Here is a 121,896-nt window from a genome sequence, read left to right on the forward strand (position 1 = left end):
GGGCACGTAAACGAAAATGAACAGTTTGCAGAACTGGGGGGGAACCTATATAGATGACAACCGGAAGGAGCGTGTTTGGAGGCGTGGTCCCGCTCCCGAAATTCCGATACATAATCTCCAATAATTTGACTTTTACATGATGTTGTACATATTTATGGCATATATGTTTCCCATATTCTTCCCATGTCTGAAATACAATCTATTTTTAACAGCCATGCAATAAACTGTGCAGCACTGTGTCCAGCTGGTCTTAACAGGAGACTTTCTGCTTGTCTCACAAGCCGTAACTTCCAAAAGGTTTTGTTAAGGTACCTGCTAAAGACTAGCGGACAAATGACTTTGCAAATTCAAGGTGCTGATTAAAAAGGAAGAAGCTCAGCAAGTATCAGTCTTAACTTAGAGCATTCAACCAGTGAGGTGTGAATTGGTACATTTTATAATCTGAACAGATTCAAATTCAAACTCTGCGTGTTGCATGCTGCAGTGCTCGCATGTCCTGTCACGCACCGTCTGCCTTCTGGAACCATGAGAATGAGCCAGCGCTCGTTATTTTCGGCGACTCTTTTCTTAACTATTAGAATAAATATTACTGATGTATGAAGAAATATTACTTATCGACGAGTGACAGCAGAAGATTGAACCAGTGCATTTTGGGTTGTAGTCTGCATACGTTAAAAAGGCCTCAGTGCTTGCTCTGATTGTGTCACACAGTGAGCAGTTTGAGTAATTGTTTCATAGCTGCTTCATGACTTCTGTGTTCAGTCTGTTCAAACTGTTGTTTACACAGTAGCGCACATGTGTTTTTGGCCACTGTCATATTGATACTAAGATATGAAGCATGTGACTAAAACCAGTTTACACTGACAGAAATAATTACCTGTAAATGTAAATACCTGTAAGAGCTCACACAAAGCTAATGAGTATAAATCCTACACAGTTTATGTTAATGTAGTTCAACAGTGGCATTAAAGATGGTTCTGTTCAATACTAGTGTTTTTAAAAAAAATCCCATTTTTATAGTGTCATTGTAACAACAGAATCGAATATATACTCAAACATATATTTGTGATTTTGTGCATGTGAAGCATTTGCAACAGGCCCTTTGTTATAGTGTATACTATAACAACAGCAGCTGTTATGGATACAGTATAACATACAACAGTGAATGTGGTTACAGTGCATTGTTTTGAAGTTACTGGAAGACCTTTTTTTTATTCATGACCTTTATTTCAACAGGAAGTCCCATGACTATCAAAATCTATTTTACAAGATTTAACTAACCTGCCAAATATGTTCAGTAACATTAACTTGTGACCCTGAGAGAAAGCTTTACTATTTTTCCTTTGAAATATTTTTCCTTAATATGGAAATATTAAGTTATTCTTTGCACTGTGATCTCCTAATGGTAACCTCTTTCATATTACAAAAAGTCATTTGACCTATTGTTCTCAATAAAACATTGAAACACTGAAAGCTTTGAAGCCTTTTTTGTTGCTTATTTGACAACATTTCCAGAATTTTCTTTATATCCAAATATATATCTGTCTATAGGGTCTATGGCTAAAATGCATCTGAAATATACATCCATTCACTTCTGCTTATCCATTTTCAGGGCTGCGGGGCAATAGGCGGGGTACACCGTGGACAGGTCACCAGTCTGTCGCAGGGCTAACACATAGACATAGACAATAATTTGTGCTCACATTCACACCTATGGGCAATTTAGAGATTTCAATTAACCTATCCCCACTAACTGCATGTCTTTGGACTGTGGGAGGAAGCCAGAGTTCCTGGAGAGAACCCACGCAAACACGGGGAAAACATGCAAACTCCACACAGAAAGACTGATGGTGGAACTGAACTCAGGACCTTCTTGCTATGAGGCTACTGTGCTAACCAGCGTGCCAATGCTGAAATTAAAATAACCAAATTTCACTAATTTTGGATCGCTTCAAGCAAAAACTGAAGCCTTAAATTGTTGGCTGGCTAGTTTCCGTAATATGCTCTGAGATCAGTTCTAAGGACAAAAGTTCTTCACCAAAATCACAAATGACATGGGGGGGGGGCGCTAATTTCCAGCGGCCCTTCATCCTAAACCATCCGGTTGGATGAAACTGGGCTACTAATTATATTATCTTTATTTGACCTTTTGACCTTTATACTGATTGAGCATCCAAGTAGAAGGAAAATTCAAATTCAAATTCAAATTCAAATTCAAATTTTATTTGTCACGTACACAGTCATACACAGTACGATATGTAGTGAAATGCTTGGACAACTGCTCGTGACCTAAAGAGAACAAAAAAGGAAAAGGCTATGAATAAGATAGGAAATAAATATGAAAAATTAAAAAGGGTAAATTTAACTAGGAAGGAATAAAATATAAATTATGGTTAAAAATGAAAATTTTAATGCTGCAAAGTAAAGTTGCATGTTTTTATAAATATATTTAAATATGCCACAAGTAAGTAAGTCTTTCACAATACTGTGACTGAGTGAAATGCGTATAACATGGCATTTCCCCTGTTGGTGCCCTACGATGTTAAATAATTCAATTAGCATGTTTGTACTGAGGCTGGGTTTTCAACACACAACTTCAGTACGGCGTTTGTGAACTGACGTTGAGAAACCTTGTTAAGCTTTCTAATATCCTTGTATAATGTCCCTTTTTTATATACCTTTTCTAAATTTTTTATTGTTAAGTAATGTAGATAAGTGAGTTATATGAAAATGAAAAGAGATGAGACATCATCATCATTATTATCCAAACTCATAAAAACATGTACATAACAGCCAAATGTTTAAAAAAAAGGTTTGCTAAAAAAACTAATATCTTTAAAGCTGGTTATGATCCACATAAGGGCCTATGTAATTATTTAATTAGCACCAGTCCTCTCGTTCTGCCACGAAAAAGGCTTCCAACTGATATTTTGTCACTAATGGCATGCCACATTTTTTTTAAACTATTCTATTAAATACTATTATTTGAATATTACTCCAGCATTGTGTAGTTCATAATGGCCGAGCACTCGTTATCCTCAGCTTCACTGAAATGAACCGCCGCCGCCTCTGATGTCCAACACGAGCCAGCCGCCACCAGGCGTCCAACAAAGGCTTCGCTTCATGTGAGCTTTGTCTGACCTCAGTGAGCTCTGCCATGCAAACTAGACAATTAGTTTGCATGCTCGTGATTGCATGCAAATACAATAACTGCTTTTCACCTGACTCTGTTCTCAGAGCTGTTTCGCACTGTTGTCGAGCATAATATTGACGCTGCGTATCTGTCGTGTTTGCACATGCCAGCGCGTTCAGATAGTTTGTCTTATCTCTGTTAAAAGTAAGTCTGATGGGGTGATTCATTTCAACGAGGAGGGGTAATGAAAACATTTAAAAGAAATCTTTGTGGAAGCCAAATGCAAAATGGAATCATTCACTCTGAGCTCTATCTTTCCACCCATAATTCTTACTTCACTGCGACTGATTACATTGTGCTCCAAGCTGTGAGTATACTTTTTTTCAGCGTGCATGAAGAAAGCATAAACAGCGCTTGCAGATCGAGCACGCTGATAAAAACCAAGCGATTTGAGCTATTTTAGTGTCTCACCCGTGCATCCACTCATCTCAAACTTCCAGGGGAAACTGCAAAAGGTAATCTCATTTGTAATGTGTGACAGCTTATTTGCAAGTGTGTACACTGGCAATTTTTTAATGGGCCCGCCAGTAATTCTTCTTCCACTCTTAAAGCTGATTTCACAAAGACACCCTGGAACAGTTTAGATGACACATTGCCATCGCCTGTGAACTCAAGTTATCAATCAAACCCCAATTAACATGCTTGGTTAGAGGAAATCAGGGGTTCTTTGATGTTTGGCACTTAGGGACTGGGGCTACGCATGTCACAGACATGATGGGCTTCAATTTTATCCACAACATACGGGAAGAAACGCGCTCACAGGCAGAGTCCAGCACAGCAGACACATCAGACTGGAGTTTTTGATCCAACTTGGTCCTGTTTTACTCATTTTAACTAGAGACAAGAATTACAACAAACAGGGAAAACAATCTCGTGTCGAGTTTTAGCGTTTCAATTGTTCCAGCATCGGATATCCTGTTTTATCTGCTGGTTGTAACACCGTCTTCTCCCCCACACCACTTCCTCTGAAGTAGGTGAAACTCAAACATTATACCGAAGGCAGCTGCTGCACGGGCGACGTGTACTTCCTCAAAAAAGTGTGAGTGAAAGGATCTATTTAGTGCCTGCGTGCTGAATAAGAAAACAAGAAACCAACTGTCATCTAAATACTGCACCCCTAGTTTCATAAAGGCTCCGTTTTCAGGAATTAGAGGCTGACGATGAGGTCATGCAGGTTACATCCTGGCAAGTGAAACCAACACGAGTGGAGTGATGTTTTTGTACATAATGTCATTTGGTTCCCGACTGCAGTCATTATCAGAAGGCAGGGAGTGCATGTGCACAAAAACAGCACTGAGATCTTTGGAGAAAGGAAACAAAAACAACAAATGTGTCTGGGAACTATGCACGCTCTGTTAATTAGAGCTCAGATAGCAGAGATTAGTCCTCATGCACAACCATATTACAGAGTCATGCCAAATAAGGAAAAACAAAAGTAGGAGACAGGCACACTTACTACAAAAACAATGTCCCAAAGCTACTAATCAAACAACTCCCGATCTAGATCCAGACCTCAGATTACACTAATGAATTCTAATTCTTATGTTTTAGCATGTAAATATGTATTAAAATTGCAGACAGAGAAATCTCTGCCTACAGCAAAGGTTTTAGCATAAATGATGCATACTTGTGAGCCTCACGCTGCACCTTTGAAATGCGTTTAAAGCAGCCGGATTTTGTCGTCGTATCCCGAAATCATCTTTTTTGAGATTTTTACCATTTAACATGGCTTCTCCCCCCCACCCCACCCCAGTGAAAACGATTAAGCGTCTCACCCACAGCAGAGCAGTTAAGCACAATGCCTGGCTGATATTATCAACCAAAAACCTATTTTTTTTTACAGCATGGTGTCAGTAACAATGTGAAACACAATTATAAAACTGATTTTTAAAAACCAAAGATATAAACGAACATACGCATGCACACAAAGGAGCAATCTTACTGTTGATATAAAAGATTTTCTATTGCAGCGACTCGTGCCAAACCGTAAAATATTTACAAGTGTAGGAAGTGGAGGTGGTGGTCGGGACTGTTTCTGGCAGAAAAATCAGATATATTTGCAGGGGTGTTTAATCTGTTTTTGCTCTGTACATAGAGGGCATTTGGCTTTAAAGCAAGTTTCTTGCTTGATCACAGAAGGACGACGGCCGGAGCGAGGTTGAACAGTATCGAAATTCTGCATCTGTGATGACAGTTAGCAAGTGCTTGCCACCACAAATAATCAGTTGTGCCACACAAAAAAGTCTGTAGCAGCAAAATTATCGTGCACTTGACTGAACAAGAGAAACTTTTTTTTTCTTTTTGCCAATGAACAGCTTTTAATTTGCAAGAGGAAGAATGAGTCTTTTGTTTTTGCATAAAGTTACAACATCCAACATGCCAGCATGTTTGGAGGCTGTCAGGTGCAGAGGTGTCATGTGTGTATAATGAACATCTAAATACAGAGAAAAGAAAAGCAAACAGAGGAGAAAGTCGCACAGGCCGGACGAGTGAGACGACTGCTTGTTCCAAAAACAACTCCCAATACGCTCATCCTGTGCAGCTCCAAGTTTTTGAATTCAGCAGCTGGAGGTTTGTTTTGCTGCTCAGTTTGCAAAGATTGGAATGCCTTATTGTCTCAGATGTAATAACGATGATCCAGCATGTTCGGCCCACAAACAATGCTGTTGTTTTTGTGCTGTGAAACTCCAAACATGTAGGAATGTAACTGGGAGATTCCTAAAATCTGAGGGCATTGTGTAAAAACAACAGAACATCCAAACTAAACAACAATAGGATAGGTGAAGTTAACATTCAGGCCTGCTTAAAGATCGTAATCACTTACCTCAAAAGCAGGACAAAGCTGGATTTAATACACCAAAGTATTCTTACAACACGTCACTGTTTGTTCATTGTGTTCACTCAGAAACCCTGCAAAGCTTCACATTTTCCTCACTGCAACAGTCTCATTAATCATTCATACGCTGTTTGTCTACAGTAAAAGAATAGAAAAGCTGATAGGATAGAAAATCATGGAGGATAAAAGACAAAAAAATAAAATTTGTGAGAAACAGAAACTGACAGCGTGACATAATTTTCTAGAGGCAGTTTGAAAAACATGTAAAAAAAATTTAAGTACTTAAAATGTTAAGTTTAAAAAGATTAAGATGGCCAGAAAGAGCTGGCGTTGGCATCTGATTGGCTTGAATTTGATAAATAAATAAAATCAGGTAATGAATATGTAGATAATAAAGTGTTGGTGTTACCTGGTTAATTAGATTGTGAAATTTATTTTATAATAAGTTAAATGTTAATCATTTTGGCCATTTGAGAGTCCTGGACAGTTAAAAGAGTGCAGTATGAGTAGGCTAAGCTGTGATGTCCATGGTAAGCAAGGTCAGGGGCAGCAGTTTGAATTAATCTGATGATGCTCTTTAGTATCACTGGTCTTATTCCACATTTATAGTATAGGGGTTGGACAGCAGCCATGATAGGTCATGTAACAGCTGTACATATATTGAAAAATGCAGCGGGTTAAATCCACAGAGAGCAGCAAACCGTTAGTGCAGCAGCATCAGCAACCCAGCTCTTCTGTGCACAAAGAAAATAGGTCCACTGCAGTTCACAGCAAAAAATACATTTTAGAAATTATTTTGTGGCGATTCAGTTTCCCCTGCTGCGCAGCAGCAACAGATCCAAGGGTTCCCCCACTGGCCCAGTAACGCCTGGCTATCACACAAGGATGAACCAAGTATTCAAACTAATCAGCAGCACAGTATTTCAGTTAAACAATAGCAATTAGCATAAAAGGCTTGACTTTATAAGGTCCGTTTTATGCTTTCTGATTCCAAACAAAAACAGCAATGAACCTGAAATTTGGCCTTCTGTTCTTTTAGCCTTGTGAAGCATTTTTATTCAGTTATGCGCTAAATTATATGGCTGCTGTGCGGCACAGACCCTGTAAGAGATTTGTGCTTCAGTTTTGGTGAGTGAAATTCTACTGTTTCATCAGTCTGTTAGTTTGTAGCATCAGTGTCTGTGCAATGCACCTGTAAAGTTCAGGAATGCAGCTTGCTAATGATGCTAGCTAGTTAGCGCTAGCTTATTTTTAAAAGAAATATGGTCACTTTGAGCTTCAAAAAACCCCTACACAAATTAGAATAATACTAATGTAACAAGGTAACATTACAGTTGTGTCTTCTTCAAGTTTGTTTCTGGAATAACAGTTGTGGCCATGTTACTTTTTACTATTGTGGTCACTTTTTAGATTTAGCGATTTTGACAAATCAAAAAGGGATTTCCTTCAGAAAACACACATGTATGACCCCCTTCCCGCCCAAACCACAATAATGATCCACATCATAGATGTTCCACACTTTACCTATGGGCTGCAATTCAACTGCAGAGTAGCTGAGGTGGAAGGACATAAGGAGCTTTTCCTTGTTGGCTTTAAAACTATTATTATGATTTTCAGTTTGAACTGAAAATGCCCAAAATAAATACAGCAGCTATCCAGATGACTTTAATATGTTTCCTGAGGGATGAGGCTCGGTTTCTGCTAACAAATTATACCTCAGTCTTGGCTATTGAGGGGTAATCCCTCAAATTGTATCCCTGATACTGAAGATCACTGTGTGGTTACATCTGTTTTTAAGTGTGTTTACATGAAGAAAGACAATCCCAGACTGTCACTTCAGATCACCTGTCACACGTTGCGTGGGTCATTCACTGTATTTTCTCTTCACTCCATAAATGCCAGCTAATGCAAAGCACTATATTTGGCTCTTGTGACCTTTATTACAGCTGATAGCGACAGCCATGGATGCGATGGAAGCTCCATGTCGGCACAACAAAGGCTGCTTGCTAGTGGAGCTAGATTTCAGATGTGAAAAACGTGATAGCAGGTAAGAGAAAATGACAAGCAGGTATTTTCCTTCGCTTACGTGATAATTACCTGCAGTCGACTCCCTTTAGAAAGGTTATCTGAAACACAAACATCCTGAAACAGCTCCAGGAAACTGCACCGGTGCAATGCTGGGGACCGTTTATGGGACATCAGACATTTCAGATCTTTAAGTGTTAAAAATGATTAATATGACAGTGACACACTTGATAGATAGGCTTGGTAATTATCTACAAATTCAAGCTGCTCTTCTCGGAGTACTAAGGGTTTTAATTAAATTGGGGGTTTTTTGGAAAATAAAGCAGGTGTAAATTTTTTCTCCAGACAGAGCAGGGTCAAAATATTTCATATAAAGTCTTGATAAGAATCACTGCGAGGCATGCTGTGGCGGGCGAGGATGATCTTATATTTCCAAGGGAAAGGCCAAGCTAGAAATATGTTATGTATAAGTTTGCCTGGATAAAAATAAACATGAAATGAATTCAAGTTTGCATCTAGAAGGTTGCAACAACAACTTAAAAAGGCCTCTTTTAAAGAATTCGGTTGATCCCTCTTTTGTTAATTTGATGCAGGCCGAAATTACATCAGATGACAGCATAATCCGACATCATTATCAGCATCAAAATGTGTTTGATGCTGTTTGGCCCGGGGCGACCGGCATGTGCAGCCTCTGTAACGGGATGATATGGATTACACTTTGCAAACCGACCTTGCCCCCCTCTCATTTTTTATGCCTGCCAGTCGAACGCAGTGATGACCGCGTGCGTTACATCGCTGCCAAATAAAACCCAAATATCCCCTATGATTAAGGTCACTCATACACTGCTCAACAGAAGCCATCCTCTTATAAGCCTCAGGGTGGAAGAAGAGGGGGGGTGACCGCTTGGACCTTAGTTAGTCTTGATGTTGTTTTATTGTTTTGTTCCTTCGATGCTGCCCAGGTTCTCTCCGCCTCACTGGGGCTGCCAGTGACAGGAAGAGGACAGTACAGTAATCAAAGTTTTCCTCTGAGTCGGTGTGACCTGTTGTTGGCTTTCATTTGTGTATCACTTAAGAGGCTTAGGCTTCTTCATGGGAAGTTTATCCCTGGATCACAGGGATCTGCAGGGCTCACCGGTCATTTGCCATCAGTATCCCAAGAGCTCAGATTGTTAGGGCTGCTTTATTCTGAAATATGATGGAAATGTGTTGGACTAATTTGGCTTTAGCAGGATTGGCTGAATATTAGTCCACTCATCCAGTGGATTATCCCGTGGCTGCGATGAACGTACTGAACGTGGATAGATCTGTCAAACGCCCAATACAGTATATCTTTTGCTTTTTCTCTGATATTTAGTTTCTTCTGCTCATAGAAGTGCACATTCTGATGTAGCCACGTGACGCCTTTCCATAAAGATGATAGCATTTCTATCCAACACACTGCCTGCAGCTGACATAGTAAAGCTGTGCAGCATGTAATGCTGGTAATGGTAAGAGCTTTGGGAGTTCTTACCCGGTGAGGTGAGCTTATCTGCACAGACAGCATGTGTATTCATTTAATCTGAGTTCAACATCAGGTGTCAAGTACGATTAGAACTGATGCACATGCATTTGGCAAAATGCTTTTAACAGTATGGATTTCATGCTCACAAGTACCTCATCAAGCACCAGTTGTGTTGTGCTTTTGCCATCAAATGATTACATTTTAATGAGATGCAGATATATTAGTTGCTAGTACCTTATGACAAAAAGCAAACAAACAAACAAAAAAACAGTTTAGGATGAATATCAGGGTTTTTTTTACTCCTGTCAGGGCGTTGCTCCCTAATTTTGTCTCCTGCTGAAACATTGCTGACCTTCCTGTTGGGCGTGCCGTGTTGGAGTGACAGCTGGTGTGATGTAATAACACCCCCTCCAGTAGACAAGTTATAAAGAGCAATATCTAGTTCCATGGATTGAGATAAGCTTAGGTAGATTAATGCTCGGGACACTGAAATGTCTGTTGTATAAAAGCTCTGTTTATAAAACAATGTGTCATTGCCCTATATGAAAAACTGATCTGGCAGATGGCCCGAGTTCCTCCATGTTAAAGGCACTGCTAGTCTATGGTTTGTGCTGCTATGGCTTAATGGGATTTAAGACTCTTCATTCAAATGAAATATATATAGAAAACTGGGATTATTTTACAGGCTGTTAATCTCTCTCTCTTTTTTTTTTTTTTTTTCAAAACTGAGCCTGCCCCACGGTTTTAGCATTCGTGGAAAAGTGGAGCGACTGTGAGTGCTACAATCAATGAACGCTAGAGTGCAGGCGGCCTATCAGCTCAGAGAGCCACAGAGATGCCCTGTGGACCATTTCACTAACGTGAAGCGTGCTCAGTGGATTTGACTCACTTCAGCCCCGCTGCCGTGCCTGCCTTTCCAGAAGCGTTCCCATCCTGCTCCACAACGACAGACACGAGGCTTCGCCAGAGCTTCTCCATCACCGACAACTCACCGCTTCGGTGCCCTTTTCCAGCTTCGTCCCTTCAAGCTTTGGCTGCTTGCGACTCAGGAGCGAGGCTTTGGTACCGGTCTGCCTCAGCATCCCGGATCATCCAGCTACTTGCCAGACAAATAAAACTCTGGTGAAAACAATTCTTCAAGCTACAGCAGAGGCGCTTCCGGTTCCTTAACTGAGCGTGCAGTTCAAAAATCAGCGCTGCCACCTGATTCCCACTACACATCCCATCATGCCTCACTCCTTCCAGCAGAAAAAAGGTGAGTAAAAAATAGAAAAAACTGGGTGCTGCTGCTGGTTAATGAATGACGATTGTAGCTTTGCTGAAAAGGGAAGAAATTATCAGCAAACTTTTAATTAATTGAAATGTATTTGAAATTTCTGAATCTGTTGAATGCTAATTTACTTTTGTCCATCGTACAAGAGACAAAGATATTCCAACAGGTTAAGAAATAACATTACAAGCATATGAAATAGCATTTTAGCATTTTGCTAAGTTATCATTATAAACTAAATTCCTTTGTTGGATCTTCTAATTGTATTTAATTTGGCTTCTGAGGTAGGACGAGCTAACCTGATTGAAACTATTTCCCTTTTATTCATCATTCATAAGTCAAAGTAAGAACATCATACCTCAGCAGGATGGCAGACAGCCAAACACTTTGACAGGAAGGCCAGAAACTGTTTGCTAACACCTGTATTGATAAATTTCCATATATCTTTCATGTCAGTCAGTTAATCTCTGAGATCAAATCAATATACTGCTGAATTGTCTGCGCAGCCACAATATGAACAACCATGCAAAGTAACAAAAAAGGACATACAGTGAGTGCAGGTCATGATAAAACAACTGACATCTGATAAGCAAATGGAAGTACAGACTCCAATAAATAATGCCCTCACAGCTTTTATCTGCAATATGTAAAAACATGTAAAATAGACATTTAGCGCAAGCAAAGATGCGATATGAACAATTTCAGGGACCTTTTTGATTCACTTTTGATTTTCATGCCAAGTGTAGACTCCAAAAATCTTCTCGTGAGTGCACAAAGGACACAGAACAAAACAAAGGTGAGTGGTTTAGATAAATCTATGTTCTGCAAAAGCTAAACTCTTGGGTGTAATGTTTTGTTTTACAGTTAAAAGAACGTTAGTGCTTGGTGCAATCCACACTTTGGTTGGAAAATTTAATTTTCTGTTATGTGGTGATGTGTACTAAGAACTGTTTGTGGTCCCGTGCATGCAGAGCACAGCATCTCTGAGAGTGCAGCAGATATCAAAGGTAACTGTGTGATGTAGAGCAGATAACAATTATAAGAATGTGTCGAGCGCAGGATCTGTCACAATATGAACTTCCACCTGGCATTTCCTGGGCTGTGGAGATGCTTTTAATGAAGGCACAAAGGGATGCAGTATATGTTAGTGTTACTAACTTTGAATCAAAAATGCATTCACTGCCAAAAAAAGAGAGCCTTTATTTTGAACTCGATCAAATGGTTAATGAGGTGTGACGCTTATAGGAGCAGATTTTTTTTTCCCAGCAAAAATAATCTGTGGGAGTTTTTCTTTTTTTTTTCTTTTTTAATCATTCAGAACAAAGAGCTGTCTAGTTTTATATATTAACTGGGTGTGGGTGCTGATGAGGCAGTCAGTGTTGTGAGAAAATGAAACACATTTTGAGAAAACTTGCACATACGTTTTTAAGCTTTGCCTGGAAAAAAAGAGAGTCATGGCACTTTCTTTATCTGCATATTAACATTTGAAATGTAAATGTGCATTAATAAATTATGCATGATATTTTCCTTGATATTTTATTTACATTAAATGCTGGAATTATCTTCCACTTGAATCCACGTCAGCACCCAGAGTTTTCTGATTTCTGGGGCTTGGTGGGATTGCTTTCATCCCACGTTTCCACATTGGATTTAAATCCATTTACTGCTTCGACTGGAGGATAGCACATAAAAGCTGATATAAAAATATAACTGTATACAAATACAGGCTGGCAACAATGAATGCAGATGTGGACTCTCGACCAAAACATGAGGGCTAATGTCAAAGCTCCTGTGTTTATAATGAAAGGCGTTTTATATTTGGAACCGCAGTGACTTCCCATATCTGGATTTGAGGTAGTTAAAAATGTATATTAGTCTAATAAGAATTTTACCCAGGACTGCATTCATATTTTAGGAGTTTTCTAGCACAGAAGCAGCAGAGACAAGGAGCTGAAGTGCTGGATGTGTTGAGTGCACTGTTGCTGCTTTGTACGTAGCTCTTGTTGAACTGTGGCCTAGAGCTAGGTGTGTGTAATTCCTGTTTAGCCAGCCCTGTAGACCAGTATCAGCAGTTGGCACTGGATACAGGCGGCTACTTTGACCTGGCAGTGGAAGCAGTGCAACATGTGAGAATTTGATATGGTGGAAATCAAAATTGGGCCGCAGCATGATGGAGTGTGAGGGCAAGAGAGAGGAAAAACCAGCAAAGGCAGAGCTGCAACAGTTAAATGGGGGAGGAGTGGGGGGCGACGTGAGAGCTCAGTCCCCGCTAACAAAACACACTGCTGCGACTGCATCTGTGTGGAGTGAATTTCTACAAACTCATGTTTGCAGCAGTGCTCCCACTGAGTGTTCCCCTTCAGTTTTACTTTTACTTGACAAACGCTTTAGCGTCGCTGTGCAGTGGGAGTGAACATTCAGAACATTCACAAGAATTCAAACTGGTTTAGCAGCTTTGAGCCCGGACCGTTTACATCCCCGCAAACCTGTTGACAGGGGAAGATTCCATCAGCACAGTGGAAATACACTCCAAATATTACCTCTGTTGCCTAAACAGTGAGAACAGCAAGGTTGGAATTAATCGTTCTGAACCTGTGCGCTCGGCATTTTCACAAAGGTCTGTTTACAGTGCATCGCTTTTAACACGAGACACTAAAATCACTGGTTGCCATTAGCTGAGACAGCGTGTTTGTGTTTTCTCACTGTGTCACCAAAGAGCTGAACAATGTCTCAATTATGTCCAATCACAGTGTGAAATTAATATGCTGAACTGCAGAAGCAGGTGTTTTCCAGAGACGCAGCACAGCAGTGCTTCCCTACCCACCGCATCCCAATCAGATAAACTTAAGTTACTTTTCATCCATGCAACATTAAATTTTAATGTGGAATTAACTAAATTGATGTAAAACAGTGGAATTCTGTGCATTTTGATGCCTTTGAGGGGAAAACATTAACCTATGTGCATGTGCAGATTTTTATGTTACAATTCAGCATTTCTTCTCTGGTGAGACTCGCATGAGCTCGACTAACTGTAAAACTTATATTCTATACAGCAGATTACCAAAAAGGTGTTCAAATAAAAACAGTTTATTAAGATCAGAACAGGAACAAAAGAAAAACAACCAAATAACTAACACTATTACATTGTAACGCTTCTGTTATATACAGCAAATTACCATACCTTAAATAAGCATTAAAATAATTGTATAATGACAACCAAACAACTGATGTTATTATACTGTACATAATAAATAACCATGACTTTACAGTAAGAAATTACAGCAATTTTATTGGAACATTGAAATGAGTTTAACAGCAACTCAACAACTAGCAGCACTTTAAAGCTCGCATTTTTACACAGCAAATTACTGTCGTTGTTTTATTGAAAGAAAACGTTTTTTGAGATAATAATAGAAATATAGAAATGACAGATTATGATACCACAGGATTCATATTCTAGGGAGCAAATAGCTGTAATTTTCTTACAGTAAGACTCAATTGAAAATATAACAGGCCCATTAAAATAATAGTATAATGTGATCAAAACCTGACAATATTGCATGGCACAGCAAATAGTTTTTTCTCTAGTAAGAAGCTGCTTATTGAGGTTATAGTGGGAACATTAAAATAACAGAAAGCCTAAAATGGAGTAGATAACATCTTAGAAGCAGCCAAATGTTGTGTCAGTATTTAACAGGAAGATCTTCTGTTCATTTTGTCAGTGTTTAGGTCAGTTTGCATTCAAAAAGCTGATCTTTTTTATCTATCTGTTTGGGATTACAGTGGTTATAAATCCAGTGCACATGCCAGAACACACAGACAAAACAAAAATGCTGCGATACGAGAAAGGAGCCTTGAAAAATTTCCAGTGCACTTCCAGCATACCAAGATCTACAGCTTGATGCTAACTAATAGGTGTTGTGACAGTAGAGCAGGAAAGGGGGGTCGATTCAGAGAGATGGTTCTTATTGGATCATTACGGAGGGTGGTGCAAAGAAATAAGACCCACTTGTTTACCATTTGAATCCTTGTGCTAAAGCTGCCTGTCAGAATGCGGATACCTCTATTAAAATACAAAACTGAATCCACATGGAGATGCATAACAAGGCTTTGAAATGTAATGTCTGCAAAAGTTGCTTCCAAATTTAACAACTCCTCATGTGCACATGGAACTCGAACGCTTTGCAGCCCTGGGCGTGTGAAAAAAAATGCAAGCCCTCAGATTGTGAAGATAAGTGAAGATGGTAGAGATTGCCGCATGCTTCCACTATTTATTCTCATGTTCCGTGGAAGAAACTGACCCATCAACCAGCAGATGGCACACTGGCAGGAGACTGTTTTCGGTATGTGTGGAAAATTCCAACAAGTTCGACTCTGCAGACTGCATTCCTGGCTCCTCTCAGCTGGCCTTGAGAAAGTCCTGAATCTACATGCTTTGATATGACTAAATTGGAATTCTGGCCTACCATCACGCCTCTGCTCTGACTATAACCTTAGCATGTAGCTTGCTTAGTGAACTCAAGGTTATCCACATAGGCGCACTGAAGAAACTTGCTCCAAAACGTACTTTTCTTGCAAGTGGAATGATATTTTTGTTTTGGAAATAACACGACAAAAAAAATCTTTCTCAAAGCTTTTCAGGACCTCTGTTGAACAGTGTAAAAAGTACACTGATGACTATTTAGGAAGCACCCTTTGAATAAAATGCATTTGCAAAAATGGTCATGATCGCTTTTTGTCATGAACATATAATAATTGTTCTCCTTTTAGATAAATGTGAACGTCTGCAAGCTCTTTATCTCTGTGATTCTGAGCTGCTGGTAATCTTCCTGTGTGTGTGTGTGCACGCGCACGTGCGTTTAACCTAGTCAAGGGGCACCAAAAAGCAACGTTCAAACTCAAGCGTGTGAGTGCAGACACACGCGGCAGTATTGTTGCAAACAGACATGATTTCATGCCACAATATGACTCGTCTGTTAATTCAAAAAGCAAAAGGCAAGATTCTGAGCAACGTGAGCTCATCGTTACCTGCACAGGAAGTCTTTTGAAGTGAATTTATTTATTACACCTCATGTTGCTGTAAATCATGCATGCAGTACGGTGTGTTTACGATCACCTCATCAGACGGAGGATCAAGGAAAACGTACAAATGCATACAATAAGATGTGGAAAACAAACCCTTTTTACTGCCACGCTGCAGTCGTGCCACAATTCAGACCTGCAGTAGTGATTGTGTTTTACAAAGAGAAACTTAGTTGTGGACAAATGCAGAAAGAAAAAAAAATGCTTCTGGGATGCATGGAGTTAAAAAAGTGAAACTCAACAATATGAAAAGAAATTCTTTTAAAGAAAGGAACTAAAAAGACCTCTGTAGCTAACAGCATTATCTGTTTGGTGTTACAGTGCGGTTGCATCATGCCTCTCAGAACAAAACTCCACACTCACATCTTTGCTGACAATGAACACTGAAGTTGGCAGAAATTTGCTGTGAAACGAGACAAAAGTGTGCAGTTTATGAAAAAAAAAGTGAGGCAACCTCCGGGCCTCAGGCTTTTGTCAGTGGGCATTTCTATTCAATGACCTATCATGCTCCAAGTATAGGCAATGATACGGCTTAGAGACGTTTCACATTGTGTCAGAAGTGTACAAGATTTTTTTAAAATGTGCAGCTGTTACCGGTCGGTCAGACTTGAATCACTGTCACAGCCTGTTTATATTGTCTCTGAACGGCGTGGTGCTCAGACAAAGGAGCCGAGACCCAGACGTCACGAACGCTTGTTTAATTGTACAGCCTGAAAGAAGATCAAGGATTAACCGATAAACTGTTCATAACGCAATAATACACTCTCTATCAGTTCAGACGGGGGCATATTGATCAGCCACTCAGCACTGTCTCTCTGTCCTCTGTAAGTGGGTCATTTATTTTTGCTAGGAACTGGTTGAGTAAAAGTTTGCCAAGGATTTGCAGTAATTATCTCTTCCTTCTATAGCCGGGCACAGCATGGGGCCTTGGTAAATTACACATCTCTCTCCGAACTCCTGGATGGTTTATGGCCGTGCATTATGCATAACTGTGCTGGAGCGCCTTAAACATCCCCCAAGTGGATTGAAATAAAGTTGACGCTGCTCTTTGTTTGGAGCTCAACATAGTCTTTATTTGGCAATGCTGAATCGGAGATTGCTGTAAAAGCGCGCGTCTTAATTATTTTGGAGACTTTTCCCCCCCTTTCCCCAATGGTTTGTGAACACCTGGAGTGTTTTTAGTGGGATGCCGGATCCAGATGGGTGGATGCTCGGGCAATCCACGGGGAAATGATGGTTACAGAGTGTGTCGCCATGCAAAGGGTTAATAAAAAAACAAAGAAAGAAGGAAAAGAAAAGGAAACGCAGTTTGTTGTTCGCTGAATTCAGAGGTAAAGGGCTGTGAAAAAGCAATCTGTGGTGTCAGATATTTTAAAACTATTTTCTCTCAGAAAAATTTGACCTGTGGACAGTTAGAAAAAACATGTAAAATAACTCTGAATTTTATACAAATGCATTAAATTACAAAAATGTAAGATAGACTACAAGGCTTTATAAATTAAATACAAATCCACATAACTCAGCTGTATGTTCCACTAAAATGGATCTTCAGTCACTCTTTGCCCTTTAATATTTACAGTAAATGCAGATCAGATGCATTATTTGAATATTTAATCAGTGCTACCCACTATATATCTCATAAAACACAAGAGAAACCACAAATGTGAATTACTTGGAGACTTGTGTCTCTTCTTTCGAGGAGACATAAGTCTGTTATTCATTCGACCTAATATTTCCAATAATTACTGTTATTTTGTGTTATATTCTCCAGCTCAGCAAATGCTCCTTCTGTGCCAAGGAGTGAACGGGATGAGAAAAGACGGGGAATCCGTGGTTTGGAATCACCACAAGCAAAGTTTCCAGGGTGAGTCACTGACAGTAAATGCAAGCCCACAAACTCATGAAATGAATAGTACTTTTCAGTTATTGGCATCCCCTAAACGAGACACAGAAGCCAACTATTAGCGAGTAATAAGCGCATAAATTCACACCACTTCTACCCTCGATGTAGGGATGTAACAAATCTACACACTTGGTTCTAGTTTCACGCAGACGCCCAAGTGCTGCTGCTGGTTTCAGAGAGGAAAGCACCAAGTAAAACACACTTCCAGTAGGCTGAGGAGTTTATTCTTGCCCAACTCTGTGAAATGATGCAACAGGGAGTACACATGCCTTAAATTTAAAAAAAAAAAAAAAAAAAAGTAGAGTGGGGGGAAGAAAATCACAGCAATGCATTTAATTAATTTTCCAGGAATCTTTCACTTTGCATTTAAAGTGTGCACATCACCTGACAGGCATCCTCCCCTTCCCAATTAATCCCAGTAATCCAATCAGAAAAACAGGACAAGTACATGCAGCATGAAACAGAATACAAGTTCCCCGTCTATAACATTATAATAGCGCCAAAAACACACTACCTATGAGCCTGACATCTCACCTCATCGCATAATTTAAAAAACGTTATTAAAAATATAAATGCATTCACTCCTGTGCAGTCTTCTTCCTCAGCTCACCTCATGCTTTCTGCAAGTTTCCTACACAATCTCAAAGTTCATTTACCGAAGCTCTCAATTACTAGCAGCTGTTTTAGCGACAATCCGCTCAGATTCACCTGCTTTTAAAGCAAAAACCAAAAGGCAGAGGCAGTGCAAGAAACCGCTATGCGCGCATGAGAATATCACAAGAAAAACTCTCAACCTACCTAGTGAAAAATCTGATTAACTGACAGAAAAAAAACCACCCCAAAAACAAAACAAGTGGCATCCACACTGCTCAACAGGCTGCCTACAGTACTTGTGAATAATAAATCTATCGAAGCTTTCCTTTTGCAACAAACCCCGGTGGTGACTCGATGTATTCTCCGTCTATGTGGTCACAGCAAACCTGCAGGAAACCACAAAGAAAAAAGAACCGTGGACATAGAGAGGAGCGAGCCTGTCCGCATGGGCCTAATTAAGAGGGCTGTCTGTGTGCTGTACATGTACGGTCTGTGTGTTAAATGCGACGACGGGCAGCCAAACGATGCGCTGCTTAAGTCATGGAATATAAATTAGTTCTGAGAATTTCGGGGGCCGGGTTTAAGGAACTGGTGACGTCGCCTGCTCGACGTCCTGTGACTGCGGATCGAACCAAAAGGCGGGGGATGTGGCTGCTAAATGTTCAAATTTTTAAAATATTATACACATTTTTGTGCTTATTTAAACGCTGCTTTTAAGTTTTCTCGCCGTTAGAGCCGCCTTGCGTGAAAATCGGAAGGGATATCTGCTCTGGAAACGGGTTGTTTTAACTCGCAGTTCGGGAGGTCCCTCTCCCCTGCCCCGGGAGAGTGGTACGGTCCGGGGCTCAAATTCCGAGAATTGTGCTCGTCTGATTCTTAGAACTGGGGTTCTTAGAAGTGGTGATGCAAGAAGTTTCTAGGAAAGCGCTACCAGGTGATTTTTTAAATTCCATATTATTTTTTTCTGCTTTAATTTGGCGCGAAGTTGTTATGTGTTATTTGTTGCTGCTGTTTTCGACATGTATGCCGGTGCTTTGTGTGCTTGTTGGGCTGTTTGACGGGCTGTGACAGCGCGAGCGGCTGCTGCTCTCAGCCCGGTCGCGCGCTCGCAGTGAGGCGGCGGGGCTGAGAGCGGCGGCCGCCGCTGAGCTCCGGCTCGCGACGCTCGCGCTGACAGCCCGTCCTATCAGGAGGCTGTAGCTACGGCGGGGCTGGATGAGCGTGTGCCGCCCGGAGATCGCGTGAAATCAGGTGTCCGGGCGGTTGCGATCGCTCTTGCCCGGTGATTCACTTTGAGTGGGCTCGCTGCGCTTTCACACGAACTTTGCTGGCAGCGTGGCAGCCGCAGGTTCTCAGCGTTTTTCCTTTTTTCCTCCGTAATTTGCTCTAATGGAGCGCAAAGAGCTGCGCACAGCGAGCCCCGCTGTTACCGTAACACTGGAGCGGAAATATTAGAGTTGGAAGGTGTGTGTGTGAGTGTGAGAGAGAGAGCGATTGAGTGTGTGTGTGTGGTTTTTTTCCGCGGCAGAGGCTACAAGTTGTCTCTCATGTTTCCACTGTGACAGCTCGCTGCATGATAACCAAACTACGCCGAGTTGAGAGCTTTTCACCCAGACGTGCGCAGTTTCGGTTGTGCAGTAATTTACGCGCAGTCTGAGACGAGAGACCCGAGAAATGAAAATAAAACTATAGATATTTTTAGATTTAAAAATAAATACAAACGCGTCCTATCACTGAAATGAAGTTTAAAAGCTGTGATACTCCTCGGAGGTTTTCTGTTTCACAGGAGGAGGGGGGGAAGTACTGAAGAAAGTACTTCATGATTGGCCATCAGTCACTTTAAGGTGCATTCTGTTCTGGTTCTATTTTCGGACGTGTCTAGTTACACTGAAGTAAATATCCGGTTATGAGTCCCCTGCCGTCTCGTGAAGCCGATTCTTCCTTCAGTTAATTAAATGTTAGTTTTTTGCTCTCGTGCAGTAATTGACCCAGAAATGCGCTTAAAGACATGCGCTGCGCAGCGCTGCGGGGCTTCACCGGTTTTACCACAGCAAACAAGTCAAACTCTCACTTGTGTTACCCTCCCAGCTGCACCGGTGTGAGTTTAAAAAAAGTGCCATGGTGAGGCCATCTTGCGGATGAATTTAAAATTTGGAGGTTATTTGTTAGGTTATTTGTTAGGTTATTTGTTATGTGTTATTTGTTGTGTGCCAACAAAAAGTTTAGAGTAATAACTTAGTCAATTCGCTTTTATTTGTACAGCTGCGAATGCGCTGAAGGAGAGCCCCAACTCTGAGACCACAACGCCCATCTTACAGCTCATTAATGCGTAATGCGCAGGTGTTTGCCTTAAAAATGTACAAGTTTTAATGACCAACATGAACTTTTCTCTTTCTGTGGAGTGTATTTAAACCGTGCACATTTATATCGCCTGGAGGTCTGGATGGTCTTAAAATGCTCACGTGTGCAAAGGAGTTTGTTGCATTGAGCTGTTAACCAGAGGTTCAGAGAGAGAAAGTGAGGGGGAGAGAAATGACTCCAAAGAAGAAATTTAAATGTCTAGACAGTGTTTACTTAATAAATGGCGCCGCCTTCTGGTGATGTGCGTGCTGCCTTCGGAGGATCGTCAGTAACTTGAGCCCAAGTTCATCTACTTGAAGCACACATACTCTTTGTGGCATGGCAGCCAAATACACGAATATTTTATTTAAACTTGCTTTCTTTTTTAAAAATTAGAATAATCTTTATGCTTTTGCCCTTTTTTTTGCAGAACTTGACAAAATGGCTTGCGCAGCAGACAGCTGCATACAGTTCACGCGCCATGCAAGTGATGTTCTGCTCAACCTGAACCGGCTGCGCAGTAGAGATATCCTCACAGATGTCACTATCCTGGTCAACAGGCAGCAGTTTCGTGCACACAAGACCGTTCTCATGGCTTGCAGGTGTGTGAAACTAAAATCGGCGTTTGTGCCGTTCTATTTCTTTTGAACAAGCGACTGATCTTTGCATGTCTGCTCCTTTCGTTTGCTGCAGTGGGCTGTTTTACACTATCTTCACTGACTCCCACAAGTGCAACCTTAGTGCTATCAGTCTGGACCCAAAGGTGGACCCAGAGGGCTTTGCCATCCTGCTAGAGTTTATGTACACCTCCCGTCTCACACTAAAGGAGAGTCTGATCATGGCTATCATGAATACAGCTATCTACTTGCAGATGGACCACGTTGTAGACACCTGCCACAGATTCATCAAATCCAGGTGGGTGGAAGCCAGTTTTGTTTTGTTTGTGTTTTTTAAATTGCTGATAAGAATAAATCCATGGTTATGAATACCTCCATGTTTACGGCATCCTCGTTCTCTTCACAGTGATCCGACTGTCAAGCTGCCTAGAGACGAGTTTCTGGTCAGTCCCTTGGTTTTACCTCAGGATGTCCATGCTTACAGAGCCCATGATGTTGTTGACAGTTTGCACAGCCGTGTAGCTCCGTTCAGGGACGGGAGACACTACGGTTCAAACATGTTCAGCGGGGTCAGCACCCCCAGCAACTACCATCTCTACGGGCAGTTTCCCATGCCAGGATTCCCCTTCCCCCTCTGCAAGCTGGCCGATACCAAAAATGCTTTTGCTGACCTCTCAAAGAGCAGCATCCACCACAAGCACTGTCCTCCGCATGACAGCGGCATCAGGGCAGACTACAGCAGAGCCATTGGCACAAACTCCTCCAGCATCATTCACTCCACCACCTATGCTTCCAGGGAGGTAGTGAGAGACGATGAGATGAGGAAAGAGAGCCACGAGGGGGTCAGCCAGTCTGTCGGTTTCAGCACAAGGAAGCGTGCATTTCCCATGTTGTCCCTTGAGCACCAGAAAGACTTGGGCAAAGAGCACGCTCCTCAGGCCGAGGAAGATCTCATCCATCAGCACTATCCCCTGGGAATCTCCGCTGGACGCAAGAGCCTCATGAGCAGCCCGCAGAGCCCCCTCAAATCAGACTGCCAGCCCAACTCCCCGACAGAGTCCAGCAGCAGCAAGAACGCCAGCCTCTCCCAAGCTGCTGGAGCGCAAACGCCACAAGGCACGCAGGACCCCAAAGCTCGCAACTGGAAGAAGTACAAGTTCATTGTGCTGAATCAGAGCGCCAAGGAGGACAAGGTGGGGTTAAGGGATCCTGGGCTTCACTCACCTCAACGCCTTGCCCTGCAACCCTACCTCCACCCCAACGACTCGGAGAACCTTGACCCACAAACGACGAGCAAGAGCAACAGCGAGGATCTACCAGTACCCCAGGCTAGTCGTCTCAACAACATCATTAACAGGTGGGTTTTTGTTTGACACGTACACATCTGCATGCTTTAAACAAAACAAGGAAATGTATAGTTGAGGTGATGACACACTGGGCAGATTTTAAGATTCTTTATGAGCACATAAAATTTCTTTTTCTTATAAGAAAAAACAGGCATGAAGTGAAATTCAGTGTTTGTAAATATCAGGCAGGATAGTTGTAGGATTTTTATTTTTGTAATAAAATTTATGTTGGAAGAATCTGATTTGAAATGTCTGACTGGATTAGTTTTCGATTTTGTGTCTGCAGTGCGCTTGAGGGGTCTCTGAGGAATGGCGATGGCCACCCTCCACACTACCTGAACCGCCTCACATGCTCGTCCTGTGGCTCCCAGTCCCCGCAGCACTCGGAAGTCTGTCCCAACCACTCCAGGTCCCGTCTATCAGAGGAAATGTCAGAGCTTCATTCAGAATATTCAGACTCCAGCTGTGGTGAGTTTGAGATTTCTTTTCACCTCCAAAATGAATCTGAGTGCTTTCGGAGCACAAGTCAACATCAGATTTTTCTCTTAAACAGAAAACGGCACGTTCTTCTGTAACGAATGCGACTCCAAATTTGCTGAAGACGAAGCTTTGAAACAACACATGCTTCAAGTACACAGCGACAAGCCATACAAGTGCGACCGCTGCCAGGCTGCTTTCCGCTACAAGGGCAACCTGGCCAGCCACAAGACTGTCCACACAGGTAAAAGCAATTCACGAGTCTCATTTATCTAACTCATCGGCTTTAGGGGCTGCTGAAATCTAAAGTGCTGCTTCTTGTTTTCAGGAGAGAAGCCGTATCGCTGTAATATCTGTGGTGCTCAGTTCAACAGACCAGCTAACCTCAAGACTCACACTCGCATCCACTCAGGAGAGAAGCCATACAAATGTGAGACGTGTGGAGCTCGTTTTGTACAGGTAATTATGCCCTTACATTATTTATTTATTTATTTTTTTAAACTCAAGAGTGTCTTACAAAAATTTTTCCCTCTCTATTGTATTATCAGCTAACCGTGCTAATGAGCTGTAATTATGGGCAGCTGTAATCATATTTAGCTCGACAGGAGTGCCCATAGACGTGCTGATATAAAACATGCGATGTCTGAAAAGTTTAATTTAAGTTTCACTCCCACTTTTTTTCTTTCTTTTTTTTTTCTTCAAGGTTGCTCATCTGCGCGCTCATGTGCTGATCCACACGGGCGAGAAGCCATACCCATGCGAGATCTGTGGAACCCGCTTCCGTCACCTGCAGACGCTGAAGAGCCACCTCCGCATACACACAGGCGAAAAGCCCTACCATGTAAGAATGATACTTCAAAGTTAGGAACCTCCTGAGTCGAGTCCAACCAAAGCGAGTGAAAATAACGCCGCTGCGCTTTCTTTTTCAGTGTGAAAAATGCAACTTGCACTTCCGCCACAAGAGCCAGCTACGGCTGCATCTTCGACAGAAGCACGGCGCCATCACTAACACAAAGATCCAGTACCGTATGTCCACAGTAGACATGCCCACTGACTTGACGAAAGCATGCTGAGCCAGATGAAGGAAGCAGCTTAAAGGAGGCAATCTTGACCTTGGCATTTATGAACCCCAACTTGTACAATCATCCAAAATTGTAGTGCCACACTGTGTTTATTAGACATGTAAATTGGCTGCGTATGCCATTCTAAACGGGTTTCCACTACATGTGAACGTAGAGCCACATGGCGTCTTAGTCACTTTATTGTTTCTATATAGATATAAATATATATATGTATGTGGGGAGTGTTTTTAAGCTTCGAAGGTACGTATATAAAAAGCTTTATTTTGTTGAGAAGGATGGAATGTAAACAATCAGTTTTTTTGAAAAAAAACAGTATTTTATATCAGAGAACTTACTTTTCTGAAAGTATTGAAAATTTTGACGGGTGGTACATATATTTTAAGATAATGGGATTTGCGGCTGTATAGAGTTGTCTATACATGATTTTTATGTAGATGTACGTACATGTTGTCAAGTTGCCATATTCACGTGAGCGGGGAGTTAAAAAATAAATAATTGGATTTGGTGTAAAACATATCAGATGTCTGCTGCTGTCTGAGGATGTGCATGAGGTACTCTCTAACCGGTGTCGGGTTCTGGCGTGCACGAAGTGGGCAACTGCATAAATATTGTGACATATTGTGTAATTATATCCGTAGGATTGCTCTCTGCGGGCAGAGCCAATCTAAGTGTTGAAATGCATTTCAAGGTACTGCTTTGTAACGACCAAGAAAAACATTTTGCTTCAAATGTATTCGTATAGGTGTGACTTCTGTTGGTTGATTTGTTTTTCATAAGTGAAGGTTTACAGTTTTGCTCATTGTTCTAGATCCTACGGTAAAAGTCGTGTAAATGTCGAGGTTTTTTGTTTTTGTAGATACACTGTGTATTCAATGTGCCTTTCTCTATGGTGACTGAATTCCTCTCCATTCAGCCCAGCTCTGTTAAGGTACAACTCAAGGACGCCACTTGTCCTAGATCCCTGTTTGTGTGTGAGCGTGTGAGTGTATATTTTTAAATGCTCGTCACCAACCTTTGAACGTGCAGACTCATCATTGTAAATCTTCAGGACTTGTTTTCGGATTGGATTTTTTTTTTTTTTTTTTTAACTGCATTAAAATTATTGTACAACGTTATAGATGTATGAATGTAAAATAAAGGTATTGGATTTCTATGTATTAACTCAAGAGTGAGCGCTTTATTTTCTTTCACTTTGTGTTCATGAGGAATGTCCCTCGATCTACGGGCACAGATTTGACTGGTGTTCCTGAAACACTGGGCTGAAATTGGATGGCGAGGGTGGCAGTAAACTTAATCGAAAGTATTCACCGTGGCTTTTTCACTCAGTTTTCATGTAACATTTCAAACGATTGTACCTTCCACTCTGGTTACAGCCACAGACTCGAACAAAGAGATTGAAGAGATGATTTCAACCTTGTTTTTGGCTTTTGAACTCTTCTAAATATCCATGTATTATTAGGGTTGGCTCAGCCAGATCTTTCCATCTAAAACCAAGGAAAAAATAAAAGCTGTCAATAACTGAAACACTCATTTACCCCTGACACTTTCACTGTTTAACCCTGAAAGTGAACGAGTCGCTGGATGTTTCTGTGCTATAGTCATTTTTTTAAAGTTAATTTCTGCCATGAATTCATTAGTACTGTATACCTCTCGTGCAAGCTTTTACTGGAATTAGGCCATTGGTGTTGGTGGTGCAAGGATCAGAGGAAGCTGTATGGGAATATGCTTTAATTTTATTGTAATTTCCCAGTTGTAATCACTAGTTTACTCCTATGAAAAACAGCAGACGGACAGAAACAGACGTACTGCTGCAGGAAGCTTGATGCCCAAAATGCTGAAGAAAACAGCAACAGCATGAAGGAGATCAGACAGGCCAACTCCTTTTTGCATAATTGTTTTTTTTTTTAAATGACCATTAATGACATTTGAACATCTCACAGCATGAAAGCCATTAAAGTATTCTTCTGTAAAATGTAACAGGCTCATTTCAGTCAGCTCGGTAGCTGGAAGGACAGATCACAGCCTGCAGTAGTTTAATGTCTGCGACATGGAGTAACAGAAACAAGCACCGGTACCCTGGATGTTTGACCACTTTGATTATTCACTGGAAAAAAACTTCAAAAATTTTGGCTTTAAATTGTGCTGCTTTGAGTAGGTCTAAATTTTTTTGGCTGCGGTTTTTAAAGCAGAGCTTAAATGTGATCGTCAGCCCTGAAAATCTGACGTGGACACTCCAGTACTCAAAAATACTGGAATAGAAAAACAGTTCTTCAGCAGCAAAAACTCAAATCCTCCAACATGTCACCAAGATCATCCTAAAAAAATAAAAAATAAATCACAAATGTCATGAAAATATAAATAAAATAATGTTTATTTCCAAGAGGCATAAAAAAGCCACAACTTGATAAGCAAAGCGTGCCTGTTATCATCAACATGAACATCACAGCAGGTTTCCTCTCCGGACTCTCTGATTAGTTTATTTCTATATAAAACCAAAAAAAGGGATCAAACGACGACATCTAAACCGTCTGTGAGGTTAAAAAAAAAATAACAAGAAAACAAAAACTGCAAATGATTGATCCCCAGTGTCAAACACACATTTTCAGAGACAAAGAGAGGCTGCACAAACTTAACCCAAAACCAGAACTACCCATTCATTGTTCCCCTTACCCCCCACCCCCCGTCCCGCAGCCCCGTCACTGCTTCTGCTGCATGGCTTCTTTCCGTGCAGCGTCCTGCAGCAGCTGAGTGTCCACTTCGTCTGCCGGCAGCTGAACGTAACGGACCACCGATCCACGGATGAAGCAGTTTTTCACAGACAGCTGCAGCAAATGAAAACAGTGTGAAGACAGACAGCCGTCACTCGGTGCTGGAGCTGCTGGTGAGCTTTAAGGAGTGCACATTCAAGGCCTTTCCTAATGTCCGAACTCTGATTTTATGCAACTTTTAAATAAGGAGCTAAAGTTTACACTTATGTTCTTGATGCTGTATTATAACAACAACAACAACACGGGGAAAAATATCTAACTTTAGTTTTTCCTCCTGACCTCATTAAAAACTGAGCAGCAGCAAATGGAGCTCACATACATGATGAAAACAAAGATGGAAATCTTGAAAGCTTTGTGTATAATAGATGAAAAACACAATCAATGTAAAAGATATTTGTGTAAACATATTTGTATAACTCAGGAGGAGCTGTTGTCTGTGTGTCTTTTTTGGGGGGGATAATTGAGCCCCTAATTATTTATCATGCATCATTCTGTGTGGAAAACAGAAGTCCTGTGCAAATTTTCACCGCTGGAATATTCATCTAATCAAAAGATTCATCAGGTAGAAGGGCAGCATCTCTACATTCTCACATACAGCAGCAGAGAATGTAGTTTCTTTTACTGGTTGTACAGACCTCTGTAGCAGAACCTTAAAAACCTTGTAAGTACACTGCAACAGCCTTTTTTTTCTGTACACTGTAAAACTGTAAACTCCTGTTTAGCAGCGACAGCCTAATCTGTTTCTGTAGTCTTTTTTCCCCCCTGTATGAAATGTGGAAAGTCTCCAGAAGCAAAACTTACCATGTGTGGATATTTCTCCGGATCTGTGACGCTGATGTCTGTGAGCTTGATGTTCAGGTACTGAAACACGCAAGCAGAGGACAGCGATGTGAAAACGGCATTTTAGTGAGCAATCGTGCAGAAATTTAAAAACTGAACAGCTTCCGTTTGAAAACAAATGAATTATTTCCAACCTGGTCAACAGAATGAAGCGTTCCACAGATGCTGAGGAGAGAAACACACACATTCATGAACATGACTCTGTTCACAAATACAAACCAAAATTGCTCAATTGATCTTTAGATTATGAGGCTTGGGAACAGCTCATCGGTATTTGGGTGGAATTTACAGTCAGGTGTGCCCAGGTGAAGCAAACACGACTTCTGAGGTTTTCTTTCTGACCTCAGGATTTCCATGCCAGTTATTGATTAATTTATGGGTATTTAAACATTTATTTCCACAGGTCTGGGTGGTGAAACAATAAGAATTATCACCAAAATATAATATTCAGTAATTTGCACATATTTTAGAAGCTGTACTGGAAACGACAGGCAGCAGCACAAACCTGTTGTTTTATTTTAAAACCGTCATTACTGACAGGCATCAGGACCCTGCTCCAGAGTTTAACTCTGAGAAGGGAACAGTTTGTGTTCAAGAAAGTCTCATTGTAGTTTGTTCAATCTACTCCGTCTATGAAAGAAAGCTCTGATACCACCACTGCAACACGGAAACAAAGCAGACAGGTTTGTGACTCTGATCTCACAAAACATTTTATTCCGCTTCACTTTTATCCGACATACAGAAGTTGAAGTAATGTTAAAACAAATGTAATTATGCGGCTGTGACCTGACAGGCTGCAACCTGGATTCAAAATCTTGCTTTAAGCTACATTTAGTCCAGTTTCAATCCTGTTTGAAGACACTTCAGATTTTATTCAGAAAACCCCCCCCACATCATCTCCAACAAGAAGTCAACCACGACAATCATTTCATCAGTGGTCGTCAGTGTGACCAGTTACAAGAAATAAAACGTTCTGTGTTTTATGTCGACAGTTTCATGCAGATTAGTTCCATTTAAGCAGTGACAGCTACGGTAATACGTAATAAATATTTCAGTGCTGAGCTCATAATAGAGACTCAGAGCCCACTGATCGCTGTCTAAGGCCTTTCACTGATGACTGATTGCAGAAGTGCGTAACATAACGAACTAACCTGGAACTCTAACCTCACAAACTGAACAACCACAGAGTAAAACACACAGGAAATGTTGTTAGCTTGACTTTCTGAGAATGTGTATGACTGAGAGTGAGCTGTTTGTGTTGGAATATTCTTGCAGAATTCAATAAAACGGAACTAAAGCTGAGACGTATTAAAAACTGCTGCAATGAAATGAAAACTAATAAAAAAAATCAATATTCAAATTGTGACTGTAGGAGCGCTGCTGCGACTATTAACGAAGCTCCAAACAGCAATCGCCGACCAAACAACACAGGCCGGAAAACAGCAGGTTATGTGAGCGAATTGAACACGAATACTAACCTCAGGTCATTTTTGAGCTCCACCACGACGTCCTTCCCCACCAGCGACTTGAAAAACGAGTAAAAAAGCTGCGGAGCAGAAACACATGCTAACGTTAGCTGCACGGTTAGCGTGGCGGTGGGTTGTTTTTTTTTTTTTAAAGCTGAAAGAATAAAGGTTAGAGAGAAACACCGAGGTGTGCTCGGGTCAGAGGTTCTCTCCTGCCGCACCTATCTGCTATAAACTCTACAGAAAAGTCATAATTTCATCGTGATTCCTTACCATTCTTACTGCTGCCCTCTCCTAGCGGCGCGTCGCCTGTCGATGACGTAGCAAAGCCTTAATATTCCTGAGACACACCAGGGTGTAATTACTAAAGTTCGCCACACAGAGGCGACAGAGCTAAGCTCAACGTTCATGCATGGGAAACGTTGCTTGCACAGTTGTTTATCTAATTGACTTAATTTTATTGCGATTTCCCCAAAAATACATTAATAAATAAATAAAAACTTCATATGAAAATATATTTCAGTTAAATAAAATAAAATATAATTTAAAGAGACAATAATTAAAAAAAAGTTTAACACTGTCAGCTGACATTAACAAAATGCTTATGAAAAATACAAAATCTTTTTTTTCTGGTGCAACCAAAGAATAAATAAATATATGTTGGAAGTTTATAATTAATGCATCCAAAGTTTCAAATTACATCTTCTAGGAGAGGGTGTGGGTCCTTAATTTAAAAAAACAAAACAAAACACGAACTTAATAAAAATGACTTTTAAATTATATTTATTTATTTTATTTAGCAGAAAAAAATGCACAATGCAAAGACAGCTGGTACCATAGTCGCTGTAATTACATTTCTGTAATTATGAATTTGTTTGTCTGTAATTTGTTTTTTCAGAATTTATTTGTATTTTTGCTTGAACTTTGTCATTTTGGGATTTTTGTTTTCAACTACAGACAGTTACTGTATAACATGAAAGGTAAGGAAAACCATGATAGGGCCTTCTAATTCTCAAATACTCAGGGTGGAAAACACAGCAACCGCTGGTGTTATTTCAGTCATATTTTAAAGTCAACATATGTGTAAAATATTTGCAGTGGAGTACATTCACACACTTGGACTTCATCAGAGACTTTGCTCTTCTCTCCTCAGCCAGTTCCAAAAGAGTTACCAACTAAACCAACAGAACTGGCTAGGCTGTTAGCCTCAACATCTACACCAAGAAAACACAGCCAATGTACACCAACGCATGTCTTCAACCATGTCTATAACTATTGGTGACTATTCCCCAAATATGCAGCATCTTCCAGCCAAACAAATACTCAAACATGGAGCTGCACAGAAGAACTGGGGTGTGTAAACATGTGTCATGTTTACACACCACAACAAGTGCACATCAGGAACTGTGCCACCTCACCTTTTTAGTCACAGCTGATTAAAGAGAAAATGTAGATGTATTTCCAATAACACCAAGCCAGAAAGTCCCCTTGAATAAATTGCAAGTCTCAGACTGCCTGCAGTTCCTTTAGGGACCAGCAGATGGAGGCAAATCACTGCAGTGTGACCGGTCTGGTCCTCGCAGCAGATTGTAGCAGCCTACACTCCAAGTTTTAAAAGCAGTCATTTGTGACGTGACATAAAACACACACACAACATGTAATTCAAGCTTTAATATTGGAATTCATTGGAGCATCATTTGCACATATTAAAGGCAAACATGTCTGTGCAAGATAATACTGTGCGGTAAACATTCATCAGCTACTGTATAGTGTAAAAACTCCAAATGAAATGTAACAGTTAATTTAGAAGCAGGTTTCAGGTTCAAACTTACGTTCCAATGCGAGCTTTGCAGAAATCCAAGAAACTAAAAAATGAGTTTACATACATTTGAAGGCTGAGTTAGACACTGGTACACCCATTTAATGTCTCACTAGCACTCAGATAAGTAGATAACTAAGCTAACTACAAGCTAGTTAGCTTAGCTTAGCATAAAGACTGGAAATAAAGGGGAACTGCTAGCCCGGCTCAGTCTAACTTACAAAGTGAGTTTTTGAGGATGACAGGCAGATGAATTTTTTAGACCTTTGGACAGGTGCAAAGCTAAGCCAACTGACTTCTCTATGATGACAGCACAGATATGTGATTGTCCTCTAAAATGAGAGACAAGGGTTTTTTAAAAATATTTCCAGAAATGCAGCCAGGAAGCTGTACCTCTCAGTCTCACTTCACAGGGCGACCCGTCTTGGAAACGTCTGGATGCACAAAAAAAAGACAAAGAGATGTCATTTAGTGTATTATAGCTGTCTGGAAACCTGAGTAGGTTCCTTGCTGTCTTTGCGAGACTCACCAGGTCTTCCTGGTGGTCTGTGTTTGCTGGTGAGCTCTGAGGTGTCTCTGTAGTCTCTTGGTTTGGGGGTCTGGGGCTCTGGCACACCCGGTCGGGACTTAGCAGGCAAAGGAGGGCGGCTTAGGCCCATCCCGCCTTCTGAGCGTGAGGGCACCACTGGTTTCTTTTGTGATGGGGGATGCAGGCTGACTGGTGTTGGAGGCTGAGGTTTGTTCTCAGAGCAGGTGTAGGAGCGGTTGCGTGGGGTGGGCACCGGAGGGCGATCGGTATCTCCGTCTGCTGTTTTGGAGGATCCAAATAGCACATCTGGGGGTATGAGAAGGTCCTTCTGTTGTTGGTCTTGGTCTTTAGACCGACCATGTGATTTGGTCACTGAACCATACAACGGGTTGTCAAACATCTCTGACGTCTTTCCGTTCTCACCCCTGTCAGAGAAATCATAAGTTAATGACATCGGTTTCATTTTCTATAGAATCAGATCAGATAAAGGTTTAGAGGTATTTTTAGAAATGAAACTGAAGTGTCTTCAAACCAGAAAGAGGCTAACACTTACACAGAAGCAGGCTTTCCCGTGGGGCTGCGTGTGCTCACATCGTAACCCTTCTTTGGCTCTTTTCCGGCTTGTCCACCACAGGGAACATTTCGCGGTGGCATGCTGTAACTCCAGCCTTTATCTATCACATTCCCACCTCTGAATGACACTCCCATGTAATTGGGGTTAGAAATATCATGTGGTTGGTTGCTACAAGACCTGTTAACCAGAAAAAAGAAGAAGAAAAGAAAAGAAAAATCACACTGAGTAGTTTTGATGGTCCAAACCAGCAATCAAAATTAATCAGGCAACAGAAAAACTTGAATCGCAGTCTCATAGCTGCGATTTATGCCACCAGCATGACAGTGGATTGTTTTGCTTCTCTTAACTTTGATTCACCTTCTCCCCAGAGCACACTCCGTCTCTCCAGCATCTCTTCCACCTGCTCCCAGCTCTCACTAAAGATCACAGTCTTATCTGCAAATATCACGTATACAACGACCGCCTGACCTCATCTGTCAGCCTCTCCATCAGCACTGCAAACAAGAAGGAGCTCAGAGCTGATCTCTGATGTAATCCCACCCCCACCATGAGCCCATCAGTACCACAGTTCCTGTCTTGGCACCCTATCATCAGCCTATCATATTCTCTGATCCGCAAAGGCACAGTGCAGCTCGCCCTGACCTTCCCATCCACACTTCTCCATCAACATCTTAAAACAAACATCCCATCTGTAGAGCTCTTTCTCAGCATGAAGCTGCTGTTGTTCACTGATCATCGCCTCTTTTCTTAACTAGCTTCAACAACTTTCTCCCTTATCTTCATGGTATGGCACATCATCTTTATCCCCCTGTAGTTAGAGATCTGCACGTCACCCTTGTTCTTGAAAATTGGTGCTGGTTAACCTCTTCTCCCTTCCTCGGTCATTCTCTCACTTTGCAGGATGATGTGAAACAATCTGGTGAGAAAGTCCCCTGTCCTCCATCTTCACACCTCCACAGCTATGTCATCAGGACCAAAGGATACGTCCAACACCTTCCTAGAAGTTTCCCTCACTACTTCTTCATTACTCTACTTTTCCAGTCATTTGTAACTCTTCCCTACCACCCAGAGCCTGTCTCAACTCCAGCCTGAACTCTACGCATCATTCTTCCACCATTTAATCCCTAGCCCTGTCTTCACTTACTTCCTCTTCTTGATTTTCAAAGTCATCCTACAGCCACCCATCAGATGATTGTGAGAAAACAGCAATATATGATGTCCCGTATATCGCAAAGATTCAAAAGTATTAAACATGGATCAACTTCCGTGCAACAGGCTCATCTGTGTCACAAAACTTTCTCCCACAGTCATATTTTAACACTTGTAAGTGTGGTTTATGGCTGTAAATTCAATTTAAACTCCGGTGTGCACATGTTCCATATGATAGTCTTTACAGATGGACACTGATCAAACATTTTCAGGTTCTGAAGAGGTTTTTCAAACTCTTTGAATGACTTTAATCATAGAGGGCGATCATAAGCTACACAAAAATGTTGACCATATTAGACCTATCCCACAGGGTGATTAGAGAAATTAACCATATTACACTTTTTGAAGCTTTCTCAAAGCTTTGTCAAAGAAAGACATCGAACTGGTGATGCTCCAAGTCAGGTACAGAAAAAAAAATCTGTGCTGAATAAAACTTTGACTTTTTGCCAGTGTGCGTAAAACTTGAGGTTACTCTATTCCGTAACCCCTGTTCTCTGATAACATGAGTGAGGTGTCTCACTATGGGGAACGCTCTCTCAGCGTTGTCCTCAGAAGCCTCTATATCATTACTCCAGCCAGTATTGGCTGGCAGTCGTGACGCTTGCGTCAGGGAGGGGCCACCCTCCTCCCTATAAAAGGGTGTGACGCAGCGTCACCCGCCATTCAAGATAAGCTCACCTCTTCCTCGCTTCGTGCAAGGAGGGTGATCTGGTGAGACACCTCACTCATGTTATCAGAGAACAGGGGTTACGGAATAGAGTAACCTCAAGTTCTCTTTCAAACATTCGTTTCGGTGTCTCACTATGGGGATATGCAGACTCCCGTATTGCCAGATAAGCCCATCTGAACGACTGACTGCCAATTTAGGAGGTCTCGTGGGGACCCACACTTAACACAGTGTGGGCTAGAGACGGTGCAGTGACATCCAACCTGTAAAACCTTGCAAAGGTCAAAGGTGAAGCCCAGCTCGCAGCTGCACATATCTCTTCTATAGAGACACCCCTAAAAAGGGCCCAAGAGGTTGCCATCCCTCTGGCAGAATGAGCACGAAGTCCCTCCGGGGGGGGCAGACCCGTGCTGGAATAAGCCAATTGGATCGCCTCAACAATCCAGTGGGAAATGCGTTGTTTGCTAACGGGCTTGCCAAGATGTGGTTTAGCCCAGGAAACAAACAGCTGATCCGACCTCCTGAAAACCTTCGTTCTCTCCATATAGGTACATAAAGCCCTGACTGGACAGAGAGCATGTAGGCGCTCCTGTTCAGGGGAGGAGAAAGGAGGAGGGCAAAAAGCTTCCAGCTCCAATGGGGTGCATTGAAGATAAGGGTTTTTGGGCACAAAGGCCGGATTTGGCCTGAGTGTGACTCTAGAGTTATCCCGTGTGAAGCGGGTGCACTCTTTGTGTATTGACAGCGCATGAATATCACTGACACGCTTCGCAGATGCGAGGGCCAGGAGCAATGCAGTCTTCAAAGACAGGATTTTTATTTCCACCTGGTTTAGTGGTTCAAATGGTGGCTGTGAAACTGCCCCCAGCACCAGGGATAAATCCCACGTGGGAACGAGAGGTTTAGACACTGGGTGGAGCCGTCGTGCCCCTTTCATGAAATGGCAGACTAGCGGGTGATGGCTCACCGGGCCATCTACGAAGCCCACATGGCAGGCTGAAATGGCTGCTAGATATACTTTAATTGTGGAAAAGGCCTTTCCTTTATCTAACAGTTCTTGGAGAAAGGAGAGAATTGTTGTCACAGAGCACTGAAAGGAGAGAGTGTGAGACTTTCCACACCATTCCTCAAATACCCTCCACTTGTTCTCATACAATGATCTTGTGGAGGGGGCTCTAGCACTCTGAATAGTGGCTATAACACCCTGGGGGAGTCCTGCCGTACTCAGATTCAACCTCTCACGGGCCAAGCCCACAGGGCGAGGCGCTCGGGGTGAGGGTGAAAAATCTCCCCCCTGGCTTGGGAGACTAGGTCTCGTCGGAGAGGGAGAGGCCAAGGTTCGCTCCACAAGAGTGGCATGATCTCCGCTAACCAATGGGACCTCATCCACCTTGGGGCGATCAGTATCATTGTTAGCCCTCTCTCTCTCACTCTGGTTAGAGTGGGAGAAATTAAGGCCAGTGGAGGGAACGCATAAAGCAGAGCATGTGGCCAGTTGTGAGCTAATGCGTCTACCCCTAGCGGAGCCTCCTGGTCCCTCAGGGAGAAATACAGTGGACACTGAGCGTTCTCCCTCGAGGCAAACAGATCGACCTGTGGCTGGCCAAAGCGGGTCCAGATTTGGGTCACCACATGTGGGTGCAGGGTCCAGTCCCCGTACTGCGGGTTTCCCCTGGACATTAAGTCTGCTCCCAAGTTCAGGGCTCCTGGAATGTGAGTGGCTCTCAGTGACAACAGATTGATGCTGCTCCACATGATCAGTCTGCGAGCCAGCATGTGCAAAGGACGGGAACGTAACCCGCCCTGTCTGTTGATGTATGCCACAACAGTGGTGTTGTCTGTTCTGATCAGAACATGGTGGTTTCTCAACAGGGGAAGGAAGTGTCTCAGTGCTAGAAAAGCTGCTAGCAATTCTAGCCAATTTATATGAGCACCCCTCTGTTGTGAGTCCCAGCTGCCGCTCACTGCTCTGCCCTCGTGAGTGGCACCCCAACCCGTGAGACTCGCGTCCGTGGTCACCACCTTTCTGGCTGTGACAGCTCCCAGTGACACCCCCTGAGTGAGAAATGTGGGATTTCTCCAACAGTGGAGTGCTGCAGCGCAGTCTGCTGTCACTCTGATATAGCGGTGGGTATGGCGCTTTCGATTCAGTCTCAGTGATGCAACCCATCGCTGAAATTCCCTCATATGCAGTCTGCCTAGTGGAATGACTGCCAGTGAAGACGCCATTAATCCCAGCATCTGCAGGCATTTTCTGAATGGGAGATATCTTCCCAACTGAAAAATGCCAGCATGTGATAGCATTTTTTTTTTTTTTTTTTTTACTCTGTCCACAGAGAGACACGCTCTGTACGAGGCGGAGTTTAGAGCTATTCCTATGAAAGAGATGGCCTGAGCTGGCTGCAGGACACTCTTTCGGTAGTTTATGGTGAAACCCAGAGCCATCAGATGATCCACTGTCAACCTGGTGTGCTCCCTTTCCATTATTTCTGACTCTGATAGCAGCAGCCAATCGTCTATGTATGTTGCTATGCGGATGCCCCGCCTCTTCAGTGGGGCTATGGCCGCCTCTGTGCATTTCACAAATACCCGAGGGCTCAGTGAGAGACCAAACGGCAGGACCTGGTACTCGTACATTCTGCCCTGAAACGCAAAGCGCAGGAATTTTCTGTGAGGCGGGTAAATAGGGATGTGAAAATATGCGTCCTTCAGGTCTATTGATGTAAACCAATCGCCTGGGCGCACTACATGCAGCAGAGTGGTGGTCGTCAACATCCTGAATTTGTATGACCTCAGATGCTGATTCAGAGCCCGTAGGTCCAGTATCGGACGTAGTCCCCCTCCCTTCTTGGGCACGAGAAAATACCTTGAGTAAAAGCCGCATTGGCTCTGCTCCTGGGGTATTTCTCGTACTGCCCCCTTTGATAGCAAGGTAGTTATTTCTTCTTGCAGGATCCTGGCTGATTCGCCTTTTGCAAGAGAGAAAATCACTTTGTGAAATCTGGGAGGGGTGGTTGCGAATTGCAAACGATAGCCTCGCTCTAATGTCCTCACAACCCATTCTGGCGCAGCGAGAGCTCGCCATCTCTCTATTCTTGCTGACAGCGGCCCCAAAGATAGGCGCTCCACAGTAGACGGAGCTCTGGCTCCCTCTTGTGGCGGAAACTGGTCCTTCTGACCAGACCCGACTGCGCATGCGCGAGCGGCCCGCGCTTGACCAGCGCTTATGGGGCCGGACACCACTGAGGGAATCAACCCCGGTGGTGTCTGGGTGCGTGGGGGCATTATGTTTTTCAACATATTTTCTGTGTTTTTCACACATTTTTCCCGTGCCCTTGGCAACATGCCTGGATGCAACGGGTGAGTTTTTAATAAACAGTGTGTTTTGTGAGACAGACATGCTTGAATCAGCTGAACAGCGTTTCGTCGTCTCTTTTTTGAAATCCGCTCTGTGGGATCCAACTCGAGTCCCAGGCGCTGAAAGGTGGAGGCAGAACACACTTCTCCGAACGGGCTCCGGAACTGAGCCCTGGAGTGAACTTGGAGCCCGGGCTGGTCCGGCTCCAATCTCCCCGTGGGGGATGTTAGGCAGTCCGCTTCTTCTTGCGGTCCGACTGCTTGGCTGGTGGTGGGGCACCCTGAGCAGCAGCAGGCGGGACGTGTTTCTTGGGCCAGTGGGTCTTAGGGTTCTGCGATCCTAGAGGACCCTGGGCCGCGACCTGCGGGGCTGGGCGGCGAGGGATTTTAAACGTCGGCACGCCGGCTGGACGGCTGGTGACCTGAGCGAACGTGCGGCGACCGGGTGGAGGCGCAGCCTGGGTCTTCCTAGGGAGACACAGCTGGAGGGCCTCTCCCTCTTTCTTCTTCTCCTCGCACCGTCTTTGCATGGTGGCAACGGCGGTCCCGAAAAGCCCAGCGGGGTCGATGCTTTCGTCCAGAATGTCACGTTTTTCTCTGTCCGAAAGCCCCGACAAGTTCAGCCATCTTGCCCTCTCCTGTAGGACGATGATGCTGAGGGCTCTGCCCGCCGCTTGTACTGCTGCTCTAGTGAGGTGGAGACACTGGTCCGTAACTACGCCCAGCTCTTCCCACAACTCGCTAGCATCCGGGTTCGCAGCAGCCTGGTCCTGGAGCTCCGCCGAGTAGGCTAGCAGGAGCGACGAGGCGTTCAATGCCCTCGCGGTGGTGGCCACCGATTTATACGCCTTGTCAGCCAGGGAGGACTGCAGGCGTTCGGCCTTGGAGGGCAGGGACGGACCAGATGACATGGAGAGTTTCTGGTTCGGGTGGAGATGAGAAGCCACCAGATTCTCCACTGTGGGAATTTGGTAGATGCCCTTCTCTTTCATTCCAGCGCAGTCAAACGCCGCCGCTCCCTGCACGGGGTTGGGTGACGAAAATGGCTTTTCCCAGCAGCGTGTGACCTCGTCCACGCATTCGGGGAAAAGCGGCAGTACCTGCTTAGTAGTGCGCTTTGCTTTGGGGAGCCTTTTACCCTCGTATCGTGAGGTGGAGGTCTCCGTTGTCACCGCGGGCCATGGGATTGCCAGCTTTTCAGCTGCCCGTTTTGCAACGTCAAATAGCTCCACGCCGCGGGACTGTGTGCCGGGGTTATCACAGTCGGCCCCTTGTGTCGCAGAATTCCGACCAGAGGGGGCAAAGAAAACGTCGTCATCCTCGTCCGAGACGAGATGTTCCGACGCTCCCTCAGAGGATTCGCTGAGTAGCTCGTCATTAGCCTCGAGGGAATCAAGCATAGCTTCGCAGCTGACCTCGGCATCATCCACCAGCGGGAGGACGACATCCATCTCGTCTCCCCAGCTGGTGCCTGGTGTGGCGGACTCAGTGTGCTCCATCGGTGGGCCGATTGGAGACAGCATTGGGTCCTCCTTCGACAGGCTAGCCTGGCGGGCTAGCCTTCGGCGAAGGCTTTTTAGGGTGAAGCGAGCGCAGTGTTCGCATATACCCGGTGTGGAAATAGCCGCTTGGGCGTGTTGCAGCCCGAGGCACATCACACACGCGTCATGTGTATCTGAACCTGAGATTTTGCAACCGCAGGGGCAAATTCTGGGCAGCGGTTTGCAGTCTGCCATATTAAGGAAGCTTGGTGTAGCTAGCTTGGAATGGCTGGACGGCTAACGCTGATCCTTTATTTATTTTTTTGTTTCTTCTCTCGGTCGGGTAGCTATGGTGAGCTAGTATGACCTGGCTAGTGTGGTGGCTAGCGCTTGTGCTACTTGGCTTGGTGACCGTGTGTAGCAAAGACAGTTAGCTTGATCAGCTAACTGTTGTGCTAGATGCGTGGTGGCAGCTAACACACTCTCCGACCTGGCTCTGTGGTGAAGAGCAGGCGACTCGAAACGCGAGCCGTGCTGGCGCCCGGTGACCAAGGTGTTAGCTTGCTCGTGTGGACAGTTAAGCTAGCACTCACGTTCGCAGTCAGGAGAGATGAGGTTTCTAAGAAGCGAGAAGAGGAAATTGAATGGCAGGTGACGCTGCGTCACACCCTTTTATAGGGAGGAGGGTGGCCCCTCCCTGACGCAAGCGTCACGACTGCCAGCCAATACTGGCTGGAGTAATGATATAGAGGCTTCTGAGGACAACGCTGAGAGAGCGTTCCCCATAGTGAGACACCGAAACGAATGTTTGAAAGAGAACTCATTTGTTTGCAGAGGTTAAATATGTTTTTCAGCTGTGATGGGTTAAAAATGCTGGAAAAATCTTCACAGCAAAAAGATAAATTTCTGCATGACTTCATTCAATAAATTGAAGTTATTTTCCTGAAATAAAACAACTGATTTTGAGGGTGAGAATGTTTTTCGGATGTGGTTGATTTTATACGTAACGAGCCATGACAGAACATGAGGGAATGCATAACAGGTTCACAAACCCCCCCCAAATCTTACTTATTGAGGTCTCCAGATTTGCCTTTTGAGGCGATGGGGTCATCCCTTTCAATTTTGATGAAATCTGAAAAAACAACCAAAATGAGAACAAAGCTTCAAGAACCGAAGAAGAAAAAAATCGAACAAATACGTCCTGTGTCGAAGCTCAGCCTCACCGTATAGCTTCTCGGTGGGCTTGCCCTCAGAGGTGCGTAGCTGGATGCCACCTGTCAGTGTTCCCGTCTTCTCCCCGTGGTGAGTCAGTGTGATCTGAAACTCGGTGTAGCTGATCTCAGCGGCTCGCAGCGCGACACAGCCCTCTCCTTTAGGGATAACACACCAGCAAACTGTAAGCGCTGCTGAGCCCACCGTATCCAAATTGCAAGCTGTAATGCGAGCTCATTACCGTACGACTCGTCGCTGTCCGTCGACTTCACGCATATCAGGATGTGCTGGTCCAGAAGGTACTCAGGGTCAGAGATGATAGGGGTCAGCTTTAAAAGACAGAAACAATGACTATGAATAACGACTGACTGATGCCATAACTAAGTAGTGTGTGCTGTGAGCTGTGTCTGTGGTTTACCTCTACTTGGTTGCCAAACCAAACTTTTATAGACCCATCGGAGTGCTCGCTGTTCTCTCCCTCTGTAGTCTTTACAGTTTCTGTTGGAAATGCTTGCTTTTAGTCATTGTAGCCCGTTTGATGAGACACTTCACCCAATATTCATGCATACATACATGCATGCTCTGGCCTGCAGTGCTGTTTATTCATATTGATAGTTTTTGGTGTAACCTTTTTCCCTTTGTTTTGAGAAGTCTACTGCAAAGATCTTGGCTGTGCATGACATCAGTAAGAGTAGATAACATATAATCTCAGGCACAGCGAAGGTGGGCTTCAAGGTTAAAACAGTTCATTTCAAGCATGAATAAAATATAAATAAATAAATAAATAAAAATTTAAAAAATTAAAAGATTATTTTGCATTGTGAACAATGCAAAGCTCCTCTAGTAGAGTCCCAGAATAAGAGCATGGAACTGGAAAGGAGAGGAATTGGTCTACTTTAAATAGAGTAAGCAGTTTAATGTAGGAAGTATTTTCTCTCTAGTGTCTACACACATCGACCAGAAGAAGTGTGCAGCTAGCTGACACGGCAGTATTAATGTTTACATCCTGTCACACTGTGAGCAGCGGCTTCTCGGCACGGGTAGGTGCACACTGATTTCTGCACAGTGGTACTACGAGTGGGTGTAGCTCACCAAAGAGAAAACAACTCCCAGGAGAATTTTCTCACAGCCAGGCTTGTGGGGGATTTTTGAGTAATAAAGTTGTGGTTTCAGGAAAGTGTATTTGTCACCTGGTGGCAGGATTCTTTGTATTTTTACAGATTTGAGAGTTTAGTGTTTGCTTTTTCAATTTGTTTCCCTTTGAGTGCCATCAGTGTCCATTGCATTCTGACTGTGACTCATAGACAGCACTTACAGTCCAGAGGAAGCATGATTTTTATGTGATTTTGAGGCAAACTGTTCCTTTAAAGCAGAATCTAGTGAGATGCGGTCAATCAGAAAGAGGAAACCTACTCTCCAAGAAACTGGAATGGAATTCGATGAAGAACTTGGTCTTCGATTTTGTCGACAAGATGGCCACACAGTTCATGATCTGAATTCCACCAGGAGGCGCACTGCTGGGATCTGAAAAATAAAAGCGGCATCAGACTGCGGCTATTGAGCGGACTCATCTGTGGCGTAGGTTGGGTGGGGGTGGGGGTGGGGGGGGGGTCATACCTTGTTTGGAAACGTACTGCGAGGCAACTCCAACTTCAAATGAGGCGAACACCGGGGAGTGGTCACTTGTCATGATGTTATTAGTGCACCCTGCAAGTTCACACAAACACTTATAAACACTTCTGTGCATATTTTACACATATTAAGCCTGAAAGGACGTCTCAGCTGCAGTTTCACTTCAATCTTTGGACACTTTTGCGTTCAAGGGTTTTTTTCTTATTTTCTAAGTGCGAAACAAAACGTGAAAACAAAAGAAGAAGAGCGCGAGGGCCACAGAGAATGAACATTAGAACAGTGGAAATCTGACTCTGATCAGTCAAAAATCAGAGGTTCTGAGAGATGCAGAGGAAGTAAATAGATGTTAATCTGCATTGTTCTACCTCAAAATATGGAGGAAAGGGTGTAGTTTGATGGTGGGATCATCATTTGTTTTTCAGTTGGACACAGAGTGCTGCATCAAATGTTCTGTGCTGGTTTGAGCTTAGAGTGAAACAAAAACAGCTAACAAAAGGTCAGTGTGTGTGTGTGGTCCTGGTGATGAGCTCATGAAGTTGGCTGAAGAAGTGACGAGCGTATAAACTGCATTTACATTTCATTTCATACACTTGATAGTAGCAAACTCTTGAATGAGCGGGTGTGTCAAACTTTAGTCTAGTACTGTACATTTTTATACATTATTGATCTATATATAAAATTAGTGAACGATTATTCTCTATATATTATAAAAGGTCTAACTTTAGGAAATGTTCATGGTTTTGCTACAGCTCAATGAAGACTGCAGTCAGCAGCAGCAGTTGAAAGATTAATACGATAAAATGGCTCATTATTTATTTTATGTAGGCACCAATAAGTTCATATTGGCTGCTTGGTCCAGTTAAAGACAGTTATTTGGAATTAATTAAGTGAGCTAAACTCTCTTTTTCCACACACACACACACACACACACACACACACACACACACACACACACATATATATATATATATATATATATATATATATATATATATATATATATATTAGGGGTGCAACGATACACAAAATTCATGGTTCAGTTCGATACTTTGTGTCACGGTTCGATATTTTTTCGATACAAAAAAATGTTCATGCCTTTTTAATTTGTCATATAAATATATATTTTAACTCAAAAGACAGAAACAATCACTCATCTTTGGAAAAGAGTTTATTACAGAGAAATGGCTCTTTCCAAAATAAAAGCTATATTCTTTTTATACGCTTCTTCTGGGCTATATTCTCAGCAGCCTATTAAACATATCAGGTCCCCATAAGGAGAATCATGTGCTAACGGCTATCTAAATGACTCGGGTAAAGTTTGTAGCATGCGTGCTTGTTGTTTTTGTCTGCTTCCACTTGTCTTTGCACTAGGATGATGTCGGCGTAAATGTGCAGTCATATTCATTGTGTTCCCACTAGTGCTGTCAGCGTTAATGTCGTTAAAATGACATTAACGGCATAACGCGGCAAATCTCTGTTAACGAGTTACCGCTGATCGCCCCGTGCGTGGGACTGGACGGCCAACACGTTAACAAGCTGACTGCGCTAACGCACTAGTTCCCACCAATTGAGCATTGCGTGGCACATCCAACATACTGTTTTTTTACTTTTGTCCATGACACGCTTATCATCAGGGTCATGCTTCACATGAAAACCAAGATAGTTCCAAAGGCCAGATCTGAATGAGGGTGGGGGAGGTTCAATTTCGGCTAGCGTTGAGGCAGTTGCCATGTTGCAACGAGCTTAGCTTCTGTCTTGCTAGCTTGCGCTGCGCTCAGTGGATCTGCACTCGACAGTGCAGCCTAGGCGGAGTAGTCGAACGCAGATTCACTGAGCGCTCAACACAGACAGCATCGTCAGAAGAAAAGTTGATAAAACAAATACATTTTTTTGTATTGTTCATACATATGCCTACCGAACCGAAAGCACTGTATCGAACGGTTCAATATCGATACATGTGTTGTTGCACCCCTGGTATATATATACATCCCTGTATGTATAATATAGCCGCAGAAAAAAAGGTTTAACAGAAGATTACTCACCGTATGCTTGGCAGACAACATGAACCAGAGGATATGACTTTCGTAGGACGCGATCACACCAGGATGGCAAATTGTATTTTGTCTGTAGAGTTAAAATCATCTTAATTTTAATATCAATATAAAATACTTGAATTTTCAAATTGAAGACTGTAAAACAATTCAAGTATAACTCTACATAAATAGCCCAACATATAAGAAGCATGATGGGCAGTCATTTGTGGAAGAAACATGAGCAAATAGCCCTGCTAACGTGGATCGGTTCAAGAGATCGTGCTGCATGTTCAACCGTTTGCTATCAGTAAATGTGATTTTTGACTTTTCCTAAACTGTCGATGAAAGAATAATAAGCCAACAAAAATCCAAACCAAGAATATTCAACGATAGGTAACTTAAATTAAAATTAAATTCAAAAGATGAAACCTCATTAAAATGAAATAGGCTGTAAGTACACTAAAAGTATGTAGTTAAAATTAAGAGTACGTTAAAACAAATAAAATTAAATTTTATGCATAATAAGAAACTAATAACATTCGAACATGATGAAGTGAATAAAATAATTTGGGATTAAATTAAAAAAAATTACAGCAATGAAGCAGATAAAATTAAAAGTCTCAGTGAAGTGACCGTGATGCATAGTAGGGGAACAGAGATGTGATCAAACGTGAGCTTACCCCTGTCGCTTTGGCCTTTGTGTAGGCGTACCTCTCTCGTGTGTCTCTTTCAAATCGATACGTGGGCGCGAATGTGATTTCTTCTTCAGCTACAATCAAAATAGAATAAAACCCGTATGTATGCAAACACAATTATAAGAAAAAGGACAGTGTTTTGCAGAAAATCCCAAGCATGGCAACAACAGTGAAGACACTTCTTTCTGCTGTATGCCTACATGTACTGATCAGTATTCATCAAAGCTCACCAAAATGCAAGAAGACCTTGCTCTCTTTCCTCTCCATGCTGAGCTGGTCTTTGGTGAGCAGTTCCTGGTACTGCTGCTGTTTGATCTTTGACACAATGTTTTCAGCTTCCTGTGAAGGGAACAGGGGAAAGTAGTGACTGGAAGTGTTAGCAGCTGAGAGCTCAGACACCTGACAACCAGCAGGGTTTAAAAAAAACAAAAACATAACCATGCATCTGAGAGAAAAACCACAACAAAGCAAAGTCCATGAATCTGTATGTAAAGGTTTATGACTTACAGAAGATGGCATTTCAACGCGGTAGTTCAGATCTCCAAGCCAGAAGAGGTGCGTGAAGCGATGTGTGATGTCAAACGGATTAAGCTTCTTGTCTCCTAGATTCAGAAATCTCAGGATGCTGGCATAGTTTTGATTCCGTCTGCAAATACAGCAAAAAATATTGGAGTAACATCAAAAATGTGAGGAATCAGTGGAGGAAGCAATAAAGTTTTCTGTTTCTACTGCCATTTAGCAAAACGTTGACTTTTAAAGCAAGGCTTCAGAAAGAGGAGGATACATATTCATCATTTATGTTGTCCAGGTTAAATATAGGTAAATAAATAAATAAAAAACATGAATAATTTTTAAAAATCCAACATGAAAAATGACAAAGATGGTTGCCATCGTGGCCGTGTGACTAGTATAAGGGGATGATGATGAGAGTAAAAAAGATGGAAAATAAAATTTTTTTTTAAAAGTATAAAGTATAAAGATGGATGTAGCTTGCTGGGTTGAAAAGTGAAGCTAACATAGAATTGTCTTAAACATGGATGTTTCTCTAAAAACCAGCAGGGGGCGACTTCTGCGGTTGCCAAAAAAAGACTTGTGATTGTGTTTAAGACAGCCGCCGCCTACTCCCACTGTAACCTCAGTGAACACTCGCCTGAAGGCTTCACAGGCTCAGTCTCTAGTTTCAGATAATATTGAATAAAACAGCTGTTTTATTTTTTAAATTAGTCAGAAAGGATGTTCATCCAGGGTAACAGCTAGGCAAATACACAGATAATATGAAGGATGGACATGGGTACTGTGATGTCACTCGCTGGTTTGTAAAGTTCCATTTTGAAACCTTGAGATGAGCGTTTTCACCAACGCCATCTTGGCTGCAAAAAACCCAGAGTGATGAAGGGCACGGTACTGATTTTGAAGCCACGCACTTGGTTAGTGACTTATAAGCCATTAGGCGATGAGCATTATTTAGTGGTTGCCTTTAAACGTTTTGCACATGTGTGTTTCACAACTCTCACTGAATCGCCCTGCAGACGATTATTTATTGGTGCTTTGCTTTAGCTGAGTGCTTAGAACTACTAGTGAGTATTTGCCGTTTCCTATTGGTAGGAGTATTTTTAGTTGAAACATTTGTTTTCAGCGCTTTTGGTTTGCTGACATCTTTATTTTGTTGTGTATTTTAAATTCTTTCATAACAAATGGTAAATGGACACCTCGGGCTCTATCTGAGCACTCATAGCGCTTTGTACAACTTGCCTCATTCACCCATATTCAAGGGCTTTTTTTCCCCCATGGTTTTTCTACTTACTCTCCAACATTCACACACACATTCAAACACATTCTCAGGGTTCGTATCTTTCCCAGGGATATTTGGTATACAGACTGGTTCAGGCAGGGATTGAACCACCAGCCTACCAATTAGTAGATGACCTGAATGGACTTTTCATTTTTACTCCCATCCTCCCCTAGTTCATTTTTGGAAAGTTAGCATTATTTTAGCAGTTCTGGATCCAGATCTGGACGAAACCCCAAATTGTTGGTCTGAGGCAAGAAAAATAACAAATGTTTCCAAAAATGCAGTAGCTAGGGCAGTAATCAAGCGTTGCGATCAAATGTTGCAACGTTAATTTCTGATAATCGTGCAAATTGTTGTGTTTGATTAGAATAACTGTGGTCTGTCCAAATAAATACATACTGCACACAGTGCACAACATGAAAATGTACTAGATTGAGTATACCTACCAAGCTGCAGCTCATTTTGTCATGCAGAATGCTTGTTAAGTTGACCATACAAGCACTCAAACCTCAAGGTTCTTTTTATAGGTTAAGGTAAAGGTCCTACAATATTTAGCAGCTAGCACAATTTAACTGCTAAGCTAATATTTAACAGATAATGTTAACTGTTTTTGCAAAGACGATTAAAAAAAGTGTTTCTGGCTACATTTTGTCAATGTCAGCAGCAGGCTAAAACCAAATTGTGCTGATTGTTAGGCACATTTACATTTCCTGCTTTCCATTTACTGAACTGCTAAGTTTCTGTTAGGAAGTAGTGAATAATTGAACAGGGGGGTATTTTGCACATGTCACTAGACAATTAGGATTTTTACCTCCCCATCCATCATTGAAATGACACCTTTGTTGATATCTGCATCGGGTTTTTCCTGAAGAGGCTATAAAAATGCTAGCGCATTTCAAAGAGATTTGTGACTTCTATCAAAGGAAAGCCGCAAAGAGTTGAGTTTAATTTGTTTAAGCCTAGATACATTTTTTGTTGATAAATGTCCGGGGTATTGCCTTAACTAAAGGCAAACCAATCATGGTTATTTGCATAGTTACCCTCAAAGGTTAATTTTGAGCCCAGGAACCCTGTGTATATGTATGTTGTATATGTTTATATGATGTTACCAATCAATTCAAACTTTTTAAAGATACTTTGAAAAGTGTAACTTTCTCCTCACCTGAGCTTCTTCTCACTTCCAGAGGTCAGATGACTGTTGACAAAGCCAAAAGATGTCCCATTGAACATGAAGGACACTCCTACTGCGCCCTTGTTTCCTGCAATTGAAACCAGTAAACACTGATGGGTCATTTTTCTGTGAACTTTTATGAGCAATCATTACAGGCCTCAAGGAGAAGTGGAACTGCTTACCCAAGGTGTTGGCGATTCCTGTCTTCACGCTGTCTGAAAAAACATGAGAGATCCTGTTTTCATGCTCAGGCTTGGCCAGGACCACGATACGAATATTCCACAGTGTGTGAATTGCCACCTGGATGTTTGGAGATGTTTAGAATATTTGATTCATTAGTGCTTTGTGTTTGCATTCAGCTACAAATTCAAAACTTTGCCACAGTTACTCACTTGTTTAAAGCTAATGTTTGTGATGTTCCTCAGGACACCTTTCACTGTATCTGCCCATTCTCGCTCACCCAAAGGATCCTCCTGAGTCCCAATGACATAAAAATCATGTGGAATATGATCTGCTGTGTCATCTTGTGTCTTCCCTTGGCCCTTACACTGAAACCAGGAGTTGATGTTCGGGGGAGGGCCGGCATTTCCTGTAGGTTTGCAGATCCGTTTTTATATTATATACAGTTAAGTTAACTGAAGCACTGAATTCTGTATGACATCACTGTTACCCATGTTCCAGGTGCCAACAAACACTGTGATCATGTCTGGTTCAGGCTTTTCTGAGTGTTTGTTTTTCATTTGCTGAAGCAGCTGACAGAAGCCCTCTCTTTTCTGGATTCACAAGACAACAAAACACATCACATTTAATGAAGTGCACATGACTGAGGTCAGAATAGGGAGCATTGCCTTTAAAAAGACGCTTACCTTTGTGTCATCAAACACAAACTCTTTCCGCAGAACTTTTTCTTTCTCCGTCTCCACCGCAATGACCAGCTTGGCGTGCATTTTCTGGGATTTCACCAACTGCAGGACTGATGGATAAGAGCAGTATTCTTATTAAGTTAAGTGCTTTTGATAGTTGAAAGTAGTTCTTGACATTTGTTTTCACACATGCTATTTGCACTTGCTGCAGAGAAGGTGCAACTTCCAGGCTGAAGAATCAAGCACAAAGTCTGCAGCTCCTTTAATGAGGCTGTCTCAAAAATCAAGGGACTCTTCATAGACACTGTTGTTAAAACATCAAGTTTCACAGCAGTAATAAACATTTTTTTCCACTTCCAATAAACAAAAATACCTCCCATCTGTTCTCTTTTACTTATCCTTATCAGGGTTGTGAGAGGACTTGAATCTTATCCCAGCTATCATAGGGCGAGAGGTGAGGTCACCCTGGGCAGATCGCCAGTCTGTCCCCCCTTCACAACAACTCCGGTGAATTGATTTTTTCAAACTCATCTATCTGCTTCTTTGATTGTGCGTTCACTATCTGTCAGGCTTCACCTTTACTAACTGTAGTCACTTAACTGGATCTCTTAGCACTCATAAAAATCTTTGCTACATCGCTTCAGTTTATGTATATGAATACAGCAAAATGAACAAACTTGCAACAGAGTCATTCTCTTCTCCAAAACTGGCCACTTCTGGCCAAAAAGCTCAACTTGAGGATTAAAAACAAAGAGTCCAAAACGAATACATAACATTAGGGTGGCTACATTCATCTTTTATACTGTCTGTAGTAGCACGCACCAGTGGTCCATGTATGACGTTTTCTACATAATGATTTTTAAGGCTTACTGACTGATTAAAACTCTTATGACTACAAGTCCCACTTTATCTGTCTATTAGCATGGAAAAATTGCTTTTGTGGCACTACTTAAAGTTCCTAATTTCTTAAGATACTGACCCGAGTCAAATGTACCACCTGAATACATTTTTCTGAACTTTACAAACTCAAAGATGTTCTTATATATAATTAGTAATTTAGAAAACAATAACTGTAACTGCTTCCTCCAATGAACCAGGCTAATGTACCTTCTCTGTGGTCTCACACGTGTAAGAGCAATCTTCTAACGATTAGCGTGTTCTTGAAATATGTCAGAATGTTTGATTCTAATAATAAATGTTTCATTCTGGTAGCTAATTACTCCAAAATAAAGACCAAGTGAAAAACATTGCTTCTTTTCTTTGCAAAACAGCAGGACAGAGCACAGGGTAAAATACAAAAGCTCTGTTGGACACTATAGGCACTGTAGCCATTTAGTCGAGTCTAGAAAATATAGCAAGATACTGTAAAATATTCCGCCAACACAGAACGCTGAGTTTAACACCTTTGTTTTTCTATTGTAACGTCAATAGAGACAAGGGATCACCAAATTTTATTAAAATCCTTCCAACAAAATTTAAAAAAGAAATCACCAAAGTGATTTTGAGATTAATCCGATTAAATTAATCATTCTGATGTTTGCATTTTGTGACAATCAATTGTTTGAGATAGAAATGAACTCCTCAAGTCCTTACTTTTATTGTGCACAAAGTATTTGTCTTCGGGTCCATCTTTTGACTTCTTAAAGTAGAGCTTCCCACTTTCAATGTCCACTTTCAGGAACATCTTTGTGGAAATACCAAGAGATTCTTGTTTGACCTACCAGTGAAAGAAGAAATCGATCAAATAAACCATACACACGTATGACAAATGTTATGTAGACATAAGTACTAAAGAAAGCACCTCAAACGTAACGACTGGTATGAGAGATTTCCGTGGGCCCGCATCAAATCCAACATACTCAAAAACAGAACCTTTAACCTGAAAAAAGGAAGCAGAGTCGTCCTTTGTAATATCTTATAACATTTTCTATTATCATATAAAAAGCCGTTGTTAAAACATATTACAGTACTTTACCTTATCTTCTATCGAGTAGAGCAGTTTTGTTAGTTGCTCAAGTCTACAGGACACAGGACCCGAATCACAGAAATTCTGAAAATAAGGAGGAAATACATGAAGAGAACAGCTTTTTAAGCGCTGATAATACTGCAAAGGATTATGGGTGCCACCAACTTGTTTTGGTCCAATCCCTGGAGAGAGCTGTTGGTCGAGCGTTCTGTGAAACACCTCCAGAGTTGGCATGACGCGGGAAATTTCACTGCCTCGCAAAAAAGTTCAGCGCGTGGGTCAATCAACCCAATCCATTCAAGTGTATGTAATATTACACATTCCATTAAATGGACACCATACCTGTTTAGGTTCTTGCAGACTGCCATTATAAGCTTCTTGAGGCCAGGCAGGTTAGGGTTACCGTTTTGAACTTGTTCAGCATCTAAGCAGACTGAAGTCCTGAAGTATTCTTGGATGGCCATTTCATGCTCTTCTGGTAAGCTGGAGACATAAGAGAAATGTAAATTAAAACACTTCTAGTCTCAGTTAGCTTCAGGAAAATTCATATTAGTAATTGTTTTGGAAAGTTTGGTGCCGAATGCCTAAATTCTACTTTTATAGTGCTGTTGTAGGTACAAGAGACATTGCAACTGTCTGTAATTGTGACCATACATGGACAAGTCCATATGCTGCAGTTTCGCCAGGTATATGTCTGATAAGGATTTGGAGGCTTGCTCTGAAGTCTTGGAGTCACCGTCCTTTACATCAAGTGGGATGTTTCTGGGTGGGAGCTGTGGAGGATGACTGTTTTGTTCTGCAGAATAGACATAAAGTGTGTTTAGGACAAACAATACTTTCTCATCCATATCAAAACCAATATAGAGACAAAGTGAAGTTTTTGACCTGGCTCCTCTTCTACCTCCTCCTCCCACTGGACAGAGTACTGCAGGTGGGTGACTAAACCCATGTTGGGGCTATAATACGCCTCCACCAGCTCAGGTAGCATTGTGAAGAACCTAATAGGCACTCCTTCAGATGCCTGCAGAGCAGATAACAGCAAACATTTTTTTTAATCACTCTTTGTAAACAAAAGGATGAATTTTGTTGTTGTTACCAAAGCAGATGACATAACCTGTAAGTGTTACTTCCCATATGATGTCAGACCTGTCTACTGTCTGCGGTATTTTCCAGTTGCATTCTAAGACATTCCTTTGTAATTTTGCAATTTATTTCATTTAAAAGAACATATTATTACCCATAAATCATCAGCTATTTTAAGGAAGTAAACATATCCCTGCTCTGTCATAAGAATTAAATCGTACACTTAAACCATTAACAGAAATAGGTTTTAAAAACTATAGTCCCTTAAATAGGTTTGGTTTCTCTATATAGCTACATTGCATTTAGTCTCTTGTGCGGCTCGTAAAACTCAATTGTGAAACTTGCAGTCATTGGGCAGTTACATTATTTTAAAGCACTTTCTTTAAACTAAACTGCACAGGTGTACATTATTACCTCATCTAACAAGTTTTTAAAAGCACGAAATGGTCACATTTTACCTGGCACGTTAGAAGGTAACAGTGCTGACTTATCGTTTCCTAGAAACCTGACACGTTGCTACTTCATACCAGTAAACTTATTTCAGGACTCAGCACATTTTGCTGTTACAGAATTTCTATCTAAGGCCACGGGTTTGCATAGCAATTATACATAGCTGTTATGTCAGTGCATAAATCAGTCATTTAGAAGCTCTCTAGCATTTTCACCTTTTTTTTTATAATTACAGTATTTAAAAAAAACATACAGATGATACTCTGTTCAATCTTTCTGTCAAGCCCAAGGCGTTTATATCCTCTCTGTGGGGCCTGTTAGTTTTCTAATCTCTTCAGACTTACACTGCAAAGCTGACACTGAACAAATACCAAGATAATGAAGCATCTGCTGATCTGCTTCTGATCAGATTGAGTCTTGCTTTTATCATTGCCAACTAATTTACTGCAAAACTCTTAGTTCCTGCTTCAGTTTCTGTACTGGCTCATTGTAGGGTAGTTCGCCAATGGCAGATTAAATACAAATGAGAAGCAGGCATTTGTCATTTGCTGAACCATAAAGTCTCTTTTCTATAGATTTAAAAATCATAGTAAATAACAGAGGTATTTATGGCTTTTTTAGGGTGATGTTGTTGTGCTCCCAGTCTGTAATCCTAAGTCTGTAAATTTTACATTTTAAGGCTTTTAAATTACTATCAGTGTAGCTTTGTGAGGCAATGATATTTAGTGTATAATAAGAGAATATGTTTTAAACTGCAGCCTTGTAAGCAGCTCTGAGTTACTGAGCTAACAGACAGTTTTGTGCTGAAATCTGTATGCCTGCATGCTAACATTCAACAGAGACTACCTGCTGATGTTTAACATGTCATCTTTATTCTTTCAGTTAATGCTCATACCTCCAAGCTGAAGCTATTAATACTTATTAATACTGGGGGTATTCGATCATCAGATTGAAATTCAACTATAATGATGCATTATTGTGTTTATTAAATTTTATTCTAATCAATCTGATAACTGGAAACGTCACACGTGCGCGCTCATACACCAAAAATACATGCGGCTTCAGATTCTAGTGATCTTGAAAGTCATTTACGCATTCATCTCGCCTGTTGTTAGGATACTTCAGTCTGGGTCAAAGTGGTGGACAGTAAATACATGTGTGGGCTTACATCTTTAATTAGGTTACAACTGAGCATTGCACTAGCAATGTGTGACTAATACTTTTGAAAATATCATTTCATCTTCACAGTACCTATAATAACTCATCTGGGTTCAGACCAGAACGATGGAAACTGTGAACCCACCTGGACAGAGAGCTTCTTGTCTTCATTTGGCAGGATTCTGTATGTGTACACACAGTTCTGATATCTGTGGATCAAATAAATGCAAATGTCTGTGGTTGGAACATGGAATGAATGTAAGGTGAAGAAACAAGCGGATTCAATGTGTTGAGTGAGCAGTTGGAATCATTTTTAAATGAAGGTTACCCAATGGAAGATGATGTGCAGAGGGGAAAGGGTGGTGCTTTGTGGCTGCACTGTATGCAAATAAAAGGGAACTAGTCTTGTGTTGCAGTGTGTATGTGCAAAAAAAGAAAAAAAAATGTAATGTGATATGGTGAGACAGTTTTAGGAACTTTAACTAATAACTGTGTTATAGCTACAGTGCACAAACGATCATGTTTGGAATTGTGTTTCTTGAACAAAATATACAGTTTGACAACCAGATCGTGTCGATTCGATACGATTCACAGCTGGTGCTGCATGTCACGAAGGTTTAATGAAGTAGAAACATGAAGTATATGCAGGCATTTTAGAATCAACCGCGAGCCATAATAAAAAGAAACAATAACTTACAAAACACAGAGGGCATAGGCTCCCTGTATGGATTCACTGTCCCGGATGAGGAAGCTTCCATCTCTTGCTGCTTTGGAAAGTAGATCCTCAGCTTTGGATCGAGTTATATTGCCATGGTACCAAGGTTGATAACTTGGCATCCTGTTTTTCACCCAAGAGCTCGATCTCAGGAGCTTTGCATGTGATCTCAAAAAAAATGATCCCAGCAAAACAAAGTAGACTCAATTTTTCTTTCTGGCTATTTTCATCTTCTCATGGTGCATACTTTTTAGTTCTTTCTTTCACTTGTTCATCCACTGCCTCCGCAAATTGTAAAAGGAAGCTGCTACTAGCTCAGCCCTGAACTTCCTCATTTGTCAAGTTAAAGAGAGGAGGGCCCTAGTGCCTTCACTCGGCCTCTTCTTTAACATAGCCGCACAGCTGTAAAATGGAAATACACACTTTTGTTTGCACAGTAGAAATCTTTATCACCTTACACGAATGATTAACCAGCATACCTAACCTCTTTGGTTTACTTGTTCATGTGAACTTTCAGAAAATAATGAAGTTATACGTAAAAAATTGAGCTACAAGAAGTGAAAAGAGGAAGTAAGAAAGAAAACATGACCATGATGATTTTTAGTAGTTACAGGAAGGGAATTTACTGGATATATTTACTTTAAAACCCACACAGTAAAAAAAGAAAAAAGAAGATAAGGACCTTGATTTGTTTTTCAAACATGATCATTTTGTTCTTTGATAAAAATAAACCAAGGTGCATCATATTCAGCCTGCATACTGCTATTCTTTAAACCACAGATGAACCAAAGGGAGCTCGGGGGTTTTCTACAATATATACATTCAGGAAATACAAGTTAAAGTAGTTGCCATGTTCATGTGATGGACAGGAAGTCTTGCAGAAATAAGGGGAGGAAAATGAGCTGCTCACAAACCACAACATGTCACATGATATGAAAAGAGAACTACATGGTGACAAGTCACTGCTGCCTTCTGTCCCCGCACTTGAAATAGTTTTACCACTTTCACGGCGAACACGTCAACGCCACAGACGCGAAGGACGTGAAATCATACTTTTGCTTTCGGGAGACAGCAGCAGACATGTTGAGTTTCTGCAGTTTTTATGTGAGGGACTGGACATGTCACACAAATGGTGCATTTTTGCTGCAGTGAATTACACAATCATTCGCACATTAAAGTCAGAGCATATTTTTAACATGTTGCATTTTATCAAACTGTAGATAGAACAATAGTTATTAGTTTGTCAAGTAACAGTGCAACAGAAATGCGTAGCATCATAGGAGAGTTAAGAAACTGAAAACCCAAAAATATTTTCACAGTGGAGATTTGTCAATCACATTTAACATATACAGTGACTCATGTCAGGAATTTATAAAAAGCTGTGACTGTGTCCACGTCATTCCTAGCTGAGCTGGAGAAACATAAATACAGGAATTTTTGCATCTATGAAAATGTGATAGCAGGGAAATATCCAACAGCAGTATAATAATGGGCACATTTACACAGTCCACTCTCAATAAAATTGTCACTCCATTGTAGAGTAAATCTGGACTTAATCCAAAGGGCTACAGCCTTAATAGTATCTCTGTGAAGAACAGCGTTGCCTTGAGCTAAATATTAATACTGGCATGCTAACACACAGCTGGAATATGAAGCAAGCAAAGTTTCAAAGTTTGCAGTTCCGCTAGTGACCACATGAGGATCTAAAAGTGTCATTCCCCCATAAAGATCTGCCTTAAAATGTTACTTTACAGTAACTTTAAGTGAACATACGTACAGCATACTACTCCATGCTATTCCTTCTTAATAATAAGTCAGGGGGGACTTTCTTATAACTTCTACTTCTGGTTTTTGGAATCAGAGGTGATTTTCTTAGGTCAGTCATACCAGAGTAAAAGTAGGTTGGAATATTCAGCAGCTCATGACTGACCCAGCAGCAACTGATTGAAAGTATCTGCATCAACAACTTTGGATTGCAAGGCAATCGCAGTTTGTTTTTCTGAGACAATTTCTCTGTGACACATCTTTTTTTTTTTACAATACAAGATTCAACTGAACTGCTTCTACTTTGGTTCTATTCTTATATAAATTGTGGTTGCATGTTACAGTTAAATCACCATCCTGTAGAAACTACATCACTGTTTGTGGTGGGTTTTCTGAATTCTGAATGCAAGTAGGTAATGTGAATTTCTGTTTGTGCAGTCAAACACACGTGCCATTTTACAACAAACAGATTGCTGACTCGACCTCATTCACTTGCAAACTGTTAGCAAACTGATGTCATCTTAATGCACTAAAATTGCCTTGAAAATGGCAACTGACTGCAACCATTTCAAAGGCAACAGCACCATGCCAATGACTTTGTTCATTAACTTGACTGTAGCATAATACTGGTGATAGGAGTCACTCATCTGAACTTCTGGACTGTGTTCTTTCTTGTTGTTCTTGCTTTTTTTTAGTCTGTTACTTAATTAACACCAATAAGCACTTTTCTGTGCTTGTGGATTTCACCCATACAATTTATGGATGCAGCAAACCAACTTAGCACTTCAACTTCACCTCACACAACAGCAGCCACAGTGCTAATGGTGAGTCTTCAAAATGTGGAGTCTAGAAGCTGGTGAGTGCCTTAGTGGGTATGTCCACCAGCATGCTAACATACAGTGCTAATATTTGAAAGGTATAATGCTTACCTTACCTGTAATGCTTACCCTGTTTAACTTCCTGATTTGGTGCATTAGCATGCTAGCAATGCTAATTAGCATAAACATTTTCCAGATATTTGGCCTGAAACTAAAAATTCAAACAAATGAAAATTTAACTGGATGTTTGTACTTTAGGAGACAACACATGATCACACGAGTTTTTAAAATTCTCACATGGATCGCATCACATTTCACTTATAGTGTTAAACTATGTGCACGCACATTTGATTATCCACAAAGCAAGGACAACCTATGTCACCTTAGATGAAAAAAAAACAACAATATTATCAACTGTGACTGATGCATATTCATCACATTTGGCTTACAGTATAAAAAAAACAATAGAAAATATACACTGAAAGTTTACTATGTATATAATGAATTGCTGTTTTGGATTTCCAACAAGCAGTAGGCGGAACAATTAGTACTCAAGTTTAACCCCCATTAAGTATTATATATGACAGCAGAAGCAATTAAAAACTTTGCATCATTAGTTTTTTGCTTCATCTCCGGAACAAGTGAGTTGTTATGTTGCAACAACCCTTTTCTAAAGATTATTATTAAAACCGTCAGTTGTCAAAAATTATAGCCAAACAAATTCAAATAGCTTAGCTTTTGTACAGAGAGTCCCACATTAGCAGGTATTGGGCACAGTTCTGACTGGTTTGAGAGTTGGTTTCTAACATGGACCCAAAAAACTTTTAATGGAAACGACAAGAAGCTTAAACAGAACATCAAAGGCGTCACTAACCAGTACAAATTGTCTGTCTTATGAAACCAGATCTACTACAGTAAAAAACAGGGGATCTGCTGAGCTGAAAGCAAGCCAACAGTACATTTTGAAAACTCATCAAATGTCATATTTACTTCTAATTGCAGTAATTTTGCTTTTAAACATTCTCCATTGCGTTAAATTGTTAAAGAAGAATGAGATTTACTCGAGTCTTGTGTGTGTGGGAGTTATTTTGAAGCATTATCTTCATCAACTTTAATTCCAGTGGTCACCAAGATAAACAGTCTGTGCAGAATCAGAAGTTATAACTGATTTAAAAAAGTTTGCTGACTTTGCCCCAAATTTAGGTTTTAAAGATCTTTGTTCCTCTCCTGGAAGTTAAACTTCTACCACCGTCTTTGCTGCTGAATTCAGGATTCTTTGAGTGTCAAAGTGATGTCAGTTTAATTCTCTAAGGATTTGGTGGGAATGGTGTGGGGATGACACTAGAATTGGTTCTCAAACAGCCTTTGGAAACAGCATCAATCAAAGTATCATCAACCTGAAGCTGCTTGTGATGGAAAAGTTTGCACAGGTGTCTGAGTCTAGCTGCTTTTCCTCAGAACTCAGATTTGGCACTCACAGAGCTCTCATGTGTTCCCTTTAACTCTCCGCTGGTGGCCCCTGACATCCCGCCATTATCTTTACAAAACAATCGCCGCAGTGTGCCGCGGAATTTCTCCGCCCCAAACAGGTAGACCAGCGGGTCCATAGCACCATTCAGGCAGGTGAGGGAGGAGGTGAGGCGGTTGGCCAGGCTCAGGCCTCTGCGTGTCTGGCATGAGACGTCTGGGTGGCTGTAGCCCAGGATGAAGGTGGCCCTACTCATATGATAAGGCAGAAAACAGACCACGTAGATGAGCATAACCAGGCCAATGGTGCGCAGGGCCCTTAGCTTGAGCGCCGGCTCCAACCTGGAGCCGCGATGCAAGCTGTGAATGATGAGGAGGTAACAGGAAAGAGTGGCGAGGAAAGGCGGCATGAAGGCGACGGCCAGCGAGATCAGAGCGTTGCGTGAGGCCTTCTCCCTGTATAGCTGCAAACACACCGTCATGTTGTCCACCTGTGCAGTCTGATGGGTGACAAGCAGCGGTGCCATGGAGACAGTAACTAGGACCCAAAGAGAGAAGCTGATGATCTGAGCATAGCGAGCGCGACGAATCTTCAGTGACCTCACAGCGTGAACCACAGCCAAGTATCGATCCCCTGCTACACAGGCCAGGAAGTACAGGCTGGCATACATGTTGACATAAAACAAAAAACCCACCACCCGGCAGGGCACCTCGCCCAGGGGCCAGTGGCCTCCTGTAAAGTGGTAGGTGGCCCTGAGCGGGAGGATGATGACGTACGATAAGTCTGCCACAGCCAGATGAATCAGGAAGACGTTAGCTGGAGAAGAAACGCCACGCTGGTGAGAGAAAATCCAGAGAGCCAAACTGTTACCGCTCAGCGCCAGAACAAAAACCACGAGGTAGAACCATCCAAACAGCTGGTTCTCGATCGTGGTCTCCAACACTACACAGCTCTCTGATGACTGATTGGATGGCAGATGCATTGTAGCAGACTCCATTTTGGTGACTGTGGAGACAGAAAATATTATAATTATCATTACCTTTAAACCATTTCTGTAGTATAAGCAGAAGTGCATATATTCAGGACAGTTACGACGGGTCTAATTTTGCGCTGCAGGCTGCAGGGGTGGTCAGATTTCTGACCTGAATTTGAGTACTTTTGATTTTTTTTTTTAAGTTTATACACACACATACACACACACACACACACAAGACAGCAAAAACAGTCCCAGTAGACTGCATATTCTTTAGATCTTACAATCACCTCTTCCTTAGAAAACCCACCCACTGCTCCATCCAACCCCGCCAAGCTCCAACTGTTCACTCTTTGTATTTTTTGCTCTCTTTTCCCTGTTGCTTTAGCTCACTCTCTACACAGAAACATCACCGGGGCGTGAACAGCAAAGTCTGACTTTAATTAATTTAAGGCAAGGCTTCCTTCACTTTGGTATTTCTATTGGATCCAAAACCAACATTTCTACCGTGTTTAGCTGGGGCTGAACTGTCAACCCACACAAAAGATGTTTCTGTAGCTGATGGAAGGTTCCCAAATGCAAAAAACCCTCCTTAAATTCAGCAAGCCTGTTTGTGAGAGAGTTCACTTTAGAAGCTAAATACATGAAAGGAAGATTTGGAAAGTGAAACAGACTCTGTTTGGTACACCTGTTCAACTGCTCATTAATGCAGTTATCAAATCAACAAATCACATGGCAGGAGCTCAGTGCATTTAGACATGTAGACGTGGTGAAGACAGCCTGTTGAAGTTCAAACTCAGCATCAGAATGGAGGAAGAAAGGTCATTTAAGTGACTTTGATTGGTTGTTGGAGCCTGATGGGATAGACTGAGTATCTCAACTGGTGATCTACTGGGATTTTCCTTCACAAAGGGTTTACAGAGGATGGTCCGAAACACGGAAAATATCCAGTGAGGAGCGTGTTGATGTCAGAGGTCGACATCAACATACAGTTCATACAGACTCACTAAAATCAGACATTAGAAAATTGGAAAACTTTGCTTGGTCTTCCACGTATCAACGGTTCAGGCTGCTGCTGGTGCTGTAACATTGTGGGGAATATTTCCTTGACACACTTTGGGCCTCTTAGTCCCAACTGAGCATCATTTAACCACCACAGCCTGTCTGAGTATTGTTGCTGACCATGCCATACCTTTATGACCACAGTGTGCCATCTTCAGATGGGATAACACAATGTCACAAAGCTCACATCATCTCAAACTGGTTTCTTGAACATGACAGTGATCTCAGTCCAACAGTACAACTTTGGGATGTGATGGAATGGGAGATCATAGAGGCAACTGACAAATCTACAGCAACTGTTTGATGCTGTCATGTCAATATGAACTAAAATCTTTGAGGAGTTTCCAGCACCTTGTTGAATCTATGCCATGAAAAATGAAGGCACTTCTGGAGGCAAAGGGTAGACCTACCTGGTACCATCATGGTGTATCTAATAAAATGATTTCTGCACATGATAGCAAAGAATAAGATATACATTTAAAGATATATGTTTGTTTCCTATTACTTCAAAATAAGAACTTTCTAGACTTGTATATGGAAAAGATCCATATCCAAAGACTATCAATAACATTTCCTGATTGTTTCTGTGTTCTCTTTATGTTTTAGTGCTCATACAGTTATTTTTAGCTCAAAGATATTTTTTAAAAATAGCATAGAATAGAATAGAATTCAACTTTATTGTCATTGCACATGCACAGGTACAGGGCAACGAAATGCAGTTTGCATCCATCCAGAAGTGCTTTAGTGATATAGATATATTACAATATATATTAGCAATAATATAGATATGTGAGCTTATGTGCTTAAACAATGCAGAATAACCACAATGACTCACACACACAAAAAAAACCTGACTGGGCTAAATTTCACTCCCTGACTTTTGGCCCTTTAAGAAGCAGCGTGGCTCTTTTCAGTGGGTGTTGTGGGACCCACATGCCAGGGCATTTCTCAGCCAGGGCTCAGAGTCAGAGCTTTCAGTCCCCCTGAAGAAAGAGAACTGCAGTCCCAGCAGGGATAACAAACCAGAAACGGAGCAGCTGAATGGAAAATCTTCCATAAATGCAGATAATCCTGGAGAGAGACAAAGCTGAAATACGCCTTCATCACGGCGATCTGGATAAGCAGATCTGTGCAGTGAAGAGGAGACTGAGCATCCTGGTATTGGTCCTTTACACACAGCGCTTATGGAAAAGCTGCAGCAGCTGTAATGTGTGAAATCTTCCATTGTCTAATGTGAAACAGGATTAAATGAGCCCACTTCATAGTAAGCAATGATAGAAATTTGTTGAAACAGTGCAATCAGTAAAAGATTGAGCTGTTTGGGTTTGCATGAGCAAAGTGAGAAATTTACAGAAAGGTTTATTTAGTAAATCAACGGCAGAGGCAAGTATTTAGTTTAAGTTATAAAGGAACAAATAATAAAGAGGACTTACTGGACGGGCACTCCTAAAAAGAAAAGTTTTGCTGCTGGAAGACAAAGAGGAGATGATCAGTGCAGGAGCAGGGAGCTGTACGTGAAGACAGCTAGTTCGTCTGCCGCTGTGTGGAAAAACTGGCGCTCTGACATGAGGAATGCTGTCCTATAACCCCCCTATCTCTCTCTCAAGATGTTCTCGGGAATGAGACTGTAGCTCTTTTTGTGTCTCAACAAATTTGATAACAGAAAGGGAGTCCCAATGGGAGCCTTTCGTTTGAACCCTGACCCCACCCTTTCTTTCTCCATCCCCTTCTTTTCAGAGAGCCACTTGTGCGCTTCACAATAGGCTGAGTCAGAATGAGCGGCGCATTTCAGCAGCGGAAAGAAGAATGGCATGCCTCAGTCGCAATGAGTTTTGGGGGTATGGCTCCATGGTAACCAAGGCTAGTTGTGCATTAAGTGCCTTTACCATGAACTCCCAGCCTCCCACTGACAGATAGAAGATGGACTGTGTTGTTAATTGTGTTGTTAAAAGTTTATGACTGAAGTCTCCGAGATGATCTTTTGTACATGGCCTGCTCTGTTTTGGAGGGGGCCCCAAGCCCTCACTATAGGAGAGCCAGAGAAAAACAAGCCTTGAGAGGGGGGTGCTTGGAGGAAACAGAGGCCCTTGTTGCTGTCTTGCCTCCTGGGGGCATCTTGAATTGGAATGCCCAAAATAATCAGTCGCATAGCCATCGGACAGATGTGGAGAGGGGACCCACTGACCAAGGGGAGATAATATTTCTTTCATACATGAACTTCACAGCTGTGTTTCAGACACATTGGCCCTTCTTCTCCTCTATATCATCGATATGCAAATGGTATTCTGTAGACTTGAATGAAACCACTATCTGCAGACTGTGGAGAAGCTTTGACATCACTACTCTGTTAATCTACTGCCAATTGCTAATTGGGACAGCCCCCCGCTTTTGTTCGGCTTCTCCACTTTGTCTGTTATTCGTCTTGTTACCCCGAAGCAAAAACATCCCCTTGTGCAAGAGCACAGCATCATAAATTTATCATTCTTCTTACTGCTGGGAGGGTTTAGTCAATAAAACGTGCTTTTTTCTTGCTGATGAAAGAGTTTAATAAAAACAGAGATGCTTTCATTTTAAAGGATAATTCCGTCATTGTATGTAGCTGTGGACAGCCTCCCACAAGTAAACAAACATCTAAGTTTATCAGTTAGACATGACAAATGAAAACAGAAATACATTCAGGCCGATTTAAAACATTTTAAAAGCATCAGTACCAACTTTTTTCATTTGAAGTTAATCAACTCAAGAACAAAAGTAACCTCAAACTAGAAAAATTTGCATTTCCTGCGAAAATGCTGTGTGGATGCCTTAACGCGTAAGATGTCTGCTGAAAAAAGCTGAAAAAGTTGAAATTAAAAAAAAAACAAAAAAACAACAACAAAACGTTGCCCTGAGCAGGATTTGAACCTGGCCCTTCTGGTCTCATGGCGGCAACTCATCTCACTGAGCCAAATTGATTCTCACAAAGAAGCGGTGGAGAGACTGACAATTGTGCTGAAATGAGCAGAAGCTGCTGAGAATTGTGCTGATAAGAGGTGAAAAGGCTGAAAATTTTTCAGAAGAGGTGAATAAGCAGGATTTTGGCAGAAAAGAGGTGAAAATTCTGCTGAAAAGAGTTCAATCAGCAGAATTCTGCTGAAAAGAGTTCAATCAGCAGAATTCTGCTGAAAAGAGGTTTCTGCTGAAAACAGCTGAAAAAGCTGGTATTTGTGCTGAAAAGAGTTTAAAAAGTCTAACTGTTAACTGAAAGAAATGTTGACTGGATTTGAACCCGGGCCTCCCAGTCTGAGAACGGATGCTCATCTCACTGACCTAAAACACAGGTCAACCCGGCAATGAAAATCAGTGAGGCCACTGATAATATGGCAGAAATGGGCAAAAAATATTTCAAAAAAAATTCAATATCTCAAAAAGTATAGAAGTTATGAGCACCAAAAGTCATAGCACCCATTAGCAGAAAGAGCAGAATTTTTAAAGATTTGAACGGAGAAAATCGGCTGAAAACTGAGGGCATCCACACAATAATCGAATGTGTATTTGAACTAACTTTAAACCTATATTGAATTCAATTCAATTCAGTTTTATTTATACAACGCCAAATCACAACAACCGTCACCTCAGTGCACTTTATATTGTAAGGTAAAGACGCTGCAATAATACAGTGAACGTATTAGCTTTGCTATTCATCCATCCATTTGCTATTCATCCATCAAACATTTAGCTGCTCCTTTTTTTTTTACAGCTATCCAAAGTTCACCATTTGATCCTTTTCACCTTGCAATGGTTAGTTCCAAAATTTTGTATGTAATGTTGAGTAACAGCTGAGCCTGTTGGTGATGTGTGTAGGAACTGCTGACAACAGACGGTATAAAAGATGGATGCAATTTCCACATCTGAAAAAGTGAAACCAACGTTGAAAGGTCTTAAACCTGGATTCTCCTTAATGACCACCAGGGGGCCAGATCTGTTGTTGCAAAACGCTTTGCAGTCCTATAGAAGTCGATGAAAAAATAGCTCTCTGCTCTGATCTCTTTAAATACCTCCCTGCTGGGTCTATGGTTTCGCTAACTCATTTTTGGTTAAGTTGGATAAAAACAAAAAGTCTATTGTGTAAATTTTGGTTATACTATAATAGAAAGGAAGATTATGTCTGGCTTCACAATTGTTCATCTCAAGGCTTCAGTATGGGCTCAAATTGTATGGCGTTATTTTTGTGCCACTATTCTGAAAAGCTAAATTTGAGTGAACAAAACTCATTGCTGCATGCAAAAAATGTATTTCAGTGTTTGCTATGATCCATACACACACACAATAGCAGCCCCTCTTGCTCAGTTTTTGCATTTGCGCTCGCTCGCAATGTGTTGCTTGCGCTCTCAACATTTCCGCCCGTGCGCGTTCCACTGTTTCTATACACCGTTATATTTGTGCCACAAAACCAGCCAATCACAGACTTGGATGCAAAAAAATCTGATTGGCTGTTTTGGTCTCCAATCAGCTTGAAATGATGAAATGCACTATCCCAGAATCCATTTCGTCCAAAAAACGAGGCAGTGGCGGAGGAACACAGAGTGGCGGAGTTTGAAATATTACTCTTTCTGGGTCACAAAATAAACTTTTAAGATATTTTCATGCGAGAATGGTGCTGTGTAAACTTCAAATAGCTGCTCGATTTATCAAGACATTACATATTTGCACAAGTGCTCTAAACGTTTTCGGAGATGCCTGTTACCCACCAGCTGACCAGCTAGAATGGAAAAAGACACAAAGCTGGAGTTATTCTGTCTTTACGCTGTCAACGTGCTGCTGTTGTTTAGCGCAGTTCAAAAAAGCACCCCTCTGACAGGCAAAGCCATCTGTTCTCTGATTGGATAGTTAAATTTGTGATTGACATGACATTGGCCAATCAGATGAAAGGAAGAAAAATAGGGTCAAAATTCGTACTTGTAACTTGAAACTTGAGTGCAGACTTTCTCACGTATTTTTTGGCTAAGTCCACACACAAATCTTTTTTACACACACACAAATCTTTTTTACGCACACACAAATTCTTTTTACACATACAAATCCTGATTTGCAAGTACAAAACTGATTTACAAGTACAAAATATTTATGACCACAATTTGAGCCCATACTTCAGAGCATGACTTCAGAAACCAGTGAGTGATGTCATGTAGTTGTGCATCTTTTAAAAGAAGTGGAAAATTGAGATTCATCAGGGACAATGCAGGGATTCAACATCTTGCCCAAGGATGCTTCGACATGGTGATTGGAGTATTTAGGAAATCGATCCACCAATCTTCTGATCGGTAGAGCTCCTCAATCTCCTAACCCACAGTTTTCCCAAAGAAAGCTCATATTAGTTGTCCCACGATGAGCTTTATTGTACGACAGTGGACAGTTAGAAATGATCACAGGGTTATAGTTAAAAACAAATCAATCATGATAATCACCTTTTAGGTAGTGTTAAGGTTCAAAAATATTGGGGATGGACACCAGAGGAAAAACCCACAATAACAACACTGGTCCGGTCGGGTTGAGTCAAACGATGATTTAATGATCACACACGTGGGAGATGGACACTGTATGCAGACAGTCTCAGATCTCATCTCAAAAAACACATCACCATAGTTTTATGAAATCAGGGTATTAGAACGCCCCCTCATGCGTAGTGACAGGTGTAATACAATCAATGTTGACAATTTTATTTAACACAAAGAATAACATTGTCTCCTTCGCGAGGGCAGACGCTGACTGCCCCCGTCTCCTGGAACCGTCTGTACCCTGCTAAGACACAACATGGCAGCTACAAGGACTCTTTCATTTGTTAAGACCATCAGTGTGTATTGCTCTAAATCAAGTATATAATATTAAATGAATATTGCTGGATCAGCTACTTCTACTTAAAACATATTAAAACATGACTAAGCACAGAATCATCAAGAATAACATCTTATAAGTGCTGTGTAAGCGCGTGCGGCCTTCCAAGCTCAAAGCCTTTGCCCTCCATAGATCAGCCAGACTCGCGCTGGCTGTAGCTTTTAACCTTTAATTACCTTGAGCACAACTCTAGAATAAGCAACAAACTGCAATGTGTATGGAATGATCATGGTTACATCTGCAATGGAAAATCATGTTATTATTCTGGTACCTGTAAGGAAAAAATCAAACTAAAGTTATCACCATCACTGTAATGCAAAGGATAATGTAAGGTCAAAACTTCAATTTATGTTTAATGCAAAGCTGGTTATATACTTCTGATGAACTAATAATGCCATATTAAAATAATGAATGATAATGAGAAAAACATCCCCTCCTTATTCTACAGTAGTTCAACTCGCCAAGACACATTAACTGGGGGGATGTTTTATTTCACAATTTTAACACAGAGTAAAAAATTTGCATCTGTAAAATTGACATAAAGGGAAAATCATTGTGGAGATTAACTTTCGATATACTTTTTGAAGATGGGCTAATTTAAAGGTTGCGTGTGCAACCTAAACACACAAATTGTGAAGTCGCTTTGACACTTGTCCAGCTTTCACTGTGATTTGAAGATTTTCCAGTGTGAGGAAAATTCAACTTTGTAACATTTTTTTGTTTTTTGAGAAACAAAACACTGAATAGAACTTTGCTTCCAAGAAAATCTTTAATGTTTTTACATCAGGTAAATTAATGTCTAATAATTGTCTGGAATTCAACTTTCTTTTAATCTAAAAAATTGAGTACACGTGCGAAACGATGCGTCCTGTGCACATAAATGACATCTGTGACATTTTGGTGAGCAGAAACAGGTCAAATATTTTGAGCTAAAAAAAAAAAATCCACAAATGTAATGAAACTGACATTTACACGAAGTTCAAGAACAAATCTTATTAGACCTAGGTCTTTAACTTTGACTCAGACTCATTCAAATTGGATTTATTTATTCATAATAACACGCTAGAATTATTTAACTTGAGACAGTTTTGGTTTTGTGTCCATCATTAAAAACACCAAAGAGACCAATAACTTCTGATTTTGTTACTCATACACAGACCAGAGCATACATGACTTTAAATAAAAACTGAGAAATCTGCAACTACTTCGTTTCATGTAATAATTCAATGTTTTTTTAAGGAAAGCACAAAAAAGTTGATTGCTAATCCAAAAACAGAGAACTACTGTGAGTACAAGTTTCAGTCTGCAGTTACAGACACACAGCATGCTTTCAGCGAGCTGTCATGCCACAGAGTTTAGATGTCAAAGCGGCGGTTCCTGGTTTGCACAGTCTTCCTGTCGCTGAGGTACATGTTAACGTAGGAGCTTATAAGATCGTCCATCTTGTAGCCCTTTTAACAGAAGAGAGTTATATAAAGAAAAGGAAATGTAGACGAAATATAAACCAAAACTTACAGAGTGTTTCACGTCTTACCAGTGACGTTTCACACAGGAACTTGCTGCCGTTGACTAAATTACCAATAGTCATGTGAAAGTAGGTGCTTCCACTGGACCAGTTAGCAATGCGGTTGAATGGATGAGTTGCCAGAGTTTCCTTCAAAGAAAAAAAAAAAACATGAATAAAAACATGAATAAAATGTTGATATGAGAGAAGGGCACTGAAATTTTTATTGCTCCATAGAGTTTTAGACTTTCTTTAACCTTGGTTTTTGGATGAATGATTGTGAGTCCTTGCTTGCTGATGGCAATTCGCACAATATCTGGAAATTTTTGCTCTGATGTTTGCTGAAAAGAAAGAAAGATAAGCAAATGAGGAAACTGTCAAGCTAGAGTCTAAAGACCAGTGCTAAAGACCAGAGGCCCGACAAATAGTGACAGATATCAATAGCGATCAGATAAACACGCTGCCCACGCAGCCAATCTGATAGCTGATACCAAGATAACCATCGTGTGAGCTGCACTCGCTGGAGGCCTCACCTTCACATCAAAGAAAGCACAGCCAAATGTCGGCCAACGGTGAACCGCCTTCAGGAACGCCACCTTAGCTTCATCAGCTGTCATTCCAGTTTGTTTGTTAAATGAGGCGGTAATGTTCTGAAAATGAAAGTACAGATGTATCACAGAGTGAAACAACACCTTCAAGTGACCACTGCCTCTAATGAGGTTAATGGTTTTCTAGCATTAACACTGATGATTAAGAGGGAAGGAAAAAACCAAACCTACATGACCCTGTTTGTAAAAGCGAACCCTAAACCTAATAAGTGGTCGAGCCACCCTTAGCAGCAACAACTGCAACGAAGAGTTTGCGATAACTGGCAGTGAGTCTTTTGGTTCACTCATCTTTGCAGAATTGTTGTAATTCAGCCACATTGGAGGGTTTGCAAGCATGAACCACCTTTGTTTTTTCTTAAGAGACTCAGAGGTGGACTTGCTGGTGTGTTTTGGATCATTGTCCTGCTGCAGAACACAAGCATGCTTCAGTTTGAGTCACGAACAGATGGATGGACATTCTTCTTCAGGATTTTTCGGTAGACGGCAGAATTCATGGATCTGTTTATCACGGCAAGTCTTCCAGGTCCCAGCCCCAGACCGTCACACTACCACGCTACACCACAGAGTATTTTCCCAAAACTCTCAGGGATCATCAAGATGTTTTCTGGCAAAACTCAGACGAGCCTTTGTGTTCCTTTTGCTCAGCAGTGGTTTTGGTCTTGGAACTCAGTCTCTTTCATATGGTGTAGTTATGAACTCTGACATTAACCGAGGCAAATGAGGCCTGCAGTTCTTTGGATGTTGCTCTGGGGTCTTTTGTGGCCTGTTGGATGAGTTGTCAATGCGCTCTTGGAGTACTTTTGGTAGGCTGGTCATTCCTGTTTCAGGTTTTCTCCATGTGCGGATAACGGCTGTCATCGTGGTTCACTGGAGCCCCAAAGCCTCGGCTTTGTAACCCTTTCCAGACTGATAGATGTCAGCGACTTTGTTTCTCAGCTGTTTCGTTGGATTGTGACAGAATTTATGGATCCACGTTGTGCTGCTTTTGGAGATCTTATGTCTTATGTTTGAGATATTATGTTGCTTTTTTTCCCCTGTGTGTCTTGCTTCCAAATTTTATTGTGCAAGCAACTGTACATTGACAATAAAAGTTGTAAGTTCTAAGATCTTTTAGCCTGCTTCAGTTTGTCGCACAGGATCTATTTAAGTGACTAGTTGATTCAGCAGGTGTGGCATTAATAAGCTGAGTTCAGTGTAAGTGAACTCAGCTTTGTAAAAAAAATGGTTTGGACATATGCAAAAAAGGGATAGTGGATATACTGGACGAAGATAACATGTCTTTTGTCCTGTTTTCCTTCTCTCGCCACAACCAGCCATAGCAGATGGCCCCGCCCCTCCCTGAGCCTGGTTCTGCCGGAGGTTTCTTCCAGTTGAAAGGGAGTTTTTCCTTCCCACTGTCACCAGAGTACTTGCTCACAGGGGGTCATATGATTGTTGGGTTTTTCTCTGTATGTATTATTGTAGGGCCTACCTTACAATATAAAGCACTTTGAGGCTACTTTTGTTGCGATTTGGCGCTGTAAAAATAAAATTTCATTGAACTGAAGAGAACGTTTAAGATGACGCTGGCTGCAGGAGTTAAAAAGGAAGACAACAGAGATTTATTGTGGATGTAGTAAAAGAGGAAATGCAGACAGAGAAGGATGCCCTGTGATAGGGTGAGATAGAAGCAAGCCGTCCTACCTTCTTCCACTCATTTTCAGACATAGCCTTCAGCTGGTCAGTGGGCACCAGCTCCTTCAGCAACTTGGGAATCATGACTAACTGGTTCTTATCATTGTTGACCTTTATGCAGAAGAGCAGAGCCGCAATTTTGAGCATTTCCTCTTTGGTGCACACATGATAGCCTCTTAGGTATTTGGGTAACTCCTGGAAATTAGAAAGACATTTCGTTAACTTATTTTTTAACAGGTCTTGGCCAAAGTTTCACTTTTTAACCGAGTATTCAAAACGTTTTTCAGTTGCAGGCAACTGTTACTAGATTTTAATCGCCAACTCCATCTTTGTGTGAGGAGGAATTGTGTTAATGGAAACATCTCGCTTCATATCAGCTGGAAAATTGGAAAATGAGACATCATTCAAATGTACCTGAGGGAAATGGAAGATAAGATCTGCTTTTGTGTCTCTGCCAGGGATCACGTTAAACCACAACTTCCTCATGAAGAACACAGTATAGTTGACCAGCCCACCTGCGGAACACACACGAGCACAGAGGTTTGTACAGGTGTATAGTAGACCATTTAAAGTCCCGCCGTCATTCTAATCAGAAGATGATTTATTACCATCAATCCTTTTCACACTCTTGGACCAGTCAGTGATTTGCCTCAGACTGTCAAAGAAGTAGTCTGTCTCATTCAAACTGAGAAACTGAAACAGAATAAAAAAACACAACAACAGGCTGGTTTTTGTTCATCAAAGATGCCAGACCGTCTATTGTATAAATGTATAAAAATACTGAATGAACCTTGTCATTTGTTTTGACAAAAATGCTGAAGCCATCTGCTGAAGACAGTTCGAGCTTCCTGGAAATGTTCAGAATCAGATCCTTGATCCTGGTGTTGGTGGCCACTTCAAATATCTGGAGAAGGATGAGATTAATCTCAGATAACACCAAAATGCAATCTCCACCCAGCAATGGCCTTTTCTGGTTTCATTAAAAGAGTTGGTGTTTTTACCTCATCTGTGTCATTAGGGAAGTGGATTTTGTGGCGGATCTGGGTGCTGTTTTGTTGGATGGCATCTAACTCCACATGGTGAGGTGGGAGCTTCCTGGGCTCCATCCTAGAGCAGAACAACAATTATTAGGTACCTGCCTTTTTGTTCTTTTTCCTAACAGATAAGTCCAAAGGTTCAGTGTTTCTAAAGCAACTGACTCTTCTTCTTAGTACCACCTCAATTTAGGTTAAATGCTAAATATACCACCTGCCTAACAGTCTGTTGGCCCCCCTTTTGCTGCCAAAACAGCCCTGATGCATTGAGGCATGGACTCCACTAAACCCCTGAAGGCCTGCTGTGGTATCTGCACCAAGACATTAGCAACAGATCCTTCAAGTCCTGTAAGCTCTGAGGTGTGGTCTCCATTGCCCATTGCTCTGTGGTTAAGTTCAGATGCTCATGTGCCCATTTTTGGTGCTTTCGGCGGTGGAGAGGAGTCACCATGGCTACCCTGACTGGTCTGTGGAAGCCCCATATGCAACAAACTGTGATGTACTGTGTATTCTTACATTTTTCTATCAGAACCAAATTGCCAACTTTTTTTTTTGGCAATTTGAGCTACAGTGGCTACAAGCTGGGATAGGCCAAGTGGATGGATGGATGGATGGATGGATGAGCCAGCCTTCAGTCTCATACATCAGTGAGCCTTGGCCAGCCATGACCTTGTCGCTGGTTCACCACTGCTCCTTCCTTGGACTTGGACACTTTTACAGATACTGACCACTGCAGACTGGGAACACCCCCAAAATGTTCTGATCCTCATGCCTGCCATTTTTCCTGCTTCTACATCTACTTTGAGGACAAAATGTTTACTTCCTCCGTGATATATCCCACACAGTAACAGGTGCCACGATGAGGAGATAATCTGTGGTATTCGTTTATGCCTGATTGGTGTATATAATTAATGAGCCAAAAATGTAATGTTACTCCAGTACCAAAAAGCATGTGGTCTTGGACTTCTTGGAATATGAGTGTGAGTATATGAGAATATGAGTAATTTAGAGATATGAACATATATTTTAAGGAGGCCACAGACTCAAGTGTACCCCATAATTCCAGTCAGTTGATCTCTTTACCACCTCACATTAGCTGTTCAGCTAATGCATTCAGGACATGCTATTTAAACTGCTTTAGTCTTTCTACAGTTACTTCTCCTTTTGCAATCCTTTTTGTAACCCACCTCCAGCGCAGCTCCTCCTTTTAATGCTTTTTCTGACCTTACCATTTATGCCTATAGACGTTCACTTAGACCACACCTCACCTAATAAAGTTTGACACATGCTTGTTGGGAAGGTCACAGAACAAAGAGACAAACACTTCATGGAGCTTGTTGATATTCATCAGCATTGCCTCGAAGTCACATTGACCACACTTAACAGACCTACGTCTAACATTCAAAAGATGTAAACAAAGTACTGGCTGCAACACTTTGCATTTCTCCACATTTCTGACCTAGTATCTCTGCTTTGTTGCAATAGGTGACTAAAGGGAGCCCAGTACGGGCATGATTATTCAAATTCACAACTCCATATTTTCATTTTTGGATTCTACTAGAGTAGCTTTACATGACTTTTATTTCCTTTACGCCACAGTTCTTCCGATTCACTGCCCCTTGTAAATAAGACTTGCAAAGCATGTGGGCAGGTCTTCCAAATGCCTGAGATTTCAGTAACATCGTAGAAAAAAACTGTGTGAAACTGAGCATTTAGCAGTCCCCTTGCTTCCTTGTATATACCACATTATGTGAAAAAGTTTAACATGAATGTCCACCACAGCAAAATGAGACATAAGACAGGAAATCGTGTAAATCATCATGGTTGTCTTTTAACTTCACTTTCTTCTTTTGTCCTAAGAAAAAGTAGAATTATTCCCCCCTTTGTTGTGACCAGTATGCTTGTGTTTGAATGATAAATGTTTTCTTTCTGTATTTTCTGATTACTAATAAAAGCTTTAATAACAAATGAGTCTCTGCAAGCCTGTTAGCATTATGGAGGAAAGCCTGGATGCAAATCAGATATATTTATAACTGAGGTCATGCAAATTCTGAATGTGGTCCTTTCACTGTGAAGATGATGCAACACATTTGTACGAAAAGGACTGTGTTCATCACCGCAAGCAGGTTCTGCACAACTTGATCTCAGTGAATCTATAAAAAGAAGTTAAATTATTTGACATTTCCTTTTCACACCTGAGGGAGGGTGATGCAACTTTCAGTCCTTTTTTACTCTTTAAACCAACTTTAAACGAGAAGCAGACTCTATCGACGCATTCTTCCTGTCGCACACTCAAAAGCGTCTCTGTGTTTATGTGTGATACATAATACAGGCCAGCGTGCGGTACAAACCTCAGAGAGCTCTGCATGCGCTGCAAACAGTCAGAGGCAAGTGGCTCTCTGCGTCGCGACTCCAGAAATCGCTGAGCATGTTTCAGAAGAGGCTGACTGGGAGGAAACAGGCCGCAGCTTAGCCACATCAGCTGCCAGCCATGCTCCATGCTTAACCTGGGTGAAGAATAGAAAAAATAATAAAGAAAATTTCTATCCCGGTCGCTCCTGCACTGAAACAAAGAAGGGCTACCTTCAAAACCTCCAATATTTTACCCTTTAAGTGTCTGAGAAGGCACATATATATTATATTTATTTATATCTTGTGATATTTTGAACAGTTTGTCCTTCCATGAGCATCTTATGCAACATCATGGAAAGTTGTGTGGAAATGTGTACATGTATTTTTTAACATTATAGGCTTATATACTGTTTAAATTTTCCACTTCTCACTGTTTTGGAGTGATCCATGACTAACAGACCAAGAAGACTGAGAGAGAACTTAATAACCGGAGCGTGCAGAGCAGACAGGCAGGCTGTGGACAGAAACTACTCTCAGTTCATTCTTGCAACTGTGACTGTGTGATTATCTGTCAGGTGAGTTTCTGCATGCATCGCGTCTTACAAATTTTTGGATGCATGTACACAGGAAATAACATGTTTACCGGTTGTTATTGTTGGTCATCTGCTTCATGATCTGGCAGTAAATCTCATCCCTCAGAGCATCGTGTTTAGTGGCGGGGCTGAAGATTTGGTCAGTGAGTTCGAGGGGATTCTGCTGCTGCTTGGTGGGGTAATCACCCATGTACTTCAGGATTGGTACACAGCAGTCAAGGATGGCTAACAATGGTGGATTTTGAACAGCTGAGGTTACAGAAATACCTTTCTGTAACATCCCATTAGTCAGTATCTGTTTTCCCCCCTCTTATATTTCAAGACCTTGCAGCTGTCTCGTGGTTTCAGTTCTTCTTCTGTGTACTACTTATTACTACTCTGGTTTCCAACTTTCCTTGCTTACTAGGTTCTGGGCTTAAAATAAACAAAAAGAGTTAGAAGAAATATGAATATGTCCAGAGAAAGAAGCAGGTAAATTTTATGACTTCATTTTGTTTCATGTTGAGGTGTTTAGCTAATATCTGTCCACTAAGGTTTACTGCAGGCTTTATGTGACTGAATGCAGGGCCAGATGCCACTGTGAAAATGGCAGCTGAATAGCAGAAGATGATTGCAATTGTTCTATTAGGTTAGCACCACCTAGTGTGTCTGCCTTTTAGTAGCATCGTCGTCATCAAGCGGCAACCTGTGAAACGGAAAAATGAAACCAAAGAGGAAGTGCCAAAAAAACTGCAGTTTCGTGAGGCTGGCGAGTCGCAGTCCCCACAGACCGCTGTGTTAAAATGTCCACTTTACAGCAGAAATGAACATGTTACAGCCTGCCGCTGTTTCAGACTCTGTGGATAGTTTCACCCTTCATAACAAATCTTTATAACTCCACCTGGACACTAGAGTTAGGAGTATGCCCACTTTGATTGACTGGTGTGCTGATGCTGATCGCTGTGTGCTAGGCCTCGCCTGTGACTGAGAAACCTTATGCTGTTAATGACTTGACATGCCCTAAAACACAACGCACTTTAAACTAACTTAAATTAGAATCATGTTCTATAAAATAAGACTTAAATCTAGTGATAGAGACCATAAACTCATAAGGAAAGTGTTTGCTGGGGTCATAAGTCGCGTATAAAGTAAGATCATGCGCTCATAGAGCTCTGCACAATTAGACTTGTTGCCCCCTGCTGGCCATTGCAAAGAATGCAGCTTTGTTTTCCACTTTTTAGACCCAGAGGCTTTGCCCAGCTTCTTTGTTAATGGTTTACCATGTAAAAAAAAATTGGTGAAAATTTTTTTAATTATTGCATCTTCTAGTATCCAAAGGATATCAGTGAAAGCTAGACAGGCTTTGTGGGTGAACTCTGGGTGGCCTCCAAGCTTCTTGAGTAGTGGCTGTCTTATTGGCTCTCTGGAGTGGACCCACAACCTTTCGGGTGCAGCATTCCTAGCGATCACCTGACGGTTCACATCCTTAATGGGCTGCCTGGAAAGAGGACAAAGAGTGGTGCTGTCAGTACTGTTTCACTGATCTGCTGGTGAAAAAAGCCAGCAGAAGAATGGACGAAATTTTCAGATACCTGAAATACTCGACAGAGAAATCTTTCAGTGAATAAGGAGCAATTCTCCCCACTGTGCCTGTTTCTTTCATGGTGGCCTGTATGATGTCCTTCCTCTGGTTTGGTGAGAGGTTGATGAGGTTCTGAAAAAAAAGGAAACACCCACCCACAATTTGGTCAATTGTACGTTGATTCACGTTTATTCTGATTTGATTGGCTGCTCCGTACCATGACCTCGTTGGTGGGTTTGCTGAGCGTTGGCAGGATTGTGATGGCATCGATGGGGACGGCCCCGGTTTGTTTCGTGCGATCGTTTTGGCCCTTAACCCAGCCGTGGTCCTGAGAGAAATCATTGTCTTTAATGAGCATGATGAGCTCTCCTTTCTTGAAGCTGAGGAACGTGGCGTCTTCTGGAGAGGATTGAAAAACAACTGAGAAGTCAGTCAGTTAATAATCAGGAGAAATGACTTCAAAGGAAGAGGAAGTGGGGCACTGACCTTGCTTCTCGACTTCTTTCAGGGCCACGGCGTACTGCGAACGCTCCGTCAGCCCACTGACAAACATGGTAATCAGCTCGGCCATGTCCGCCGCTGAGGGGCCGCTCAGGGTGAAGTCTCCTTTCAGCGTCATCAGAGACACGGCCTGGCCAGATTTTTTAACATTCCTGAGAACCACCACCGAGCCAAAAACACGATTAAAGCATTCCTCTTTTAGCAAATTCAACAAGTTATTAAAAAAACAAATTGTTTATGGAACAATTTTCTGAAAATATCCAATATTTCCTTCACGATTACAGTTGCAAAAAGACAAAATTGTCTTGCCTTATAATAAATATTCAAGACTGTGATTTAAAGCTAAAAAGACTTTAAAATAGGTCAAATGTTTTTATTAAAGATTTGTCCTTTAAGGAGGACAGAAGAACAAAAACAAATCTTGTTTATCTTTTATCTTGTTCATAGTTTTTGGGAGCCAGAATTTCACAGATAGCGCATCCGTGTTAACAAGAGTATACCTTCAGGTAATCTTGTTTCCCTCTTGGATTCTCCTGAACAAAGCCTAAACAGGTTTACCTCACAGCGTTGACAGCCATTACTTCTGGGAAGGAGAGTTCTGCCAGCCTCTTCTCTCGCTCATCCAGGAATGTGATTCCTGTCCAGTTTATGGCCACAATAAACTTGCTCTTTGGCAGTGGAGGGCCTGGGAACATCATGGAGAAACTGATCATTTCCTGTTCCTGAGAGTTTAATCTAAGCTGTTTAAGATATTAAAATAATGCAGAAAATATGAAATATATCAGTGAAAAGCAGCAGTAGTGGCCGAGTTTAACGACAATAAGGGAACTGCAACAATGAGTCAGTTTGGTGCCATTTTAAAGCAGAAAGGCTGATTGTTGCTTGCTCACAAATTTGACAATTTGCTGCTGACAATCTGAACACTCGTAAGTGTTGAGCCTCAAACAGAGCATAAAAAAATTAAAATAAACAAGAATTAAATGATAACTACCCCCCCAGCCTCAAGCAACGGTTCTTTTTTACGGTTTGATTTTAACTTAAAGGTTTACACTTTTATGTACAAGGAACAAAGACGCCTACCTGAAAGTTTGGCAACCTCAAAGAACCTGGAGAAGAAGATGGGCCACTTCTGTCGAGCGTAATCGACTATCTCCGCCTTCAGCGAATCCGTCTTTTGTTTGGAACTCACATACGAGCCCTGTGACAAAGACAAAAGAAATGATTCTACCCACAACATTTTTTTAACCCTCTATGTGTTACAGCATGTGATCCAGGATGCGACTGACCTGAGCATAGGCAGTGCTGACCATCTGCACCCAGTTACTCTCTGTCTTGGTCTCCAGCAGAGAGTTACTGATGCAGTCCTGCACAACATCCTTCACGTTTTCTGGGCGGCTGTCCGATCCGTGTTGGATGTACAAATGTTTTGCAGCGAGGTCGACATAGTCGTCCTCCTGGGGAAGTGAAATGTGGGAAAAACTCACGTTAGAGGTGTACGGCAGGAATGCTTAGTTGAATCCTTGGTTACAATACAAGCAATAGGAGCGCACCTTTTGACACTGGTACTCTCCAGACTTCAAGCCATGGATGATCTGCTTGTAGATGAGGTCTGTGCTGAGCTTGTCGTCACTGCAGTTATGCCAGGGGGTGAAGATCTCTTTACGGAAGATGAGACGCCAGGGGGCGTGCTGCTCCTGGCCTCCCCTCCTCTTTGTGTCCTGCTCACACCGGGAGATGGCGTCCATCACGTGCTCCCGGCCGCTGCCCAGAGCCCACACCTTCAACGCAGCTTACCGTGTTAATATCTATCCATTTATTGACATACTTGTATTCATATTTAACTCGTACAATTATCAGGGAGGCATGTAACCAGTATGACCATCACTTGAAAATAACTACACTGCAAGCATCCCATCATGATTTTTTGTTTTTACTGTGTATTCTGGGTCACCTCTGTGCTTCTTTCCCTTAGAGCCTCTTTTTTTTTTGCACGTGCTTGTATTTTTTGTGACTTCCTGCTCGCATTAGTGTTTGCACAATACGGAAATAATCAGAGCTTGGTTGAATTCTCCAAATCTAAAGAAAGATGCTTCTTTTATTACCTCCTTTACCAGAGCATGCTCTGGAGCATTGTTTATGAAAGGAAGGTAGATAAGACTGGTCCCCAATTCAGAGCATTTACAAACAGGAATAATATAAATCAATAAAAAGCTGTTTAAGTCACACCGTAAGTCGGGTTTGACTGAGTGGAAAACTAGGAAGGTTTCAGATACTCCTTTCATGTAAAAAAAACCAAAACAACAAATTTTAACTGGCTTTATTTACATTTTTTCTGTTTTTCTTTTGCTTCTTCTCGTTCCTTTCTGCCACGGAAATCAAAGGCTTAGGTCTGAGCGTTCGGCTCTGTCAACAAGTTATTTCTGGTAATGAGCGTTTTTGCACTGCAAAGTGAAAAAAATCCTCACTCACTAACGCTTTTGGGCCCTGCATCTTCACAGCTCATAGGGTTTATATTTATGAGCTGTTTATAACAAATTGAGATGAGCGGCTGATAGATGTCTATTCTGGACGCTCTGATTGCCACAGGATGCTTTCCGCATATCAGCTTCCCATTTCAGATGAAAGAATTTGGATCCGTCTGTAAACATGTACCTTTGCATACAAGGCGACGTAGATGGAAAAGCCAAAGCTGTCTTTGAGGTTGATTTTGTTGGAGATAAGCTGGCAGATCTCTTTAGACGTAGATGCTGAGTCGATGGGGAGGTTAATGGAGCGGTTGTCCATAAGCATCACAGTCACAACTATGGGCTTTTTTGTCTTGGTGGCCTGTCACGGTGCAGGAAATAAACATGTTAGTTAAGTGGAAATCACAGTTTGTGCATATTTTCTGCACCTTAAGTTAGTAGCTTACTCAACTTACACAAAAACATTTTTCAACTGTAAAGGAATATATCTAGAAACATGTGCGGTTTAATTTTTCAATGAGATTTCAGATGCCGCATAATTCCAACTGAGACCAAACCAACACTGTAAATGTGGACTGTGACGTCTCCTGGCAGCATTTTTTGAAATTCTTTTAAAAAGATGTGAGCATGTTACAGGATGTTTGTATAGCTAGTGTCAGCTGCTAATGTAGCATCTCATCAAATTTCAGCACAGAATTTCTTTTCTTTTATAACGATAATGACAGAGTCAGAGAAGTCTGCAGTCATATGCAGTTCTCTGAAAAAGTGCAGCCCTCTAACGTGATGTTTTCTGTGTGTCTTCCACGTGGTTGTGGAGTAATTTTAGCCCTTTAGCTGTTAGACAGATGGCCTCACATTTGACTTTAGAGTACTTTGGCCTAAAGAGGAGACAAAACGCTACGTCCAGATGAACAGAATCAACCTTTGGAGAGGTGCTGTGTATTATTTTTCTGGGAAGGCACCCATCAGGCTAAGGTGTAGATTTAATGCATAAAGTATTGTTGTCATTTAGAGTTACTGAGCATAGATTGAAGGAATTTTGAAAATGCTGCATTTTTCATATGAAGCTGTATAAATCTCAGCACCTGCAGCTCCAGATAGGAGGGAGGCTCCTCTCGTGTGCCGTTCATCACGGTGCGCCGCAGCCTGTCAGCGCAGTAGGACGAGTAGCCGCTCGGAGCCAAGCGGATGAAACTTTGGAGGTACTGCAAAGACAAGAGTAAAAGGTAAAACATCACAGCATTGAAATGCGCACAGCTGTTACGGCTGCTGTACTCACCTTTATAAATCGCTCACTGGGAGGAAAAACGCCCAAACAAAGCGACAGCAGGATCCAACCACGGAAGAAGCCCGTACGATTGTTGTTGTCATGAAGCTGTTTGCAGATCTGACAGTAAATCTCATCTCTGTTGCAGAAAACTGTGTATTAGCAGAAGCTCGGAAAGAGATATCAACAGCGGAGCTATGCGATTTCAAACTTCTGTAACCTGAGGTCAGGCCTGACGATGGCGTATCCAACGATGTAGTGAAGCTTTTCCAGAGAAGTCAGGGGTCTGTCCAGTGTGTCCGACTCTCCAGTCAAGACTTCGGGATCCTCCTTCACAGTCTGCAGAGTGGCAGGCTTGGAAACTTCCGTCTGATCATCTGACTGTTGGAGAAAAATGTAAATGTCCATTAGCTTGGTTAAAAAGTGAACGGCAACAAAATATTCTGGCTTCTGCCTCACCTCCTCCATGATGATCGAGGTTTTTCTGAAGTTTAAACCAGATTTGGGGATTCCATTTTCTTGAACATTTGATACTTTTCTGTTTTTGGACAGTAGGTCAGTGAATGTGGAGCCCTTTCGTCCTCGAGCGCTTGCATCTGGTACAGTGTACACCTTCTGGTTTTGAGGGGTCTGGTTGGGCACAGCAGAAGCCTTCCTGGTTCTTGTCAGGATGTCTATAAAGATGGAGCCCCTTTTGTTTTGTCCTGGTGGCTCAGGGACTGTAGAAGCTTCTGTTTCTTTTCTATTTCTCAGCACCCTCTAAAAAAATGAAAAAGTAAATGGTCAAACATCTCTGGAAACTGGCCCATGATTATCAAAATGAACACTGATTAAATTTGTCAAGTCTCTCCTGCAAGATCATCCTCTAGTGCCATTTTGGACTGCGTCTTGTGCAACAGTGTCTTAGTCCAGTTGGTTTGATGGTCTTACTTGTAATGCATTCTACCTCGCAGTTGTGTGTACTCTTTGATGATGAAAGATTCATGAGAGTGTGAGTGTGGTTAAAAAGAATTTCAAGCGAATCAAGTGTTATAATGTCACATTTAGCCAAAAAGTGCTTTGAGCAGAAAAGCATAAGTCAGACACACAGTGAAACTCACGGCCTTTCATTTATTCCTGCATGCACGCCAATATCCACATGTAATAGAAGAACAAAAAGCCACAAATAACAGGCGAAAGATTAAGGAAAAGATTATCTACAAAAATGAGTCTACAGCAGTCTTTGAAACAAACCACAGATTAGCCGAGGAAGGCTATTGCAAAGTTTAGAAACTATAACCTCAAAAGCATGATCAGCTCTGATTTTTAATTAGGTGACTGGAACAATTAGGAGACCCTGATCAGGTGATCAGAGAGGCCGGCTGCAGCTATAAGGTATCAGTAGCAGTTTTTATGTGAAAGTTTATGTAAAGAGAAAGTTACAAGAATTGAGATGGGAGAAAATTTAAGTGCTGTCTAGTCATTCTGTACTATTATGTGTCAACGAAGGTTTTACTTTTTTGTTTTTTTTAATAAAAGAGAAAAGACTGAATGAGCTTTTAGATGTAAGACTCTGAATTCAGTTCTCAGTCAAAATAACAGCAAGACTCTTAGCAGTCTTAATTTGATGTTGCTGGGAATGACTGACCCCAGACTGAAAATGAGAACCTCCGTTTTGCCAGGATTAAGATGGAGCAAACTTAAAGACATTCCGTTTTTTGAGGTTTTGATTCCTACCTGATCCAGGCCCACCATGTTGCTGAGACGTCTGTCCTTTCTGGACATCAGCTCCTGTGGCATAAAGCGATCCTGTGAGGAGGGTACCCTAACCTGGGCCCGTTTCTTTGGCTCAGGGAGGTCTCCCATAAACCTCAGGATGATCCACCACACTGTGAGCGAAGCCTGGTGAAAGCACAAAAGAGACATGATTAAACTTTATTAAAAACAGACAGAAACACGTGGAATTATGATGTGTGGTGAACTAAGAGAAGCACCAGAACATCATCTTCATCCTCATGGTAGAGCAGGGGCTGATGAAGCCTCTGTCGGATATGGGTGTGGGTGGCTGCACCCTGGAAGTACATGGAGGCAAACTTGGCGAAGGAGTACTCATCCAGGTCATCATAGTCTTCGTTGGGAAGATCCTCCTCCATCTGGATTTCGTCAATGTCTATCTCTTCAATTATCCGTTTCCCACCAAAATTCTGCAAACACATACAAGCACGTGTGACTCATCGGCTTATATCTAAAAATCATTCAACACCTGCCAAAACATCTGGTTCCAAACCTCATATCCCATGGGTGCCTGCCCCTCCTGCCCTCCTACAGTGTTGGGCATTAAAGTAAGGAAGTCAAACATGTCATCCACCATCTCCTGGTCTGACTGCCGCTTGGCCTCCATCTCTCTCTTCTGTCTCAACACCTCCTCCAAGCGCCTCTGTTTCTCCAGAATGAGCCGCTGTTCCTCTTCTTTCTCTTTAGCAGAGAGGTACATCTGAAAGAGCAAAAACAGTGCTCTAAGCAGGGGGCATCTAACCTTGTTGCAAAAATAAGTCAGACTACATAGAAGCCTATCAGGAAATGAATCAACTGCTCATCCGTAAACACTAAGGTCACAGATCAACTAAAGTTTTGGTCTCAGTCATCAGTTTAAATTGTTCCCTACTACAGCTTGATGTGCATTGTGTAAATTCTGCCCTCACACTGAGTAAACAGATGATAAAGCAGGGTATGTGGCCACTCCTCGCTGGTGACAACAACAGACAAATTACCAAACTTCACAAAGCCATAAAGATAAATGCTTTTATGGATGGAGTAAACTAAAGCAAGGAATAAATACTTGAAATTATGCTCTAACATTATAAAATAAATGTGAAATAAAAACTAAAATAACTGATAGATAGCAGCACAGTGGAAATAAGATGAAACATCGGTGGTGGTACTTACGTCTCTCTTCATCTTTTCGAGAGCTTTTTTCGCCAGTATGCCCCTGGTGTGTGCCTGTAGCAGGATTACAGCCTTCCTCTTGCGCTTCCATTCCTTCCTGGCCAGGTGTCCTCGAACATGGGTCTGTAGCACGAGGGTCGCCTGCCTTCTCTTTTTATATTGGAAGTGGAGCTGGCGAGAGCGAACCTGTGCCTGCAGCCTTGCAAAGCCCAGCTGCACCTGGAATCGGAAGATGAGCGAAGGTTTAAAGCAAGCGACGCCTCCATTTTCACTCGAGTCAATGCTGATTTTTGAAAACGCGACTTGCCACTTTGTACAGCTTCCTGCCTTTGTGTCCTCGCCAGTATTTCTGAATCACGATCGCGGCTGACCTTTTCCTCAGGAATTCTTTCCTTTAGATGGCATGAATCATGCAAATTTGAAGCAGTAATTCACATGTAAGAATACTAAATAAATAAATAAATAAAGCGTAATGCAGATCTAATCCTCCTACCTGTATTTGTAGCCTCTCAGGACTTTCTGGATCAAAAGGGCTTTCACATTTAGTTGTTTTATTCGCTCTACTTCAAGCATTGTGTCATGATGGTCCTGAAAGAAAACAGCAGAAATTACCATTTTATTTCCTTTTCATTTCCTGCGCTGGTTCTTGACTGCTGACGTTCAGACAGTAGTGAGATTCTTTTATGTACTTATGTATCTCTATGCTGGCAAAGCAGAGTGCTCCAATAGATTTTAGTTCTCCTCATCTGTATTGAATTTCTGCGGCACAGTTGATAAGAACAGGCCCTTCTCTGTAAAGGCCGCTTCCTATCAGCAGTGCATGTTTTCAGATTGCCGTACGTTTAAGAAAAATGTGTAGGCAACTGTGTATGTAGGGATAAATACAGACCGCAGAGGTGCACTATGAGACAACCTTGAAGGGCATGTTAGGTTTTTGGAAGTCTATGACTGCTTAGTGCACACATATTTCAGTATTTCAAACCATATACATTCAGCTAAGATTGTTCTTATAAGCTTCCAAACCTTTAGGAATATCTTTGTCTTTCCAGTCTTCCAGTCACCTTCTCCGGTAAGCAGGTTTTCACAAATACTTTCACAGCATTTCTCTTCGCTTTCCTGTTAAACCAGCATTTAAAAAAAAAAAAAGAAAGACAACAACGTAAATAACATTATATGGAAGACTTTCATTTGGATTTATGCTTACATATGAGTTGGTCATAGAAAGAATTTTGCTGATCAAAACACAGATTTTGTCAAAAACAACTCACGGTATTTGGATCACAGATGGAAGTTCTCAGGAGGACACGATATCGAGTTAGAAACTCATCAAATGTGTAGCGTACAGGATACCCAGCTTTCCGGATCCTGATGGTCTCCATCATACCGGAGTAACGGAGCTGCCGCATGCACAGCTCTCTGTCAAACAGCTGAGACAAAGAGGTACTAAATGAGATTTGAAGCAATTTCTTCTTTTTTTTCCAGTTTTCAAGCATGTTTTATTCTGTTTGAGAGGACCAAGACTGTCTCCTCACCATGGGCTTCTTGAAGTCATTGGGTTTGATGCAGCGGATGAAATACGGCTGGCATGCAGTCAACGTTTTCATCAGGGAATCCAGGGACTGGCGGAACTGACCGCTCAGTGTTGGCACACGCTTCTTGCCATCTGGTACTTGTTGCTAATACAAATAAAGTGCAAATATGTGTAAAAAATTCTATACAGTGATGGTGATGTGAATGATCAAGTGATAAAAGGCTGCACTAACCCCGGTGTTTCCCTTGGCTGATGTTATGGTCATTTTGGCGTTGACAATCTTGATGCTACTGGAGGTGGATTTGAGGTCATTACGAAACACCTGTTTCAGGAGTTTGTTGGTGGACTTTTCCAACATCTTAATGAGGTCTGAGCTCAGGGTGTCACGGTTTTTTTCAAGAAAACCTTAAACAAAAACAAAACATTGAGAACATCAGAGGAAAATTACCAAAAGAGCAACAGGTTGGCTTTAAATGACTTAAGTGTACCTTGTGAGTCATAGAAGACCTTTCCAGCAAAATGCTCGATTCCAAACTGTGTCTCGTAGTTGTTCTTTGGGGGAAGATAGATGCCACCTTTCTCGTGATACTGGTTCATCTTTTGGAGCAGGGTGGCATCTGTGGCCTGAAAATTAAATTACACTTTTAAAACCCTTCCTTGCTTTGGTCCGTTAGAGAATTTAAAGTACGACGAGGACAAAGACCTTGGGGAAATTGCTTTCCTCGTCAATAAGCGACAGCAAGTTCATGGATTTGCTGGCCAGTACGTCCAGGGTTCGCTGGTTATCTTGGTAGTCAATGTGCTTCCAAACAATGTTTTCACGGGCGTACTCTTCCTGCTCAAGCTTGAAGATGTGCTTGACGAAGAACTGCTGCAGCTGCTCATTGGCGAAGTTGATGCACAGCTGCTCAAAGCTGCAGAAAAAGAAGAAACAAAGACAGAGGCTTAGTAAGAGTACCCACGCAGGCCTGGCCTGAGAACGGAGGACACCAACCTGTTTTTACTGAAGTTCTCAAAACCAAAGATGTCCAGAAGGCCGATGGATTGTTTGGCCTCGTTCTCCTCATCAGGCGGCTTGTAAATGGCACTGTTGATTTTCTCCACAATCCAAATGAAAAGTCTTCCGTATATACCCTGGAACAAATACACGGACACCAGCAATAAAGCTTTTTTTTAACGTGGAAACTGATCTGTGACCAGTTGCTACTGATGATGACTAAATTAACCTATCAGTATGCTGATGGCTAATCTGTAATCGTATCGGCTGGACTCTGTCTCAGAATGGAATTTCTGTGGTGAGAGGTGGCGGGCTGGGGTGGGTATTTTAGTATCCCCTCGGCTTGCTGCCTGTGCTTTAGAGTTTTCCTGGTGGACAAGAGGGTTTGTTCCCTGCACCTTTAGCCCATCGTCTGGGCTTATTCGGGAATGAGAATCTCCGAGTCTGAGGCCATGGTCCTCACCTTGGAAAAGGGTAACAACTCTGGGTCAGGGACGAGTTACTGTCCCAATTGGAGGAGTTTAAGTATCTTAAGCTCTTGTTCACGAGTGATGGGAAAGAGGAGTGGGAAATCGCTGGACTGATTGGTCCATTGCAGTGATGCTGCCACTGTACTGGTCTGTCTTGGTGAAGAAAGAGCTGAGTGTAAAAGTGAAGCTCTCGATTTACCGGTCGATCTACGTCCCTACCCTCACCTATGGTCACAAGCTTTGGTTAGTGACTGAAAGAATGAGATCACAGATTAAAAAGTGGTTGCTCCTCCACATCAAAATGAGCCAATTGAGGTGGTTCAGGCATCTCACAAGGATGCCTCGTAGGCACCTCCTAGATGAGGTGTTTCAGGCATGTCCCATCGGGAGGAGGCCCCAGGTCAGATCCCGGACATGCTGGAGAGATTATATCTCTCAGTGGATAGGGAGAGCGAGGTCTGGGATTCTCAGCTTAAGGTGCCCCCGCGACCTGGCCCAGATAAGCAGAAGAAAATGGACTGGTGGATGGATAAAATTACAATCTACACAGGAAAGTAGTATCTGATTACCTACTTTAAACCATCTAGGCCTATCTTCCTGACTGCTAAAATGAGCTGCAGCGTCACACATTCATTTTACTTTGACAAATGCGTCCCTGCCGTCCATGGCTTGAGCAGAGGTCAGACATTTGGTCACGTGTTCCCTGGCAGTCTGGAAGGAGCGCTGAGTCAGACCTTTCCCCAGTGCTTTGGGATCCACCTGAGGCAACAAGGTAGCACAATCAGACAAGATGATCTCTTAACTCTAGCTGTATCTTCAGAGAAAACGGCACATGCCTCCAAGAGCTCGCTCGCCATTTTGAAATTGGTCGACGTGTGGACGTTGCAGGCTTCCAGATTATCTACGATGGTGGCTGGAATTCCACAGGAAATCAATGTCAGTTACTTGAATGATTGCACCTGTTTCAAAATAATCTTCATTTTTAATGACTGCTTTACCCTCAAAGTCCACATTGCCCAGGTGAAGAATGGCTGCGAGCAGTTTGGAAATTTCCCACAAGTCATTTTCTGTGAATGTGAGAATCTTCAGAGCTGACTGGAAGTGAGCGTACTCCTTCACGTCGTCACGGCCCTCACAGCTGGTGCAGTTACCCTGGTGTGGTCACATGAGTTAAAACTGAATAAGCAGTGAGTTATCAGATCAAACATCCAGGGCACCAGTAATTGTTTCTGTTCAGTTTTGCTATTGAAACTATGACAAATCCCATGAAACTGATATACTGATATTATGGTTACAGAAACCATGACTATAAAGATTTTTAATTTGGTAAAATTAAAAATTAATTTGGTTGATTTTTCCCACCTGCTCCATGTATTTTCAGAAAACATAAATAAATCCAATCTTTAATCTAAACATCACAGTACCATGGTCAGATACTTGTACTCAGCGGCGTTTCCAAGGGAAAGAATCTTCTTCTTTTCTGCCGACATGCCCATCAGCATGTGGTAAAAGATGTGGTAGTTTCTTTCGTCTGGTGCCTGCACATTGATGCATGTGTTCTTTACTACAGGAAAGTTTGGCTTTAACACAATGCTGTTTCCGAAAAGTTCAGCAGACTGAAATTCCCACCTGACGACACACCCTGGACTTCTCCAGCAGGTACTGCTCAATGCGGGCACCTTCAATAGCCCCGCCCTTGGTGAAGCTGATGTCGATGTACTTCCCAAATCGACTGGAGTTGTCATTTCGAATGGTTTTGGCGTTACCGAAGGCTGAGAGGATAAGCTACAGTTAATAAAAGGCAAGTCAAATGACAAAAAGGTGCTGGATAAGACAGCGTACCCTCTAAGATGGGATTTGCTTCTAGGACCTGCTGCTCAATCCAGGAGCGCTGACCGCTCACTGCAGCCAGAAACTGCAGCATCAGCTTGGTGCTCTCGGTTTTCCCAGCTCCCGACTCTCCGCTGATAAAACACACGAGGGGGGTGTAGATGTGATGGATTTCCTGAATATTTTCATAAAGATCTCAAAAGGATTTGGCTCAAAATTAAACTTCAATACATTGATAAAGCAGTTCTGCTTGGATCAGTTCAGATCTTCTCTATTACTCAAGCAGCAAACTCAGGAATAAAATAACAAGGCATTCTAATAAGGAAGCGCATTTTATCTCCAGAAAGACCAGGACACTTAATGAGTCCTGGTCTTTCCTGTTAGAGCATACTTAAAGGATCTTTTTCATTTAGTCACCCAGACTGAATAACAAAGATTTCTGAACTGAAACTTTAGAGAAACTCCAAAACCGAATGCTAGTTTTGGTTATTTCCATTATAATAATAGAAACTGGGCCCTTTTTTGCTGTTTTAGTCTTATGTATATGATGTATTAACGCACCAGTGTCTTTTTTCTTTACATATAGTGCTTCATTTTTTTGAATTCCTAAAGCTTCCAGCATCGGGAAATATTTTCTTGTTAGGTGAATTAGACAAGGATCATGAACAGTCGGCTGAGTATAAAGGTAACAAAAGGCACCCACTATGTTCACTAATTAATATTCAATTAGGTGACAAATGTAAAGTCTGGAGAGACTGAGGACAAATTTTTAACTGGTTCTAGGTTGTAGTTTCTATTAACTGTAACAAGGTAACTGCCTGAAAGAACGCAAATTGTAGGTTATGTCCAAATATTAGTGAATATTTTTACCTTACCTTTAACCTTAGTGGTGATAATGGTGTTACCTTGTTAATACTTCACATTTATTACTTATTGGGCACTTAGGCGCTCCTGTAAAGGTAGCTCTCTCTTTTTCCCATAAACAAAAGCTCCAATTAATCATTTTACTCAGTCCAGCAATCATTTGTTATCTTTTAAAACAGACTTGATAGTAAAAAAAAAAGAAAAGAAAAAAGAATGATGTGCAATAAGATGTAATAAATGTATATAATATTTGGAGTACTTAAAATTTCAGCACTAACATGATTTTTAAAGGATTTTATACCATCTCAAACAGATGCTCACTAAAGAAATTGTCAGAATTTAGCCCAGCTAGCTCACGCATGCACCACCTCCATAAAGATTGCAGTCTTAAATAATCTGAATATGTGACACAAATCTTTTCACCTTTAGCGCCTTTATCAAATACTTAGAGGTATTAATGTGAACAACACACAGATAAACACAGAAATATGTGCTGGGGCAACATTTCATAACTCCAATAAATGGGCGAAATTTAAATGCTGAGATGTTTCAATGATCAAAGGAGGAAATGTGGTGGACCTACTGGTGACCATATCCATATATTTGGTCATCTTCTGAAATTAGAGGAATTTGGGGGGGGGGGGGGAGGGTTTAAGGTACTTAAACAGGTATTCTACCAAACTTTCATAGAAGAATATCAGAGGGCATTGATGGAAAAACTAAAGAACAGAATTCAATTTAAACCATTCTCCTGACATATAAACACCCCATCATATCTTATAGACCCCAGAGTACCATATCACCCCAACAGAGAACGGTGCTCTCAGACTGCAGGCTTACTGAGACATTTAAAAGTGTAGTCTCTGTTTTTTCCCTGTTTCCCTATAATTTTATATTCCTTGTTCCTATTAAGAAATTTCTACAGTGTATTTGGGATGATTTCACTTAAGCCAAATAGTCTTAAATAACATCCATCAAAACATAATATAATTTAAATCTAGATGTACACGTAGTATAAACCAGTTTTATATGTTTAAACAATCTTTTTATGTGAAGTGTATGTATCTATGTATGATCACAATCTAATAATAAAATTCCAATCAAATGCTTTGATAAAGAATAAACATATTAAAGTGAATACTCTGATTTAAAGTCATCCACTTTACCTTCTCATGCTTTTTTCCTTTGCTGCTGCTGTATCATTTTTTCCTAGTCTCTACATTTATTCATTATAATTCATATAGATGCAGCTTAAAATTGAAAAACCAAGAGTCTGAACTGCATCTGTGACTATATGAGTGGTAAAACTGACATAAAAACCCAACCTGATGACACAGCACTGGTTCTTTCGGTTGCGGCGCATGTTGAAAAAGCAGCTGTCTGCGATGGAGAAGACATGAGGCGGCATTTCACCCAGCCGCCGGTCTGTGTACATGTGCACATGCTCAATAGTGTAGATGGGCAGCAGCTGGTAAGGGTTCACTGCGACCAGAATGGAGCCCGTGTATGTCTTTAAAACAGAGAGCAGCGAGTAAACACGTCGTTATCATGGTGGAAACTCAGCATGTGATACATAACTCTCACAGATTAGTCACAGTAAAAAAAAAGCAGAGATAAATGCTGAATGATTGCTCGATAAAATAACTGAGAAGTATAAGATAGAGGATATTACACTCAGTATAATTTGCCCCCAGTCTTTCACAGCAGTGTTTTTACACCACAAAAAAGGTCCAATTCATAATTAAACACACGCTCCGTTGAGTTTTGGCGTTGGGACTCATAAACACTGGGTTACTCTCTTTAAACAGAGGCTCATTGGTCTCTATGGAGACAAACAACACAGTGATAAACTGCAGGGCAAAGTCTGAGCCTGAAAGCTGTTCGCATCAAGTAAGCATTTCCATGGATGGTTATGGATGTCATAAAACTAGGCGGCTCTGCAGTGAATCCAGGGAACATAAACTTACATAGATGATTCCTTCCTTGTGTCGTACCAGGAGGTTCCTGAGCAGTCCGGCCTCGTTCAGGTCACCCAGCCTGATCATATCGTCTACGCCGTTCACAGAGGTCGGATGCATGGGCCGGATGCTTTTCTCATTTAACTTCTTGAGCTTGTGTTCCTGTGTGTTTGTTATTAAAGATCTCAAATTACACAGAAGGCAAATACAGCTCTTTTAAAGGCAGATTTCACATTATTGTAAAGAATCTGGCAGGAGCGCAGAGTATCGGTCGGGTTTTTGTACCTTTCCTTCATCATCGAGCAGCTGAATCTGCCCGGTGTCTGTGACCTTAACCTCCGCCCCAATCGGCACCCCGGTGCCCGTGTCCACCCATACAAAATCTCCCTGTTTGGGTGAATTGGGAGTTATCATGAATAAAAAGGCCTTGTAATGATTTAGGATCATGAATCTTAATTATGGAAACAGAGAACTCATTCCTACCTTGCTCAGGTGCAGCATCGCTGAAATGTGAATTAAATCTGCAACGAAAACATTTTCTTTTCTACTTCTTATGAAGGAAAAGTTACAGCAATCGAACTTAAAACACAATCAATACAGATTTCCTTAGCCATGCTATAAAAATCAGTTTCCACAGTTTTGCACTTGCTCAAGGGTGTTTCAGCCACCCTCCTATTCCACCCCAAAATATTTTTTGTAACCAGTTTTCCAAACATGACAAGCATTATTGTTGATATAATGATCAGAAGTAACAGGAAAATACATCAGTATCCTTAAAACAAGCTAAAAGGCTCAACAGCCTTTACTGGACTTGGACTAATCATTCTTATCTGTGGCAGTTAACCCCTAAAGACCAACTCTCAGTCAGGACAAACCCTGACTGAGAGTTGGTTTCATATCACTGCTGGAGATTTATACAACAGCCACATATTTTAGATATGTTAAAAAGCAGTCTTCTGCTACATTTACACAAACTTTAAAGGCAACTAAAATAAAGCATGGGTTTCACTTTGAAGACACGTTTGTTCAAAAGCATACACTGAATTTTATAACCTTGCTACTAAAGACCAAAAAAATACACAAAAAACATATAAATATTTTAAAAATCCATCTTTTCTAGCTACATTTTTAGAGAAATCAGCGCTTACCTGAGAACAGGTATGTGTTGCGTGGAAGCCCCTGCTACTGATGAGGGACTAGTTCCTTGAGTGGCTCTAAACCAGGAAGTTTTCCTGGCAAAGCCCCACTTTATGGTACTTTGACTTTGCTCCTGCAAACGCAGAACCAAGAGAGTAACTATTATAATGCCACATCCCAAACATTTACTTAATAGAAGCGCAAAACCCCCCCCTAAATTTATTTGTTTTTAAACACCTACTGCTGCTATTTATAAAGTGTTATTTTCACATAGTAAAAGTCAGGTTTCATGGTGGTTGATAAGGTACACAGTAGCACACAAATAGTCATCATATTTTCATTTTTTTGGTCTTTCAGAACTTAAATGGTTCAAAAAACAAGTTAGAGTCTGAGTCAAAAGTGGAATGATGATTATATAAATGCCAGTGACAATAACTTTTCCTGATTGATAAACACGCTGTTGTCATGGGTCAAATACGTGCCAACACGTTGTGATGTATCACAGGCAATTATGTTGTAAAACAGCATGCAGTAAAAGGGAATGACTGGGCTCAGCCTGAAGATAAAAGAAGGCGAATAAAAACAGACAGGTCAGATTATTCCAGAAGCAAAAACCAAAATAAAGGAAGAAATTCAGCTGCATCAACATGTGGCCAAATTAAGTGACACGTGGGACTGAATCAGATTTTTCATGTAGTACTTGGTGACGGTGGGAAGAAAAACCCCCTGTTAACAGGAAGAAACCTCTGGCAGAAGCAGGCTCAGGGAGGGGCGGCCATCGGCTGTAATAGGCTGGGGGTGAGGTGAGGAAGGAGGTTAATAATAACTAATTACCACCTGATCCAGCCCCAACTATAAGCTTTATAAAAAATATATATATATATATTTTTATGCCTAATGTTAAAAGTAAAGAGGGTGTCTGTCTCCCAAATCCAAACTGATAATCTGAAGGTTTATCAGGAAGTCTTTTAGGACAACCTGATAATATTGAATTACAGCATCCAGCCTACAAATAATAAATGGATGAACTAGTTTTTCAATAATATTCTGATGCAGGATGTTTCTAATTTTAGAGATTTGCAAAAATGCAAGAACATAGTCATACATATTTCTATAATGCTGCACTGAATGCTGAACATATGCTAATTAATTAATTGCATATGAATTAGTACAAGAAGTATCAGTTCCTGGTTTGTAGTACAGTTTGAAGCGCAACGTTCAAACACTGGCGTACAGGCAGGGAGGGTGAGTTTCAGTTACAAACTGAAACTACATCTGTTTTACACCCACTGCAAGTCTCACTGTGTAAAGAGATCAAAATGTTCTACCTGCTTAAAACCAGGTAGAACATTTTGCTACCAGGCTCATCCTCAACCTGTGACTCCATCTGAGTCAGAATAATTTCCTAATCCACTCATATTTATATAAAGCTGTGAAATGTTTTTATATACGAACACAATTAGCAGGATGAAAACTCAAAAATAAGAGCAGAACTTGTATTGTTTTCAGTATCTTTACTATAATTACACAGACAAAAACAATGTACAAGGTCTGGATGTTTCAGGCTCACTTCAGCTCGTACACTCTGCAGCACAAAGCGGCACGTCACACAGCACACAAAACGTTTCATCAAGTACAAAACTGGAAAAGAACGAGGTCGATGGAAAAACAGAAGCACATTTACAGTGATTTACATGAATTCAGTCCGCTGTTCAAACGAGCACAGCCGCTCTCTTTATTCCAGATTAAGTGAAAGATTTGATGGCAGTTTGAAATATTTTCTCATATCCGGATTTTTAGATTACGCCTAAATTATGACTGATAAAATATCTTTTTTTGTTTTCTCTTTAAACAAATTAAGCTGCTGGATTTTTTTTTTTTTTAAAAAGGAAGCAGTAGAAGTAACCTGAAACTTTTCTTTAAATGACATTTTAACAGCATCTGGAGAGCGTGTGGAGCAGCTCGGCCCGGTCCATCTCATGTACACTGACAAAATAAAGGCACAGACTGATGAAAAGAGCACGACTGAGATTAGTCCGTTTACAGTTTGCTAAAGGAGTCCTTTTGAATGATTCTGACCGGCTCCGTTGGATAACTCACCTTGCACCTCTTTTTAGAGCCGAATATCACAGATACACAATGTGCCAAAAGTCTTACAAGAGGCAGAAACTAAGTTAGTAACAAGGATCTTTCGGGGGGGGTTCATACATTAAAAGAAAGGGGAAGGGGGCAAAACAAAACACGGTGGCCATCAAGTGGCCACTCTAACAACCTACAATGTTCCTGTGTTTTGAACGAGAACCAGTTCCTGTTCCTCGAAGCCGTCCTGTTGCTCTTCTCTGTGCCCACAGATATGGAGGGTGCGTGTGATTGTATGCAGCAAATCATAGCACCAAAACTCTGAGCAGCTCCTTCACCCCTACACGGAGAGAGAGGCGGTGGGAACGGCAGCGGTTTCTTGGCAGATGGGGAGGTCGCTCTTACGCCCGTTCTTTGCGCTTCAGTTTGGAGGACTTCTTGACTGTGCCGTTCTTGTTGAGCAGCTTCAGGACCTTCTCCTTGTGGTCGAGCACTTTCATCATGGTGTCTCTGGCCTCGGTCACCTGGTCCATCACCAGTTTACAGCGCTGCATGTTACCCTGAGGAGAAATGTACTGATTGAGTTTGCTAAACTCATTACTAACATTACATGTACCTGAAAGAGAGAAGTTGTGGGCCTTTTTCCAGCCTGCCTAACAAGAACAAAAAGGAACTACATGAACAAACTACAGAAGAAGAAAAAAAGCAGCAGTTTACAAAACTCAGAAGCCCAATCTGTGTTAAAGAGGATCTGCTATACTCATTTCCAGCCAATACTTCTATTCTTGGACTCCAGAGCAGCTTTGCATGATTACAGCTAAAAATAATCCTTATTTATCTTACACTGGGCCTGGTCCCGCCCCTCAGTTCATCCTCTGTCTCCTCCCCCTTAAAGCGAAGCTTAATTTGATTGGCTGGCCATTGAACAGCTGTGTTACACATAACCATATGACGGCTATCTGCTGTCACTAGGATCATAGAGAGCCAAGTCTGTGTTTATAATGAAGGTGTCAAACATAAGGCGCGGGGGCCAGAAATGGCCTGCCAAAAACTCCAGTTTGCCCCACTGTGTGATTTTAGAAGATGTCCAGGGTTTAAATTTTTGGACTTTGAAATCAATTTTACTTTAGTTTTAAACATGTTTTTGCTGCTGATGACACAGAGAGAAAAGCAGAGAGAACATTGGTTTGTTTTTAGTATAAACTTCATTTTTCAGATGCTTTACATTGTGGGTTCATAAGCTGTGCTGTTCGAAACTTTAAGGAGAAATTCAGACAAGTTGACAAAACCAAATCGCCTCTAAAAAGTGAACTGGATTCAGAGAGACACAATATTCTTCTATAACCAACTCAGCATCATCACTGGACCAGGGCAGGCGGACTCACCCAATAAGCAATAAAATTTGTATCCACATGGTTTATAACCAAATGAGTGTATTTTGGAGGGTGAAGCACTGAACTTTGCTTTGTCATTAACTTTGCTAATCACAGTGAGAGTCTGGCATTAAACACATCACAGGTATGCTGTTTTTATTCGCACCGTTCTTCATGTTTTCATTCCTGTTTAGTCTTTTTTTCTCCGCTGAGGTTTTAATTATCTATTTACTAAATATCTTAAAAGAAGTCCTGAAGTTCTTAACTCCGGCCCACCCCACATGTATAACTTAGGAAATACTGATTTTTTAAAATTTGCATAACCTGAGCAGTGAAACCTTTATTTTTAATGTGCAGCAACAACCTCACCTGTATTAGTTCGTTAATTCGGTGAAGGTCGTCATCTGCGCCGGCCCTCTTCTTTGGAATCAGACCCTCCTGAAGGGTGGAGAGGCGGCTGTACACATCATGCTCCAAACTCGACTGCAGAACAAGCGATAAAAAAAAAAAAAAAATCTGCTTGTTAAAGAGCGTAAAAGTCTCTGAACTGAAATGCAAAGTCACACTGAAATATTGTAACAATTTTTTTAATTGATTACATTTCTTTTTAAAAACAGAAGCTCACTTTAAGCACTATTTCCCCCCAATTTAAAGACAAAACTATATTAACTGGGCCAATATAATAAAGGTCAGGAGGTCAGCACCCACCAGCTGCCTGAGCTGTGCCGCACACAGGTGAATCTTCCAGCCTTGTGCTCTGCATGCCACTCCTCTCTGATTGGCCATATCCTGCAAGGAGCCCTTCTTCTCTTCTGAAACATTAACAAAAAGCAGAATTAAACTGAGGAAAATGACAAAGAAGATTCAACATAAGCCTTTCAAACACTTCACTGATCGCTCCTCTCTGTTTTTTAATTTTAACCTCAATTACGGTTATAACATTTTATTTGAGTTTGGCTTTTTTTTTTTTAAATGATAAAATCAAGATTATAATACAAACAAAAGGAATTTGTTTACTCTTATTGCATATTTGGTATTATTGTAGGATCTGCCTTACAATATAAAGCGCCTTGAGGTGACTGTTGTTGTGATTTGGCGCAGTATAAATAAAACTGAATTGAACTGAATTGATTTTGTCTTGCATGATTCAGAAGCATAACAGTGCATTTTTGCTCAACCCCTCAAACTCTAAACTCACTCGATGTTTAGTTCAACTTGTGTCAAGATAAACAAATGGTTATGACTTACCTGCAATTTAAATCAGTGTCTTTTACGTGTAATGATTTATCTTTATTTATAACAGTGTTTTCACATTAATGAGCTTTTCAGGGTTTGCACGCATTTTTCAGGGTCAAATTCAAGCACTTTTTAAGCACTTTCAAGGTCAATTTTCAAGCTTTTCCAGCACATTACCAAAAAAAAAAAAAAAGGAAAAAAAATGCACGTTTCCCTTAGCATCACCTCTGTAAGGCCATGTAAAAAACATTTGTTAAAACATAGAAAAATGCCCCACAGACAAATACTGAAAAATGAAACTATATGCATGTTGCACAAACTCAAAAAATATATACATTTCTCTTACAAATTAAGATTTGCAAATGTGAACAAATCAACTTGTTAGAGATATTCATCTCCACTTGAAAAAAACACAACAACAACCCCACAAAACAAGAAAACTGCACCAAACACCACAATGATACACAGCAAGGCCAAACTAATAAGTCTTTTCATTAGATATTGATGCTTCTTTCCTATGTGACACAAAAAATAGGAGACAGATGTTTGTTTGTGTTTTTTAACTAGTTAAGCACCCAGCACCCCCAAATATGGGGGAAAAAGGGAGGAGATCACGTTTACTCAGTTACAACACGAGGTCAGAAATATAAGTGCCGACATGAGTGGTTTCCACAGAAACCTCTGAATCTCAGCTAAAATCTCATATAAACCATTTCTGGAAACACCAAACAAAGCAAAGACACCAAACAGTTAAAAGAGCAGTTACGTCACCATGAACCTGTGGACAGGTAATATCCATATTTTGATTTATGATTTTCTGGAGTTAAATGTGAACTGAAGCATATTTTCAAAGGTGTTATATGCTATAAAATACTTAGACGAGGGATATAAAAAAAAATCAAATTTTTCTATGTTTGAGTCACAGCAACTTTGCCATAGTAACATCTGCAGTAATATTTACACGTCTGATGACATCTCACAAGTGTTAGCTTTATTTTGATACCAAGACTGTTTACACAGAGTTTGTAATTGCAGAGAAATACTCCATTTATTTTGGTCATTTCATTTTCGAGCAGAAAGCTCAGAAAACCCCTGGGGCCTAATAGCTTAAAGTTAATTTCCAATAAAACCAACTGTAAGTTGTTTAGCTACATTGTTGTCTGTATTATTGTTAAAGTTGTTAAAATGCACAAGCATCTACCTAAAATCTATTTATTTAGTCTATCATCAGTGATTTTATTAAGTACAATTATAATGTATTGTTCATCTCTGGGTGGCCTTTAGGGTCAAAAACAGTCCCTGATCATGGCCTAACTCTCCACCGGGTGACTGTGTCACCCATCACCCTTACCTCTGTTTTTCTTTTTTTGGTTCTCATTTGAATTATAATAGTAATTAAAGTAAATACCTTTAATAGCCATGTTTTCAACTCTGTTTTTGAGTTCAGGATCTGCATGTTTGATGCATTAATGGATAATTAATTAATCATACAGCTGCACAAAAGTTTACAAAAATATCCATCAATATTTACCACACATATAGGAATCTACAGTGAAATTAAAAAGCAATCCCCCTTTGCAGTTACTGAAAAAGCTGCTGCTGGTATGAAATATTAAATATTTTTGTTTGCAGCCAGTAAGACACTCACCTTTGACCCGGATGTCGCTGTACCTCTGGAAATGGTGATAAGCAGCTTTCCAGGGGTTACGATAGTGCCGCAAAAGTGTAATAGGTGGGCGAGGCTTCACCGGCACGTAGCGCACTCCTTCTTCATCTTCAACATAGAAACAGGTGTTACAAAACTAATAGTGCAGACAGGAAACATCACCATCATCATCCGCACCGCCATGATCAGTTTACATACCGACATACTCCCTTGGTGGAGATTCCCGTCTCTCGGCCCTGCCGGTGATGGGCCTGCCTGGGGTCTTCTCCTCATCCGTGCTGTTAGTCTCGACCATCTCGCTCTCCTCTGTGGAAATGACATGCTGCTGCTTGCGGGGCTTCTTTCTCGGGGAGGCTCCAGGGATCAGATCGCCTGTGGCTGGGGTGCTCAGGGTGGACGTCTGTGTGGTGAGGGCTGGGGCCGCTGACATACTCGTGTTGGGATCTAAGGGGAAGCCTGCATGTTAGTTTTTATTTATATTTTCTATAAAGATGACTTTAACATTTGGAGCACAAACACGTTTGTCACCTGGCTGAGAGGTGTCCATCGCCTCCACTTCCTGCTTGATTTTCACATCTGGGCAGACAGAGCTCGCGGCACATGCTGGAGTGCTGCTGGCAGCCGGCTGGGTGGGGGAAGCCACAGTGTTGGCCATCGAGGCCGGGACAGGGGGAGTCACAGCCATGGCAGCCGGCAAGGAGGACAGGACAGTGGAGGGCTGTGAGGGAGGCACGGGGCCGGGTGTAGCCAGCATGGTGGGGATGGCTTGAGCGAGGTGCTGGGTGTTCGAGGACACCGCCTGCTGCTCTCCACCCTGAGAAGGCAATGCTTCTACTGTAGCTATGACAGGAGGGGCCACTGCCATGTGCACCTCAGCTTTGGGCTTCACTCTGATGGATGAACAAAACCCGTTACATCACTGACACAGAACAGGAAATGAACACGCGTGTAACAAATGAGACACAAGCTCACCCAGCGGGTCGAGGCGATCCCGCTCCTCTCACGCCGCTGTCAATTCTCCCAGTACTGGCTTCAGACTGGGCGGGGATCAGGTTCTTACGAACACACCTGAGAAAGGGGAAGTGTAGAAAAGCATTCTCCATATTTATTTTAGAAAAACAAGATGTAAGGTTTACTGCAAAACCCTGCTTCATGTGTTATACTCACGTTTCATTGGCGGGCTTCTTGCGGAGAATACTCGGTCTTGGGGAGGAGACCAGTGTGGGAGCTCCTCCCACTCCTCCCCCCTGGGTGTGCGCCTGCACCATGGTGGCTACCGGCTGGGTCGTGCTGAAGGTGCTGCTAATGGGGCTTGCTACAAAGCCATCAGCCAAAACAACCCCTGAATTTAAAAAAACAAACAAACATTAATTACAAACAAATTTCAGTAAAAGACTCAGAGACCATGCTATTTGGTATGATCTAAGTAACTACCAGGCTTTGCTTCAGACTGCGGTTGCTGCTGCTGTTGAGTGACCGGCGCCTGCTGCATTCCCTGTGTGGTGATTGACGCAGACGTGTGCAAACCCTGAACGCCTATCGATGCAGGCTGAATGCCCTGCGCTGCAATCGGTGCTTGCTGGATCCCCTGGGTGCTGATCTGTGCAGACGGCAGACCGATGCGGTCCACTGCCATCAGCTGCATGCGGTTCAATTGCACAGTGGTCGCCACGCCCACTCCAGCTTGAGCTGGCAACGCTGAAGTCGGAGCTTGAGGAGTAACTTAGAGAGCACAAAAGGGTAAAAGATTTTTCAAATCCCAGGCTCTACATTACACTAAACTAGACTTAAGTCCTTCCAATAATGAGCAGACACTCGGACTATAGCAAGTGCTTACCGGGGTACGGGCGGATGGTGGACACAGAGCTGCTAATAGGGGTGTAGGTATGTGGCAGAGGGTATGACGAAGTGTAGGCAGGCAGGAAATACTGGAACTGCACTGGTACAGAAGGTCTTAACAAGAAAGAAACAAGAATTAAAACAAGATCGGATTGGTTGTCTTCATTGTCTGTGATGTTTTATACTTTAAACTCTTGTGATCTGGATCATTGCCACATGCTGGTCCAGACTTAAAGAGATATTTAATATATTTAATACTTTTGAATTGGAAGTTTTATGGAGGGAGAACAACAAAGAGGATATGCTGAAAGGTAAAATGGAAAACACAATGTGACAACTTGTTTTCTAATTGGCCAAAAATTTCAACTGAAATTAAACTTGGATTAATTCCACAACTTTAGAGGAAATAAGAGGAAAGCGCACAGATTTTTGATACAACTGTGTAATACCCCATCATATGATCAGACTAAATTCCCCAGCACAGTGAGCTCACCTATTGTCGCTGCGGGCTTCCATGGTGACAGGATTGGGAGAAGACCTGTGGCCAGGGATGGGGATGAGGTTGGCTCTCTCTCCTGGGTAGTCAGGCTGAACACGGGGTGAAGAATGGGCGATAGGCTGAGGGACCACTTTAGCTGTGAACAACACCCCAGAAGACTGTTAAGAAAAGCTACATGCTAATAATGAAAGGTGAGATAGCATATGTAGGGATGTGCATGCACTAGAAATAATATTTCATTACTTCCAAGTTGTAAAAACGCAGCTCGTTCTGTTCCATGTCATTTAAAAAGGCAGCAGCACAAAAATGAATGTTGCATGAACGAGGCCAAAGAGTCAACATACCAACAGGGATGGTGGAGGTGGTCACTGCTGTAGCATGAGAAGAGTGTGAGGCCATTGTCATGGTGACAATCGTGCTACTTGTCATTTGGGTGTGTGTCACAGCGCCTAAACAGAAATGAAACAAGATTTCAGCTTCTTCTTTAGTAACATTACAAAGATTTGACATGCTAATCAAGATAAAAGCTGATACCTATTGTAGTTGTTGATGGCACAGTGTTCGTGGCAACTATTGGTGCCACAGTTGCTGCAGCTACTGGTGTCACATTACTGAATATGGATTTCTGTATGGAAAAAAGGCAAGATTTTAGTTATTATGCAAAATAAATATTGCATATTTTTGCAGTGCATCATCAAGAGTAGTAACCTGTGTCATTGTGTGCGGAGGCTGGGACTTCTGAGCTCCGACTGCAGGGTGTGATGGCAAAGTGATCCGTGTGGCTGTGTCACGGGTCCCCTGAGGCCTCTGGATGCTGACAGCGGGTGGAGGGGGGTGAATGGTCATTGCTGGACGCCTGAAATAGTAAAATAAATAAATAGATAAATATGACCTCTTCAAAAATGCAAAGTAAACAAGTAGCACTAAACTGCAAACAAACTTGGCTAAGAACATACTGAACGATCTCAGACTTTATCTTTTCTTACCCATGTATCACCTCTGGAGAGTGTGAGACTGTCTGGCTGATAACTGGAGATTGAGTTCTAGTCACTGAGATGGGAGCCACCACGGTTGGGAGGACAGCTGTAGAGGTTGTTGCAGGAGATCGGGACTGTGGACAGTATGGAAAAACAAAAAACAGCAGCAGCCTTATACTCTGTGCTTCTACATAACTAACATGAATATTCTTATTTCTTTAAAGTTCTGCAGGGCACCTGAATCTGGTGAATGATGTGTGGCACTGTCGGCTGGGCAGTTCCTGCACTTGCTCCAGTGGCTGGCCGCAAGACAGTTTTGGAGCTGGACATAACAGCTGCTGCAGCAGCCCCTGCAGGACAGAAAATACAGCAATCCATCAAAATGCAAGCCTGACATACTGTCGACAACATTTAGGAGATGACTGTCCAAATCAGTTTGCATCTAACTTTTACTTTCTCTTTGACAGATCATTTACAAGTACTCGTTTCCCAAAGCTGCACTCCCACAGGAGTCTTCCTCGCTATATACCTCGAGGCAAGTGTGGTGGGAAGGACTGTTGAGGAACTGCAGCAGGGGTCCTGATGATCTGAAAGTTCGGCATCAGGTGCACGTTGCTTGAGTGACCCTTAAACACCAAGAAAGCAGTACAGGTCTTTAGTTGTCAGCAGGAAAAAGACAAACATTAAAAGCAAATGTAGAAAAGACTCACCTGCTGACCACTGATGGTTGCCACAGGGATAGACGGGGTGGTAGCGATGCTGCTCTCGATGGTGACTGTTATGTGACCAGGCACCTTGGGGGGTATGGGCATATGAGCCTGGTTGGAAGCTGGTGCTGGAGCAATAAGACGACTTGGCATTGGTGACTTCAAGACCGCCTGAAAAAGACATCAATTTAAAAAAATTAACATCTGTTTGTTTTAACAAATAATACAAGCTAGATGATCAGATTCAGACAGCCCAGGTGAAAGGTTCAAGCTCAAGTAAAAAAAGAAATATCCTATGATGAGATTCCTGTCTACAGCATTACATTTTCCCCCCACAGATCAGAGTTTTACTGAACCTTTTGGTACTTCAGAGCTAATTTTAACTTTAAGTTATTGTTGGGTAGCTTAGTCTACAATAACATACTTTTTAAAATATAAGGAAAATTGGCGTCTTATTATTTTCAGGAATTGCAAAAACTGAGACCAGGGGGGAAAATGTTACGTTGAACACTGTCTACACTCAGAAAACTTTGCCAATATAAGAGAGCAAATTATGTTCCTTTTACTTTGGAGATGGTTAAGTTTATAGAAACTCAAACAGAGACTTAAAGGTCACCTTCATCTGGCTTTCAGTAAGCACTGCAGGCTGGCCCTGTGGGAGCTGGACAGAGGGGGTCGGTAAGGTCGCAGGTGTGCCGGGCTGAATGGCCACATTTTGGGTGGCAGCTGGAGGCTGGCCGAGCTGCGTCTGTACTTGTGGGTATGGTCTGACCACCATGGTCTCTTGCTTTTCATCTCTGAAAGTTGAGGTTCCCCCGCCACCGGCAGGTGGATGATCATGCTGACCGTGGTCACCATCCCGACTGCTGTCTGCATCTCCACCACCTCCACCTGAGGAAAAACAACTTGATTAGACATCAACTACACACTTACATCTTCTCTGCCATTTTTGTGTGATTAAATGTTACCTGAAGCGCTTGACGGTTGATTGACAGGCACCAGGTTTCCAGGTGCTGGGATCTGAGGTGCTCCCCCACTGGAAGCAGGCAGCCCATGTCGGGGGAATTGCTGGGAGCTCATTTTAACTATTTATGATCTAAAACAGGATGCAAAGCAGATGCACACAGGATATGACAAAGTTAAAAACACCATCATAGGCATCATGGGAAACAGGGAGAAAAGGCTGAGGAATGCCAGATTTGCCAAATTACACAAGAAACTGACTGAGAATCTGTGACAACTGGTCTAATGGAGTTATTAATCCAAAAGTGAGATTTTTGGGGTGAAATTGTTGTGGCTATAACGAGAGGTGAGGAAAGAGGTTCAAAAATGAGTTTCCACCGCCATCTGTAAAACACAATGGAGGCTCAATCATGGAGGATATTTTGAAAATTAATGTAAATATGAATACAAAACGTTACGAATGTAAGCTCGTTAGAACTGCACAAACTCCGTTTTGGCCTTATGTACTGTATTTCCATGTATGTTTGCATGTTTCAAATAATTTCTGCACCCATTTCCCAATGTGTCAAGACTTTTTGCACAGTACAGTTCAGTTTCTAATAGGCTTTTTTCCATACAGCCGCTGTATGCCTACTACGATTTAAAAATTAAATATATTTATGACACAAATATCTTTTACGGCATAACTGTTCATTATGGACGTGCTTTGCATAGTTATGGATACAGACTATCTTCACTCTTACTGAAAATACTAAAACATCCAATTATTAAAGTTAATTATTGTAGCTACGTACAGACAACGTGAGACTGTAAGCCCCGAATACCACACAGGGTTAGCTTAAGTATCCCGGGATGGGGTTAAATTCCCGACCTGAATAGAGATTATTTTCCCCTGGTATAAATACAAGTGTGCCGTGAAATTTTAGCTCACCCTTTGGTCACAAAATATTTGAAAACCTCTGCTCTTGACGATCCAGTCCGAGGACCTCAACAACAACAAAAGCCATGTAGATTAACCCTTCACATGCAGCGCGGGAACGTAAAACGGACAGACGGAGGGCAGAGAACGTGTCCATGAAATTAAGAGCTGTTTAACATCACAGGAAAAAGCTGTATTTGAGTGTCTGAAAAGGATCGAACGTCTTCTGTACCTTTGTTTGACATTATGTAGTCGGTATCGTATGACAGGCAGCAAACTGTGTCGATGCGCACCAAATATGACGTTAACAAGCATGCACAGAAAAGGCCTTTCAACTAGAATCACACCCGTTTTCAGCTCAGTCAGATACTATCCACCGTGGTGGCTGTTTTAGCCTCTGTAACCCTAAAACCGAAAAGCTGCCTCATTAGGCAGCTATCCCACCTAGCAGCATGCTAACACTGGAAGCGCTAGCCCCGCTAACCTGCTTTTCATGCCAAATCCTGAACTTTATACAGAGTACAGCGGCACAAACTTCCTACAGCTAAAAGGACAAAAAGGCTGTTGTGTGTGCGCAGACTTTACCGTATCGATGAGTTGCTGGGCAATGCTCGTTTTGTGGATTACAATTTTTCCATTCGTCTTTTCTTTTTTTCACTCTCAAAATGCAAGCCGGAAGACCGCTGAGAAAGGACTGCACCTACTTTCTACATTCAACCAACCAGAGAAGGGACTGCTCGATCGCTAGCCAATAGAAATGTTTTTAGCGCCATAAAGCGGTACAACGGGCTGAAGGAGGTAGGCGGTTGTTAGGGGGACGCTAAGACACTCTAGTCACGTGATCGACGGACGCAATCGAGCTCACTTTGGAGCCAAGTGGGAACCTCCGAAAAAAGGAAGCCAAGGCGGAAGTGCAAAAAACTGCAGTTCCTCTAAAGGCCACTTGATGCTGCCTATGCTTCAACAGCAATGAAATATCCGCACAGAAAGTAATTAATTCAAAGAAATAAGCGACCAGACACACAATTCAAGAATTAAATGACAAAAAACACCCCAATATTTTTAAAGTAAAGGATTTCAGGCACCCCTCATAATGTACAATAGTCAAAAATCCTGTTAAAGTGTTAAGCTGTCTTTAACATGTAAATTTCCTGATTTACGGGAGAAATAAACACTGTTAATATGATCTCCACTGCCTGATTTTTGTTTTTTAATAAACAGGAGCTCAGTCTCCCTTTGCAAATCAAATAAAACATATCCCTAGGGGTTTTTTTATGTTTTCATTTTCGCTTAGATGCAAAACAAACAAAGAAAGCTTCTAAATCTTCCCTTTCACTCATGTTGCTATCCTTTTGTCACCAATCACAAGGACAGGAACAAAACTTAAAGTAAAGCTTCAAAACATTAAGATCCAAGCCCTTATTAAAGACATTTTGTTATCTTACACTTTATGCTTTCCCCACTACTGAAAAAGCTCTGGCATGAAGTTCAGTCCCAGCACACCAGGTGTCAGTTTGAGAGGAGGAGCAACTGTAATACCTTCACATAAACACTAGAGAGCAGCAGCAGGTCATCAAAACATCTTTACATTCTCTACATGTTTCCATTCCCCCCCTTTTCCCTTTTTAGTCACACTAAGTTTTTCATCTTATAGCCATTTTGGTTAGCAACTTTTTTGGTTCCTCATCAGAGCAAATCACAGTGTTGGATATTAAACCCCCCCTCAGAAAAAAAAACTTACTTAGCTAATTTTTCTACTTAATATTTTTTCTACTGAATCTGCATAATGAGTATTTTTAATTTGCGTTCTAAAGTATATTTCAGTGAAAATTTGCATTAGTAGGTGGGGTTATGTTTTAAATAAAACAGCTTTTAAATGTAGAATTATGCTCAAAGTCTTCTCTAGCCCCTTTTCATGTAAAACATCTGTATCACCCCAAAAGTCCAGATGTTTACTTTCCCCCCATGTATATTGCCGATCATATATCTTTTGGTTTCATGTGGGCCCCGACATGATAACCAATTTTTTAAAACATCCTCGAAGCTCCCCTGGTATATGTCAAAGTTATTAACTTCATGTAGAAGTACATGTAAAAAATATTTTAGCCAACTGACATAAAAATAAGAACTAAACTTAACGGAAAAAATGAGAACAATATTTTCTGTGATTTTCTGCTTTGGTCAAAATTATTGCTTTAGTTTATCTTTGTTTACTGAGACTAAAATTACAGTGAAACTACACAATTAATCATAACCACAAACACCATCTGGAAAAAATGTATACAACAAAGTAAAAACCATTGGAAAGATATAAAACTATGCACAACTCTGGGTCATATCGTTAGGCTATTCAGCTGCTGGATTACAAACAACATCTCATACCATCAGTGTGATCAAATAGATATATACATATTTTTTGTGGGAAACATGTGAAAAAGTTCTGTAGAAACAGCAACAGGATTAGGATATATGAAACTGTACTTTAGTTTTTAAGGGATTTATGATGCTGTTTTTGGGACTGGCTGATTTTTAGCTAACAGGTGGAAATGTCTGTTTAAAGGTCGGTTCAACAACTGTTGGATGAATTTGGCATAGATATTTCTGTTGCCCAGCGACTTTGCTGATGCCATGGCTTTTTCTTTTGCCCTGTTTTGGAAATATGCTGCCCTCCATTAGCACAATCAAAAATTGCTCTTTTATTATAAGTAAATATGTTGTAATGTATTTCAGCATTAGCGCACATCTACTTCAGTTAGTTTGCACTATTTTTTAAAGCTAAAAACTAATTGCCCCTTGGGGATAAATAAAGTCTTTCTGATTCTGATTCTGACTATCAAATTTATGGCACCTTTTCTGTTTTTTTCATGTTTTATAATTTAGGATATTAATATTAAATTGTATTAATATTAAGTTTCATAAGATTATATACTGTTGCGTGACCGGGATTATACAAAAGAGTTAAAAGAGATGCAGGACATAGTAATTAACAACGTGTAAAAACAGTCAAGACAACCAGACCAACAGAAAGATTGAAAAAGCAGTCACAGGAAAATAAAAACTCTTTCAAAGTAAAACAGGAAATGCTAAATGCTGCTAAATATGGAAGTAGGAAAACTCCTAGTAAACACAAAGCAGAGGAACACAGGGAGGTACGAGTAATAACAAAAGTGGAACCCAAAACTAAAGAAAAATCAAAACGATAAACTTCATACACCAATGATTAATTATATAAAGGAAAAGAGTATTGGTACGATAAACTAAAAGAGAACATTTTAAAAGAGTATATCTGAAGATAAAGTATAACAGTTATTTAAGTCACTACAGTATTTTCCCACTTAAGTGTTAAAACAGTATCAAGTTCTTCTTAATTTCTACATTAACATGAGTGAAAATTCACAAACGATCTTTCATCAGCGATTAGCTCTCTCCACATAGTCATCATTTATATCCACCTGGATCATAAAGGGTTATTCAACCACTGCTGCATGCTGAGGCATGCCATGGAATTCCCCAGCTGTGCCTATTCAGTTGCATACACCTGCTGGTATGTTTCTTTAAGTTGTGAAACACTCGTAAATTCTTGGGATATTATTTGTGACTGGTTTTATTTGGAACGATTAAATGAGTCCAAGGAAGTAAGCAGTAAGTTAGTAAGATCAGTGATTAAAAATCAAGGAAATGTTAACATGAGTACATGAGTACAAGCAAAAGAAAGAAACACTGTTTTTCTGTGACATACCAGTTTGACTCTTACTCATTTGTCTGCATTGTTAATTACTCATAACCATTTCAGACTTCAGTTAAGTGACTTTTCACAGCTGTACAATGTCTGATCTTAACGTTGACTCATTTTTTATTTTGGTTTTTTGGTTTTTCTCTGGCATGAAGGTTGTCCTCTGCAGCACGTCTCTCCGTGTTGCTACAGACACAGTGTGTTTTGACTCATCTAATAATTCCTTCCCTACAATGAATCGGCCTTTCTGGATTGTGCAGCACAGTTGATTCACTGGAAACCACTAGCAGACCCAGACAGCAACCAGCTAAAGCACCAAAGAGAGGTTCTCCGTGGTTAATGAAGTATACTCTCCCCAAGAACCCCTTTAAACATGGCAGCTTCATTATCTCACAACTCAATTAATTAAACAAGTCATTATGTCTGAACTCAATCAAACACTGAGGCACCACAGAGAGCTCACAAAGCTCCAGATTCTTTCAACTCAGTTTGGCTGTTCTCCCAGATGTTACAGTAAAGTTTCATGTCCAGGCATCCATGAAAAAAAAGGATTTGTAAGGTTTAGCAGACAGTTACTTACATTAGCCAGATGTTAACATATAATGATGTGGTAGCTGGTGGCTAGCTACAGAGATATAGTTAGGCTAATATATACACATCAACATAGAGCAGATGAAGGATCATGTTCAGATGTTCATGTTGAGGGTCCCCGATGGGCAAAGTGGAGTTGAAGTTTGAACTGGATTCAAAGTCACCATCTGGCCAGAGAGTTTGCACGTTCTCCCGTGTCTGCATGGGTTCTCTACAGGTGCTCCAGCTTCCTCCCACTATCCAAGGATATACATAGGCTTAGGTTAATTGGAGATTATAAAATGATTAATGGCACAAATGTAAGTGTGAATGGTTGTCTGTCTCTCTATGTTGGTCCTACCATCGACTGGTGGCCTGTCTAGGGTGTACCCCCCTCTCACTCTAGGCCCCAGCCCATTGGGTAAGAAGAAGAAAATAGATGGATGGAGCTTAAAGACATGCTGCACATGAACAGTGCTGATAAAACGCTGCAGAAGCTGATAATGATGACTTGGACTTTTGTCTTAAAAAAAACCCAAGACAAAACACTTTAGCAAGATAAAAAGACATCATCCTCATGAGAACGTGACAGAGAGTGACATGTCACCCAAACAATGCTCCGCTGAAATCGACAGAGCTTTGCTGTGACGTTGGGTTGAAGTAGGAGAGCAGAGTAAGCTCCTTTTCTCTAAGATGTCAGCTCCTCCCTGCTGGATGCGTCTTCTGCTGGAGTTCTTCGTCTCCACCATCACCAAGTGGTGCTCATTTGATCTAATGTTGTTGAGTCTTTACCGTACTACATAGAGGTGACTGTTATTGTAAACGGACTTTTTATAAATAAAGCTTAATTGAATTAAGTCGAGCAGTTCAGCAAATAATGTTGCAGTGGACTCAGGCCGAAAAATTTGCTTCCAGTGGCCTCCTCTGAGAGATTTGCATCGTCTCTCTAACATCCCTAAAATTAGAAGTCAGTGCCCTGATTTATGTGGAAACGCTGAGGGGGCGGGGGCACATTCCATGGCTGCTGTAGGCAGGAAGTTTTGGAATCTCCATGGAAATCAAGGCAAAACACAGAGCCCCACAGTTATTTTTCCAAATATTTCACACATGCCTTTAGTACAAAATGTGCTCAAAAGGAAAGGAGGACAAATGATTTGTTACCAACTGTCCCCTTCATTCCTCACACACACTTCGATTGTATCTCGCATTGCTTCAAATGGCGCTTGACTTTAACATTTTTCTGACTGTAGATGAAGCGTGAATTATGTGGAGTCTGCACTTTCATACCATGAAAAACAAACAAAGTCGAAATTCAGAACATTGACATCTGTTCTTGATCCACTCTGATTGAATCACGCGCACAGTTGGCAGGAGTCACAGTGGTGAAATCACGGCGATAACCTGACAACAGTCTTTGTAAGTTATGCTCCAGTCCGCATGTATGTGGAATGCATACATGAAGGTTTAACCTTTCTCCATGCAGACTGGATGAGGATGACTTTTCAGCTAAATTTCCCACTATGATGCTGTTCAAACTTAGTGCTCACGTAATCCTAACCTTTCCCCTCAGCTGAGCCTCACCTCACTCACAGTTACTGACATACGAGTCAGGAAATGTGATCTGCATTTGCACAGATAGGACCAAAATAATGGGAAATCACAGACCGCATGGTGCCAAAGCTGAAAATGGTACTCAACACATGGCGATTTATTACTGCAGCTTTTCCCCGCCTGAGAAAAGTGGCACTCGCCTATGACAAGTAAAGGCAGCGAGAGGAAAATGTCTGGCATCCGAGGAATGAAATTCCAACCTCAGCAAGGGGGAACAAGGAAGACAAAAATATTTACATTAAAATTAAAAGTTTACCGAGGAATTCCTACATGTCCCTGCACATCTTGAGAATATATAAGAAAGCACATCCACATCAAAATACAATCAATTACTTGGCATTTGATCTGATTATTTGAGGTTAAATTTGTATTTCCATTTAACTTGAGTAACATTACAGGTTCTCTTATTTTCTGAGAATTCGTGTGGATTAGTTCCTGCTGGGCAGGTTTGGAGAATCACTTTGTGTGAGATGAAATCTAAAATCCTCAAGAACTTAATTTTCTTAGGATTTGAGGTACAGCTTCTGGTATTTGTCATGCAAGATGCCTTTATCTTAACAGCAAGATAGAAAAAGATTGCTGTGAAACTAATACGGTACATTTTGTTACTTGCAGAGTTTTTGTACATCATATTGTGTCTCTGCTTGAAGAAGACCAACCACAGCTGAGCAGTCATAGAAGTCACAGAAGAATAGAGAAAATCTTGGCTCAGTTGGTGTAGTAGATTTATTGGAAGGATGACTGATGACTGAGGAGAGACATTTTAAAGAAAACTTGGAGTCAAACAGTAAGTACAAATGTTTAACCCCAACAGCCTGGTCATCCCCTAAATCCAGTATATCTAAAGAGACCAAAACTACAAAACTAGTAGATTTTTGTCACTTTGGGGATCAGCCTCAAGTGGACAGAGGATAGAGGATTTTGGCTGAATTTTTCAAACTCGAAGATTTCTGAGGTCACTGAGATGTTTGGAAAGGGTCACAGCGACAAAAAGAAATGAGGCCACTCTGGAAGTGTCTGAGCTGAAGATGTTAAGATTTTCACTGGGAGTGACTAGAAATGAGTATGTCAGAGGAGCAGTTCAAGTGTGGATATGAAGTTAGAGAGTTTGGACTTCTGCAGAGGAGAGATATTGGATATACTGGACAAAGGACGCTGAAGATGGAGATGCCAGGCATGAAGAAAATAGAGGAGACTCATGGACGTAGTGAAGGAGGACAGGCAGACGGTTGGTGTGACAAAGGGGGTTGCTAGGGATGGAGGCAGATGATCCACTGTTGCGATCCTAAAGGGGGCAGCTAAAAGAAGAAGGCGAGGTCACCGTCTTTACAGCCTGATATAAATGGTTGCTTCTATAGCTGATATCTGCCTTCATAACAACTGCAAGAGGTGATTTTTAAACTTTTTATCTTTGAACTAATGAGGAACCGTTGGTGCACCCTATTTGGATTCAGTAAACCTAGCTAGCTGATGTTAGCGGGTGAAGTAAATCCTTCTAATTGTCCAAATATGGTCACTTGTGGTTCCAAAAAAGCTGGCAAAAGCACCAAAATTTCAGATTTAAAATGTTTACAAACCAGCGGGTGACATCTACGGCTTTACTTCGGTGAAGAGAACAGAGAGCCTTTTATCAGGAATATATTAAAACTTTATTATTGTGAAATGTTAAGGCATACATACAAATGTTTCCTTTACAAAAGTTCACAGCAACATCACGTTGGGTCAACCAGCTGAAGCGAGGCAACTTAACACAACCTTTTGTATTCATCATCAACTATAACTTAAAGATAGAGTCCATCTTTGGCACCAGGAAACAAGACCATTTAAAGTAGATATGAAAAAAATAATAATTACAAAATATATTAACTTCTCTCACTTCAAACAGCCATTTGTGTAAACATGTTGCAGAATAAGCAAAGGGCAGTAACTCTGACACACTGCACTGACCAGCAAATGCACTGTGATGGAGGATGAAGGAGAATATCGGGTAAACGTGAGGTTTCACACGCTAATATTTAAAAACTGGATAAGCTTATTGGCTTCTTCAGAAATCCACTGATGATGAGTTTTAATGTCCTTTCCCCATGGAGTGTGGCACATTCCAGTTAAATAGAAAACACATTCATTGAAAACAGAAGTGTACATTCATCAGTGTTCAGTGATCCTACATCACGCAGGGAGAAATAAATAGAAGAGTCCATATTAGGCTTACAGTATAGTCTACCCAGAAATGTGAGATACTTGAAAAACAGCTGAATATAACAGCGATGGAGTAGCAAATGTGGGCCAATTATAGTTGACCGTTTCGACGTTCGTGGTAGATCCAGCTACCACGACTCAGAAGAAATAACCACCCCAGAAAAGGAGTCATGTGGAGAATGCCTGCCATTTTAACAAGGGCGAAGGGTCAGACTTTAGATAGCCTTTTTCTTTAACGGGAGCATTCCCTCAGCGAGGAATGTGAGAAGATTAGCTCCGCTGTGGCATGGGAGGGGAGCGAAACGCTGGGTAGCCACCTTCTGAGGCCCCAAACATTAGCCGGGGATCTGGAAAACCGGACCCCAGAGAAACGGCGTCAATCCTCACAGGCTTTTTAAAGAGAGAACCGAGCAGGCATTTTGCAGGCTTCGCATTCAAAAAAATGTTTCCAAATCCCCCTCTGAGCTGCGAGCAAGGCCTCCGAATGTATTTTAAAGAGGAGGGCAACTGTTAATTTAGCTCTGTTAAATTCTGAGTCATTTTATAAATATTCCCATTACTTTCAGAGGGCATGGTAACAGGGATGCTACTGGAAAACAAAACCAAGAAGTGAGTCATGTGTATATAATTAGAAAAAGAAAGTGGTGCACATTTAGGACAAACAAAAATCACATCAATTATGAGCAGCATTTACATGTATAAATACAATACATAATTAAAAAATAAAAAGAGAAACATGCACAATATATGCACAGTCAGCAGCCCAGTTCCTGTCACGCTGAAATACTGTCCAGGTACCGTGAACGAATCCCAACTGCCCGTTTATGAGTTGTGCAGAAACAGCAGAAGGAAATCTCAGCACACACATGTTGATTTAAGCCAGACGTCGAGGAAGCCCTTTAAAGTCTCAGCCAAGAGTCTGTGTCAGAGCTGCTGTCAGTCATACGAGCCGCAGCGAGCGCTCAAATGAGGATTTCCACCACGTCTGCGCCCAAGCTGTTGAGGCTCCTTAGCATCTTCGGCGGAAGCTTTGGCTCCTCCGAGGTTTCTACAGGCAGGACAGAATTTATAGATTAGAAAAAACAACACTGGAAGGCAAACTGCCGATGCACGTGTCATTCGTTTAGATAAATATTTGTTATTTATACGTCCAGATTGTTTTGGAGTTGCTCGTTTTTGGAAATATCCTCTGTGAAGAGGTCTGCACTTGCCCTGCGGTGCTGAAAGCACCAAAAACCTGATGTGAAAACTAAGTAGCAACATCTTTTTTTTCTAGAAATCATGACCCAGTTACCACGTGGTTCCTGGAGGAACTATTTTCTCTCAACCATATTATGGTAGAAACGCAGCGTGGCCAGAGGCCTCTGTGGATCTTTTTTGATCCGAGTGTTTCAGCTGTAATATTCATGTTTGCTGATTTGACTGGAGGAAACAATGTAAAGCTACTTGTCGGAGTGATTTTTCTATTTAATTCAATGACACATTCTTAAAATGAGCTGTGAGGAGCTGACTGGGCCTTAAGCACTTCGAAAAACCCACCAGGTGTAGCCGCTGAGCTTGCTTCACACATCTTGAGCTTGCCGTGCTCTGCTGTGGCCTCAGGCTCCTGTGAGGCCTCGTCGCTCTGCGTGCTGCAGTCTCGGCTCAGGACCTTAGCAGCAGCAAGCAGCTTGGGCTGCAGCACAGCTGAACCTGTCTGGTCATCTGAGAGGCTCTTTCCTGCAGACAAAGAGAAGAAACTGCTTAATTACCCGCCTACATCCACATTTACGTGCTCCTGAACATCTGCCGCGCAGAGCTCTTCCCATGACTATTCTGGATGGGGCTATTCTGGAGTGAGAGATGATATGCATTCCAGTTTAAAAACAGGGCTGTGTCCTACTTGTTTTTGTCTTTTTCAGGGTGTGCGCATTCTGTCTGGCAGTTGTCACAGGATAGTGTGTGTAATTAAAGATTCCAGATTCCTCAGCTCGGCACGAATAGTAAGGGAAGAAGCTCACCTTTGTTCTCCATGCCGCCGGTCGCTATGTTGATGGAGGGGACGGATCTGGCCGAACGAAGCCCCTGTTTCTCAGGCTTGCTCTGCTCCAACCTGGAGCGCTGCTGGAGGACTTTGATCACCGCGTCCTTCTCCAGGAGCTGAGCGTGAAGAGCGCGGATCCTGAACGCACGGAGAACATCGTGAGTTTAGAAAAAACACCACAGAGCAGGCAGAAGGAAACAATGAAGTATGGATGAAAAGATGATCACCTGTTCTCCATCTCCTGACGTCTGTGATGGGACAACGGCAGGTCTTCATTAAAACTACTGTCCGGAGAGTGCCGCGGGGAGTGATTGATGATAGTTGTATCTCTGAAAATAAAATATACGGTTTTCTAAATAATCCCGCAATTTTTACGTTTTGAATCTTCACTCCATTTTGACAGATTTGTTTGTACCTCTGTGCTGCAGCTGTGGCTGCTGCATCCATTGCAAACTGCCTCATGGTGCTCTCCTCCAGGTACTTTTGCTCCCACTTGGTGATATCTGCCTCCAGGGCAAGGATACGCTCCTCCTTCTCCCTCAGATGCTGCTGCAACCTGGACGAGCTCGGCTCTGAAGCTGTGGAATCAGTGCTCTGGTTCTGGGACTGAAACGGTAGACAGAATAGATCGTTTAACACCCAAGGAAACAAAATGCTCTAAATCTGACTCTCTGAAAATGTGTTTATCCCTCAATCCACTTTTACTACTTTAACTACGCAGGAATCCTCTAGCAGACTAATGCTGGTCCCTTTCACCCTGTGAGCCAGCCAAGTGTTTCTATAGGATAAGCCGCTTGGACATGTTCACATTGTTAAAATCTGCTAACTGAACCATTGGGGGGGGGGGCTTGTTTTCCTCACCTGTTGTGCCCTGAGGCTTTTTAGCTCCTGCTCCAACCTCGTGCGTAGCCGGAGCTCCAGCTCTTCCCGCTTCTCACAGGCGGCCTGCAGCTGGGCCAGCGCACTCTGCAGCCTCTCCACTTTCTTCACGTACGCCCTCTTCCTCTGAAGTTCTTCTTCCAGCTGACGGTTGCGAGTCTGCGCCGAGGCCAGAGCCTGCTCCATCAGCTCCCGTTTCCGCTGGCACTCCTCCCTGGACACTCGCAGGTGCTGAATCTGCTTCTCCAGACATTCACGCTCCCGCTGCTGCTCTTCATCTGCAATACAGGAAACAGCAGGTTAATGAAGGTGACGAGGCTCTTAACAACTTAAAAATAAATCTTTTGAGATTCTTCCTGGCTTTTGTTTGATTTTTTAAGCCTATAAAACTATATCACTGGAAAAAAAAAAAGAGTAAAATTGGTCTCCTCTAAAGAGAAGCTCCCATGGCCTTCGCTGGGGTCAGTGAAGCCTTCAGTCCGGGAGCATTTCAGTGCATTTTCTAAGGAATGTGACCCAACAACAGACATAAAGGCATGTGGTTCAACATCAAAACATTTGACACCTCATTTTTTGCTAAGTTTATTGCCCTCGTAAACATGGGATCAGTAAAAACAATATTTCTCATTGAATCTTTGAAAGCTAGTCTGCATTTCAATGAGCCCTTTTAGAAAGTTTAACTGATGTGCCTCTTTAAAAGGGGGCTGATTACACAACATGAGTGCATGCCTGTGGAGAGAATGCAGACTTCCTCTTATCCACTTACGCACACAGGCATAGCCTTGTACTGGTAAAAGCTCTGGAATGCCTCTGAGGACGTGAAGTAAACAAGCAGCTCAAAATATATTTCATGTGGTTCTCATAACACAAACATATAAACTACACATCCCACTATTGTACTGCTTTTCTCTGCTATGCTGAGATAACCGTTTGGGAAAGATAATCATAGACACTGACACGACTGCATTTACTGCCCAAATGTTCCAACATAAGTGTTATTCCACCTAATCCTCGCTGTAGGGATTTCTCTACAGCTCAGTTCTGCACAGAGCTAAAAGGGAGCAAAGAAATATTCACAACTGGCCGATCATCATTAAGCTATGGCATGAAAAAGAAATGCCCAAATAAGGAGAATGAGCAAGTCATGGGTCATGTAGAGTTAGGCCAGGACACCCAGACGTATTAGTTCCCCTTGAGAAGGGAGGTCATTAGTAGCGATGCAAAACTGAGCACATCAGTAAAAAAAAAAAAAAAGGGAGGGGGGGCATTCCTAGTGGCAAACACCCTGAAAGCCCTAAAAACATCTCAGGAATCCAGGCCACATTTACTGCAGCATAAAAAAAGGTCTGGAGTCTAGGTGCCAAAAGTAACTTACAGGGGAGATACACCCATTTGTGTGACAACATGTAGACAGCACCACATCACTAAAGAAGGAAACCAATCCCTGCTCAGCTATGTTCCTGCTATTGTTCAGTGTTTCACAGGGAATTGTGATTGAATCTGTGATGAACTGCAGCGTGAGAGGAGTTTGTAACAAAAGACTGATGCAGACTCACTTTGCTCCAAGAGTTTGACAAAGACGTGCTGCTTCGGGTCGGCGCAGTCCGCTCTGTGCTTGTTAGCCACGTCGAGTTGCTCTGCACAGAGATGACCAGCATACCACAATGAGCACATACGCATAAAGTAGGTTTAAAGCCAGGAGACAGACAAATAAAAATGGAAACTTACCTCGCAGGTCTCTGTTGAAGTCATGCATTCTCTTAACCTCTGCCTCTAGTTTATTCCTCATCGTTTTCTCCAGAGTTTCTCGCTTTCCAGAGCCTTTCATGAGGGTCTCATAAGCCTCAGATATCCTCTGAATCTCCAACTCCAACTGGGAAGAAAGAGAGAAAATGAGTCTCTGGGGGAGGAATTCCTGCATATTGTCTGGTTTATGTTGCAAATGTTAATATCAATGAGGCTAATTAGTCTACTGAATGCCACCCGCTGTGAAATGTCTCTTTAACACTACGTGAATGAATAATGGAATTAACATTCCAGACTGAACACTCGTGATCCCAGGTGCCAGCCATTTATCTCCTCACATGCCGACATGTTTTTAAAGACAAAAGGAGATGCGTTGTAGAGATTCCATGCTCTGAATTAGTGAGAAAACCCGTCACCTCCTGCCCCAGCTAAAAACTTTTGTTTTCTCACGACCTCAACGAACCATTCACTACCATCCTCTCACCTTCTGAAGCCTGGTGGCCTTTTCCGTGTACACCTCCAGTTCCTTCCTGAGCCGCTCGTTCTCCCGCATTAATGTGTCGCTCTGAGGGGAGTTGCAGTCTGAAGCTGCTGTGATGCTGTTGTGAGTCTCCTGCGACTGAGCAGACACAAACCTGCAGACAGGAGATAGCAACAGTGCTGAAAAGACCGCCAAAATAAAAGAACAGCAGACTTCTCTGGGGCTGTTCTTCTTTTTTTGATAGCGCATGTGTTTGTGGATGTTACCTGTGCTGTTGTGTGTAGAGGGGAGGATGGGGGTCTTGGTTGTATTGCACATATTCCTGTGAGTGGCTGAGCATGTATCCAGGAAGTCTGACACAGAAAGGATAGTCTGGGGGTGGTCCTCGCTGCTCTGCACACGGCTGAGCCCTTTGTCTGTCAGGTGTCGCAGCATTTAAAACATTATTGTGATGATTATAGAGCTGTGGGTAGCTGTGTGAGGAACTCATAGGCAGACTGTTCCTAGACCGGTTTCTCTCCAGAGAAAGCTGCATGAGTCTCTCACTGAGAGAGCGAGCGTGCTCTCTCTTCAGATCCCACTGTGCCTCACTTCCACTTCCCTCTACATCCATGCTGGGTCCATTGTGCTCCGCCTGCCCCTTCTGAGAGTTCAGGAACTGGGAGTGGGCTTTGGCTTCCTCGTAAGTAGGCAGTTCCTCCTTGTGGAGATGGTACAGGTGGCACACGGGGCTCTCAGAGTGCAAGCTGTCTCCTTGGTGCTCCTGACCTTGAGGCTCCTGCCTTGTTGACATCTGGATGTATTGAGTGTCCTCCTGAGTGAGGCTCTCCAGAGAGGAGCGGGGACTGCCGGTGCCGCCGCCGCTGCTGCCTCCACGCAGTGCCTGCTGCTGGATGGCTAGAAGCGTGCGCGTGTCCGTCAGGTTTCCGTAGCGGAGCTGTTCCTGGATGAGACGGTGCAGGACCGTTCCAGAGGACTCCTCGGCAGTTCTCATGTCAGCCAATGAAAAGACAGTTTAAAAAAAAAAACGAAACAAAAACAAGCCTCGATGTGGCAGCGTGGGCGCTTCACAAATCACACATCTGAAAGGAAAAGAACTGTGGTCAGACTCAACACTGCACAAACTTATCCACACTTCTGTTACACAATGCTGTGTGTTCACGAGCTGTAGCTGGAAATACCCCTGATAGTGATGTCACTGGAGATCCAGTTTTTATGGCCCACATGCTGCAATGCATAACTTTCTCCAGTCACACAAGCATAATACTCAACGGTCGCACAGACTCAAAAGATTCCAGTGATTCAGGATCAGATAATGCCCAAAACATGATGAAGACATATAAAGTCTTCAGAATATGAATGATGGATGCTTTAAAATGCACTGGTTACTTTATACAATTAACTCATTTTAACTTTCAACGTGAAAATCTGGATAGAGAGTAAAATTAATGCCTTATTAAACCACCACAATGTGTCCTGACCGCACAAAATAGCTACACAGCTACATGAGATCAAGAGTGAATTACGCAAAACACCATCAAGTCTAATCCTCCAAGCTGAAAAAGCAGCAGTAAAGATTATTTAAAAATCAGTTTAAAGACATTAATGTCAGGGGTGTGAAACATAGGGCCTGGTGACCAGAACCGGCCGCCACAGGGTCAATTTGGCCACAGTAAATGTTCTTGTTTTGTTTTTACAAAGTGTGAAAAGTCTTTAAATTCTTTACTATTTGAGTTTGAATTATAAACACATAAAACACAAAATGCAAAAGCTTTATGGGTAACTCTACATTTGAATGGTTTGTGCCTTTATAGCTCCTGCATGAATGAGACTGTTTTGTAAATGGATGGATCTGTGTGTGGCTCATGAATTAAAACGGGACTCAGATGTAATCTGTTAAGTAAGTAACTCCATCCGGAGTGGACTCCGTCCACACACAAACCGACAGAAAACGTTCAGATAAACCTATTCAGATAAAATGCTAAACTCACCAATTTTTTTGTCTCATCGCACAGTGAGCGGTGCCGTCGTATCTCAAATCAATGATCTGCGCTTATTGTTCAAAATAAACGTCCACAAGTGTGCGGAGCTCCTTTCCTCCGTGCGCATGTGTGCGCGCTGACGGGTAGCAGGCAGCAGACTGAGCGGAGCGGAGCTGCGAGGCGCACTAATAAATAACTGAGAGCTGATTGTTCGCTGCGGCTGGAATGACAGGAATGCAAAGGCTCCGAGTCCCTGTGGGATCAAAAGCAGAGCAGAGGGGAGGAGGGAGAGGATGAGGAGGAGGAAGAGGAAGAGAGAGGGGCGGTGTGTTTAAAAAAATGGATTCAGAGCAGCAGAAGCAGCAGCCCCTCAGCTGGCTGCTTGTGTCATGTAAAAGAGCTCGTTGTTGTTTTTTGTTGTGCGGCTTCAGGACATTTGAATGCACAGTTTCTATAGCTGAGGAAGATTTAAGTCCCTGCATTCTCATGTTTGAACGTTTCTGTGGCACTGCCGCACAAAAAAGATAAAAAGCAGTAAAATAGCCGTTCAAATACTTTAAGAATGCAATGTTAAAAAAATTTTATATTTTGAAGAATTTTTGCGTCAAAATAAAAAAAATGTCACAAAACGCTATTTAGTTTTATTATATTATCATTATATTTTATTTTTAGACATTAACTTAGATGTGCCAAATTAAGCCAGTCTGTCTCCGTTTCTCATCACAAACTGAATCCTTGATTTTATTACTAATTTCTTTTACTTCAGTAACTTTGTTTTCATGTCAGAAAATCAAGAAAAATCCGCCAGTTTCCACAGTGAGGCTTTTAAACACTGCTTTATCTAAAGCAGCAGAACCAAGCTCAGACAACAGCAGCAACTTTACGTGATTCCAAGCTTATTGGCGAGTTTTATTATAGACTGTATATGAAAGATGGCCAATGACATATCAGTGCATACATCAGAGGTATGAAAAGAGCTGCATGCATCGCTGGCAGCACAATACAAACTATTTTAACTAGCTTCATTAGCAAGCAGCCCTACGTTCCATAGAAGTGTTATCCTTGTGCTAATGAGCAAACTGCATTTATGCCACATGTACGTACCACAATTTGTTTGTACATGTACAGTGACAATAAAGGCCTATTTTATTCAGTTCGACCAACCAGACCTATCACGGCTGCTGAGGTCTCATTCACAAAGACGTCTCATTACATATTTGGGAAAGTGTACATCAAGTTATGCTATACATTTAACACACTATGAAGCTAGGCAAAGTCTTGTTTGTTTTTTTTAAGCCTCAGGCTAAACATTTCTGTGGTTGTTATCTTTATGAAAAGGATGGACCCAACAGAAACTTGCAGATCACAAGGTAGGCCTGCCCATCACAATCTCCAGCTTTCTCCTGATTTATGAAGATCATAATCTCCATACTGAACATCGTGTTGTATTAAATGCGACTTTTAACCAGCAACAAACCAGAATATCACATCAAGGGAGTTTTTACTGAGCTCATAGATCATGTAAACTGTAGCCTCTTTTTCCTCATAGTTTTTTATACAATGTTATACAGTTGTTATTTATAACTATAGACTCGCCCCCTGCTTTTCATAAAAAAGAATGCATGCTTAAGGCACTTCCATACTGGCTTCGCTTTCTAGCCCCAGAACCCATGTCCACCTTTTATGGCTATCTAACTATAGACGATCACAGTCAAACATTCCAGCTATTTTCCCTGTTCAAAGTTCTTCTCTTCTTGAATTTTTGTTTCCTTGTACATTTGTACCTGTTTTATTGACCTTTCATTTGCCTGCTCATCCTCACCTGGTTTGTTGTCTGCCCACCCCTGAATGACCTCAGACCCGATAAAAGATTTGGATTTGGAGCTTTTACTCTGTCCTACGTTTTGGTCCTCTTGCTCTGTGATCCTTATACACAAACTTGACATTTGACACAAACTCGGTAACAGATTATATACCTGCTACACTGAGCTGCAGATGAAAAATGATGTCATATCACTGAGACCTGGACTAATCTTTTTTTCTTTTGTTTGCATGGACCTGGTAAATATTTAAGCCGCAGCCCGTGCCAGTTAATTGCAGTGTGTATGTGTGGACATGGAGGGGAGAGGGGCGACGTGAGGCATGCTGCCTGCCAGCTGTCCGCGGACTGAAACCCCCCTTCCCCTCCTTTAATAAGAGCTCTGAGAGATGCATTGTTCTCCCAAGAAAGCAGACATGATGGGGGCAGCCCTGCCATCTGCTGTTCTCCCCTCCACCTCAAGCACCGGCTGCATGTGGATGTAGACCCTGGGATCAGCTGGCAGTGGGGGCTGTGCAGCAGTAATGTTATTGAGTGCATGAACACCATCAAACTGATTCAGTGATTTGAGGTTGTAGTGAGTGTAAACAAGTCTTCTCTTTTTAATGTGATGCTCGCAGCCGACAGGGCAGGTTGCTTTATCTTAAACAGTCGCAGGTATCGATTTGCATGGCAGTTGAAGTCCAAGAGCTGCTAAAGAATGCTGAAGAACTGATAAAAAGGTTTCACCATTTAATGATCCTCTGGATAAGCTTAGGTTTATGACACCTCACACATTTGTCTATATGTAATGAGACAGAATGATGCCGGTTTCTGTACATTCAGTCTTTGGTTCAGCGTAGGTTCTTCTGGCTCCAAAACTGCCCTTTTGCCCTCACTATGCACATAAGCATAACTGACCCACATACAGTTGGGGCAAAGAATCAGTTTGGCTTTACAGAAGCCTGTGAATTCCCCTGGTATTTTTTAGCCATCTGATAAGCAAAAAAATGCATTTTAAGCTTGAGTGAAGGAAAGCAGTGAGTCTGATCATTTTAATATAATATCAAAGCCTATTCAGAGGGTGCTAATATTTTTATTAGCAGGTAAAACCCTAATATATAAAAGATTAACATAGACGAGGTAATGTCACCCATTGGGTAGTGTAGCACTGATATTTTGAAACCAAACGTAACAAAGTGAAGAACACTACACGCTCATGGGTTAAACAATTACATGATACAACAGCCCCCTTTTTGACTCCATTTGGGATCATACTTAATAAAACAGAATTTAAGATTTGAAATGGCAGTTGAAACTATAAAGTCATTATGAAAGTGATCAAAGATCATGTGAGGAGTGATGCTTTTGATAGTCTCCTTTTATACAAATTTGAACCTGAATTTCAGTTTTATAAAGCTTAGGATCTCTGTGATAATAAGTCATCTCTATCCATAGAGGACAGCTAAACAAACACACACCAATTATATGTGGAAAGACTGTGCTGGTAACATGAAGCGTATGAGTGACTGTGCATTCCTGTTGCCTGGAAATTAGATTATGCAACCTTTCTCACGCCACAAACAATAGTAATTTCCAGGTACTTCTTTCTCAGCATTATACCGCAGGCTACATGA

General features: G+C 41.7%; 7 protein-coding genes and 1 long non-coding RNA gene across 13 annotated transcripts; 2 read left to right on the forward strand and 6 right to left on the reverse strand.

The window, feature by feature from the left end:
- The first annotated feature begins 7,038 nt into the window (after positions 1 to 7,038).
- bcl6aa (BCL6A transcription repressor a) lies at positions 7,039 to 25,435 on the forward strand. Of its 5 annotated transcripts, XM_085449238.1 has the most exons (12): positions 7,039 to 7,157; positions 7,976 to 8,076; positions 10,289 to 10,813; positions 17,682 to 17,774; positions 21,178 to 21,349; positions 21,441 to 21,662; positions 21,771 to 22,721; positions 22,997 to 23,178; positions 23,264 to 23,431; positions 23,516 to 23,646; positions 23,891 to 24,028; positions 24,117 to 25,435. In XM_085449238.1, the coding sequence occupies exons 3-12, from the start codon at positions 10,786 to 10,788 to the stop codon at positions 24,258 to 24,260; spliced, it is 2,229 nt and encodes a 742-aa protein (XP_085305364.1). In that variant the 5' UTR covers positions 7,039 to 7,157; positions 7,976 to 8,076; positions 10,289 to 10,785; the 3' UTR covers positions 24,261 to 25,435. The 5 variants fall into 5 exon arrangements, with proteins under 5 accessions (XP_085305364.1, XP_085305365.1, XP_085305366.1 ...); XM_085449239.1 differs by lacking the exons at positions 7,039 to 7,157; positions 7,976 to 8,076 and having other exon boundaries at positions 10,230 to 10,813; XM_085449240.1 differs by lacking the exons at positions 7,039 to 7,157; positions 7,976 to 8,076; positions 10,289 to 10,813 and adding an exon at positions 11,571 to 11,624.
- Positions 25,436 to 26,622: 1,187 nt separating this feature from the next.
- lsm2 (LSM2 homolog, U6 small nuclear RNA and mRNA degradation associated) lies at positions 26,623 to 29,683 on the reverse strand. The gene is made up of 5 exons (XM_085449245.1): positions 29,617 to 29,683; positions 29,356 to 29,423; positions 28,012 to 28,042; positions 27,839 to 27,898; positions 26,623 to 27,091 (listed from the first exon to the last, which is right to left on the reverse strand). The coding sequence occupies exons 1-5, from the start codon at positions 29,617 to 29,619 to the stop codon at positions 26,966 to 26,968; spliced, it is 288 nt and encodes a 95-aa protein (XP_085305371.1). The 5' UTR covers positions 29,620 to 29,683; the 3' UTR covers positions 26,623 to 26,965.
- Positions 29,684 to 30,999: 1,316 nt separating this feature from the next.
- inpp5d (inositol polyphosphate-5-phosphatase D) lies at positions 31,000 to 54,047 on the reverse strand. Its single transcript, XM_085449237.1, has 27 exons — positions 53,732 to 54,047; positions 53,180 to 53,243; positions 51,229 to 51,364; positions 50,998 to 51,139; positions 50,686 to 50,826; positions 50,509 to 50,593; positions 50,353 to 50,427; positions 50,179 to 50,256; positions 49,971 to 50,094; positions 48,381 to 48,487; positions 48,185 to 48,287; positions 47,907 to 48,103; positions 47,697 to 47,814; positions 47,506 to 47,602; positions 45,059 to 45,197; positions 44,782 to 44,890; positions 44,537 to 44,625; positions 43,866 to 43,947; positions 41,809 to 41,898; positions 41,605 to 41,715; positions 40,610 to 40,689; positions 40,433 to 40,520; positions 40,203 to 40,349; positions 40,048 to 40,111; positions 32,245 to 32,442; positions 31,692 to 32,116; positions 31,000 to 31,596 (listed from the first exon to the last, which is right to left on the reverse strand). Exons 1-27 carry the CDS (start codon positions 53,869 to 53,871, stop codon positions 31,565 to 31,567), a joined length of 3,261 nt encoding a protein of 1,086 aa, XP_085305363.1. The 5' UTR covers positions 53,872 to 54,047; the 3' UTR covers positions 31,000 to 31,564.
- Positions 54,048 to 55,383: 1,336 nt separating this feature from the next.
- On the reverse strand, positions 55,384 to 61,444 carry gpr17 (G protein-coupled receptor 17). The gene is made up of 2 exons (XM_085449244.1): positions 61,268 to 61,444; positions 55,384 to 58,804 (listed from the first exon to the last, which is right to left on the reverse strand). The coding sequence occupies exon 2, from the start codon at positions 58,794 to 58,796 to the stop codon at positions 57,786 to 57,788; it is 1,011 nt and encodes a 336-aa protein (XP_085305370.1). The 5' UTR covers positions 58,797 to 58,804; positions 61,268 to 61,444; the 3' UTR covers positions 55,384 to 57,785.
- A 3,848-nt stretch (positions 61,445 to 65,292) lies between these two features.
- Positions 65,293 to 89,977, reverse strand: myo7ba (myosin VIIBa). The gene is made up of 45 exons (XM_085447860.1): positions 89,852 to 89,977; positions 89,210 to 89,394; positions 87,033 to 87,154; positions 86,820 to 86,962; positions 86,615 to 86,728; positions 86,189 to 86,342; positions 86,027 to 86,103; positions 85,830 to 85,949; positions 84,718 to 84,857; positions 84,427 to 84,637; positions 84,212 to 84,347; positions 83,956 to 84,128; positions 83,725 to 83,868; positions 83,461 to 83,619; positions 83,216 to 83,308; positions 82,686 to 82,780; positions 82,503 to 82,584; positions 82,193 to 82,411; positions 81,534 to 81,740; positions 81,241 to 81,450; positions 80,984 to 81,148; positions 79,727 to 80,026; positions 79,488 to 79,648; positions 79,280 to 79,406; positions 79,086 to 79,205; positions 78,188 to 78,361; positions 77,086 to 77,313; positions 76,822 to 76,989; positions 76,616 to 76,733; positions 76,094 to 76,220; positions 75,521 to 75,687; positions 75,252 to 75,433; positions 75,045 to 75,166; positions 74,796 to 74,950; positions 73,524 to 73,677; positions 72,880 to 73,035; positions 70,496 to 70,601; positions 70,285 to 70,398; positions 70,103 to 70,187; positions 69,909 to 70,009; positions 69,504 to 69,689; positions 67,746 to 67,862; positions 67,470 to 67,553; positions 67,243 to 67,362; positions 65,293 to 67,159 (listed from the first exon to the last, which is right to left on the reverse strand). Exons 1-45 carry the CDS (start codon positions 89,960 to 89,962, stop codon positions 67,064 to 67,066), a joined length of 6,528 nt encoding a protein of 2,175 aa, XP_085303986.1. The 5' UTR covers positions 89,963 to 89,977; the 3' UTR covers positions 65,293 to 67,063.
- A 2,496-nt stretch (positions 89,978 to 92,473) lies between these two features.
- On the reverse strand, positions 92,474 to 104,068 carry sap130a (Sin3A associated protein 130 a). Of its 2 annotated transcripts, none has more exons than XM_085448643.1 (21): positions 103,823 to 104,068; positions 102,324 to 102,451; positions 101,972 to 102,246; positions 101,359 to 101,526; positions 101,178 to 101,274; positions 100,886 to 100,998; positions 100,658 to 100,782; positions 100,380 to 100,527; positions 100,206 to 100,296; positions 100,016 to 100,120; positions 99,666 to 99,807; positions 99,171 to 99,286; positions 98,768 to 99,055; positions 98,501 to 98,675; positions 98,306 to 98,401; positions 97,862 to 98,223; positions 97,532 to 97,777; positions 97,316 to 97,441; positions 95,140 to 95,243; positions 94,801 to 94,914; positions 92,474 to 93,618 (listed from the first exon to the last, which is right to left on the reverse strand). In XM_085448643.1, exons 2-21 carry the CDS (start codon positions 102,433 to 102,435, stop codon positions 93,460 to 93,462), a joined length of 3,162 nt encoding a protein of 1,053 aa, XP_085304769.1. In that variant the 5' UTR covers positions 102,436 to 102,451; positions 103,823 to 104,068; the 3' UTR covers positions 92,474 to 93,459. The 2 variants fall into 2 exon arrangements, with proteins under 2 accessions (XP_085304769.1, XP_085304770.1); XM_085448644.1 differs by lacking the exon at positions 103,823 to 104,068 and adding an exon at positions 103,250 to 103,311.
- A 5,772-nt stretch (positions 104,069 to 109,840) lies between these two features.
- LOC146680458 (uncharacterized) lies at positions 109,841 to 113,411 on the forward strand. Its single transcript, XR_014918103.1, has 2 exons — positions 109,841 to 109,938; positions 113,252 to 113,411. It is a non-coding gene; the product is annotated as an uncharacterized LOC146680458 (long non-coding RNA).
- Positions 111,961 to 118,697, reverse strand: amotl2a (angiomotin like 2a). The gene is made up of 11 exons (XM_085448935.1): positions 118,471 to 118,697; positions 116,746 to 117,561; positions 116,483 to 116,633; positions 115,981 to 116,125; positions 115,809 to 115,889; positions 114,235 to 114,530; positions 113,789 to 113,979; positions 113,601 to 113,702; positions 113,351 to 113,511; positions 112,890 to 113,069; positions 111,961 to 112,398 (listed from the first exon to the last, which is right to left on the reverse strand). Exons 2-11 carry the CDS (start codon positions 117,471 to 117,473, stop codon positions 112,313 to 112,315), a joined length of 2,121 nt encoding a protein of 706 aa, XP_085305061.1. The 5' UTR covers positions 117,474 to 117,561; positions 118,471 to 118,697; the 3' UTR covers positions 111,961 to 112,312.
- Between the last annotated feature and the right edge of the window lie 3,199 nt (positions 118,698 to 121,896).

The sequence above is a fragment of the Copadichromis virginalis genome, linkage group LG23 (genome assembly GCF_057382275.1).
Source record: "Copadichromis virginalis isolate Kocher_CV1m ecotype Utaka linkage group LG23, C_Virginalis_male_GT1.1, whole genome shotgun sequence".
NCBI lineage: Eukaryota > Metazoa > Chordata > Actinopteri > Cichliformes > Cichlidae > Copadichromis > Copadichromis virginalis.

Excerpts from the sequence above, each read along its gene's own strand:
- lsm2 (XM_085449245.1), bottom strand. Across the intron at positions 27,899-28,011 it reads CGCTTCATTCTGTTGACCAG|TACCTGAACATCAAGCTCAC; the intron begins GTTGGAAATAAT and ends TGCGTGTTTCAG. Across the intron at positions 27,092-27,838 it reads CGGAGAAATATCCACACATG|CTGTCTGTGAAAAACTGCTT; the intron begins GTAAGTTTTGCT and ends CATTTGCTGCAG.
- myo7ba (XM_085447860.1), bottom strand. The coding sequence starts at position 89,962 with ATGCATCCGACCTCTGTGAACGGCGTAGACGATATGATCAGGCTGGGT. Across the intron at positions 86,963-87,032 it reads AGCAAATCCCATCTTAGAGG|CCTTCGGTAACGCCAAAACC; the intron begins GTACGCTGTCTT and ends TTATCCTCTCAG. Across the intron at positions 86,104-86,188 it reads GGGCAATGTGGACTTTGAGG|CCACCATCGTAGATAATCTG; the intron begins GTAAAGCAGTCA and ends GTGGAATTCCAG.
- sap130a (XM_085448643.1), bottom strand. The coding sequence starts at position 102,435 with ATGAGCTCCCAGCAATTCCCCCGACATGGGCTGCCTGCTTCCAGTGGG. Across the intron at positions 101,275-101,358 it reads CAACCATCAGTGGTCAGCAG|GGTCACTCAAGCAACGTGCA; the intron begins GTGAGTCTTTTC and ends TTGGTGTTTAAG. Across the intron at positions 98,402-98,500 it reads AAGAAGCCCGCCAATGAAAC|GTGTGTTCGTAAGAACCTGA; the intron begins GTGAGTATAACA and ends CCCCTTTCTCAG.
- inpp5d (XM_085449237.1), bottom strand. The coding sequence starts at position 53,871 with ATGCCAAGTTATCAACCTTGGTACCATGGCAATATAACTCGATCCAAA. Across the intron at positions 50,257-50,352 it reads TCTACTCGATAGAAGATAAG|GTTAAAGGTTCTGTTTTTGA; the intron begins GTAAAGTACTGT and ends TCCTTTTTTCAG. Across the intron at positions 32,117-32,244 it reads ACGGGAAAGCCTGCTTCTGT|GGGTGAGAACGGAAAGACGT; the intron begins GTAAGTGTTAGC and ends TTTCTCTGACAG.
- amotl2a (XM_085448935.1), bottom strand. The coding sequence starts at position 117,473 with ATGAGAACTGCCGAGGAGTCCTCTGGAACGGTCCTGCACCGTCTCATC. Across the intron at positions 113,980-114,234 it reads AAAGCCTCAGGGCACAACAG|TCCCAGAACCAGAGCACTGA; the intron begins GTGAGGAAAACA and ends CTACCGTTTCAG. Across the intron at positions 113,512-113,600 it reads CGTCAGGAGATGGAGAACAG|GATCCGCGCTCTTCACGCTC; the intron begins GTGATCATCTTT and ends CCGTGCGTTCAG.
- gpr17 (XM_085449244.1), bottom strand. The coding sequence starts at position 58,796 with ATGGAGTCTGCTACAATGCATCTGCCATCCAATCAGTCATCAGAGAGC.
- bcl6aa (XM_085449238.1), top strand. The coding sequence starts at position 10,786 with ATGCCTCACTCCTTCCAGCAGAAAAAAG. Across the intron at positions 21,663-21,770 it reads CACAGATTCATCAAATCCAG|TGATCCGACTGTCAAGCTGC; the intron begins GTGGGTGGAAGC and ends TTCTCTTCACAG. Across the intron at positions 23,432-23,515 it reads CCACAAGACTGTCCACACAG|GAGAGAAGCCGTATCGCTGT; the intron begins GTAAAAGCAATT and ends TCTTGTTTTCAG.